The sequence below is a fragment of the Glandiceps talaboti genome, chromosome 8 (assembly GCF_964340395.1).
Source record: "Glandiceps talaboti chromosome 8, keGlaTala1.1, whole genome shotgun sequence".
Taxonomy (NCBI): Eukaryota; Metazoa; Hemichordata; class Enteropneusta; family Spengelidae; genus Glandiceps; species Glandiceps talaboti.
Window position 1 is genome coordinate 23,201,505 of NC_135556.1, and position 113,064 is coordinate 23,314,568.

General features: G+C 35.5%; 8 protein-coding genes and 1 pseudogene across 8 annotated transcripts in view; 5 read left to right on the forward strand and 4 right to left on the reverse strand.

Annotated features, from left to right (window-relative positions):
* LOC144439393 (acid-sensing ion channel 4-A-like) overlaps positions 1-1,836 on the forward strand; it is a 9,823-nt gene extending 7,987 nt beyond the window's left edge. Inside the window, exon 7 of the mRNA XM_078128680.1 lies at positions 1,730-1,836. Within this exon, the coding sequence (XP_077984806.1) occupies positions 1,730-1,836 (107 nt within the window). The remainder of the gene's footprint in view (positions 1-1,729) is intronic.
* A 3,827-nt stretch (positions 1,837-5,663) lies between these two features.
* Positions 5,664-7,018, reverse strand: LOC144438516 (acid-sensing ion channel 1B-like). Its single transcript, XM_078127575.1, has 3 exons — positions 6,966-7,018; positions 6,625-6,716; positions 5,664-5,811 (listed from the first exon to the last, which is right to left on the reverse strand). Exons 1-3 carry the CDS (start codon positions 6,995-6,997, stop codon positions 5,696-5,698), a joined length of 240 nt encoding a protein of 79 aa, XP_077983701.1. The 5' UTR covers positions 6,998-7,018; the 3' UTR covers positions 5,664-5,695.
* Positions 7,019-9,089: 2,071 nt separating this feature from the next.
* LOC144439394 (acid-sensing ion channel 3-like) lies at positions 9,090-11,399 on the reverse strand. Its single transcript, XM_078128681.1, has 2 exons — positions 11,236-11,399; positions 9,090-9,843 (listed from the first exon to the last, which is right to left on the reverse strand). Exons 1-2 carry the CDS (start codon positions 11,397-11,399, stop codon positions 9,090-9,092), a joined length of 918 nt encoding a protein of 305 aa, XP_077984807.1.
* A 6,321-nt stretch (positions 11,400-17,720) lies between these two features.
* Positions 17,721-26,880, forward strand: LOC144439395 (bile acid-sensitive ion channel-like). Its single transcript, XM_078128683.1, has 5 exons — positions 17,721-17,902; positions 20,107-20,671; positions 22,227-22,325; positions 22,911-23,058; positions 26,780-26,880. The coding sequence occupies exons 1-5, from the start codon at positions 17,721-17,723 to the stop codon at positions 26,878-26,880; spliced, it is 1,095 nt and encodes a 364-aa protein (XP_077984809.1).
* Positions 26,881-33,821: 6,941 nt separating this feature from the next.
* LOC144439523 (kelch-like protein 8) lies at positions 33,822-56,783 on the reverse strand. Its single transcript, XM_078128822.1, has 8 exons — positions 56,708-56,783; positions 49,783-50,733; positions 37,751-37,894; positions 37,367-37,478; positions 36,545-36,729; positions 35,652-35,795; positions 34,770-34,971; positions 33,822-33,939 (listed from the first exon to the last, which is right to left on the reverse strand). The coding sequence occupies exons 2-8, from the start codon at positions 50,657-50,659 to the stop codon at positions 33,822-33,824; spliced, it is 1,782 nt and encodes a 593-aa protein (XP_077984948.1). The 5' UTR covers positions 50,660-50,733; positions 56,708-56,783.
* Positions 56,784-61,035: 4,252 nt separating this feature from the next.
* Positions 61,036-74,351, forward strand: LOC144439396 (sodium- and chloride-dependent glycine transporter 1-like; annotated as a pseudogene).
* A 2,329-nt stretch (positions 74,352-76,680) lies between these two features.
* LOC144439535 (sodium-dependent proline transporter-like) lies at positions 76,681-91,303 on the forward strand. Its single transcript, XM_078128840.1, has 13 exons — positions 76,681-76,867; positions 78,360-78,522; positions 82,124-82,255; positions 82,809-83,022; positions 83,571-83,703; positions 84,167-84,301; positions 85,413-85,516; positions 86,085-86,322; positions 86,579-86,710; positions 86,932-87,031; positions 87,542-87,648; positions 88,731-88,898; positions 89,572-91,303. The coding sequence occupies exons 1-13, from the start codon at positions 76,778-76,780 to the stop codon at positions 90,004-90,006; spliced, it is 2,151 nt and encodes a 716-aa protein (XP_077984966.1). The 5' UTR covers positions 76,681-76,777; the 3' UTR covers positions 90,007-91,303.
* Positions 91,304-92,854: 1,551 nt separating this feature from the next.
* LOC144439397 (E3 ubiquitin-protein ligase TRIM71-like) lies at positions 92,855-95,053 on the forward strand. The gene has a single exon (XM_078128684.1). The coding sequence runs from the start codon at positions 92,855-92,857 to the stop codon at positions 95,051-95,053; it is 2,199 nt and encodes a 732-aa protein (XP_077984810.1).
* Positions 95,054-97,807: 2,754 nt separating this feature from the next.
* Positions 97,808-103,187, reverse strand: LOC144438410 (thymosin beta-11-like). Its single transcript, XM_078127426.1, has 4 exons — positions 103,116-103,187; positions 100,831-100,926; positions 98,652-98,910; positions 97,808-98,066 (listed from the first exon to the last, which is right to left on the reverse strand). Exons 3-4 carry the CDS (start codon positions 98,788-98,790, stop codon positions 98,005-98,007), a joined length of 201 nt encoding a protein of 66 aa, XP_077983552.1. The 5' UTR covers positions 98,791-98,910; positions 100,831-100,926; positions 103,116-103,187; the 3' UTR covers positions 97,808-98,004.
* Positions 103,188-113,064: the final 9,877 nt, after the last annotated feature.

A 113,064-nucleotide genomic window follows, 5' to 3' on the forward strand; every position in this document is an offset into this window, starting at 1 on the left:
CGGTAGTAGTGGGAAATTATCCAATGCCTTTAAACGGTCAACATTGGTGGCAGCGGTGGGGATGAAGTCCTTACCATTGATTCTAGGACTCACGTCCTTTTACACATCTGAGAGCATTTAACTCTTGTTTTGAATGGGGGGGGGGTCATGTTTTAGAGAAAAAATGTTGAGTGAGGGCCACTTTTTAGCACGACGGAGTCGGGTGATGGTCATATTTTACGCAATGGTCTAGTCCGACGAGCCTAATTTCCCCCGGTCCTCCATCCTTGTAATTACTGAAGGCTCCCCTAGTCTAAAGCATTATTTCTCACACATGTCATAGACATCATTGATGCAATCGCTATATAATTTAATTGGTGCTCTTCATTCTTCCGGGGTTTGCACTCAGAACTGACGAGTGCAAACCCACGAACAATAAAAAGCTCAAAACAAAGCCCAAATGCAACAATCATAGATAGTTCAAACTGTACGACTTCAAAAACTGATTCTAATGCCTACGCCTTGTTTACATCATAGCCACAAAAATATATATGCTGATCAAATTCGAGGTCTTTTTACAGGTCGAAAATAGAACTGTGGCACAGTTAGGGTAAAATGTCCACTTAGTAAGACTGTAGCTAACTATTATAGTTACAGAGGCGCGATAGTGATAACCCAGTGGTCAATGGAATGGTGTAAGACTGTAGCTAACTATTTGAGTTACAAAGGGGGCGACAGTGATAAGCCAGTGGTCAATGGAATCGTGTTTTAAAGATTGTAGCTGTCAATTATAGTTACAGAGGGGCGATAGCGATAACCCAGTGGTCAATGAAGGGGCGATAGTGATAACCCAGTGGTCAATGAAATCACGTAAGATTTTGAGGCACGCAGAGCCACATTAAAATCTTGTCGACAAAAACAAAAAAATCAGAAGGTGACGTAAAAATTTAGAGGAAACGAGGATTAAATTTTACTCACCAGTCTGTTCTTGAAATCATGGAGAAGCCAAACTAGATTACTATCTGCAAACGCCCCACAGCATATAGTGCCCACGTCATGACTGTCCTCTCACATCAAAATCAAATCCCGGAATGACAAAACTGATAGAAACACGTGTTCCACAAGTTCCAGATGGTTGAAATAAATTGGCCAATCATTGGCCTGTTGCACACAATGACTTGTTAATTTATGTATACATCTTCAAACCCAATTGGCCAATTTGTGACTACACACAGGTGTGTTTGCTGTTCATTTAAAATCATAATCTTTCCAACACTTTCAGTGTGAGGATTCATGTTTTTGATAGTTCTATTCAGCTGCATTTAACTTATTGAGCCAAAACAATCTTTAATCATGAGTACGTTTGTAAACGTGATTGGTGTGAACGTGGTCACGGGAAGCTGCTTAATGAACTCGAGTCGGGCTATAGTGCAGATATTGCACCAACCAAGTGTGTAGCTAGCTGCACTATAGCCCTTCTCTCGTTCATTAACCATTAGTTACTTCCCTTTTCCAAGATCACCTACAATTGGTGACCTGCTTGGTACAAGTATACATAATTAACAAGTCCATTGCAGCTGCAAGTAGATTGATATTACATTGTAATACAGTAAATTTAGCGAACCCTTTGTCAAGTGTTGGTGTGTTTTTATAAATCTTGCAATTGCACTTAGAATTGAGATAACACTGTAGTAGAACATATACTGCAAACAGTGCACACATTTTTTCCGTTTTTGTATTCTCTTGATAGGTGACTTTGGTGGCCAGATGGGATTATGTCTTGGAGCGAGTCTTCTGAGTGCATTTGAATGCATAGAATTCATTTTGATCTCGATACTGAAAATATTCAAACGTTAAAGGCAGTTGTGCGCCAATCCTCCATGGAAGAGACTTTTCCAACATTCTCGAATTTACTCGTCCTTTTTCCATCTTTTTCCACATCGAAAGTGTCAACACAGACTGGATTGATGTTTGATGGTTAGGTTTAGTATCAGGATTTACCGATCACGTATTTATCTTTCTTTCATAAATCTATCTGTTGGTGGCTTTACTTTGATGCATTTCAGAAAAATGCGATGATATCAATTATTTATAAAAGTAAAAATCTTAGCATTTCGGAGTTCGACACACAAATACTTGTGTACAAATACTTCACAACATGTTATCATAATGCAGTCTACATGAGAGGTAAGTCGACACAGTAGACGATGGTGATTAAGATTTCTGTTTAGTTCCTGCAGTGCAGATTGTTGCGTCTTTTGATATGGTCCATGTAAAATGTTGTTGAAGCAGTCGACAATTTTGTAAGTATCGAACTCTTAAATTCTGGCTTTTATGAACTAAAAGAATGTGGGTGTAAAAGTGGCCAACGTATTCCATACATCCATTCATAATCATGCTTTGTCGAGGATGTATGAATTCCTTTCTTCAAGAAAATGTAAGCAATTACCTGAATGCAGTCAGTGTAAGCTTATTTACATAGATTGACAAGCATACAAATTTGTCTTTCAAACTAATTATACCTTGAACTATCATAGCGAAGTTGTTGTTATTAAAATTACATTCTATTGATGTTTTCGTCGTCTTGTAATCAAACTATTCTCAATTTGGAAAGTATATTCTTCATGAATCAACAGGGCAAAAGATAGATCGGAGAGTACGCTAAATTATTACATTATTCGTGATCAAGCAAGGTCCGCAATAGAAACATCACTTTTGTTTCCTATTTACCGTTCACAAATAACTAATATTACTGTCCGCATCTCAATTTCCTTTCTTAATGAAAAATTTAAGTAGTATGTAACACTAGATTCTGACCCAAGCGTACTATACTATAGTATCGATCAAACGCTTTAATTAACGACATTTATTATGAGACTAATATTCCATTATATTTGATGATAATACCAAGAAGGATTATAATTGAACAGTAACATTTTATTGACATTAAAAGACAGTTGATAACATTTATTCAAATATCGGTATGGATATATGCATCCTGCTCACAGAGAAAGCTAATTCATGTTATTGCCCTGGTTGCCAACGCAAATATCAAAAGAAGCCGTGTATTCGTGGATGTTGAAACCGGATACATTAGCAATGATTGTTTCATCAGTGGGTGGGAATATACAAAACAAGAAGAGTATTTGATATATTTTGAACTTGTATAGTTTATAGCTAGTGTTTAATAAGACTTACAAGAGCTTTTGCTTTTTGCAACCGGAAGGTGAAATTTGCATATGCTGAGAAAATCAAGATCATAAGCGAATTCATTATTTACGAGCGGATCTTCTCAACCCTCATTATACGATGCAATATGCTAAACTTTGAAAAAAATGGCGAAAGTATGATGTCTGTAGCATCTCATTGCAGGTAGCGCTATGGTCATTTGGGCGATTCCATTACAAGATGTGTAAATTCATCTTCGTGTGTGACACTATCAATTTCTTTTCAACACATTTATGAATGCTTCAATATCCACTGAAAAAAATATTTAAATTTAATGTATTTTCCATTCGTGTTTTATGCATTAAAGAAGTGTGATTTTGCCATGTAAATAAACTTACTATTCATATACCTCTACCCCAAATGCCAAGTATCGTGTTCCTTCTCTGCGCTGCACGTGCCGTAGCGTAGCAACCCGTTCACGTTCAGTGCCATCATACATGACCTGTGACGAGTTTGCTCGCATAATTTTGCGTATCATTCTTACAAATCCGAAGTAAATTAGACATAAGTCATTCAGAGTGACTATTGTTCAAAATAAACATAGCATGAACATGTTGAACCAAATATTACATGTATATACAAATGTAGATTGTAGTGGGTTGGTGATATCTATGAAATCTCGCTTCTAACTAGAAGCAAAGCCTTCTTCTTTAATAGTATTTTCTTCATTTTCTTCTTCATTTACTTTACAATTAATGCGTGCAAAAATTCAATATTCGAGAAACTGCGATGCTCATCGAATACTGTGATTACCGCAGCCATGTAGTATGATCATATATAAACAACACAACTTTAAGAAGTTAAACCCCAAGTTACTCTAGTATTTCTAATGCAAGTACTGAACATCTTTGGTTCGGGCGATTACATTAATTAGTTTTCTTATCTTTGTTGTGGAAAAGTTTGCAATACAGTTTAGCTATTCTTTACATGTAACTTCATTAAGTCAATTTCAATCTGAGTCGTTTTTCATTATTTATTAATAATCCTTTTAAGCAGACGAGTAGTAACATTTCTTTTCATGTACCGTGTAATCCTATAAAGACACGGACACAAAGACTTTGAGATTAAATGTCAAATACATCAATGTTGTTGAACTGTTTCTGATACTCTTAAAAAAATAATGTTCCCGTGGGATCAATCCATCACTGAATTTGTTGGAGGTTTCTTGGGAATTCTGACCCACCATTGTCGTTAAACTTGTTATTTAGAATAATAATAATACGTGTAATAACATCACTATCTAATGGACTAGTTACATTACTCAAATTAATGGCGTTGGTTTTTGTATCCTCATTTCTTCGGATAAATAATCCATTCATTTTATGATAGTGTTGACTATCAGTAGTATGTAGGAAAGTATGTACAAGTACATGACACATATTATATACAAAGTTACACTTGATTGAAAATGGCATAACGTTTGGCTAAACAGAGTTAAAAAGCGGTGAAGTTACAGGTCAAAGTAGCTGTACATGTCAGCTTCTGATGATTGATGTATATATTTTATCATTGTACTTTCGACGTCTTTCGTTCATGTTCTTAGCATTTTGTTAGTGTATATAATGCAATCCAATATCTGAGTTTAAATACCTTCTGCGTGAAAGAAAAATCTTCCCTTGTTTAAAGTGAAAGCCGAACACTATGCTGACTCTCAAAAGCTTACTGCCTTTCATTTCTTTGAACCTCAGTTCAGTTGTGCTAAAAACAGAGGCAGTTCGCAAAACTTATTGTGAAACATTTTATATTCATGGCAATGCTAATAATATGGTGAAAATCCATCGAAAAGCGAGTATCTTCAATTGAAATATCAAATTTCAAGAAAAACGTCACAATAGTGATAAATATAAAATCTAATATCATGTGTGTTGCACACCATTGAATGTCTAAATAGCTGATTGAGTCCCATTACTTTCAAATGGCATTTTCTCTTCCAGAAAAACAACTGAATTTGCTCTGTGGGAAAATGTTGAACAATAGGAGGTATATAACATCCTCCCAATACTGTGCCTACTACTATGATTATCTCTTCAATCTGCGTATAAACACATTTACACATTTTTGTAATTATCAAATGTTGTCATCCTAAGTCAATATGTCTTAAATAAAATTAGCAAAAGTGCACTACAGTGTCCAGTCGGCTCTTCAAATTACAAACATAATTGTAATAAGCTTAATTTTTATGACAACAGCGAAAATAGTATGACCGACTGACGGCAATATTGTGGATGTCATTGTTGTAGTTTCAACAATTGTCTTTCTTTTATATATTGCCTTTATACTTGTTTACTGTAAATCACAAAGTACACTCACAATTCTATCCAAAAGTGTGAAAAGGGATTTGTCACTGTAATCTTAGTTAGTGTTATCTACTGGTTGCATAGTGTAACTTTTCGTAACCAAGTAGACCCTCGTGGAAATGAAAAACTTTTCAAAGAGTCAAAAAGTTCGTAACAGCCAATCATTGTATGTGGTATTCGTATAGCACAAGTTAAACCTGTCCAGGTCGGCATGACTTCCAGATGGCTAGGAATATATATTCCACCATTTCATAGGTACTCAGTAGACTAGCTCCAAGACACAGTCCAAGCTGACCACCGAAATCAGCTGTAAAGACACATAAAATGTAACAAATGACTGCCATGTACTAATGTAGAGTTTACTACCAGTTAGGGTATGCCTCCAAGTATGTTCACACAGTCTGTCTATAATAGATACGTGATAGAGGGACTGTGGTTCGGCCCTTTTTAGGATAGAGGTCTGGCAGACACGCAATAGACACAGAATTTGCATGCATTTGCTGTTAAACTAAATGGAACTTTCAACTTTGTAATGTCTATTTTTCTGTAAGTTTTTACATCACGTGATATCAGACACAAAGTCGACAAAAGAAAGACGAGTATGGGCAAAAAAATGTCATAACCACATTGAAGTAGTTATACTCCTCTACGTCCCCCATTGTTTTAACAGTACTCTCTATTCCAGTTAGCGTGACACATTTCTGTTACCAGATCAGATTTTTACACAATGAAACCATCCCCAAACTTGTTAACATCAATGAAACTGTCCACAATCTTGTTAATTCAACTTTGAAAGTTATTAGTTTTGTACAAAAGATGATTATTTGTGTCATCCTCTGTCAACATAACTAAGATAATTAACACATATAACATAATTAATGATACACGGATATAGTAGTGAGCCGGTTTGAGTATTCATCTAAACAAAATACTCTATTCTCGAGCTCAGACTCTTAACATCATGATATGAATCATAATGTGTTGTTTAGAAGACGCCAATGACAAGAGCTATATCGAATCCTGGGCGTAAATAAAGCGTCGGTTTCACGATGATGGTAATTTTGGGAAATAAAAGACACCACGTGATTTTACCAGATAGTTTGCTCTGCCGAAAACTTACCTAGAAATGTGAGAAACTCGTATGCCGGTACTTGTTTGATGTAAAGGTAACTCATTTCTTCAAAGAAGATATCAACAACTGCGATGTCGCCGCTGTGGAAGAGAAGATATGAAACAGACCTCAATCAGTTGGATTTCTGAATATTTAGTTTATTGGCGTTTAACTTACAGTGTACCAGCATCATCATCATCATCATCATCATCATCATCATCATCATCATCATCATCATCATCATCACCATCACCATCACCATCATCATCATCACTAGTACCATGAAAACACACAATTCGGGGTCTCAAAAGCGTTATTACCCGCATTAACGGCCATTTTTGACTACTTACCGTAATTCTTCTTCAGTTAGGTTATATTCCATTGTTAAGAATTCTAAGACATGTTTTCCCGGGAATGAAGCAAAGCTTGAAGACACATGATAAACAATCTTTTCACATGCCAAGGGACACTCAAAATTAGTCATTTCACCTAAAATTGAAGAGTATATGTTGATGAACTGTATGTACACATATATGAAGTGTTTTCTTATGCATGTATAAGAGATCTCAGCTCTATGCAAAGTTTTCGAGTAATATGCAAATTTTGTCTGGTTGTTCATTGTTGTTACGGATATGGGAACAAATGAAGCACATAGGATATCAGACAAATGCAAATAATAAATTTTTTTGTTATAATATTTACATGTCTATTTTTTTTACCAGCGAAATTTCATAGCATTGTTTTCTTCTAACATTACATTACCTGTGATGTCTTCGAAGTGTTATATCACCATGATCGTCCATTTTTAAAAAAATACAAAGCAGTCGGATTGTTTGTAGACGTGTGTAAGGGGTCGAAGGTTTTTCTGTACCCGTCGACAAGTTCTCGCAATATTTTGATACACAACACAGCAAAGTACATACTTACGGGTAACCTTATCAACACAGTCAAACTTCTCGAATATGTTACACACTCGGTGTTCATTCCCTACATGGCAAAAATTAGAAAATGTGTACATTATGCTAATTCCTCAAATAAATAGAAAAGAAAGACATAAACAAATCAAAACTTTGGTCATATCATTACAAGACAGGATTGACGCCGATTCTTATCAATGTTGATGTTATGGAAACATAACAAATACAGTAAATGCACACAACTACCATACCATAACAGCAAAAAAGACATTATATTATACCAGTATATTGATGGCGCAAATCGAGCGATGTGATTGGTCTAGACATTGAACTAGCGCGTCTAAAATGAGCGATAATGCACAGTTGGCACGCGTCCAAATTTTGATGTTCACTGTTCGTCTACGAACGTTGTAGTCCGTGCAGGGATGAAACCAGAAAATGTTGCGTCCAATCTTGTTTCCGATATTTTCAATATACCAGTATACTATAATAGCGATAAACCAGACCTGGGAATGGTGTACCACTCGGTTTTGACCAGTGAACTCAATATATGCACACGAGTGCATATATTGAGTTCACTGGTCAAAACCGAGTGGTATACCATCCCCAGGGGGTGGTTTATTGCTTAAATATCAACGACAAAGCTACCATACGCAACAAAACCATAAATCAACTACATGTAAATGAGATCCAGGACACCTCGTCGATTTGTTTATGATTTGAGACTATATTGTTAAAATTTGACATGGCCTCAGTGATGAAATTTACGACACATATTTACATGCAGCGTACCTGGCATATACGGTTCTTGACAATGACATTTTTTCACGACTTCTGAGGAACGTTTCTCCATAAAACAATTGCTCTTCGTATACAAAAGGAAATGTGGGAGTTTGCCATCGCTACAATTACTCTCATGTGGATGTTTTTGGTTGTGTTCCTTTCAATGGAAAACGGATAAAATGTTCTCAACATGTAGGACCACGTTGTCAAATCATATGTTGACTGTTACTGCATGACATGTGTTTCTTGTCAGAAAGTTTGAAAGGCCTTCAAGGTGGTAAACCCTGGCTAACGTTTTTTTTGTCGAATGCAAAATCATTCAAGAAGACCAAATTAAAACAACAGAGAAATAGTCTGAAAAAAACACACAAAACATCCAGAAAACGCCGGTGTGTCTATCGCTTTAGCAAGAAAGACCAATTCTCTTTATGGTAGAACATGCATGTCGAACAAAAAATTGGTAAAAAAAATATGAGAGGAGATGAAACTAGTGTATTAACATGTACGAACCAAAACCATTTGAACTGCTAGAGACGTTTCGGTCCCAGGTGAGACAGATAGGCCATAATCAGTCACCAAGGGGACTTCTCCTTGACGGTGAAGTAATACCTAATGAATGTCAGAATGATGTAAAATATTAGATTTAACTGTCTGTCTGTCTGTCTGTCTGTCTGTCTGTCTGTCTGTCTGTCTGTCTGTATGTCTGTCTGTCTGTGTGTGTGTGTGTTTTTTTAAAAACTGTGATATTTTAAAGGACTTTTCAAACCAACCACATTACATTATCAAAGTGCGCTCAGAAATTTCAAGATAGCCTAGAGTTTTCAATGATAGCATTACAATGGTACATACAAGACCCTGACTGGAGGCATTCACCTCAAAACTGATTAAGTCTTCCAGTCTTGCAGTCTTGCACTGTCTTGCGATAGGAAAGTTGTATGACAATGGCCATATGATATTTACCTTAAAACCTGCCCCCAAGTTGGTTCCCAGAGAATACTCGTCTTGCTCAACGTTAAGGGTTAACCGAAGTCCATCCATGCTACCACCTTTACGGATGCTTAAGGGAGTGTATCCGTCAGATGCACCTGGGTCGTTGAATGTATAGCATACACCATAGTCCGTCATAGTTGTTGTAAAGTTTAGTTCTGGTTTGCATGGAATGTTCATCTCGCCACTTCGATAATGACATTGCAATACCGTACTAGATTTTTTATGTGCGGCGTCAAGTTCAAAGTTAGTACGACTATCGGATATATCCTTCAAATATCCCTCTGAAGGCATGTCAAGATTAACCTTAGCATATGGCGAAAACTTCTGCTTCAAAAGTTGCTCAAGTTTGGTACCTTTGATATAGCTTTTTCGGTATCTGTTGTAGTTGCAGATGGTGACGGCAGGGAACACCAATTCATCAGTTTGTTGAACTGATATCACCGTATTTACTGGGTACGAGGTATACTTCATACTAGCAATATACAGGTATGTTATCACCCAGCACGTGGCAACAAGTACTAAACACGAATAGACAAATCTACGATAAAAAGAATGAAATAATCTTTTTACACTTTCAGATACAAGGACATACATGAACAAACGTTATGTTATGATGTTCTTAGAAATCTGTGATGTAGACAGTAGACTTTGCTAAATGTTATGTCTTTCCTACAAAAAAACGTCTACGTTGAACTCTGAAATTCCACACTGTTCTACAACCGGTCATGTCCTCAATATACACAAAAAGAAAACCATAAAAAAAAATGCAAGTTCACTTAGGAACCAGTCAAATTAGGAAGGTACATCTGACGCAAGGATAGTATGTATAGGAATATTCCCCAGATCCTAACGAAGATTCTGGCACCGAGAAGTGTGGAATTCGGTGTGGAATGTAAGGAGTTTACGATTGGAACGGACAAGCCATAGGCAAGCCCAGACCAAGCGTAACATGTTGAGGAATAATAAAATCACCAGTACCCACTGTTCAAAATGCTAAATACTTGTATAGTTTTTGCTGTCGTAGGTAAAACAGGACGTACTTTGAACTTATTGCTAATTACTATATTGTCCCAGTGAACCGCATCTCCTGCATGACTATGTATTAATCATTCGTGGGTTATCGCCTTAGTGTAGATTCCCCTCTATGCACGGTATTAAAGTGTGGTGGCAGCGTGACCAAGCAATGTAAATAGCATGTCGGTGTATGGTTTGTGTGTGAAGCCATGGGTGAAAACAGAACAAAGTTTTTACCATGACAACACTTCGTCTGAAATATTCGTCTAGTATTGTGCGGTAACTATAGCGACTACAAGTGAGGTGTTTAATACATGAAGACATAGACAGTGCAGTGACGGTCCCCCCTCCACTGTCTGTGATGAATACATAATGCGTCCGTCTCTAATAATGAACAGAAATATTGTCACCTTTTATTTCTGTAGAAAATATTGTCACCTTTTATTTCTGTAGAAACAGCTAAACTAATGTGAATTTTATAAATTTTTAAAGAAAGTATTAGTGACGATGACTTGAGCAGATGTTATTATACACGTAATACAGCTTAGTGATATGACAGTCAAATGCAATTCTCAGCAGCGCTAGGTCTTATATTGAGATCTGTAGAAACAATTCTTGTATACATTGGTCACATCTCACATCACTATAGTGGAGTAACATGTAACATTCTACTGAGCATGATTGAAAAAAATGTCATGGGCCTTTGAGCCGATAACGTTAAACTCGTACTCCCCGATGTGTACTATCTGTTGATACACCTGCCCAAACAGTAATGTGTATTATACCAAGTAGTTTATTCAGTACATTAGCCCCCCCCCCCTTGTACAATATGAAAATCAATATAAATATACAGAAAACAATCGGAGTAGACTGTTTTTAGTGAATTAAATGTGTATGTAAAAGTGTATAAACCTACCTTCGTATATGATGTGTACTTGGCAAACCAATATAGCGAACACCGTGAATCGGAGTTATACTTGTAAACTCTTGGAACTGTGTCTTCGCAATCGTCAAGTTGCAAAGACTTCCTTGCTTGACTTCAACGTCTTCATCGTCCTCTACCACAAATGCTCTAATCATTTTAAGGGCACTAACAAAACGGTTATCCAGAGAGCTAACCTATAGTCAGAACATAGGAAAATAACCGTCACATATATAAACAAATACTCAAAACAAAGAAAACAAGCAGACAGGGGATAAGAAGCCAAAACGTATGAAAATGTGATACGAAAAAGCTTTTGAAATAAAATATATTCAAACATTCAGTGGCAGACTCATGTAGAATCCCGTGCAACTTGAAAACATAGCCCAAATTATCACTATAAACTTAGCTTCGTAAGCTGTGTTTTCTACAGTACGAAATTATTTGTTTCAAAATATGATACTCTGCATGCATTAAAACACAAGTACAATATTTGATAATCGTAACATATGATGTATAAGATGTTCAAAGCAAGACCACGAGTACAAGATCCTTGTATCGGCTTTCTAAAATGTATGAATAGCAATACTACATGTAATAATGTGGGGCAGTCACTGTTACTTACCAAACATTCTATATATCTGTGCTGAATACTTCTTCTCTCGTTAACAGCAAGTCTGGTAGAGTTGGTTGGCGTTAAGTATATGATATATATCATAAACAAAAAAATAACGATGCGTATCAAATCGAACCTGGTGTATATAAGCTAAGATAGTCCTAGTGATAACTATTTTGTCACCATATAACTTTGCTAGGAAGCATAATATTACGTATCAGACAGTGGTCCGCGCAGCGCAAAACTAAACCTGTGCTAGACTCCTCATGGCCTAACAAACACACCGTATAATACTAAACGTTAGGTTGTCATAAGAACTAATTACATACATGGATGCTACACAAATTAATTAACCGCTTAGTAGTTTGCGTTCACTTTAACAAATTACTTGCAGAACAATAGTGCGGGAAAGGGGTAACATGTGTTTTTAACTAACACCCACAGTTTTTAATTTCGTGATACTGTTACACTCAATCTCCCGAGTTTATTAGGGTTAAGTTGGATTTTCTTGACTTTGAAGTTGAAGATGAATTTGCATATTAAATAACTGAATAACTAAAAAAAGTATGTAAATACCATTGCATAATGCTTGTAGAGTGTGTCAATTATTGGAATACTACACTTTCTGATAAAATGTGGTCTTAATATTCATGTGCGGTTACTGGATGGAATAGTCGGTTGGGTTTAGTCGTTGAAAGATTAGACAGTGTCTGAATTAGATGTGGTATATACGGTATATCCAGAGGTTTTAGGTTAGTAGCTGAAAGTGTCATCAGTCTAAAAAAAATTCAAAGGTGAATAGACTCTCAAAAATTAACAAGCTAGTAGATCCATGTTGTTTGTCGTTTACTGGCCGTCAAATCTAATATTGTGTAGCTGCAAAGATAATTTAAACATCACTGACATATCGTATCGGTGAAGGTCATATTTCTGCAGCCTTACAAATGTTGAAGCCATAACATGACTTTTATAATTCCCATGATAATTATAACAACATTTAAACTCTGGTGACAATAAATTTCCAACGTTAATAATTCTAATTAAATTCATTTGTTTAGTTACTTTTCTAGGGTAGCTTTCCACAAAAATAATTAAATTGGGTTAATCTTCGCTATACAATATGAATAATTAATACTCATTGGTCTGCAGGGTGGTGGGCATCATGGCAGAATAATTAATATAGTTTTTCACCAAAAAGCAAACGCATGTTATGGACGCAGAAGTACCAGATATGCTATAAATGCATGGCCATTGGGCACATAACTAAATGTTGGAATGGGAATAAACTACGTAGAACGTATACATTGTTATACGAATTAGTCTATATTAAGTCACAACGTTTTTCCCACTGTTTCTTTCCCGGTTCCTATTCCCACAACGTATACGATAGTAATACAGAATGTCAGTTTTTATCTCAGACCACCAATTTAAAAACAAGGCCTGTGTTTTTATATAGCAATTTCCCACACTGCTCAAAATCGCTTTATAATTATTATCCCTGGGGCACAGAGCGGCAATTTATACATCCTCAACTCCCTGGGGAGCATACAATCTATTACAGTCATTACAGTAAGCGTATATGATTCAAACATTCACATTGCGACCTCTATCCTACCAGGTCCCCAATTATACAGCTGGGTTGACTGGTACACAAGTTAGCGTAGTTCAATTTTGCCCAAGGACTTTAGCCATTCCGAGAACCAACGGCGGCGGCGAGGCTCGAACCTGCAAGTTCCAAGCCGACCATTCTAACCACTTGACCATTATAAGTCCACAAATCCAATTTAAATAAAAATTTGTGTTTAACTTGAACTAATTAAATTCCATCCTTGTGAAATGTACATATTGCATGATTAAATCGAAAAGCGTGAAGCGTAGCTGACATTCTTTGTTCAGCCATAGATTAACTTGGTTCAACGTAAGTTCTTCCACCTAGCCTTTTAATACATGTATAATATACGCCACCCTTTACACTGTACTTGATTGGAAGAATGAGTATGCATATAGTAATTTCATTGGGCTCTATCATTTATGAAACACCAATAAGATTTGATAACGCTTGAAAGATAGTTTGTTTTCATAACACAGACAAACCATTAATTTATAAGATGATTAATTTGTAATTTGTCTAGGAAAGCATTAAACAGGACAGGAATGAGATCAATTATTCAAGCAAAGATATCAATGGATTATCAAATCTGGAATAAAGCGTATGACATTTCCGATTATTCAAATTAAATTCTCTGCAGTTTGGCCTTGTTAAGTTAAGTTGTAAGTAATGTGGTGTGTTAATGCTCTAATATTAATAGATACACTATTCGAAACCATGGTCTGAATCACAGACAAGAATCTATTCTTGTCTGTGTCTGAATCAAATATCTCCACGTCATTTTTAATCCAGTAGCAATTTTATTGGCTACATCATAATTAAAGCTTATCCGTAACTACTAGGACTGACAAATGGCAAATTCCGTGTCTTACATTGTAATTGTAAACACCAGTCAAGCTGCCATTACTCAGCTGGCGCGTTCTATTTGTCAATGTTCAACGTTGTTCATCACAACCACCGTACAGAATTCTGCATTTTTGTCCTTGATACATTGCGATCATTAAATAAATTGAGAAAATGAAACCCCAACAATATGATTATTTTTTATATAGAATATAAACTAGTGTTACAACATAAATCTAATGAAAGGTCAATATGTTAATTGCTCGTCAACTGAGTAACCAGTTTTGAAAATTATGCAGGTTTGGTGTTTTACTCATGCGATATGATATTTATTACACACCCTCAGGCCACTTCTAATGCAAAAGAAACAATTATATAGGTGCCGTGCACAGTGGGGATGTAGTAGTAGTCAAGTTGAAATGTTGATTATCAGTTTGAAAGTAAACAATTGCAGCCATCAAAAGCATCAAGTCCATGTGTAATAGAAGCCTGTTTTTACTGAACTGTGAAAGAATAGCAATGCTTATCACTTTTCAATGTGATTGGGTAAAGGATCCTGCTGTGTTTATTATATTGTTTCTCTGTTATTGTTAGTGTAAACTCGAAAGATATATATCGTTGTGTCAAAAAACGTAATGTCCGATGAGTGAAACACCACACCTACATAATTTTAGCTATAATGTTACATGTATGTATGTACTAACCAGAGAAACTGCTAATAAAACATATGATGGAAGATATGCCACTCAGATGTATACGATAGAACATCAAAGTTCTATAAACCTTCCGAAATAGACACAATACGTGTTTACGTTCATGTGGATCATTTAGAGATCAAGTAATGAATATGCATCGGTCTGCATCAGAAAATGACGTAACATTGTCAACGATGGAAATAAAACACGTTATCAACAAAATATTTTAATCATAACACTTGTAACATAAAATACGTCTTAAGGGTCTAAGGGGGGGGGGGGGTGTCCGAAAAGATCGAATTGATTTGCATCGGTATCTTCACACATCCCTAAGAAGTTCACTACAGGTAGTAATGTTTTAAACCACGTGTTCGATTCTGTCGGTAAAAACAAGAGAATTCCAAAATGTTAGACAAATGTATATCGCCATTTGATTAATTAATTTGTCATGTCTGTTTCATTCGTTTGGTTTGAAATGAGTGTCTCATATCCACATGAAAGAACATCGCAATGATTTGTGGTAATTAATTGGCAATTACAATCTCCCATGATAACTTATTATATACAGGAAAAATAAATTTTGATATATAATTATGGCGTCTTCATCCTTATTGAGAGAGCATCAAGGTCAGACGTTTTTCCGTGGATTATTTGCTGTACAATTATTGGTGCGCGTATTTGTCATTTCTCGCTCTCTATCTATATTGTATTACAGACTCTATTTTAACTTTTGTTAGCATTCCATTCGATTGAATGTGACAGCCTTCAATTGACAACTAATTATATTATTCTAGGGATGGTTCATCTTTATGGACCTTCATTGTCTGCTTTCATGTTTCCTAATTTTATCTCAGGATATAATATTTTAAACTCAAGATTTCCACTCAGTAGCATAGCAACCAATTGCATCACGCACCAACAATTATGAAATATATGGTGTCAGGTAGGCTTGTTCTAGCAAGTACTCCTAACTATAAAATATTTGTTATTCCACTGAACATAGCTGTATTCAGCTTCAATTACAGCCCATTTTAAGTTACCGTTCACAGACTCTGTTTGATACAACCACTCAGAAACCAATAAGAAATATGCATATTCTACACTAAGGTAGCAAGATTGAAATTTCTTGCTAAATGTTTTTTCTATTATGAATTAAAGCACTTAAACGTATTGCAACTAAACGCAGACATGCTGGCGCCAACGTTTTATTTTGATGTCTGCATTTAATGTCGGCATGGTGACGCTTTAGATCTGAGTCATTTCATTTAGACAAAGTGTCCAAAGAAACTTTATTCTTGCAATCTTGCTACCTTAAACTCTAGCATGTGCACGGTCCTATTGGTTTATGTGTGGTTGTTGGAAACAAAGCTGGTGAACAGTAATGGATTGTGTGCTCCCCGGGGAGCTGAAGAAGACTAAAGGGCCGTTGTGCCGTTCTGATCATAGCCAGGGGTAATAATTGTAAAGCGCGTTGAGCATGGCGTGGGAAAGCGCTATATAAGAACCCAACATTATTATTATTATTATCATTAATATTTGTGGCATGGCACATTGTTCTTGGTATAAAACAATTTGCCACCAAAGATGTATACACTAAGAATGTCCCTGATTCCATGTTCTACCAATACTTAAGACGTCCAGTTTGAAGATATACTAAGTGACCATCCAAACCTCTTAAACTTTTTAATTCTAAAATCAGCGAGAAAAATAGTTTAGCAGGATTTGATATGACACGAAAGTATACTTGGTTGTCTAACAAATATTGGAAAACAAATTGTCCAGTTTGAAAACAACTTCTCCTCTGATGGTGGTCGATGCTCATCTAAAAGAATAATCTACGTACCTTTGAAAATTACTTCCCACTTAAGATTTGATCCAGTTTTGGGAATGGTGTCAGTTTCATCGTTTTGTTTCTATTCTGCTTTTGTCCAGAGTAATATAATGACAAGATTGACTTTTAGACCAAACATCGTGAAAATGAATATATATATATATATATATATATATATATATATATATATATATATATATATATATATATATATATATATATATATATATATATGTATATATATATATATATATATATATATATATATATATGTATATATATCATAATGTTACCATTATATGCACAATCTACTGTTCAATAGCATGTCTAAAAAGAATCGTCGATGAAACATTCTATTACGCTATTAAACAACAAAGAACGCACTGAATTGATCCCCATAATTCATGATTAATAAAGTCTCGCGAATTAAAGCAATAAATTGAGAGTGTTTACACAAAGATTTTGATTACAATAACGTAGGTACCAAGCCGACCCCAATTACTCATGTGATCTCGCACACATGCCATTTTGGCTTTGTCTTCTATGATTAAATCCCCGGAGATTGTTACCATAGCAACATTATCAATTCTATTACTTGTTTAGGTTGCTACTAGATTGCAAATCATGACATCGGACGGATGGTGAGTATTCGTAAGTTGGAGTTGCTCGAGTATCTCCCGTTTCCAGCGTCTGTTTCTGTGGAAATCCACTGGCGACCATTACAAATTTGACGTGAATACAAAGGATATTTGATGTATTTAATGACAGCACGGCATACCTTAAGGAACACATGAGGTAGTATCCACGTGTTGGTGTTGTATCGCTATTACTACCTTACGGTAACATTTCTTATCACTGCTATCGACCACTATCTACAGATTTGGAATGACTTCGCAATCACCGAAAAAGAGCCAAAAAGTGAGACCGTTGCAAATAGCACAATCAACCGGGCCAGAAGAAAATGGCGTATGTGTCAGATTTAGACATAAGGCTCGGGACTTTATGTCAGAAACATCTTTACATGGCGCTAAAAATATTGTGGACACCAGACAGAACATTGTACGTCGGTAAGTTCACTACTGTACACATAACATTGTACGTCAGTAAGTTCACTATACTGTACACATCACAGGGGCGTGTAATATTTCATAGATTGTTGTTTTCTTATTGCTTAGAATGCCGTTTACTTAGGAAAATATCGTACGAATCTTGCTGCTACAAATGTATCAATCTCTATACTACGAAGAAATAGTCTCTTCCCCTTACATGTAGGAATATATAATCAAAAGGTTGTTATATTTAGTCTGTAGACCTGGAAAACACTTAACATTGTACGTCGGTAAGTTCACTATACTGTACACATAACATTGTACGTCGTCGGTAAGTTCACTATACTGTACACATAACATTGTACGTCGGTAAGTTCACTATACTGTACATATAACATTCTTAGCATTGTTACATTGATATGGGAAAATATTTCATACAATTAATAGTAAAAAATAATCGTTATGGGTTTTGCGGACCGAGGTTGTACGGCGGAAGGGCCTGACTTTAGGAGGACCCGCATACGTAACCTGTATAGGTAAGCAGTACTACCAAGGTCCGCAAAACACATATCCGGGCCGTAAATGTTTTATCATATACCCCATGTCGTGGTACGGAAACATCATTTGAATCACATAATCACATAAATTGGCACTGAAATATTATTTTATTCGCAGAAACGTCATAATAGTGAAGACATTAACAAAACCAGATCACTGCGCGAACGGATATCGATGAGCACACCACTTGCCATATTTTGGCCGTGATGATACGGAAAATTATTGCCCGGGTTCGATGCGCGTACTCTCCATTGGAATCAATACTAGGTATACGATAATTTTGATTATTAATAGCATTGTTAACACTCTCAGGGATATGTTGTACAATCTGCTATGACCTCGATGTGCAGCCAAACTTACAATAGCTATTTACTGATAAAAATATTATAATTAAGATTGAACTTGCTTACTGTCCTTGACGATAATGTATGTAAATCGAAAGAACCAAAAATGTAGTAAGCCACAACAACCAGGGAGAAAATATTGAGAATATTAAAACCAAAATGTCAGGTAACGATTTTACAAGTTACAGTTCCTTGAAGCTTGTTCATCGTGAATAAAGTTGTGACTAGTTTTGCTTTTTTAAGGTGATTCTAAATACAACGTTCACTATTGCTATTTTGCTAGACGACATGTTCTTAAAAGGTATTCTGGTTTTAATATATTAAAAAGTGTTTGCAACCACCTTAAAGAAAACAGTTTTTCAGTCGGTTCCCGTCGGAGATACTTTGAGGGTTTTCGAGTATTTCCGGTCCCACCGAGACCACGCAATTTTCTGACGTCACAGAGAGACTATAATTGCAGTGAGGCTGTGACGAGCCTAATCAACAGGTGACTAAAACTCAATAACGTTGTAAAAAATGAGTTACTTTTATTATTGATAGTATTATTATTATTTTATGTAATAGAAGCCAACACAGTAGACAACTTCATTTTTGCAGCGCTTGAAGAAGGTAGTTTTAGAGTTTTTTCTCTGTGAATTGTTGTGCAAGAAGTTTCTCCATATAAGTAGCATATTTAAAAAAAATATACATGTAATTTATTCTGCAAATATATTCTTCTTTGTTTTTGAACGAACAGCAAGCTATTATTTAGATAAAGTGTGTATGATATCAGGAAGTGTTGTGGGGCCTTAAACGTTGTTTCAATTACTTATCTTGTTTACTGCATTTTCTAAAGTATTGCTGGTGTCATTGATTGATATGATCGAAAAACGTTACACAATGTAACACGTACAGCATGACGGCCTGACATCTGTTACTCACTCTTACATGTTATATACGTAACAAACACATAATAGAGGTTAAACAATGACGGATTATGATACTTAAAGTTGATTTTAATCATGATATTTATTACTTCAATGAAAAAAAATGAAAAATTGAATCCTTAATGATTGATAAGAAATGACACCCAGCTAGATACGGTTTAGAAAATTCGACCTTAATACTAACTATCAAAGGTGATAGTCAAATGAAATTACAATAAATATTCCTGACGGAATAGGTTATGCTCTTTGGGCGGGAATCATGCGGTGTATTTCAACCGATGTATCGCTTAATATACAGGTAAATATCCCACAGCGGTGATGAATATAGTCTAGAACACAGAGTGATAAATAGGCTTGCTAAAATCATTTTATTTTCTATTACTACTGTGGTTAGATTACTGTGGGTTGTCTTGGTGATTGGTTTATCGACATGGTTGTTGATTACGCTGTACAACGAAGTAAAGGTATATCTTGAATACTCTGTGACTACTGTAATCAGTGTCAAATACACCCCGTTTATAGAGTTTCCTGCAGTGACGCTGTGTAACTATAATCGTTATCGTAAATCGGTTATAGGAGGTACACCAATATATGAACTAATGGAGAAGATGTTTTCATCGGGAAGTCTAGATCCAAAACCTAAAGTCGACTTTGATTGGTCATTACTTGAGAATTCAACGGCGACAACCAATCGTAATGGCTTTGAAATGGAAGCAGCTCACCAGAAGGAACAACTTATACAGGGTTGTCGGTTTACAGGGGGTGAATCAGGAAGGCATTGTGGACCGGAAAACTTTACAGCTGTTTTCACACAGTTCGGTGTATGTTATACCTTTAACAATGATCCTGACAATCAACTCAAAGTATACGAGATGGGTTCTCGTACTGGGCTTCGATTAAGGTTGTACACACAAGAAGATGAGTACACATACGGGTTACGAACCGGCAGTGGCTTTAAGGTAAACAGATGAAATTATTACTTAATCTACGGGACTAAAATTTAATGTGGTATGTAAAAGAAACATCTTTGCTTAAAAGTTTCAATCCCAGATTCTAGCATTACTGTTACCTTTGTATTTGATCCGTGCAGATTACAAAAGTACGTAGGACCAATCTTTTGTACTTGTTCTACTTGTTCTACAGCTCTGTTAGACAGCTGTGTTTCAGACCTAAAGTCTAACCCTCAGCCAAAGTGTCCAGTTCTAATTAGGATTAAAATTGAGTGAGAAAAACTTTCTGCCAGACTTAGATCTATAGAAAAGGTTGACCCTTTACAAAAGAATAATCCCTAGTAATCTATATTGGGCCAGTAATAAGATAAACACTAATGCGAGAATCTGGGATTGAAACCCTAGATTTTGAATAGAACTTGTTCGTTCACATAATATGTCTTCATAATGAGTGTGCAATAGTAAGATACCTGATGATGATGAAACAACAACAACAACAACAACAACAACAACAACAACAACAACAACAACCACACACACGTACTTATTTACGTTTTGGTCATACTTGGAGAAATAAATAACTATTCCCCAAAATAAACAAAATCACAATACAATGCCATTGTTAGCCATGTCTCTTTCGGAATCAAAGTCAGGAAAAGTGACAAGTCTGTTTCATATCTTTAGAAACGTTCAGTCATAAAAGAGTTGTTTCATGATACAAAGAGAATCTATAAATACTGAATGGTGTGCAAGTTTCGTTTCAAATATATACAATACTAATCAAAGTGTTAACAATTTATGGCTATATTTATTTGTATGATAAAAAGTTTCACAAAAGTCTTCCATGATTTACGTCAGAGATCACACAACATCAAAGAATGTTTGATTAATAGATCTTTTTAAGAAATGCATTATAGGTATATGAATTGACAAAATGCGTTAAGTCTGTGAAATGTACTATGATATATGAGCAGACCTCATTTCAAACTTAATTATGTTTTTTAAGTAATGTTCTTATTTCAATCTTTAGATCAGGATATCCAATTTATGAAGTACTTAAAATATTAATGGGCTTAGATGCTATCAAGAGATACGTCACATTCACTAGAGAATTGGTCAAAGATACCTCTCAAATAAAAACAGTATTTTTAATTAATTTGATCAAATTATTTAGTCAAGTCTGCATGAGTAATATATTAAACATTAACAGAACCCATTTGTAGCACAGTATAAAAATCAATCTGAATAGAGCACAGAATTCGAATTAAAATGTAATTATTTATGAAATATTACGTTTATCTACAAAATCAACACAATTGTCGGGCTGAAAAAATGTTCCCTGTTGCTGTAACAAGCAACAAACAAACAAACAAACAAACCTACCATAAAAGTATGTAAAGTACTAGTAGTTAAATCAAAATTCATCTATAAGTCAAAAACAAGCCTCGTTACTCATGAAGCTACCTGATCTGATTTCAAATGATTAAGTTTTTTTTCAAAATTACCAATTTCTTTCAAAGAAACAGTAACCGTTACTCTCATACATTAAATTCTTTCTGTTCAGCTAATTCTCCATCCGCCCGGCTATGTTCCAATGGTCAATCGTCTTGGCTTTGCTATACCCACAGGTGTCGAAGCTTTAGTTTCCGTAAAAGTCAAAAAGGTAGGTAGGAGTTCAAAATGTGTTACTGACTTTCGCCTCTTTTACTGAGTTACATGTATAAACACGTTTAACAACACCAGAAATGTACGTTGTAGCGTAGACGTCTATAAGTGATATAGGTCTGTGAATATACTAAACTAAACCTTCGAAACTGTCGGCCACATGGCAAAATTCGAATCCAGTGTTTGTTGTATGACACGTATTTCCCACTGTAGTTAATATGGCAGTTTCACACGCAAGTTTTATAACCACAGACATCGAAAACTGTATAAAGTTTGACTTAAGTACTACAATAGTATGGAGTTTAACGCGCAAGTGAAGCCTTCCACACCTTTTCAAGGCCGTCCTCAATGAACACTGTCAAAATGTTAAACTTGAGAAAGGCTTCATCAAGTCATGTCATCAGATGGAGTTCTCACCGACTATATATATATATATATATATATATATATATATATATATATATATATATATATATATATATATATATATATATATATATATATATATATTTTTTTTTTTTTTTTTTTTTTTTTTTTTTTTTTTTTTATTCATATGTTCTAACAAAACGTTGTTTATTTTCAGACAGAAAGTTTGGAATCGCCCTACCAAACCATGTGTAACAGAACACCACTAACACATTGGCCTAAATATTCTTACGTTATGTGTTGTCTGGAAATGCTGACTAAATCCATCGTCAAATTATGTGGTTGTAAAGAACCATACATGCCAGGTATATTGTATTATTATTACAAACATGTATTTTGTTCTCAGTGACACTTTACTGTATTCAATGTATTTAAAGGTAGCATACGCAACGCATGCTGTACATGGTGATATTATTAATGTATTAATGCATGGTTAGTAGTACATGGTGATATTAATGTAGTGCTGCATGGTTAGTAGTACATGGTGATATTTATGTAGTACATGGTGATACATGTATTTATGTAGTACGTGGTGATACATGTATTTATGTAGTACATGATGATATTGATGTAGTACATGGTGATACATGTATTTATGTAGTACATGGTGATACATGTATTTATGTAGTACATGATGATATTTATGTAGTACATGGTGATACATGTATTTATGTAGTACATGGTGATATTTATGTAGTGCATGGTGATACATGTATTTATGTAGTACATGACGATATTTATGTAGTACATGGTGATACATGTATTTATGTAGTACATGGTGATATTTATGTAGTACATGGTGATACATGTATTTATGTAGTACATGATGATACATGTATTGATGTAGTGCATGGTGATATTGGTGTAGTACATGGTGATATTGATGTAGTACATGGTGATATTGATGTAGTACATGGTGATATTGATGTAGTCCAGTAAAGCTTATTGTTGCCTTTCGTACACTTCTACTGATTACGCTATCAATTTACACATTATTACAAACAGCATCTCGGTAAATTATTCAACTTCGAAATCTTGTAAAGAAGCCTTGTGTTCGGCCATTTTCGAGACTGCTTGTGTTCGGCCATTTTCGAGACTGCCTGCAAGGGTGTATGGGAAATGTTTTTATGACATCACAACTATCCTAATATCTTATTCTGACAAATACAAAGAGTGCCTAGTCAAGCTTTTGAAAAGAAAAAGATTTACTCGGTTTGTCTCCATGAGATACCTTGCTGCCCTACTCATAAATTTGAATTTCAGCGTATACTGTACATTTGCAGGACCAACGAATGTCTGCACCTTACAGAAATCCGTGGAATGCGTAATACCAAACATTGATGGTAATTACTGGAATCCTTCATTGTTACCATATCTTAAATTATTTTTAATTTAATTAAATTTTAAAATTGATTTAATATTTCAATAACAGAAAATGATTGGCATATCAAAGTGTAACTCTTATTAACATATATAACAGGCAAGAGAATATTATTGTTCAGTTTTGAGTGTTTAACCAAGAAACATCATTGAACCCTTCAAGAGGTGCATACACTAAGACATGTCCAGATGGCTATGAATATACGATCCCATTTCAGGTATAAGTGTGTACTAATTCTTGATATCGGTTTTTATCTATTTAGTACAGACTGTGAAGTAAAATAACTTCTACCTCAGTAAACTGTTTTTAATTTCTACACAGTAAAGTCACATGAAAGCAGTACACTGTGTAATATCAGTTGTGAAGAGACTTTCTACACGTCTAGGATAACGTATGCAAATTTCCCTTCCAAAGCATTTATCGATGTCTTCACCGCGAAATATAGTGCAACGAAGGAGTACTTAAGGTAAAGTACGGGTTAATGTGTCAGGTGTATTATGCACTTAATGATCACTGTACTTACTCTACCCCACTTTACATGAGTAAACCTTTGTTCCACGAGTACATTATCTACACCATTGCATCTACATTTTGGAATATTGCACTTGCAATATCCAGATGCTGCACTGGTACGATACAATATTAAGACAATATTAAGACACTATAAAATATGTGCATTCGAAAAAAAAATTAATCAAAATTTTGAATAAATAACATATGTAAGTTTAAAGCATCATTTATTTTGCACACGTCTTAGACATAGATGCAACAATTGTAGTGTGTTTTTAGCTTTTTAATTTTTGTACTTTTCATTCTTCCGGGGTTTGCATTCAAAACTAACTTTAGTACACGAATCCACGAACAATAAAAAGGTCAAAACAAAACCCTAATACAATTGCATATGAAACTAGTTTCTAACTGTCAAAGGGTGAAATATGGATCGACTTGACAATAATACCATGTGGCTGTACACGTACACCCAAACAAAATAATGTCCAAGACTGTAGCTAACAATCACGTCAGTGAAATCACGTAAGATTTGAGGCACGCACAACCGGTTTCAAGTTTTATGGACAAAAATAAAATATTCAGAAGGTGACGTAAACATTTAGAGGACACGAAGATTAAATTTTACTCACCAGTCTGTTCTTGAATCATGGAGAAGCCAAACAAGATCATTATCTACAAATGCCAATCAACGTATAGTGCCCACGGTATAACTCCTCTCACATCAAAATCAAATTCTGAAATCACAAAACTGATAGAAACACGTGTTCCACAAGTTCCAGATGGTCGAAATAAATTGGCCAATCACTAACCTGTTGCACGCAATGACTTTCTAATTTGTGAACATATCCTTAAACCCGATTGGCCAATTAATGACCACACACAGGTGTGTTTGCTGTCCATTCAAAAATCCTAATCTTCCCAACACTTTCAGTAGAGTGAAGATTCATTTTTTTGATGGTGTTATTCAGCTGCATGCAACTATATTGGGCCAAGGAATGTTATATTTAATGATAAGTATTGTAAGCTGCTATGGTATGAACTCGATCGAGTCGGGCTATAGTGCAGATATTGTACTAAATCCCTTCACTCGTTCATGAACCATTACAGAACCAACCCCCTATAAAGTATCATGCAATATTTATGTGACACTGTATGCAATGAAAATCAATGGTGTAAAATTGTCATTTCAGCATTTTACCGCACTGTAGCTACAGTTCAAGTCATATACAACTGTCCAGCAACAGTGTGCGTATTGTCCATCAACTGTGTGTGTATTGTCGAACTACTGTGTGCATATTGTCCAGCAACTGTGTGTGTATTGTCCAACTACTGTGTGTGTATTGTCCAGCAACTGTGTGTGTATTGTCCAACTACTGTGTGCGTATTGTCCAGGAACTCAGTGTGTGTGTATTGTCCAACTACTGTGTGCGTATTGTCCAGCAACTGTGTGTGTATTGTCCAGCAACTATGTGTGTATTGTCCAACTACTGTGTGTGTATTGTCCAGCAACTATGTGTGTATTCTCCAACTACTGTGTGTGTATTGGCCAGCAATTATGTGCATATTGGTGCAGAAATTGTAAATAAGACAGTCCCCACACAATAGTAAATCACCGATTTTTTGAGTTAACACACTTTAATTATAGGTGAACAGGAGATATTGGAGGCATCGGCCATGTGTGTCTGCATGCTCGCACACGTTATATCATCGGCATGTTCTACCCTTTGGAGCCAAAATTTCCCACAAATTTTACATTTATATTATGCGAGTCCATATTGTGCGATTTCTCTGTTATTATAGGAATAACTACGCCGATGTTATAGTATTTGCAGAAGATTTAAGCTACGAACACACCAAGTTTGTACCAACAATGACAATACAATCTTTATGGAGTAAGTAGAAGATGTATACTATGAACACATCAAGTTTGCATGAACGATGACAGTCTTACTGCAGTATATTATTTATTGGAGTGGCATGCAACATAAAAGTATGCCATAATCTTTATGGAGTGAATAAAACTTTGTCATTGATTTATTTGAACAGTCGATCAATCGATTTATCTGGGACGACTTCAGCTTTTCATTTTATATATTCAACTACTACCACGTGTTTTTCTGTGTTTTCCCCTCTAGGTACCTTCGGAGGTCTCATGGGTTTGGCTCTCGGTGCCAGTATGGTAACAATGGTAGAATTCATAGATTTCTTGCTATTTTGTGGGTTTAAAAGGTCATAGGTCATGATAAAATGACTACTACGTTTTGAACTAAATTTATCAATGTGTTATTAAAGAACACATAAACATTTTTATATTTAGTAGTGTGAAAATAATAGTACATGTATTATTGTAACCTCAATTGATATTACTTCAGGTTTAATTCTGGCTAACTTTTTTAAATCGGTGTTGTCATATATCCGTGACATTCAGACACTGTAGTATACTATGTGACTAAGAAATGAATACGAATTAATAATTTATACAGCCATCAATATGATATGAGGTATGCTAGTGAAGATATCATTGACAGTACATTCATTACATTGTCTGAAAGTTAATGGAAAATTGTCCTGTATGTGCCATTTGTGTCTCTCGAGGCTATGTACATACAGTGTCGACATGCCATCAACTATCTGAACTAGATGACATTATTTATGACCCTGTCTGTTTTGCTTTCATGAATACTAATTGCAATATCATGGCTAGGCGACAATATTCCCCAATTTACTGTTCCTTTCACCTCATACGTGAAAGCACAGACCCTGCACGAAAGTAGGATCTATGGTGAAAGTAGCTGCAATAATTGTAGCGTTTGATGTGATTTTGAGGGCTTTTTCGTCTGTTTTTGTGCCTTTTTTCGTTCCGACGTTTAACCCGAATCAAACGCTACAATTCCTCTAATGCAAATGCAAATAGACGAGACCACATTGAAAACGTGAGCGAGGGGTCAACGTACTACCCGTTTCAAACTTCTGCATGCCTTGCTACATTTGCCGATTTTGACGGAATTGGGGTACCTCTGAACATTTCTTTGGTCTTGAAGGCTCCGTAATTAATGTTGACGTTAGGACAGGGCCGTAGCCTGACCAAATTGCCAAAGGGGGGGGGGGGGGGGCAGAACTTTGTCTTGGTGCAATCTTGCATTTAAAATTTAGAAAAGTGCTAATTTACATAAATTTACATGCAATTTACATAATATATATTTTAGCATACGCAAATATCATATGTAAGGTCCGAAAAAATAGAAAATGCTGGTCAACGGGTAACCTAACCCATCACATTGGGTAAGTAGGTCGATTTCATTTTTTCACAATGCTTGACAAGGATAAAACAAACCATATATAATGATAGCAAAATATTTCAGGTCGAGTTTAGATAGAACTTATTCAGTCATCTTGATACTATCTCATGCAATTTGTCTGCATAGCTACAGTTAGGAAATGTACACAATTTACGGTTAAACAAATGGTGTAGTTCCTCTAACCCTCTCTTCTCAAAAAATGTTAAGCCCCACCAATTGAAACTCAAGCATTATTTTAGCCACCCCTTCTGTCACCTACACTACAGTGGAGATATGAAATCATATGGTACAATGATGCATTGGAAGGCGACAACTCCAAAGGTGAAAAAAAATGAAAATAAGACATTGTAGGAGGCCATTTAGAAGCATAAAATATCAAACCATAGACATAATAAAATACCAGAATTGAAACAATTATGCTATGCATTACATATTATTTGAAAGTGTATTTTGTTGTGGCAAAGCTGAAAGATATTATGCGGATGTGCACATGGTAAATGGCTTCTCCTGAAGTTTAATTTGGTTCCAAAATTCCCGAATAAAGAGCAAAACATTTCAAGACTTTCAGACTTTTGATGGCCCAATGGTCGTAAACTTTTGTTCAATTCTTTTTATTACACATTGGATATTTAATCTCAATTCATGCTTGTATGCAACATCAGAGCCAAGTAAACCACTGTATAAGATATTATTTGGAATAGACTCAAATGTATATTGTTACATGTACTATTCAGAAAATATGAAGAAATGTCCTTAATTTTGAAAAGAAAATGCGAAGCCCGGATGAGGATATATTGCACAACTTTTTCATTTTTTTCTGGCCTAATGTCGTATCTTTCAAAGTAGTTGCCGAAAAGATGTCACATTCAAAGTAAAACAAATGGATGGTGCTTTCTCAAATAAGTAACACAACAAAATAATCATTTGCTTTACCCAACTCCCAAAACTGTTATGGCGGAACCCAAGGTGAATTCAGTGAATTCTCCTTGTCATTATCATTATAATGGAAATTGAAGTTTGGATTTTGATGTCGAAGGTACAGCTCTGTTTACAAATTCAAGGCCATTCTTTCCATAGCAAATTGTCGCTTCAAAATTAATTGCGTAATAACTGTATCAGTGCAATGATATAATTATATCAAACAACATTTTAACCAAAGACAACGTCGAACACAATTATTGAAAGAAATATCTTAAACTGCGTACCTAGTTTAATAGTTTTTCAGGGCCACCAAATATTCCAAAAAGAGATCTGCCGTTTTATCAGTATGAAATGTTTTAATATAAGGAACAAGATGTAAATGAGATCAAACGCATCTTCGGAGTCACTGCATGCAGCATAGCAGGCGACCTCACGTTGAACGACTTTTTCCGTCTTTTTTTTCTTGAGTTTCACTCGCTGACATTATAATTGCGACTTGCTATCTTCAAATGAAGGAGACTTTCAAGACTACTGTTACTCGCGCGCACTTCTTTTGTACTTTCCCGCACAAAGAATTTTTAATTTGCTGCAAAAAGTTACCAATTTTTAACTGGACACATTTTTATTCAAAGTTAAGCCAGGGTACAATAGCGATATAAGATACATATTAGCCAGGGGTCAGCAGTGTACAGTCACTTTAGTGAACTATCCATTTAAATCGCACATGCTAGGAATAGTCACGTAAATAACGATTTTAATAGCATCGCTATGTATTCAAAAAGTAGGGTTTTTTTCTTTCTTTTTCCAAAATCTCAGTGGAGGGGGGGGGGGGCAGCTGCCCCCCTTGCCCCCCCCCCCCCCCCCTCGCAGGCTACGGTACTGTAGGAAATTTCCGATATTTTGCCAGGTAAGGCGTAAATTAGCAGAAAAGTCCGCCCAACTTTGCGATTCAGATCTGAATCGGTTCCGTCTATTTGCATTTGCATTAGAGGAATTGCAGCGTTTGATTCGGGTTAAACGTCGGAACGAAAAAAGGCACAAAAACAGACGAAAAAGCCCTCAAAGTCACATCAAACGCTACAATTATTTCAGCTATGGTGAAAGGTGTAAGCTCAGTGGCTATTATGGGAGAAGGTTGAGGTATTTTGAGGGAGGGTCGCTTTTTTTGCGCGAGTTTGGGGGGGGGTCACTATATTTTGTGTAATGCTTTTAGGGGTCAAATTTATTTCTTGCATTTTTTAACATCCAAGCTGTGACTACTGTCAAAGATCTCGGTTGTTTTCATGATGTCAAATATGTTCACATTGCTTCTTGTATTAAATTGTTAAGTATGCCTTGCTCAAAGGTAACGTCATGTTCATGAATCTCCAATTGTGTACGTGTTCAGTCCAGCACAATAGTCAACATGGGTCTGTGTTCGTCATTTCGAATTCAAACCTGATAAAGTGCATAGTAGGGACTTCGTTTGCATCCACACTTGTTAACAGCTATGTACAGGTGAATTCTATCACCCATACCACCATGTCTTTCATACGATTTTGGCTCTTTGACTTCCATTTTATATTAATTGACAGGGGACAATTGATAGCAAATTACAAGTAATAAAAGGTGACCTGCATTAATGACACACTCACATACAACATGTGATTTGCTATCCCTGTGGTAGAACTGTACATTTCATTCTAATCAATCACACTAACACGAACATCAACACTACGTGTGTAGCATTAGAATTTAATGAGTTATACACATACCATAGTCATAAAAATAGAATTAACAGAATCAAATTAAAAGGTAGGAATGATACAAATATTGGAAATAAAGAAAACCTACATCAATAGCAAAATACATCTGTTATGAAATCCTAGGCCTCATTAATGCAAGCTATACCTTTGTATAAGTAAATAATATTTTTAAAACACTGAGGACAAATTAAATAAACACAATTAGGTATTTTCCTTTTTTTTTATAAATTGTGTTGCACAGCCTAGTATATACTAGCTTTCTTAAATGTATTTGGCAATATTTTTTAATCAAACTGCAATTATTAGCAAATACTGGACAAGTATACTTTCCCTATTGTACATAGACAATGTATCACATGTTTATGTAGCTGTCAAATTTACTTAGTTTTTCATCTATGTGTGACTTTTACATTTACAATTTATTTATGCAAATTAACTGTATGCAAATTAGTTGTTTCTACATATTAATTTTGTTATGCAAATGACCTTTTTTATGTAAAAATTATTGCGAACATCAGAAAAAAATGTAATCACAGCAGAGCATACAAAATATATATTGGTATACACATATTCAAAAAAGTTAGTTGAAATAGCTTCTCACTTCAAGGATTGCAAATCATATTACTGTATAATATTAAAATCTGGTCTCGGAATTGGCTTGATTTTATTTAAATATCTGCAATGTACCTTTATATCCTTAGTATTGGATCTTGGTGCTATACAAATTCTTTTAATTGATTGATTGATTGATTGATTGATTGATTGACTGACTGACTGATAGATTGATAGATAGTATATTATCATTTAATTTTGCTGTTGTCTGTCTTCTTTGGTTGAGCACCTTTTCCCTACCTCCAAGACACACACCAGCTAAATCAAACAATATTATAGGGTAAATAAAGATAAATACATCAAATTGATCCAGTTCCTACATCAAATTGTCGTCAGGTTGTGTATAATTTGTACAACATAACATAGCGCAAAGTTTACATTTTAACTACACAAAAGTCAATGTTATCAGAATATAGGAAAATCAACATCAAAGAAGTGTTTCATATAGTAACAATTTTACTGAAAATAAAGTAAAAACCCTTTCTTCTTAGTATTTTAAAACAATTTATCACAAAATAGGTCTACATAAAATTTCATTTCTTGAAAGACACTTTTTATCACTTCCATTCTTCCATACTAACTCTGAATTTGACATGGCTCTTTACTTCTATAAAACTGACATTATTACTTTTAAATTTTCTGATTAAATATTACTTTTGACAAATAAGTCTGAATCAATGACATGGAATCACACATGTATGTATGTACATGTGTATGTGTGTCTGTGTGTATGTATGTATGTATGTATGTATGTGTGTGTGTGTGTGTCTGTGTCTGTCTGTATGTACATGTATGTATGTATGTATTTATGTGTGTGTGTCTGTATGGATGTATGTATGGGTGTATGTATGTATTTATGTATGTATGTGTGTGTGTCTGTATGGGTGTATGTATGTATGTATGTATGTATTTATGTATGTATGTATGTATGTGTGTGTGTGTGTGTGTGTGTGTGTGTATGTATGTATGTATGCAGGTGTGTGTGTGTATGTGTGTGTGTGTGTGTGTGTGTGTGTGTGTGTGTGTGTGTGTGTGTGTAGAATAATCAATTACTAATTAGAGAATTGATTGTTCATTAAATACACAAATATTTTAGCATGAAATCTTAAATACCGCTCTGGCAATCAGTTTTACTAAGATAGACACAAGCTAAATCTAGTTACAACATATCGATATAAGGTATTGAATGGACGTTGGTTTAATTGTACCCTGGGTACTAACAGTAAGGTGGCATTTCAAATGACTTCCATTATCTTACATTGTACATTTCAGGAACTTCCACTGTTTACACTATCTTGATCACCAAGTGATTAGATTCACACAACAGAGGCACTACCTATCAATATCACCCCCTTGTGTAATCTACCACATCATAGTTATAGTTTGTGTCTCTCTTTGTAAACCGAGACCTTAATTGCCAGAGTAGTAATATGAATGAAAATCCTCCTCATTTGTATTTATATTTAGCATTTTTGCTCCAACTTCATGCCTTAGCCTGAGATAGTTTCATATAGTGATGATAGGGCTTTTAGATATGTTTACTAAGGGCACATATTGTACATTATAAAGCATTTGTATTGTCGCAGCCCCTCTATCATTGCGGGACTGTGAATACCTGTGGGTCACTTTTGATAGGAACCCTAACTGCCACTTTTGGTCAAAAACCTCCCCTACATGGTTTGCCTTTCTTTAAAAGATACAAGATATATTTGTTTCAAAGTAGACTTGGACATTCAATAAATAAAGTGACATGACATGACATGACTTTGTGCACAGTTCATCTTCATTTTTGACATAAATACAACTGTGACAAATGACTTGATATGGTTTCAGAAACTCAATATAATTGACAGGGGAAAATCTTGTCAAATTTACAATAACATAATTTTGAAAGAGGACTATCGTGGTAAAATGTGTGAAAAAAAGGGAAATGTTTCTTGTACCTGTCAACATTAACAAATAGACTGATGATTCATTTTCTGTACCTATTAGTTGTGTATACTTGTAAAGTGTTCAACTGTAAATTAAAGGCTTTTATGGTGCTCTTAGTCTCTGCTATGTACATTAGCAGAGGCTGCCACTTACAACACTCTATTTGTCTTTGCAATGTGTGTCTTTTTAGTGTGAGGATACAGCTAGAGTAAAGTAAAATGACTTTTCATCAGTCAGTCTCAAATTTTCTTTATCATTATTAATGCATGTTTATTCCTTGATTAAGATAGACTGCTGATAGCCACAACCTTTGAAGTGGTCTGTATTACAGTAAAATGTTGGTGCAAATAATTTGTTGAGTCTATCTGTTTGTGTTCAACTCTAAAAAGCTAATCTTTAAGGACAAGTGTAACATTTTGTGTGTGTACTGGTGTGAGTGCTTCTATGTCTACACATCATGGAGACAGGAAACCATACATCCTTCTATCGGCTGAGTTCTGATCAACTGACTACACAACTACACTCTGATAACCTTCTATGGGCTGAGTTTCTGATCAACTGACTACACAACTACACTCTGATAACCTTCTATGGGCTGAGTTTCTGATCAACTGACTACACAACTACACTCTGATAACCTTCTATGGGCCGAGTTTCTGATCAACTGACTACACACAGCTGACTACACTGACATTACTGATATCTTTCAGAACATCAACTGAGCATGCACAAGTGACAACTCCAGCACCTGCTCTGCATACACCAATAGCACAAACAGATTCCCATCTGTGGAGAACAAGATAATAAGTTGGTTAGTCTCAAAGCAAAGAGAGACATCACAATTTCTGTAAACATTAACAAACTAAAAAAAACTGCATATTCAAAAAAGTGAAAGAGTTGTCTTGTTTCCATCAAGGTATACATTTTCCAGTTTTTTATGTGTGTTAGAATTTCAGTTATTTTTCAAAACTTAAAGGCTGCCATTTTATTCATTGTTTACAAAGTTTAATGAATTTTAGATAAGTTGTATAATTATGAATCCTAAGAAGCTGACACTGTATCCTTTCATTTGACATCACAGTACATGTTTTGTTTTACACAACCAATATGAATGTACTACAAATACAAGTTTGTTTGTAAAACTTCTATGATCATGCTAAAAAAAACCAAAGCCTTGGCATAGCATTTTTCTACATTGTGCTCAAAGCGTTTTACAATTATTACCCATTGTATGGATCTACAGTAACACAACAGCCCTTTATATGTCTTCAATCCCTGGGTAGCATACAATCTACTGCAGTCACAATAAGTACATGAGAATAAAGCAGTCACATGGCAACCTCTATCCTATCAGGTCCCCAATTATACAGCTGGGTTGACTGAAGCACAATCATGGTTCAAATCTTGCCCAAGGACTTTAGCTATTCAGAAATAAATGGCAGCGATGAGGCTCAAACTTGCAACCTCCAGATTTCAAGCAAGTGACTTTAACAATTCAACCATCATGACTCCACAAGAAAACAAGATATTAGCCTCTTACAACTGCATTCATGAAAGGTAGCTATGAATACAAAACGTACATACTGAAGCAGAAACAGATGCCACTATTTACTTACCTGTTAGCTAGAGGATCATAGCATTCTACTGAGTTGAGGTAGTTAGAGCCGTCATGTCCACCTACAGCATACAGTTTACCACATAATGCAGTCACACCAACTCCACCACGTGCACTGTCCATGGATGCCACATCACTCCAACTATCTGTATGTGCATCATAAACTTCAACAGTGTCCAGAGGGGAGTTGTCATCAAAACCACCTAACAAATACACAATATAACACATAATAGCTTTTATTTCAAGGACAAAGAGTATCCAATATTGTTCTTGTAGAGTGTTATATACCTGAAATCACAAGGAAATTAGTTATTGACATGATTTCAAGGTTTTACATTTATATATTGTACTTAAAGTGGCCATATGGACGAGGACGGCATATTTATTTTTAATTTTTAATTTAAAAAACAATTTTATCATGGCTTCCTACTTGAAATATCAATGTAAAACGACATATACCAAGTTCCTGTTTGTAACTCAATACATTGCAAAAGATCAACCCTTGTGTAAAATGTTTGTTATTGTACATACAATAACAAACTTTTTACACATTTTTTTTAGCTTTTTTCCAATGTATTGAGTTTCAAACACAGACTTTGTCAATGTTATTTCACATTCATTTGTCAAGTAGGACGCCATGATAAAATTGTTTTATAAATTAGAAATCCAAAATAAATACCCGATCCTCATCCAAATGGCCACTTTAATACCAGGAATTAGAAGGTCTTACTATATATTTGACATTATTTTCTAACACAATTTTGTCCAAGTACAGTCAGTTCTTGAGCTCTTGCTGAGGATATAACTATAAGATTAGTTATCTCTTATCCTACATGTCATCATGATGTGTGATGCAAACTAAGCTATATAACCAAAGACTCACCAACTGCATAGATAAGGCCATTAAGAGATGCTACACCTGCACCAGCTCTTCGTGTTGTCATGGCAGCAGCTTCTATCCACTTATTAAGATGTGGATCATACCTCTCACAACTACTCAGAGACATACCACCATCATTTCCACCAACTACAAGTAATTGACAATAATGTATTAATTTAGGGTAAATCTGACACTGAAGGTATGTATATTAGAGTGGAACACCACTCCAGGAAATAGAGACATTTCATACATTATGGGTTCTGGAGAGTTATATAATGATTTCACATCACCTACAATTACTTACATCAACATCAAGTTGATCTTGTACATTTATATGGTATCTATGCTGTGGGCTATTGCATCATGGGAGTCAGCAGAAATGATCATTCATGGATGAACAATGAATAATTCATTAGAGATGTTTTACAGTGAAGGGAATAAGCACTTAGGAGTCATATGGATGAGAAATAACTTGCCTGTACATATATTTGTGACTTTCCTACATATTAAAATATTCACCAGACATAAATATATAGGGATTTGACACATGTGCAGACTGGATGTGGAGGGCGATTATTTGTGTTTTACTTAGTTTGTTTATAAATCTCATACTGTATGCACAATAACAACAATTTTGACAAATTTCAAATTATTTTGTTAATTATTAAGTTACAAACATGGACTGGTCTGTGTTGTTTCATATTGTTTTTTCAAGTACGAAAACATAAAAAATCTCTTTATTATATAAAAATGCACACTAAATACGGGATTTCTAATCCATCTGGCCACAGTGATAGAATATGTACTTATCTGTATACATCTGTAAGTGTTTGTTTGTTTGTTTCTTTGCTTGTTTGTTTTTTCAATTTACTGACTTTGAAAACAGATATCTTTACCTGCATAGATACAGTTATGTAAAGGTGCCACGCCCACACCACCTCTAGGACTGTTCATTGGTGCAGCAAAGTTCCAGCTGTCTGATGTTATATCATAACGTTCTACATCACTAAAACAACAGGAGTCATCCAGACCACCTATAGCATATACTGGTCCATTCAGGTTAGTCACTGCAATACCCCTCCTGAGTACATAATAAGGGTATTCTGTATTTAATGTACAGGTTATGACAAATATTTCAAATTTGTTGTTTGATTAGTCAGTAGGCAATACTATATAAAAGCGGGTGAACATAAATATATTAGGAAAGACATGGAAAACATTACAAATATTACATAGCAAATGACAAGTCATTTCATAACCTTTTTAAATCAATTGGCATAAAAAGGGAAGCAACTCACTTTCTCTTCTATCCCTTTGTCGTTGTCTGTGTCTGTCTGTCTGTCTGTCTGTCTGTCTGTCTGTCTGTCTGTCTGTCTGTCTGTCTGTCTGTCTGTCTGTCTGTCTGTCTGTCTGTCTGTCTGTCTGTCTGTCTGTCTGTCTGTCTGTCTGTCTGTCTGTCTGTCTGTCTGTCTGTCTGTCTGTCTGTCTGTCTGTCTCTCTCTCTCTCTCTCTCTCTCTCTCTCTCTCTCTCTCTCTCTCTCTCTCTCTCTCTCTCTCTCTCTCTCTCTCTCTCTCTCTCTCTCTCTCTCTCTCTCTCTCTCTCTCTTTCTCTCTCCATTTACATGTCTTTTTTTAACAAAGTTTTCTGTACCTAGAGGGTTCATCATTTCAAGGTATTTTTACATTGTAATTGGTTCATCAAATTTAAACGGACAAACCTGTAAGTCTTCATTGGTGCTAACATAATCCATCTGTTAGTTTGTGGGTTGAATACTTCCAAGCTGTTCAAATGTTCCCTGCCATCATGTCCTCCAACTGCATACACTTTGCCTGTAAACAAATCAATCATGGTATCAGATAGTTCTGGACCAGTAACATTTGTACAACTCTCTTCCTGTTGCTTTTTATATTCTAAATATTACCTTTTTTCTGAATAATTACTTTTCTGGTCCTTCAATATTGTTGAGTGTGTTGAATCAGTGATTAAGTATAAGGAACTAAAATTACAAAAATGGGTCACCTGCCCTCTATGGCATAAATTGGTAATTGAAATACAAATTCACACATGACCTTGTGATGGCGCTATACACAATAGGCCTTACCATCAACTGATGTGACACCAACATGTCTTCTTTTCGATATCATTTCAGCCACTGGTATCCACTTATCCTTACGAATGTCATAACATTCTATACTTCGAAATGGATCACCTTGAGCTCCTCTACCTCCAATTGTAAATAGTACACCTGAAATAGACAAAAAAAAAGCACACATTAAACTGACATGACATCATGAGAAAGGTACATTATATGTTTTATAGTCAATAGTCAATACTAATATATATGATTGGTGCATAAATTCATGATGAATACAATCCCTGAAATCAAACACTTAGGGCAAAGAATTCATGCTTGGTCAGAAATAACATAATCAGTACATTGTATTTGCAGACAATTGATGCTTATAGTTCTGGAAACAATATGAACTGTGAGAGCACTACAAGACTCACACAATTTCAAATAGCAAAGGTGGCAGACTGACAAGTAACCGACAGCTGAAACACAACATGAAGACTTAGAAAACTACAAAGATTAGAAAGATGGTGACACTACTTTGCATTCAACCAACCCCAGGACAAAGAACGATAAATAACAAAGAAAGCTGTCCCTAGAATCCACCACGAAGACTCGTGGAAACATAAATAGCTCGATGTTAAAATCAAGACAATAATTAATAATTAAGCTAAGTAGCATGGTAATTATAGGACCATCTTAGGTGGCTTTAACGTTTCTCACCTATTGCATCAATGTGGGAGGAGTTAGGGATGCCTAAAGTAAAGTATATCCAGGTATACTGTAGTAGTGTTGACAAAATTCCAGTTGGTTACATGGTGAATGGGTAGCCCTATCTATAATACACAAGGCTCATTAAAAGTTATTTACATCTTAAAAGAAACCTTGCAATATATTACTGCCAACTGATAGATATGACAGGACATACTGAAACCTGCAAGGTTGGCTACTTTGATGCCAAATTAGCCACAAAGTATAAATTTAGGGTTTTTTTTAATTTACATATAAACTTGATAGGGCAAAGACATTTAATATTTGACAATATCACTGACAATGTTATTCATCAATAGATATTTAAAATTCATGATGTTGTTTTTGTACTCGTTTATTGCTGATTCATCATATAAATGAAACTTGGAAATGTACCGTTTAGTCAAAAAAAAAATAATATCCATACTGTATATGGCATATTCACTATTTTCAATAACTATTTGTAGAGTTGAATGTACACCTTTGAAAACTTTGTCTGCAAATATAGAAAATTCTTTCCACAACATAAATTTATATTACGTCAAAATGTTGTTTCAATGTTGTTTCCACTAAAATACGTATCCTGAGAATATCATGACCTTCATTCTAAATTTCTTGAAATAGATGAAAAATGAATGAAATGTATATTGTACAAATATGTCTAGACTGTAAGATATGTCGTGTTGTTTACCATTATCTGGCTGATAGCATTGCACGAATGTTGTATCCTGGTGATGTATCTTGTAGTTTCACCAGTATAGTCTATTTATATATTTATTTTTTATTTCATTTCACTTCATCAATAAAAACAATACATCCATAAATGTTCATGCCCCTTATATAGGGTGTACCTTACAGATTATTATTAGAGTTGACCGGTGTGTGGGGCACCCTGTCAACTACAGACTAATAAAGGTTCAACCTGACACTTATAGCTATTAAAACTTTGAGAATGTTATAGACCTTGATACTTCGTACTGCTATTCTTGTACAGGTCAAAGGTCAAGTGCTTCCAAGTGTATCCCTTCATCTGTAAAACTCATGAGTACATCATATTTTTCTGTCATCTAATTCAAACTAAATGCTTTGAATATAACAGTGTCAAGGTATGAACAGTCAAACACAGATTTCAGAGGGAATGTCCTTCTACATGTATATTAATATTAATAATATATAGAGTTGAATAAATGTGTAGTAAATATACTATGTTACGTTACGTTATGTTATGTTATCATGTTATGTTATCATGTTATGTTATGTTGTGTTGTGTTATGTTGTGTTATGTTATGTTATGTTATGTTATGTTGTGTCGTGGTGTGTCGTGTCGTGTCGTGTCGTGTCGTGTCGTGTCGTGTCGTGTCGTGTTGTGTTATGTCATGTCATGTTTTATTACTAATGGTATACAACAAGAATACGGACTTGTTGCTCCTGCTTCTGTATACTGTAGAGTGATACCATAAGTAATTGTGACAATAACTGATAATTCATGAAATTCTCAAGAATGATAAAGTTTAAAGGAAAAACAGGGACATATAAATTACTAGTCTGTTTACCAGCAAGATATGTAACTCTGTAATGTCATTCTTTTATCCATGTAGATATGACATATTGTGAAGTCAAAGAACCTGCTGGCAGACAGGGTAGTAAATTACTACTACTATTAGGATGACCCTATTTTTTTTTCTGTTTCTCATTACCCGTCCAACCCAAATTTTCAGCTCCGACATCAAAATGAAAAAATATTTTTGTTTTTGTCCGCCCATAATATTTTGCAGAAAGGTACCCTCTCTGGCAAAACTAAGCCAGTGTCTGGACAGTCAACTTCATCTACAGTCATGGCAGCAACAACAACACTTGTTCACAAACAGAGCATTTTTTTCATGGCGGAAGTTATTTGAGTAGTGGGGGCTGAGAACATGACAACTGTGTAGAAAAGCTAGAAAAGGGCTTGTTTAACCAGGAATCCCATAAAAAACGATAGAGAGAAGGAAAAGGAGAGGCAGAGAAACATGAAGATGTCTTTTTATTTATTTACTTTTTTTTTTACATTAATTGACCGACAATGAAAAAGTAATGAGAAACATAACAAAATATAGGGTTACCCTTAGATTCTTATACTGAGTACTGCATATAACTCAGCAGTGTCCCAGACTAAGCTCAGCCATACAGGTCATACAGGACATGTATGCCCTCTGTTGAGTGTCAACATACAGAAATAGGTCACCATTCTTGAAAGCTCATAGTCGTTGAATATCTCTAACTCTCAAGTGGAATTGTACTGTAACTATGGTGGTTCTTAATGTAGCTGAAAGCATGGTACTTATAAACAGACATCAAATTAACATTCATAGCTTCAGTTAATGCAAAGCTCTATCAAAGTATGATTTGTAACTTTATATATATAGTCGCTAATTGTGAATATACAGTGTCTGTTCACTCATATCGAATGTACATGCTAGACATTAATTCCTTTGACAAAATAACTCAACACACCAAGTATAATAGTACAACACAACATGAATCAACCAACCCCAATTCAAAGCAAATCAAACACATGACAACACAAAATGAAACTTAATCAATTAAGCGAAATAAATTGTAAGAACAGGTACATCACAATACAACAATGACAACAACACATCAAGAAAACAATTCAACTCTATGCAATGCATGACATAAACAACTCAACAATCCACAATGACTACTGTAATAACACAAAACAGCACAACATCTGGCATGATAATAATAAATAAGTTGTTTGGTTTTTGTTTATACAAATAAAATGATTACAAACCATCACGTTGAAATAAAGAGAATGGTAATTTACATGTAACAAAAAGAAAGAGAAGGGTACATGGGGGAGACAAGATAAAGCTAGCAATCAGTATAGCCAGACCCCTGACATTGATGACGACACCACAGCACAGCACAGCACAGCATACCACACCACACCACACAACACAATACAATACAACACAATACAACACATACAGTACACAACACAACACAACACAACACAACACAACACAACACAACACAACACAACACAACACAACACAACACAACGAAAACAGACTTTTAGATTCAAATATTGTATCTTGTACATTAGAACAATACAACTAAGGGCACAATGAAGATGACAACTAGAGATACATAATATAGTTATCAGTAGACTTATATTCCCTCTTTGTATGCTGTGAGTCTGTCAAGCAACTGCCTGCACCGCACCTTTCATTGAGCTTTGCTATTATGATTTCCCAGCCTGAGTTCATGCACCATTAAAGCAGGTGATAAAAAAGAACATTCAACTGACATTAAGATGGTGAATTAATGTCATGGGAATAGATGACTTATGACTGTGTGTCTATATAGACTGGGTGATTTGTAATTAAAATAACCACTAGGATATCTTATGACTGTGTACCTATAGACTGGGTGATTTGTAAACAACCACTAGGATATCTTATGACTGTGTATTATTCAGTAACCTACATAGACTGGGTGATTTGTAATTAAAACAACCACTGGGATATCATATCACTGTGTACCTATATAGACTAGGTGATTTGTAATTAAAACAACCACTGGATATGACTGTGTGCCAAGTAAGCTGGGTGATTTGTAATTAAAACAACCATTGGGATATCTTATGACTGTCTATAGACTGGTGATTTGTTCAGTAGAGTCAAACTGAACATCATCCTGTTTTACATACAGTTCTGAGAAATTGTAAATCAAACCAAGTCGACTCTGACTGCAGTGGTAAGAATCAGATAAGCTAAATGGTCAGTCACCAACAAGCATAAGTACTGAGTGTACATTGTATGTATGTATGTATGTATGTATGTATGTATGTATGTATGTATGTACAGTATGTATGTATGTATATGTGTGTGTGTGTATGTGTGTGTGTGTGTGTATGTGTGTGTGTGTGTGTGTGTGAATGTATGTGTGTGTGTATATATGTGTGTGTGTGTGTGTGAATGTATGTGTGTGTATATGTGTGTGTATGTGTGTGTGTGTGTGTGTATGTGTGTGTGTGTGTGTGTGTGTGTATGTGTGTGTGTGTGTGTGTGTGTGTATGTATCTGTACCAGGTGATTTATAACAAATTCAACCATTGTTATTGTTTCACTTTCGATATATTCATCATTTATTATATGACATGCATATCTAGATTTAGCAGCTTCATTTCTCATCAGACACTTTCTTTGTTTGTACCATGATTAATTGTATATTATACATCTTATATTTTACTCTTTGGTATTCTATTTAATGTAGGAAACCATGTCACTATAATTTCTCTTCCAAGAGATAAATTAACTTTGCATGTAACTTGTATGTTGTAACCATGGTTGGGATACATTACAACTGTACACTTACATGTACATTATTAGGGACGATCGCACAATGTCACACAAGCTCAATAAATTAACTTCAATCATTTAGGATAGGAGGGGGGCTGGCATCAATGCGATTGCTGAACTTCATTTTTGAACATCTAACCAAATTTCAAAAATATTCATGCCTTCAATGACAACAGGTTCTGTATTTACTACTGAGATGTTGATAAGTTGATTAAAATTTACTTCTAATATGATATAACGTGCTGGGTTTCCAGTTGTATTTCGATGTATTTACCATCATATTTTTACACTGCATTGATTATAGTAGTATGTGTGATCGCTACAATTTTCATCATGGTTTACATCACATATAAATGTGTTGATGTCGCACTTGTAAACATTTGTTTAGAGGAATAAGGGAGGGGTGTAGCCGTAAACGAACAAAGTTGGTTTATTAAGCTTGCGCGACATTGTGTGATTGTCATAGGGAGGGAGGATATATTTTTGTATATTTATTAAAAACTGGGTGACTTGTAATCCAAACCATAACTGGGACATACATGACATTACTATATTATTAACGGTTGTAATAAAACTGCTTGCTAGGCTGGAATATAGTTGTATACTTAATCTAAAATCAGTTGGGCATTGGGAGTTATTCTGTACACTCAATTATATGTTGAACTCAGAGTGATTTAGCCAGAGGGTAAAAGCCAGAAAAGCGTGCATAGTATATACATGTAATGTTGTAGATTTGATACAGTTGACTTGGTTAAGATGATACTGTACTTTGTTTTTGTCTTTGTATTGTACATACAGCCAACATTCTGAAGTGATAGTATCTTAATATCAGTGTGAATATACATCTCAATGTACATATGTATGTATGTATGTATGTATGTATGTATGTATGTATGTATGTATGTATGTATGTATGTATGTATGTATGTATGTATGTATGTATGTATGTATGTATGTATGTATGTATGTATGTATGTGTGTATGGGTGTATGTGTGTGTGTGCGTGTGTGTATGTGTGTGTGCATGTGTGTGTATATGTGTATGTGTGTGTACTATGTATTCTGAAGTGATACTATAATATCAGTGTGAACATACATCCCAATGTATACATGTATACATGTATGTGTATGTGTGTATGTATGTATGTATGGGTGTGTGTGAGTGTGTGTGTGTGTGTGTGTGTGTGTGTGTGTGTGTGTGTGTGTGTGTGTGTGTGTGTTATACTTATATTTGAATTAAATCAAATCCAATATTTTCTACATCAGCTAGATTCCATTACTATGGATAAATATTACTAGTGAATTTTTATTTATGTCAATAAATGTATTTCAAAACTCTTAATTTTAATACATACACATTACTCTCACAATATTTCAAATGTGGTTATAAAATGCATTCCCCATTCTGATCGACATCATAGTTTACAGAACGATATATATTTATGTACTGTATGGACTTTACAATCCTCTGTAATCCCCAGCTATACTAAATGTCCTCTCAATCCAATCTAATAGATACTCGCATGTACATTACTTATTCACTATTCATGTTGCATGCAGTCTTTTTAACACTACAAGAGGTGGATGAGGGTTGTGGAAGCCTGCATGCACATGATACTCATTGTCATAAGGGTAATACTTGTTTCCTGGATGTCAAATCTGTCAGTATGGTTCATCCTAAAACACATCGTTGCAAACCACGGCCTGTTTTATGGCAACGTTCTTACGAGCCTCCCACAGGGCTTTTTCGAAATGTAGAGGTAGAAATAATATTAATAACCTCTGGTTTGCGAGAATGCCTAAAACACAAATTGTGACAATGTAGACATGCAATCTTAATCAGAGAAATTATGAATGTCATTTCCAGGCACAATGACATATATGTTTAAAAGAAGAAGCTATGTTCATCAAGAACTTGTGGATGCAAGAGTTATATCTACACTGTAATTTGTGTTATTTAAAGTTCTGGTCCTAACAGCATTTATACAAAAGATTTATAATGAATGGCCTATTACTAACTGGCAGTGTTACATATTGAATTCCAATACAGCACACAGTTAGTAAGACCATGGTTGGTATCAGTTTACACAGGGTTGAGACTTATGGAACATTAATCCCTTGATCCCAACCAACAAGATTATTGAATTCCACAAGTACATAATCCATACTGACATCATCACTTTCAGAGTCACTTTCACAGAAACATTTCTCACGACCTTTACCCCTGTCACTCTCTTTGACTTTAACATCCGCCTACATAGTACAACTATACAAGTGGAAATCTTTCCTGTTATCATAACCATGGATGTATTATACCTCCTTATATTATCATATATACCCAGTATAGCGTCCAATGCAATTCAATGGAGAGCATGTGCATCAAATTTGAGCAGTAATTTTCTGTATCATGCCCCAGCACACTTTGCCCAAATATGACAAGTGGTGCACTTGTCGATATCCATTCACTCAGTGATTTGGCTTTGTTAATGTCTTCACTATTTTGACATTTTTTGCAAATAAAAAAAATACTTCATTGCCAATTTATGTGATTTTTTTTTTATTATGTGATTCAAATAATGTTTCTGTGTCACACACATGGGGTACATGACAAAACCTTTACGGCCTGGATATGGGTTTTGCAGACCTCGGTAATACGGCTCCTATAGATAGTTTGGTAGTATTTCACTGAACTGAAAAAGTATTAAAATTACTCATTCTATCAGGCTTATACAAGTCATTTTGCTAGGCGTGATATACCTATCCATTCACAATATTGACAAATGTACAAGTCAATGTTGGACTTTGGCCTCAAACACTTTAGCCCAGACTCTTGGCTATCTGGTTTTAAAATGTCATTCACCATAACATCTGATAAGCCAGTAGTAAGTAATGTAGAGTTGGATATACATGTGCTATAGAGGTCCCCCCTTATAACGTCCATGGATATACTAATACTATGGTTCATGTTGTGCACCATCAGAAAGAATATTGCAAATTAAATATGCTACAACACAATAGCAGAATGAGTTAGACCTTGCCATGTATACTAGCAGGAAATGTTGAATCTGTTAGAGTGATTCAGAAAGTTAAAAATGTCAACATCTGACCACACTTGGACTTTTGTATAAAATGCCCCATGCAGTGGACAAAACTGGCAAGTCTTCCCTTCCAAGGCCACTCACTGATACAGGAAGTGGGATTGTTTGGTAATCGGCCTTGTTCTCCAGCTGGTGACCTTACTCATGATGTAAAGAAAGTGAATTTGATAAATTACCCATTAGTACACAATACTGGTATTGTACTGTCTGTTCTATAAACAGTGTCTCTATGGTAGACATTTTAGGTATGAACATTGAAATGTTCATACCTGTTCATAAGTAAGTATTTTCAAATAATGTTTCCATCAGAAATACAAAGCAGCTAGCCTCCAAAAGTTTCTATTCCTCATTAGTAATACCCAAACTAATGTAATTAAGGATGTTGGTCACTTTATCAAAACAGCTTTTGAATTATGAAATATAATATAAATTTACTATACTATTTTACATATGTTTACACACTTGTTATGACTAAGTGAACAAATTATCTTTACTGATAGAAATGTACACTTTCTACAGATGCAATAAATCATTATTATTACTATGATTATTATTTGGACTGTAAATCAAACTCACTTCAGTAATTGGAGAGGATCACAACTTGACTTGTCTTCCTTTCCTGCCTATAATTGGTTATTTTAATAACTCACTATACCACACGCAAACCAAGTTGAACACATGTAAATGAAAAACATGGAATTCATCACCAGGACCTGGTCATTCTACATCATGACAACACTCATCTATGTCATTTTGTCTGCAGCTCCATATAGTTCTTTAAACAGGAGTCAAAAAGTTTAAAGTTGCCATCACTGATAAATTTTACTTGTGCAGGCACAATTATATTATTCCCCAATATTTTTCTTCATTCAGTCAGAAAATACCCAGAAACTAAGAGTTTTGTCAGTACCCATTTTTTTCTCAGCACAGATCAAGACTTGTCTTGGTGCCAGTGTTACTGTAGATCTCTCTGAACAAAGAATAATATTGAGGAAAACAGGGAATAATAACTAATTGTCCTATTAACTGATGTATATTTCATAATTAACAGTAAAAGTATCAATTCTTACCTGATAACTAACACAAAACATAATTACAATGTAAACAATACTATACAAATGTACCCTTTATACAATATTACAATAAAACATCCTGTTTAATAAAATAATATTGTATCATTTGTAACATATGCCCCTAGCTCGATCAGCATAGTGACAGATCTGTCATTCTTAATTCTTAGTTTACATTCTACAGTCTAGTACAAAAGGAAGAGATGTAGAAAACAGTTACCTGCATTAGCTCACATAGTGACAGATCTGTCATTCTCAATTCTTAGTTTACATTCTACAGTCCAGTACAAAAGGAAGAGAAGTAGAAAACAGCTACCTGCATTAGCTAAAATAGTGACAGATCTGTCATTCTGAATTCTTAGTTTACATCCTACAGTCTAGTACAAAAGGAAGAGATGTAGAAAACAGTTACCTGCATTAGTTGTTAGATCACCTGTGACAAATGCAATAGAGAATACGCTTTCCCTAGTGCAATTGCTTGTCCTAAATTAGAAACTAGCTCACCCAAATTAGGCCTGCTACCTCTGTTGAATCTTTCAAATCACAACTGAAGATATCCTACTATCCCATGGTTAGGTTCTCATATGTAGTAAAGTCATTTAAATTATCAGATTTTTTAAATTGCTTTTTTATTTTTACATTATCAGGCACTTAGCATTCTCCTTTCTGTAAAGTACTTTTGACCTTTCCTAGGGCACTTCTTTCATTTCAAATAGGATTTGACCTCTGTTTTATTTACAACAATTTTCCTATATTATAAAAGGATATATTTGTTTCAGATCCATTTATGATTTAGTCAGTATTGTACATGCATATTAAAGTAGCCGTATGGATGAGAATTGGGAGATTTATTTTTGATTTTTAATCACTTAAATATATTTTTCAAAAATATGAAACAATATACAATGTATATCAAGCTCTTTTTTGTAACTCAATAAATACCATTTTACCACTTTTTTAGCTATTGCAATTTATCAAGTTGAGTTATAAACATGGACTTAATTGATGCTGTTTCACACTTAGTTTCAAGTAGGAAAAACATTGCACAGTTGTTTTATAAATTGAATTTGGTATTTATTTTTTATTTTTAATCACTTTAATATATTTTTCTACTTGAAAAAAATTGTGAAACAACATACATGTACTTGTATATCAAGCTCTTTTTTGTAGCACAATAAATTTCAAAAAATTAAAGTGTGTAAAACAACAGTTGGAAACACATTGTACAGTTGTTTTATAAATTGAAAATTCAAAATAAATACCACTTCTTCATCCATATAGCCACTTTTAACATAAGGATGTTATGTAATGTACTGATAAGAATTCAATAATACTTCAATTAGTTTATATATTTACAATATTGTTATTTTTATATATTTGAGTAATTATTATTATCGTTAACTAGAATAACCAACACATGGAAACTGACATTGCTGGTTGGCATACCCAATACTAAATCCAGCTAGACATGACAACATGCCAAATTGGCATACCCAATACTAAATCTAGCCAGACATAACTTGGCAAATTAACATGTCCAATGCTAAACCAAGCCAGCTATGACACATTCTGTAACTTGCCAAATTAACATGTCTAATGCTAAACCAAGCCAGACATGATAACTTGATAAATTGATATGCAAAATATTAAATCCAGCCAAGCAAACTGACATGCAAAATTGGTATGCCAAACACTACATCCCAATATCCAGCCACAAATGACAACTTGCTAAATTGAATGTTAATTGCATAACAGCATGGCAATAACAGAACAGTAATGAGTAAATGATTGCCTGTATGTACTCTTATCATGTACAATATACAATTTACATGCACTGAATTAAAATGATTCACTCACAGCTAATGTTTCATCATTGCTAAATTATTCTAGGTTTTGTGATAAGCACATCTATATTGTCATGTGAATTTCAAAACATCACAACACAACAACAAAATGTAAAACAGAGTATTATTTTTTGTATTTCTTCCATGTCTGTATGTAACTATGACAACTTGTTTCTCTCAACCTGGTTAGAAGGATGCTAATCAAGTAGTATTTTTTAAACAGCCCTCTTGAGAAAATGATATCACAATTTCTAACCACTTACAGTTACGTCGAGATTATATTAAATGACAAGTGTACACATGCAATCATGTTTCTGAAATTAAATGTCAAAATTTCTATCTTCAGGAAGGGACATTTGTCCTTGTTGGCTTGTGACAAGTGGCATTCTCAGGAACTGCTGGATGTTTTCCAATTTCAAGACATAAATAATCGTTCAGAGCATGATCTACAATTGCCACAAAGTGTCCATGAGGCTTAATGGCCATGAGAAGTGGTCACAGCTCCATTACAAGAAAAACCCTCTTGTAAAAAATTCCAAGGAGACGAGAACATTGTATAACTTTAATATTTCTAGGACATGACATTCTGAGACACTGTACAGAATATACGTTCATATACATATAGACAGAAACAATGATTAACTTGTGCTGTGCAAAAACCCCATGATTTCATATCCCTATACATGCACTTCTTATCAGCTTCTCTCACTATCTGAATTCTAAATCAAATTGACTGACCTGTTTTCGTTCTTGACTGTACATATGTATAGCCCCTTGGTTTCCAGAGTCTATGTATATGTACATATGTATACCTTGATCATTAATAGTCATTATATTCAATAGGGCTTCAGTTTCCATAGATTTAATATCCAGTGCATTTAGAACATGCATTCAACTACTTCATACTCAAAAAGAACATGTTAACATTTACTGACCTGCTGTGCTTTTCCTTGGCTTACTTCTCAATGAAAGTTTTAGTCTTCTAGTTATTTTTGGCGCTACATTAGCATTAGACAAGTGATAATTCTTAGCTTCATCCACCAAGTCCCTACATGAATGATGTTTCTTAACAAGTTCTTCCTTCTCGACAACATTCATCAAGTAGTCAGCTGGTAACATAGGTAGTCGTATCTTGGACATCAAATCAGGTAGATGCTGAGATCGAGACCTGATTTCACATTTCACCCACTTCATTGCTGCCTCATACACTTCTTCTTCCTTTGAGACGTTCAAATCTGAAGATGTCAAAATCAGTCCAAAATGCCTGGCACTAATTTGAAGAAATTCTTCACTGTCGATCACTTCTATGAAGTGATCATATGTAAATCTATCAGCAGCATGGACGAGATCTGTCCTACCATGTAATTCAGCAAAGTTGCGTACCCCAAGACAGTTTGTCGGATGAAGATGTGTCTTCATGAAATCACAACATGCCCTAACTACCATTTCCATCTGAAGTATCGATGAAGCATATAACACTTGTTGGACATTTTCTGTCGTCAAGGTAATCTTACTTGTGTACATAAACCGAATCAATCCTTCCATTGCACTCTCGTCGATATCTTTTATCGTTATAATGTCCTGTCGACTTTCACTCATTTCAGAAGTAAGCATGGCTCGGAAGTAAGAACTTGCACTTGCTAGAATAATTCTATGACATTTTATTCGTTTTTCACCGATTTTCAGTAAGACGTCGCACAACTTACTGGATTCAAAGAGTTCATACAGCACAGAAAATGAATCTCTGTACATAGTCTTAGCCTCAAAAACACTTGAAGAAGTCATGTCATCTTCAAATAAAGTGTCCCCCATGGTGATTTAGGCTGCACTAATCCATTTCAAATATTATTGTAAATTATGAGTAGTCTGCCATCTCAAGACTCCATCTAAAAAGACAAAATAATAGTATTCTTTAATAGTACATTCATATATCAAATACAGATTATTAAGTACTAGCTTTACTAGTACTGTTTATAAATATGAAACTCTAAACTCTAAGTATGGTGTACAAATGAAGTCAGTCATTTCATTTTGTTTGAAATAACAGTAGACTACTCTATAACAAAAATTTAGTAATTTACTGAAATTTGAAACTTGCAATATTACTACATGTCAATAGGAAATTCAGCTGGTAAGGATCGTAGGTTAAACAATCTGTAATCAATATACAATAAAGTATTTAAAGATGGCTGACTTTTAAAAGACAAACTAACAGAAAATGTCAGCATCTCAGGTTTCAAAAAGACAATCCTTAGATTTTAACGTGTTTTTTTCAGTTTTACATTCTCAGTGACAATAATTGAATTTAATTTGATACAGAGGGTACATGTACATGGCTTCAAATAGTGTCTTTCTTATGGATGGTAAGTAGGTAAAATTTACTAGAACCTCTAGGTTACTGGTTTTTTACCTGGGTTATCAACCATTATAGAACAAGGTACATAAAGTACACATTTCCCCAAAACCTTAGTAAAACATTCTAAAAACAGTCAAGACACAACAAAATTATAAGTAAAAAAAAAAAAAGTGCCGGAATGAATGTTTGCAGACTCTGGGTTCATAGTTACAAATGTAATGACTATTTCTACTCACAGTCAAAAATTCATTCTTTATAAAAAAAGTTTTCCCTTTCCAAAATGTATTTGACTCTGTGAATATGTCTGTTAAAATAACAGTGTCAATGTACTTAAGGATGAGATCTGTTAGATAAATACAAAAATAGCTTACATAACTTTTATAGACATGTCATATAACAATCCATCATGAGGCAGAAGGCAGGAATGATAATTAAAATAACAGCAAAGAGAGAAGAAAGATTACAAATAGACATATGATGATTAGATGTTATTTCTCAATATATTTCTTTGTTCAGCCAAGGAAAATATGAGTGACCTAAGGGGCCTTTGTCAGTACTCGTCAAGCGACTCATCACACGACAAGTATTTTTGCCTGAATGAAGAAAAATATTGGAGAATAACATAAATATACCACTGCCAATAATATCAAAGAAATTTCGTGGAAAATTTGGCAATTTTGAACATAAATATTACATATTTTCAAATTATTTTTTTTTCTTTTATGAAATAAGCAAAAATTTGTCTGAGAAGGAAATTTTCAGATTTTAACAGTATTTGTAGAATAACCAAGGGTAACCACGCCATAGATTTTCACTTGGCAGACATACAGACCACAGACACAACCTACCATAGCAGTTAAAATACAGCAATGTTATCAGCACACCATTTCTGTTCAAAGGGTACATGTATCACAAAACAGCTGCTATTTGTATGAACATCACTTTTATAATGAACACAACATGTGCTGCCCACTCAGCCTATCTGCTTAGACCTACACCGTGCTCTCTCACAATGAGATGGGAGGAAGTCAGGATGTAAACCCTCAGGGTTTTAGATGAAGGAAGTCACGATGTAACCCCCTCAGGGTTTTAGATGAGTCTGTCTATGTGCTAATGTCGTTTTACCAGTATGGTGTGTTGCACATGACAACTAAATAGACAGATGAGACTAGTGAAAACAAGCCAGTGAAACCCCTATGGGTATAGAACATATCTGAGTATAATATTAGTAGTGCTACACTGACAGCATCATACATGTTACATATCTACCTTGTATGCTTGTAGCATGCTGGGTAAGTGAACGGTTTGAAACACTAATAATTAGGGATCTCTTGCTTTTGAGAAAGCCTACCTTCAGGAATATTTCACTTGCATGTTGTCATGACAACTAGAGGTTTCCCAACTACAGCATGATTACAGTGTATATCCTGGGCCAAACAACAGAAGGATTTGACAAGTACAAAATGTAATATTAATCATACATGTACAAATACCAAAATAACTTCAATTCTTACAGACAGAAACATATAAAAAGACCTCAGTTCCCTAGTAATGCGTTATTTAAATTTTTAAAGCAGCTGGAAATAGAATTTGTCTTGGCCATATTAAATATTCTCTTTGTTTCACATGTGATAAATTTGTATGTCTGCATGAAACTCATATACATGTATACAACATGAACAGATCTCATCTTGGCCATGCCAAAACTTTTGTTTGTTATACTGTTATACAGTAACACCCAACATACACTATATCAATATCGCGGCTGCAATATCTTAATCAAATAAAGGTTATTACTCCACCCAAGGTATCATAATCTGTAGCTATGAATTTTTTACACATGTAAATTGAAATGTGTGTTGGTTGTGGGTCACAGACATTTTCAAGATACAATTAACATGGCATGGTGTGGCATGGTACAGTATGATATGGTGTGGTGTGGTATAGTAAGGTGTGGTGCAGCATCATATGGTATGATACAGTATGGTAGGGTGTGGTATGGTATGGTGTTGTGTTGTGCAATCTGGTGTGGTGCGGTCTGATTTAATAGTATACTGCACTGCAGTGTGGTGTTGTGTGGTATGGTATTTAGTGGTGCAGTGTGGTGTGGTATGATATGGTATGGTAATAGTGTGGTGTTGTGTGGTATAGTATGGTATGATGTGTGATATGGTATGGTAAAATTGTTATGGTGTGGTGCAGTGTATGTGTTGTGTGGATAGGTATGGTGTATTGGTCCAGTGTGGTGTGGTGTGGTGTGGTGTGGTGTGGTGTGGTGTGGTGTGGTGGTACATTCATTGTATGGTAAGGTATGGTGTGGTATGGTACCATGTGTTGTGGAGTGGTATCATGTGGTGTGGTATGGTGTGATAGGGTATGGTATGGTGTGGTGTGGTGTGGTGTGGTGTGGTGTGGTGTGGTGTGCTATCGTGTAGTATGTCAAGCTGATTTATTTTATGTAACCTACATGTACCAATAAATGCTTTACAAAACTGCACAAGTCAAATCTTCCAATCCTATAGGATTACACACAGAAGTTTATAAATACAAAATTAAATATTAAATATCTAGCATTTTTCCTTTTATTAAATGCCTCATAAATAATGCTACCTACAGAACGTGTTTGTACATAACAAAAATTCTGACATGTACCACAAAGACAAACCAGTAAACCATATGTGTGCTTGCCTTTTTGCTACCATAATTTGATAAATGACTCATCTTACCTTGGACTACATACCTACATAAACATATGTATTTATACTTCATATGCAATGATATGTTTCACACATAGTGAATGTACAGGTACAAATACATCATACTGTGTCAAAGGTTAAAGGTCACAAACAGTGGCAGGTAATGACTTATTTGTTTACTGTAAGTATGATTGTTAAACATTCTGAAAATTATAAATAATTCATTGTTATTAACAAATCTATAATTTCATACAATACCAACAACCAAAATCACAAAAACTGTAATCCAGTCAAGTCCTCTCTCAAAATGCCACAATGCATGGCTGAAAAAAAACACAGCTGGCACCTTTACAATTATCTTTGATAGAAAACTGTGAATTCTAAGTCATCTCTACCTATTTCTAGTTTTACTACAATTCCACTGTCAGTCTCAGAGCCATGTTATTGAACAGTTAAAGGCCCACTCAGGATTAACATTAAAAATATATATGTCAAAAAGGGTTGTTTGGCAATGTTATAGAAAAACTTATCACAGAACAAGAGAATAATTCCATATTAACTTAGATAATACAAATGTGATGACATGGAGCTTGACGCATCATTAGCCCTTTTAAGTCACTCACGATACCATACATATGTATGATCCACATCAGATAACAATTGTCTATTTCTTTTGTATTCATTCTGTATATTTGAATCATATTTTTCTTTGAAAGTGTAGCTTATTTTTGTTATCTGGTGAAATAAATTCCATTCATTCAGTCATTCATTCAGTCATTCATTTGTTCATTCATTCATTCATATAGGAAGGGTGTTTTTCTATATTGTGAGTACACTTAAGACACTATTTAAATGTATGGTTATGTTACTTTGTATTTAAAGGGCCGTGAGGGGGAGACAGAAAAATTGATGATTTATTCATTATTAATATCAATAATTTTTAATAGCTCTATACTACATGTATAAATTTCATACTACATGTACAGTACTAGTGCATTTGTTGACATACTCCACATAGAAGCCATTCCACTGTGGTAATCATGTATTATTAGCATGCCATCAATTAACCTGACATTTGAGACTGTCAGCAACATATCACTTTTACTCTTTGCAATAATATCTTTTGTTGTCTGTATCTATTTTTGAAGACAATCATAATAAGATACATTTTGTTCTGTTATATGAAGACTAGTGTGTTAGACTTAGATATACAAGTATCTCGTGAAAGCAGTGAAATATCTTCACAATTCATCAATAGAATGAAGGAGAGAAATTTTCCTTGAACGTTTGAAGTCATGAGCTTATCCTTCTTATAAAAGAAAATGAAATAATGGAGATCATATGTAAGTGTTTGACAATGTCTGATTGTTTGCAAGTTGGGACAAGTCAATGTCGATTTACTGACCATTGTATGAATACAATGCAAGTTCATACACTTCACAATGGCTTGACGTACATGCATTGTACTTACTAAATCATGTACTACTACTTGAAAACAAAGCTGGACTTTGTAAAACAGATTATCAGGTGAAAACTACGACAGGGTTGAATCAGTGACCTCAATACCTGCTATCCTATTAATCTCACTGACATGTCAGGCGACACAAAAGTCACAATACCGTAACCAAAACAAACACAAGGAGAAGGAGATGGTGTTCTTTGTAATGGAGGTGAAGTCTGAAAGTCTGATGCTTGGTTTTACCTCATAGAATATGTAACTAACAGCAAACTTTGCATATTAAACTGATTACTTGTCATGATCATGAATATAGGAAGTCTAAATCACTGACATTGCAGAGGGACTCTCTCTCCAATGTCTACATGCATGTCTAAATCTATCCACGTCCTTAGCCTAACCTAACCACTAAGTTTAACACAATATATTAATTGTAGTCAGAGCAGTTTCTAAATTCTTGCCAGCATTCTTCTGCTCTTGTCTCTACTGAGTATAACACTTGAAAAATAAAAATACCTATTTAAAGTAAAATAAAGCCCAATGATGAAAATGTGTGTCTTTATTCTGGATTTATTGGAGCAAATGGGTATGGGGGGGGGGGGGAAAGGTCAATCACATCTGACTAGTCTTAGATAAATATGGGTGAAATGATAATGATTTTATTATCACTATAGTTAGACTATGCAAGGAATGTTTCTAATTTGTGTATACAGCTAAGTGACTGCACCATTCTGATTCAAAAACCCAAGTTAAACCTAAATACTGTATAGGGGTACATAACTTTTAAACCTTGTGACATTTAAATATCAGAAAATTACTCCAATTTCATTTTTTTTAGTATTTAGTATGAGGAGCAACAGGTGAGGGGACGATAGGAAATGTTTCCAAATGCATTCACACAGACACGTACCAAAATGTGGCTACGCTTTGTGACTGTGACCTCTCACTTTTTATTGTACGTTTTATTGTACTTACCGTTACCCAAAACGATGAGCGGTACACAACACAACGGTGACTATGAACGACACTGGGTACATTTGAAGAGCGTGGTATTTGGATATTCAACAATAATGACGTGGTAACTTTGGAACTAGCCAGAGTAACCATGGAAACCTATAATAGTATGTATATAACATACACGCAACTTCAACATATTAGATATTTCAAATTCTGAGTACACGTACTTCACACACGCACACTACAGGGGACCTGGTCGAGATTCGGCGACTGTCTGTCCGAACATCGTACATGCCGTGGAGAAATATGTCAGAATTTTACCGCACAAAGACTTTCGTCAGATATCACTGGTATTACTGACTGATAAAAACAAAATCTTGTATTATAAAACTTACCGAAACTGTTGAAAACAATTGTTCACGTATCACTTTCCCTGCAGTCAACGACAAGCTGCCTTGCAGACGGTGTTTTTGTTGTCTTTGGTTTGGCGTGAGCTGAACTGACCCTCCAAGCTAACAGTTAATCGCGAATTTCTTTTTCCCGGGAATTATTTCTAGCGTTTTTAATAAAGTGTATGTGTAAAATGCGACAGTCACAGTGTTTGTATTAACTGCTAAGACACATAGTATAGAATATATGAGTCGGTGATTTTCAGGAAATCTTCTCTACTCATAGTCTTTGATAGTTTTAGAGGAGAGCGAAGGGAGGAAGAGTTAGCGGGCCTATACGGACATCGTTCAGCAGGCTAGGCAGGGTCATAAATATGTTCGAAGGCGGCGCTCTTCAGCAATCATTGCCACCAAACTGACCGTCATGGACCGTCATAGACCACGTTTCGTAGGGCGTCCTCTATCGTGTTTTTGCTAAGTCGAAGGCGATTGACTGCATTCAATGAGTTAAAACTGCACTAGCTTTGTAATTGTACAGTAGTATCATTTTTCGATCAGACAACCGCAATTTATTCACTGAAAATTGTTTTAAAAAACCAATAATCAAATATTATACATGTTAATCAGTGGTAGATCTTATCCATAACATGTAAGTATTGCAATAACCGGCACCGTTGAGAGCGCTGATTTTTTGGGTGTGGACCCAAAAATCAATTTTATTCATGTACAGTTACAAAAAAAAATACCTTCACCCGTAAGTGATTCAATACTCGGAATGTACGGTATAACGAGTAAGGTATTCGGTCTAACAAAACATTTTCAAAATGATATTCAGTTGCAACTTTAATCTTGGTAATTGTTTCTATCGTGATTAGTGGCATCATTGTGTAATGAATGGTCTAATCCTGAAGACGACTTTCTGCATGATTGTTATAGATAATAGAGCAACGCCCCAACAGCTCTAACATTTCTCTGTCTTTCGTTTTATTTTGCTAGCTGAGCAATACACCAGGCCATAGACCAGTTGGTGTAGGGTCTATGACCAGGCCAATACTTATAATTAGCTAAGTTTGTTTTCTGCTTGTCATTGATGGTACCGTGTACACCGACTTGATGTCCATGTGTATGTGAAGGGTAGTCGAAATCGGATAAAGACCTGATATCTTGTCTGTAACCAAATTGTCAATTTTGTGAGAGTATCAAAAGAACTTTAACATTTTTAGTGTCTGTTAAACAGAAGATATGTAATACACAAAGAAATGTAATTTCCGATCGGTGCGATGTTGGGTCTTTTTGGAGAAACTTTTAAAGCTTTAAGCTGACAATGCAAGGACAATACAGTGTTATGTAAGTTTGAATCGTTTAATCAAATAAAGTATTTGAGACTGTACGTCTTCGTTCGAACTGCACCTGACATTTAGTCCGAGTAACCTCAACTAAATACACTTTTGTTAAGACACTGCCACTGGTATCCATACGTGCAGTTTACAATACAGTGTGATTATCAGAATTTTACATCCATCTCTGAGGTTTTTGATCTTAAATTCCAAACTTCGATTTAACAGTGCGATGTCCTTTGCCTGCGGCAGACTAAGGTGAAAGTTCACTAATATGTATTGATCCGTTTTACTTCTTAGGACGTCTTTTGATCTTGGTGAGAACGTTTCTTAATTAACTCATCTGCAGGAGCGTTTACTTTGCCAGGGGGTACGTTGATATGAAAGTGAGGGAATTACGGGATTTTTTTATTCTGTTATGATATTGGTGTACGTCAATATTAGAGTTTACTTTACTAAAGATGTCATGACTCATGCCAGATGGGGAAATACAAAGCCTTTGCATAATACGATTTTCCCGTTACGTTTTATGAAGATAGCCCACCCCTGCACAAAGTATACACAGACACAGACAGTACCAGTCTCTCACAAATCGAACACCTAAATAAGTTCTTCTGTTTCACAGCTGGGCAAAGTTGTACACGTCTTTAGTTTGTTGTTGAGTCCACATCACTGTGTTGTGGTTTCCTTCCAGCTGATCGAATAAGGTATGTGTATGATATTTTTCCATGTAGCATCTATGTATCATCAAAGTAAATACATTATAGTTATTCAAAAAGTCATTTTTTTGGATGTGCTAAGAATTAGTTCGACCAAGACAAAAACAAAGTGTCTGATTTGACATCTTGACCCTGCCAGGTAATGCTGTGTCGTTTCTAGATCCTGAAGATTTTTAAAACTAGGATGAAGCATAGACCCTACACCAACGTTGGTGGAGGGTCTATGGATGAAGTCGAAACATAGCGATAATTAGAGGATAGATAGATTGATGATTGAACGACTGAACGTTTCTTATACAGCCTGGCATGTCTAGTTATCACTTAGTGTAACCCGCATAATTCACGAGTGCCATCACACATTGTGCACAGTCTAAACAGATGAAAATGGTAAATATTTGATTAAAATAAGTAAAACAACATGTACACTATAGTACAGCTAGTTATGATTTTACGTTCATGCACTGTAAATGAACACAGCGTGTCATAGTGTACACGTGTCTCGGTGCATAAGTGTTTGTCAAAATGTACTCCCATCTCCAAAACTCGTTTCTAAAGTAGATGGAAATAAACAAACTTGCAATAGGACACATAACTTCCCTACAATTCTTTCTTTTAACATGTATCGCCTTCTTATCCATGCAAAGCGGATGAAAGCAAGTTCAATGAATTAAGACTTCTTTACAAGGAGACTATCTCGTCGACTACTCTTTTCAATATATAAATACCGAGAACAAACAAAACGGGGGATAAAAATTCTTCCGAACTATTCACCTGTGTTTTGAATCGCCTGCTAATTTTACTCTGTAAAGCTTTCAGAGACAAATCATTCCAGATAATTATATCTGCCCTGAGGAAAGGGCGGTTCAATGAAATACTTTAAAAAATGCAAAATGGACGCAAGAGCGTCACTCCTTTTCAAATAGTGACTTTTGTGTCATTATAAAAAAAATGTTTGGCTCAAACAAGATGTGTCCTTTTTCATGATGTTAACTTTTAGGTGGTTATTCCTACTGTGCACGGGTCCAAACATTATAAAGACATAACAAATACAGAATTAAGAGATCAATAACGAAAGAAAGCAGGAGGAGAATTCATAATGGCCTCTACAGGTGGAGTTAAAAGCAAACGAAGTGTTGATGACGTAATCGATACCGCTGTGTATTGTTAATTATCATTGATGTAGCCAGATTCCATGAATTAACTAATATGTGGGCTATACCACACCCTCAGACATTTTGATTTGAAAATTGAATTATATGTAAGGCGACAGAATCTGTAACCAAAGCCATTTTGGCTAATAGTCGAAGTACACAAGATGCACATACCAAGATACACACTAGTCTTGCTGCTAGACGTTCAGGCTTTCTTTCGATACTATAAGCGAACGAAGTTCGCAGTGAGGGCTTGCATCCTCGATAGCGATATTCGGGCGTGTGTCGTATTCTATCGGAAGAACATCCGAGGTCTAGCAGCTGATATACTAGATACACACCTACATTTATGTGACACCACATTGAACAGGAGGAATATATAACATGGGAAACTATTCATATACCTTATTACATGTACTTTTATATTCAATAAAAGATGATTTTATACATTTGAGTGTAACTTATACCCAATACTTGTTTTAGCTGTTATCAGCTAACTCGATAGTCTATCTGCTAGACCTCGGATGTTCTTCCGATAGAATACGACACACGCCCGAACATCGCTATCGAGGATGGAACATCCAAGCCCTCACTGCGAACTTCGTTCGCTTATAGTATCGAAAGAAAGCCCGTCTAGCAGCAAGACTACTAACTCGATAACAGTACACATAGGGTGTTTGTTGTCTAATCACAAATCTATCCCTTCTGTAAACCTCAGACCACTAAACATTTATAGTGTAAACCTTCACCGTCTTATAAGCTTCGCATATGTTAGTCCTGTCTCCTTAAGCACATACTGTTAGCGCTCTAACAGTAACTCGACATCAGTCAAAATATTTTTGAGAAGTTTAATACGATTTTTTTTTCAAAATGAAACAAAAGTAACCCCCAAACAACAATGACTGTCACTCCTTCATAATGGAATGGGCTATCTACTATTGTGTGACGGCAGAGGAAACAACACATTAGACAAATATATGTCACGTGACTTAGAGTTAACCATTTTGGAAAGTCTGTTGGCACCGCAAGAATAAAGTCTTTTTCTTCTTGTATATACAAAATATATATATATATTGCACGTAGTATATCTTACAGTTTTTACATTTTTTAACATAAAGCAGAGAAAGATGAGCGGGAAATCCGGCGAGGACGAAGTTGCTGGAACAGAAAATGCAGGACCACCTCCTGCCACACAGTGGAGTATGCCTGAAAACACCGGGTATGTGGGAATTGTTCAAGTTATGTAGCTATCTGTCACCCCTTTTCCTTACCCCCCCCCCCCCCCACCATTCATACCATTCTATTTGTGTGCGGACGTAGCCCAATGTGACAGTGTTAGCTAAATGCCTACCACTACTGTTATATACCAACGTGACAATGGTAGCTTTGAGTGTTAGATTTGGGTGTTAGCTAGATGCCAACCACTACAAAGTAGGCCAATATGACTATCTTATCTAGATTTCGACCTGTACAGACGAAGACCTAAACGACATACCCACAGACATATCTGTCTACCCTACCTACCTACCTACCAACCTACCTACCTACCTACCCATCGACCTACGGTGCATATGTACACATTTACTCAATTTCTGACCTACCCACCTATCTATATAACCACCGACCTACCTACCTACCTACCCATCTACCAACATATGTACATACTTACTTACTGTTGCTTCCAACCTACCCACCTACCAACCCACCTATCTACCCACCTACCTACCCACCCACATCCTTATCTACCTATACTTCCTACCTGTATGTATTTTGTGAGCGTATATATTTGTATTTTCTGAAACGTAATTTGGTGTCACTCCATCCGGGGTTCACATTGACGATTTTCTCACAATATATGTCTTCTGACTTCATAAATAATGCAAGTGGTAAAAATGTGGATGTAAAGTGGTCTTGTAATCAATACCCAACCTCAATGTCAATTGTTACAAAGTATTCAGACCATTCCTGTCATTTGAGGCGATCGTTATATGTAAAAAAAAAAGGCTGTAGTTTACATGTTATTTTTAACCCAGAGTTGCGCCATATAATAACGTTATATTGGTCACAGGTGAGTTAGTTATGATTTAAGAAACGAGAGTTTGACAGTTTTACTATAAGAAAACACGACAAGAAAAGTCGATCTAGTGACAGCGAGTTTTCTTTTTGTTCCCAAGGATCAGATCGGACACGACGTGTCTTTATACTGAGCGTTCTGCCCATATTGATTCATTGACAACTACAAAGTGGTGAACTTCACCCGGTTAATTACGTTGTAATATGTATTATATCGTTTTCTAGAATACTAACCAGATTTTGACTTTGAATTCTGTGTTATATGATTCATAGGGTGAAGGAGAAAAAGGCAGATGAAGACGGCTTAAATATGGGTAAACACCAGGTGAGAGACATTACTGTGTGTGTGTTTTTTTCAAAAGTACAATCTTGAACTCTCGTCGCATGCCTTATCCAAGTCAATGGCCATGTTTGACATATACGATACTCTGTTCTTATTGGGTTGCCAGTGACATCCTTAGGATATCACTGTCTATCACCAAACTTACATTTATGTGAGTTATACCTACATTAGGCAAGTATAGTGGACGACATATCATGTTTTGATATTGATGCTTTGCGTTATGCAAAATTAACAACATGTTTGAATACACAATGTGCAGACATAAATCCAACCTACAAAGCCTGCCATTTTGTAACTTATAATGTAGCAACTCACAGAAAATGTAATAGTGTGTAAACATTTACCTTTTGTAATTATTGAAACGTTTTCTAAAAAGAATTTCTAAACTTTAACGACGCCGAGTAACCCACATCTGCTTTGAAGTAGCGGCTTAGGGACCGGTCAGTTTCTTCGGCCGGGGGGGGGGGGGGCGGTGGATTGGTAGGGGGGTCACCCTGTCTTTGAAATTGGCAGTAGGGGGGGTCGTGCTGTTTTGAAAATTGTGGGTGGGGGGGTCATTGTGTTTTAGATTGTGATGGAAGAAAACAATCCTTTCTACAATGGCATATAGCCTTGTCTGAAATGTGGTACATGTCAATATTTGTTCTTGTCCCTGTTTCTTACATGAATTCTTTAACATTACTTATTAGTTCAAACATAACTATACATATTCATATACATGTATCGGTATTACCTACCTACCACACTAGTTACAGAACATGTCATGTAAATGCTTGACTGTTTCACAATCAATGCTTCGCTTATATTGCAGTTTGGGGCAAAAGTGAACTTGAAGGTTTCGTAATGGTAATTTTCATAGATAGTTTATAAATGAAATTAATCTAAATTGTTCTACTCGTCATGCTATTGACACTACAAATCACCACATCTCATCAGATTCCAGTTACTATTATACACTAGGTATGACCACCTAAAGTTCTCTAACATACCGGTGACTTTATTATACAATATTAATGCCCCTATATACTAATGTTACGTACACGACGAGTCCATTTTATGTGATATGAGAAACTCATTTAAAAACGTTTTACGTTAGCTTTTCGAAGCTTGGAAATATTACCTCAAAGGTTATGAATAACCTAAACATTGCCTTAGTATCTCATGAAGCAAAAAACTCCAGATCTGCCAGGGGGAAAACCCCAAGGACTCCCTCACCCCCAGAGGTCACTCATACATTCAACCAACAATCAGATGCACCAACAACCTTTTTACTGTCATAATGGTGTTAAACTTTTCTTAAATATTTTCACCCTATTCTAATTTGATATGATATTGTCTTTTCAAGATCTGAAACGTTTGCCAAGATAGTCTAATATTGCCTTAAACTCCAAATCTCCCCTACCAATGATACTACCATTATAGATGTGCTGACCTTTACTACATGTATATAATGATGCCATTTAAACTTTTTAAGAACATATTTCAACCCTTAGTGTAAGTTATAAAGAATAGTTTCTGATACTTGCTGTCTTGTAAAGCATGGATTAAGTTATTGCGTGAAAGGGTCTGAATAGCCTAAATATTGGCTTTAAGAGTAAAAATCCTCCAGGGTTTCTAGAGGGAGACCCCCTCAGACCCCCCACATGAGGTGGACATATCCCAGTCTCAAGCTCTTCCCCTCTTACTGTCAAGATGCTATCAAAGTATATTTCAAAAGTATTTCAACCCTATGTAGTTGCTTTTAACATGTTGGTGTTGTCTTTTGGAAATTATTGTCTGAAAGGGTCTGAATAGTCTCAAAATTGACTTTTCAGAATTAAAAACCTCCAGGGCTTCTAGGGGGCGACCCCCTAGGAACCCCCCCCCCCACACACACACACATACACACACATGAGGTGTACACACCCTAGTCTCAAGATCTTCCCCCTACCTCTTACTGTCAAGATCCTATCAAACTATATTTCAAACATATTTCAACCTTATGTAGTTGCATTTTACATGTTGGTGCTGTCTTGTAAAGCTTGGAAATTATTTTCTGAAAATGTCTGAATAGTCTCAAAATTGACTTTTCAGAGTTAAAAACCTCTAAAGTAGATGCAAAACCTCCTAGGACCCCCATAATAGATGTACATATTCCCTTCTCAAGCTTTCCTACCTTTCACAGCCAAGATCATTTTCGAATATATTTACCCTGTGTAGTCAATAATTATAAATATGATAGTGCTAACCTGGGATCTTATAAAGTAGATGCAAGACAGTCAAGCAGTCCACACTGAGTCACGATAAAAAAATACCTGTCATGCGAATATTATATATGGGGGGGGGGGGGGTCATCATGTTTTAGAATTAAGTGATAGGGGGGGGGTCAACCTGTTTTTGGTTTACAGATAGGGGGGTCAGTGACTTTTTGTCGGCCCGATTTAAGAATCCACCGCCCCCCCCCCCCGGCTGGAGAAACTGACCGGTCCCTTAGACACCCTTTTTACGATTGGCAAATCGTTAAATGAGGGTAGAAGAGGGGAAGAAATGTATTCAGCATTGAAATGGGGCTATTAAAATGGGCTCCGTCCGTTAGTCCGTCCTTGCGTCGAGTCCGTCCGTCCGTAATGCGTCATGTCGTGGACATGATCATGACAATATCTAATTTCTTTCTACCGGTACCACTCACGACACATTTAGGTTCACATTTCTTGCCTATCACAGACACTTTTTCAGTGTTCGTTTGTTGCCAATATTACAGGTAATAGAAAATGAGAAATATACACAAGGATTACTGTTGGTACGCATGTCACGGTTTACAGAATGGCAGTCATATTTGTAGGAACAACTCACTACACTACAATACTGCATAACTCAAAAACTTGAATGATACGGTCACAGCAATAAATCAAACAAAATAAAATTACCAGATTCTCCTTTTATTCGACGGTCTGTAAACCAAGTTTACCCTTGGAGTGGAAGACACCCACGTGTTGAATACGGCATTTGGTGTGCATTTATGTATTACGTAACGGTATACCAACTTTTGATCTGCTAGATACACGTGCACACGCCTAATGAAAACGGAAGTGACGCCTTCCATTTTCTTTTTACAATGCAGGGATACAAGGAGGCCGATATGGCCACTGTCGATCTAAACGAAGATGAGAACAAAGCGCGTGGAAACTGGAGCAGGAAACTTGATTTCTTTTTGTCGTGTGTTGGCTATGCAGTGGGTCTTGGAAATGTGTGGCGTTTCCCGTATCTTTGCTATGCTAACGGTGGGGGTAAGTATGAGTTCTATCATCAGAGTGAATGCATACACGTGTGGTGAGTGAAAACCCATTACAACTGCCGAAAAAACACTAATGCGTGCCACTGATGTTAGTAGATGCAATGCTTTTATTAGTTTCGTTTTATGTCTGTGTATTTTAGTCAATGTTGTAAAATAAATCCTCAGTTAATAAACTTAACAGTAACAGTCACACTGTTAATGTCACCATCTATAGGACTGTCTACACACACACACACACACACACACACACACACACACACACACACACACACACACACACACACACACACACATACACACACACACACCCATATATATATATATATATATATATATATATATATATATATATATATATATATATATATATTAAAATGAGTATGTGTAATTAGTAATAATTGTGTATCTCATCTACACTTACATGTCAACTTACACAACGATAAAGTGCATATTTGTTGCTGAGCGTCACACTTTTTGCAAAAATGTTCCCAAGTATTTGTATAACCCGAAAGCAAGAGAGAAACATATATATATATATATATATATATATATATATATATATATATATATATATATATATATATATATATATATACGCTCTGCCACTGCGGTATAGAGCACTGTCTTAGCAGATTGATACTCACCGAGTTATATATATATATATATATATATATATATATATATATATATATATATATATATATATATATATATATATATATATATATATATATATATATATATATATAGCATGTATATACATATACATGTATATATGTATATACATGTTGTATAACTTGATCAAGATGAATAAATGTATCAATTCATTGGGAAGACGGTATTCATCTGGTAATACAACAAATGAAGATTTAGAGCTTTGCGTTTGAATGAGACAAGTTTCAAGCAAATACATACAATGCTATTTTGTAACGATAAATTTTCACCAAAGGTTCCCACATCGAGTGACTCATTAGGACAGTGCATGTGATTACGATCAAATGGGACTGTTTGGTACATACCATTATGAATTACAAATGTGGTTATCTTCAGACATGTTTGACCATAAAAACTGAACGCTATTTTAAGAAGGGCTGTACATGGTATGGTATGATATGATATGGTGTGATATATGGTATATGACGTGACGTGACGAAGATAATTCTTTAAAGTTATATATACCATAACATTTTCCTTACAGGAGCCTTCCTGATTCCTTACGCTATTATGCTGTTTTTTGCTGGAATACCACTGTTTTTCTTAGAGCTCGCGTTTGGTCAATTCCATAGTTCTGGGCCGATTACAGTTTGGGAGATATGTCCCATTTTCAAAGGTAAGTTCACTCTCAAAGGTCGTCGTTGTCGTCTACAGCAAAAAACAAAACCAAGATAACAAATTAACATTTTTTAAAACTACAATATGTCATCAATGGCTAAGTATACCTTTTTACGCCGACGACGCTGACAACAACAACAACAACAACAACAACAACAACAACAACAACAATGCTCGGTTCTTGTTCTTCTAACCAGTCTATAACAATTAACATTTACAATGAGATATGTCAATATTTTATCATATAGAGAAAATATGTAGTTTAAAAATATCTCACAAGTAGTCGGTTTTCATTATTTTTCAGGTGTTGGCTACGCTATGGTAGTCATATCCGGGATTGTAGCAATATATTACAATGTAATAATAGCATATGCGGTGTACTATCTGGTTGCCTCTTTTGACGAAAAACTTCCATGGGTAGGATGCGATAATGAATGGAATACCCCAGACTGTGGATATCCCCCAAAGCCTAATGGAACAATAATGAATGGAGAATGGATTCCACAGGACGTCCTAGATACGATGAACGTCACCCTAAATATTACACAGGCCAAGAGGGAATCGCCAAGTCAAGAATTTTGGACGTAGGTGGAGTAGATTACAATTTGAAACCAAACAGAGCAGAAACACAGGTCTACATATACTAAAAATTAATTAAAACCGAAGTGACCGCTACACCTTTTACCGTGTACCCGGTTTTCAGGATATTTGTCTGTCTGTCTGTCTGTCTGTCTGTCTGTCTGTCTGTCTGTCTGTCTGTCTGTATGTCTGTCTGTCTGTCTGTCTGTCGGTCGGTCTGTCTGTCTGTACGTATGTACGTACGTATGTATGTATGTATGTATGTATGTATGTATGTATGTATGTATGTATGTATGTATGTATGTATGTCGGTCGGTCGGTCGGTCCGTCCGTCCGCCCGTCCGTCTCTTTCTGTCTGTCTGTACATGTATATTTACTTCATATATTGTATTTAAAATATATATTTTTGACAGACACAAGGTGTTGGAGCTAAGTGACGGAATAGATAACCCTGATGGAATCAGATGGCAATTATTTTTATGTCTTCTACTGGCATGGGTTGTAGTCTTTTTATCCCTGATTAGAGGTGTTAAATCGTCAGGCAAGGTAAGCTTGTACACTCTGTCATGATGTATGCTTATTTTACATATATAGTATTATGTGATACGGTATGGTACAATGCAAGGCAATATACAATACAAAACAATGCAATACAATGCAATGCAACAATGCAATACAATAATTACTGAGTTCTTATCAAGAGAGGCCTTTATAAATATATCGTCCATACATTATTTTCGATGTACACAGAAGACGATTCATATACAGTTATGTTTAAGTGAACGTTGGTGGCGCACTTCGATGAAATACAAGTAATCATATTTTTCATATCATTTTCATCCATTCCCATACAATTAACCTACATTTTTTGCCTTACTACTTTAGGTGGTTTACTTCACTGCACTCTTCCCTTATGTTGTCCTTGTTATTTTGCTTATCCGTGGTTTGACGTTACCAGGATCATTTGAAGGAGTGAAATTCTACATGACTCCAAAGTGGGAACTCTTACTGGAGGCCGGTATTTGGAAGGATGCTGCCACTCAGATTTTTTATTCTCTGGGTCCAGGATGGGGTGGACTTCTCACAATGGCTAGTTACAATAAATTCCACAACAACTGTTATAGGTAATAACCTTTGACCCTTAACCAAAAATATAGAAAACACTTTTATTCAAGATGATTTTTTTCTACATTTTAAATGTGTTTTTAAATGTGTCTGATTTATATATATATATATACATACAAAATACACAAGTTATGGTACGGAGCCGTTACTCAGAGTTTCACGCTTGAATGCGATCTTCGGACGACAAGATCGCATTCAAGCGTGAAACTCTGAGTAACGGCTCCGTACCATAACTTGTGTATTTTGTGTAATACAGCTCTACTTCTCAGTATTGAGCGCTTTTCCTTCAGTTTATGACTTACCTCTTACACTGAATTAGTATATATATATATATATATATATATATATATATATATATATATATATATATATATATATATATATATATATATATATACAGGTACCTAATTATATACCTGTATATAATTCGCTCTACTACCCGTATTGAGCACTTTTATGTGGTTTTATCTACATCCAGTCAATTATATATATATATATATATATATATATATATATATATATATATATATATATATATATATATATATATATATATATATATATATATATATATATATATATATATATTAGGTATTCCTCACAATATTTATCTTTTTTTTCAAAGGGATGCATGGGTTATTCCATTGATAAACTGTGGGACGAGTGTTTTTGCCGGTTTTGTTGTTTTCTCTATTATTGGCTTCATGGCACACGACCTTGATGTCCCTATTCCAGACGTCGTTTCTCAAGGTAAGCAGCAAACGCAACGTCTAACATTAACACCCTACGCCAACCGGACGTAAAATACACGTATTTCATGCAATATTATTTAAAATTTGTCACCTTAAACCCGTAATTTTAACGTGAATTTATTAAAAAGAATATTTCTTTAAGTTTGATTCTGTCTTAATTCATTGTCATAATATATATGAAAGTATTAAACGTATTGAAGATAATTTTTAATATGTTTATAAGAAATAGTATCAAGAATGTAATGATGATGATCTGGCAAACATAATACATGCCATGGCATCTAAAAGTCTCAATTTCAAACTTGTGATTGTTTCATTACTACAGGTCCTGGTTTGGTGTTCGTTGTGTATCCTGAAGCTGTATCACGTATGCCCATATCACAGTTTTGGTCTATTCTGTTCTTCTTTATGTTGTTCACGTTGGGTCTGGACACTCAGGTATGCTACACCGAGTTAGACAACTCAATCATCAACACCAAACAGATATCACTGTGACAATCAATACAGGAAAAGATATCACCTGAGATGATATCATCGCAGACAAAAATTCCTACATTAAGTTTGTTTTAACTTTCACTTTCACTTTAAGAACTGTTTTTTACAACTTATCAAACCCATATTTACGTAAATTACAGGCCTGTTCTGAATCATAGTATTAAGTATTCTTGCAAAGATTTGTCAATTTACTGAATACAATGTTCAATAACAGAGACAGCATATTTTTAACAAGTTGATGTTTGTCACTACAACAAAAACTGTGACGTCATCGAATATATCGGAGCTGGTGTTTTCACTACAGCAAAAATGGTGAAGTCAAAGAATATAACAACATGTTGTTTGTCATCACAAAAAAGACTACGTCCACGCATATAGTATACTTGAAGTTTATCAAATACAACAAAAGTAATGATGCAAAAGAATGTAGTATATATAGTTGATGTCTGTCATAACAAAAATGGTGACGTGAACGAATATAGTAGAATTGATGTCTGTCACTTCAACAAAAACGGTGACGTCAACGAATAGAGTTAATGTTTTTCACTACAACAGAAATGACGGACGAATATGGTGGATCTAAAACAAAAACGATGGTGGACGAATATACTGGTGATATTTAAAGTTTGATAGGTCTAAATAATTCAATAGTCTGAGTATTTCTGTTCACAGGTTACACGTTTTCACACATACCTTTATCATTTCTCCACAGTTTGTCTTGGTAGAAACTGTTATCAGCTCGTTTTCTGACGAGTTCCCGTTACTACGTAAAAGGAAAGGATTGTTTGCCTGTGGACTGTGTTTTCTGTTTTTCCTACTTGGGCTTCCTCTCATCACAAAAGTAAGTACAAGTACAAGAATCTATAATTCTGAATTCTCTGAATTCTTACATTGTGTAAAATTCTTCAGTAACTTTATCTGATATGTTCTTACTGATTTTCGAGACGTATAGTTGGTTATGAACCGGTACTTCCTGAGACATACATGTACGTGTCTTTCCGAGTTAAAACTAACCAATCTGAGGTTAACGTCGGTGGGCAATCGAATCGATCGTGCACCTCTTCACCTCTTACCTCAGCTGTCTGGGTTCAAACCCACCAAGCATCGGCTGGGTTTGATTAACATTTAACCAGGTCTGTATGTAAGAAGGGTGATGCTCAATTTGACCCTGCCAAACAATGAAGGTTTTCCCCGGGTTCTCCGCTTTCCTCCTGCTTCTTCAACACTATGGCACTAGGGCGCTGCTCTTGTGGTGACCTTGCAACAAAGTTCCGAATTTATTTGGACGAATACTTGGTTCGTTTGTTTCTATGATCATCCCTTAGATCTTGTGCTTGTATTTTGGGTATGTATACATCGGATATGCATCTTGTAAAGGAGTGGGGCCAAGGGGTGTCCTCATTGTAAGGGAGTGGGGCCAGGGGGTGTCCTCATTGTAAGGGCGTGGGGCCAGGGGGTGTCCATCTTGTAAGGGAGTGGGGCCAGGGGGTGTCCTCATTGTAAGGGGGTGGCACCAGGGGTATCCAAATCCAACGCATTTTTAAAAAAAAACACGACGCACAGTAACAGTAAAATGTCTTGGAGCGAAAAATAAATAATTTTAAGTCCTACAATGCTGTGATATGGAAAATGTCTCGAAATAACCATTTTGACGTACAGATAGAAGTTAGAGTATTTCTCACGTTTTACTTGTATTTTTTTGTTCTTCATAGGGTGGGATATACATGCTTGAAGTCATGAATTGGTACAGTGCCGGGATATCACTAATGATGGTGGCAGTTTTTGAGTGTTTCGTCATCGGTTTAATTTATGGTAAGCCTAACATGTCTTGTGTATTGACGATTATATGGTAGTAGTCGAACCACAAGATGCTCAGGCTTAGTTAGTTATGTTTACGAAAACAAGCAAAAAACAAACGAACAAACAAACAAACAAACAAACAAACACAGACAGAGAGACACAGACAGACAGACAGACAGACGGACGGACGGACGGACGGACGGACGGACGGACGGACGGACAGACAGACAGACAGACAGACAGACAGACAGACAGACAGACAGACAGACAGACAGACAGACAGACAGACAGACAGACAGACAGACATAACTAAATACTGACAGACCTCAACTACAGAGTATCAAATTGTTCAATTACGTGTGTTATTCTACTTATCATTTTAATCATCACTACTAGCTGACATATATGTATCACTAGTATTACATTTAGGCAAAATTAATGAACGTTTTCGATGGCAAGGAATGGATTATCTTTGAGATTGTAGAAAAACAATGCTGCGAGTTACTGGTGATTTTATTCCTCGCGTCAAAACACAAATCTAGTCTAGGTGACTTATGGCAATAAGATAGAAATTGTGTCTCACGTTGGACTGTGTAACATGAAAAGAGGTAGATTGGAAGGTCCTTGTAATACAATTGTACATCTATGACAATTTATTCAGTTTCGTTTCTACAAATAAGCAAGATAGCTCAATCGTCGTCAGTGGGAAATATACGTTGAATTGAGGCATATCATTCGTTTTACTACTTACCGTTGAGAAACTTTAATACAGCATACTCACTATCTTCAGAACTATCACAGCACACATATCACCATGCACCAGTTCAATACGTATGCAATCTGTAAAATGAACCTTATTGGTGTAAATTTAATGAAATAAACATTTTCAAATATTTTCAGGGTTTTGGCGATTCTGGAAAGATATTGAATTAATGCTAGGATTTCGTCCTTGCCTGTGGCCATATTTTACAATATGCTGGGTCTTCTTTACTCCTTTCATTATACTGGTAAGTTGAATACCATGTCATTTATTTTCGACAAAATAGTAGAACAAACACCACTGAGGGCGCTAAACACGGGATGTGTCCTGAGCGGTAACTTCGAGATCATTTTTGTCGTTATTTAAAAGTTACTGCCCAGGGCACATTCAGAGTTTATCCCTTAGAGGAACAGTCAGTATTATCTGTTTCTTTATCCATTGTGCATTAACTAATTCTGGTGTTTCCCCTTCCTGTTATAGTTTATCATTGGATTCGGTCTGTATCAGTACATACCAGTTTATTACGAGTCATACGTATATCCAACATGGGCTGAAATCTTGGGTTGGTTGATGGTGGCTGCGTCGTTGATTATGATACCAATATTCATGTTTACCCAATTCTGTTTTGTTGCTAGGGGCAACAATGTATGTGAGGTGAGTGTTATTAAATGTCATAGTTATGAAATTACTCAATAACGTGGTAGTCATTATCATACTTCATAGAAAGTGAGAACTGAACATAGAATAGAAAGTTGATAAACCCAGGTGCAGTCAACAAAGCTGATCTTAGGCAACTTTTCAGTGAGCGGGCAATTCTTTTCGATTGGTAGCGGCAGGGGAGCAAACAAGGAAGAATTCTGGAGGAGAAGTCCTGATTTTGGTACAGTGGGATGGGAAACATGGAATTGTGGGGGTGGGCACATTGTGTACGTAAGAATGAATTATACTGGAAAGCATGAACGTTTTCCTGGTGGGGAGTGGATCAATCGTTCACGATACTGGTGGGCAGTGGGCTGGTGGGCAAGTTGAAACCCAGTGGGAGGGAGAGAAGGGTAGGTATCCTTCACCACCGGGGGGGGGGGGGGGGGGGGGCTCATAAGAACAGCTAAACACCCTCCCCACAATTTATTTTGAGGAGCGATTCTATTAAAAACATCATCGTTCTGCTGATAAATTGATTTTAAAGAGGCAAGGTACAACTCGTACTACGAAAAATTATGGTTTCCATGCATTTTCAATTATGGCTCCAATTCTGTGGAATAAGCTTCCTTTTAACATTCGCCGGATAGTACAATTGAATCTTTTAAACATATTCTTAAAACTCACCTTTTTTAGCAATATTACCGGGTGTTATTTTCGTGCAACGACAATTTTAGGGACCTAATTTCACGTTATTATTTTTGTCATTTTAGCCTTGTTTACTTTGTAATATTTTGTTTTTCATTTTTAACCACGTATTCTTGTCATCTACCTACCAATAGACTGTGGGTGGAGGGTCTATGACCTACCCCACCTATTCTAAAATTGAGCGTAATTGGAACCATACAATTTTTTTAGGCCTGAATGAAATCTATAGTTTGACTATTCCCTGTTGGCTTGAATCTTCGATCTTCGTACAGTTTCGCTGTATAGTGAAATGGCTTGCAAATACAATATAGTGACGTCATTGACATCTCACAACAAAATAATACTCACTCCACATCAACTCACATGGTTTCTGAAAGTTTCCTTTTAATAAAGATATTTACTTTTCTTACCTACAGAGATTGCGTTACTTATTTCGGCCAACACCGGAGTGGGGGCCAGCCTTGGAGAAACACCGGTCTGGAAAGTATGCATTGAAACATTCCGAAATGAATGGACAAGACATGGAGAACACCAAACTATGAACTATGAACTATGAACTATGAGATTGGTGTATAAGCTCATATAAATAGCAATATCCCCATACGCACCTGAACATTCGATTCAAACATATTGCGGGTTGTTAAATGAGTAACACTGAAGTAAAGCACTTTCTCGGTGTGCTACACTCATTTATAGCATTCATATCAAGTTTCAAAGTATACTTTTTCAATTGGTTATATTTACAAGCCTAGTATGTGGCCTTTCTAATGTGGTCAATTAGCAAATAGAACAGTATACTTTTACACTTGATATGGATGCCATAAATGATTGTGATACATACAGAAAACGCTTTACTTTGGTGTTATGGGTTGTATCTAGATATAATTATGTTTAATTCATATTCAATTCTTTTTATGCTTATTACATTGTTATTATTTTCAGCATACAGAAAAAAATGTGTGAAGTTAGCAAATGGGATCGTTTATTAAATATATAGCCATACTTAGCATTGTTTACCATTTACACTACACACAACCGTATAATATATATAATATCATTTTATGTATTAATTAGTATTTTCAACATATCAGATCTTGTTATTTCTATGTACTACTAGTAGTATACATACCTTATAGCATTGAAAAAACCTAAACTATCTTGTCATAAACCTACAAACGTTACACGTTCACCATCTGTAACTTTATTGTGTGAAGATGGACAGATGTCATATACATTACTTAAAACACATCTTGGGGAGGTGGTGACCTTTTGATCATCTCAGCATTATTTTTATCACGAGATATTGATATTTTATTTGATATAAACACAATATCTTGTCTTCGAATAGTGAACGTCTTTTTTCTGTAGTGTATTTTCTAGGTGCGTCATTTAAGGCACTTCGATCATTTGTGACAACAGATACAACGTTTACTTAAATTGTTATGATTTATGTAATACAGTGTTGCCATAACGACGTATTGGGAGAGAAGACCATACCTTAATCTGACATGAGATATACAAATTTAAATTTTATTTATATGTGTTGGTGACTTTTCATATTCTTGTGTGCAAGCCTTTTCATTGGTAGGAAGATAGACTAGACCGTATAATATGAGAATCATGGTAGACGGAGGTACAGTACTAGGTGTCCGTATTATTCATATGTTTAGCGGTTGGAGTTTTGAGGGTTGGTCAGCATATCGTAGACCCAGGTTTTATTATATTATGTTTAGACACCATCATCATTCAAGTCTATGCACACATGTGATTTATTGACATTTAGTTTTCAAATAAACACTTGTATGTAAAACATTGTGTAGAATGCCTCTTGTTGTCATCTCATTATCTCTGTAATTATTCATATTTTGTTGTGGTCAATACACTATTCGTTGTCCCATTATTCATGTTAAGTTGTATTTCTACTGATTAGTACAATGGTATCGTAATGAACTGTTGGGCGATTTTTTACACTCTGGCTAATTGTGTTTTATACACTACTTTCCATAAAAGTCCGGGTACATACAGGTTAGGTTTAATTTAACAATACTGAAGTAACTAACACTGTGATTGTACCTGGGTTATATTCGTTCATTAATCAATTAATTCGTTAATTCATTCATTCATTTGAGAAATACATGTATAAGCATATCATAAACCCCAAAAAGGTGAACCTGAAACTATTTCTGTAATAGTTGTGTTCGTATTTTCTATTTACCAATTATCCAATATCGTTTTACCGTCTTGTACATATAAGATCATCGTGAGCAAACGATCCTCGGCCTCAGGCTGCTCGATCACAGCGGGAAACAAGCGTAATTTTACCCCTTTCATATATAGTTGGCTAAATACGTCAACATTAACGATATTATCGACATTTTATCGTATTCTGATAGAAACAGTCTGAGACATAACTCGGGAAACAAATGCCTGTGGGGTTCCACTAGCACCGTCGTGTTCCATTATTTCCAGTGCCACCTCGCTGACGAGTCTTTTAATTTTGTATTTATAATGTTCTGTTTACTTTAACTAGTACTTGAAATTAAAATCTGTATGAAAACTCGACTAACGAGACTAACTTGAATTATTTAACTTTACATTCTGCTGTTTCAATTCAATAAGTATTATGTGGATCACCAATACAATATTGGGAACATTGTATAGGTATGCCCTCCATTTATTCTCAACGGTTATAATAGGTGTGACGCGACTAGGATTGTCCTGCCGGGCACGGTAACTGGGTTTGCATTGTGGGCCAAGTGACCAGACCGTGCCATTTATAAACCCAACTTTGCATATGTATTTTATTTGTTCAACCTTAACAAGCCGGTAGAAAATTTGAATATTGCATGACAGTGTTTTGTTGATAGCTTTCCCACGCCCGTTTCAGCGAAGCGGTGCACATTTGTACAACGGTCAAACAACTTTGTGAGTTGTACATAGACTCCGTCGTGCTGTCATCGTTGGATCTGTACCGATACACGGAGTCAGGATGACTGTTGGCTGTCTTTATAGATGTTGTGGTCAGGGGAATTCGTACAATGTTGGAAATGAAGAAAGGGCTCAGACTGGTCAGCAGCAGGTAAGGACATACGCACATTCGTAAGTAAAAGGAGTGGATGCATTACAATGGCGAGAGTACAGGTCACTACCCAATACTACATGACTGTGCGCTGCCTTTAAAATATAACAATGAGCATAACCAGCACTTTGTCTACTCAATGTTAAGATTGTCGCTCGATTTATATTTTAGTCACAGAACACAAATTTACAACTAGTTTTACTGTCAACATTACACTCTCAATGTAACGGAAGTCGACCTCTCCCTTCCCGACAAATTTGCTTTCACATGAAAAACCCGCGTCAAGGCCATGGTAAAGACTGGTCTCATAACAAAGAGCTAATTTAGGTCAGACCACAGACAACTGGTTGTAAAACTCTTTAAATTCACACACGTGGAACACTAGGTTAGTTGATAAAATGATTTTCTTAATAACCCAGTGTCTGTCATCAGGAAAATTTTGGAAACAACCTGTTGGATTGACCATGGATGTATTAGTCACTAATACATCCATGGATTGACTTTATACCAAGCATGGATGTATTATGAGATCCACAATGTACCATGTGATCTAGACATATTGTTGTCATACATGGTGCTACCAAGCTCATAGAATACACTGAAGTCGTGTGGAAAGTCAATGTTGAGTTTTATTCACTGTATTAGCAAAAATATGGGTGCTTTCCTGAGACTAGTTTCACATATGGATGCTATGAATGCCTTACTATCCACTTTCATACTTGCAATGCTATTTACACTATTTTTGTCATATGGCTATTTACATGTATACTAAGTAGAGTTTCATATGCACATGATATAGAATTTGTTATTCTTGACCTCACCTCAGTTCAAAATTAGGATTGAAATGCCTTTATGACCAGGCAGTAACTAAAAATAGTTACACTGGGGATATTTCGCTCCCATTTGTGTATATCAAATTGCTACCAGCGAGGTTTTACCTTCCAATACAACCGTGTATAGTTGAATATTCATACCCATTGACTTATCACAGTAGGTGACATACTTCAAGATAATAATGCTTGGTACACTTTCACCCACCAAAGTAGTCTATTACATAACAGTGTGTTTCATTTGACCACATATGTGTTCTTACGTAGTAGTTATGGGTGTATCAAGGCCATGTTGACACGACTTAATATATGTATGGTAGTTAGATCGTATGAGGTAGGATCACATACCTCCCATGATCGTAGGGTATACTGATCCGAATGGTCTAGGTCAGACTTTAAAGTACAAAACTAAACTTTATCATGAACATTAAGACAATACTTAGATGTTAGAACAAGACAGTTAAAACCCCGGATGCACAATCTCAAAACTAATATTTTTTGAACTATATTTTAAGGTTTAGCTTACAAAAACGACTAGCTAGGATTCCAACTTTCTGAGTGCTCTTCTCAGCTGAGTACGTAGTTTTCCGTTTTTCTTCCCCCAAAAGAGTTGTTGTTTGACCGTTTTATTGCATAAACGCATTTGCATTCCTTATATACAGACATCAAGACCAGCTATCCAACAATTTGAGATAGAGGAGGAAGAAGAGAGTGAACGTGGATATTGGGGTAGCAAGATCGATTTTATGTTATCTTCGATTGGTTTTGCTGTTGGACTTGGCAATGTCTGGCGATTCCCTTACCTGTGTTACAAAAATGGAGGCGGTAAGTTTGAACATTCTCCCTATAAATATATCCATGGTTTGAAACGTGTCTTCAGCCAGCTGATATTAATCTTCTTTGCCCAATGTCATTCCCCGGAGTTTTCAAATTCCTTTCTTTGTTACACAAACTTTATAGCTGCTCATACCACAATAGTGGTCTGAGATACATTGTAGTTGTATATAATGTAAAGTCTATGACCTTTCGCTATTGTGCATGCATTCGCATTTGTTCTTGACATGACAGGACATCGCCCCCGTGAGATAGTGCGTCTTAAAAGTACTTGATTAATACCATGGATGTATAATATCTAATCGTACAAAATTGTGTTATTATGTTTTTATATCGTTTTATGATATCGGTCCAAAATGCAAGACAAAAGTACTGTATTTGAAATATGAGTGAAAGCAGATGCGATGGGAAGCATTATTTCCGACATTATAATCGTCGTAAAAACAACAGTCCTTTTAACGGCAAGACACGATTTTTCGTTGTTTGTTTGTTTGTTTGTTTGTTTGTTTGTTGTTTATTTATGGGTAGTCGTCCCGACAGAAACATGGGGATCTAGCTCGTGAGAACGTATTTTCCATGACATCCAACTTACGTTACTTTAAAGTATTATAGTGTAACGTTTAATCGATATATAATACATACCTTAAGTTATTTACCAGTTTGTCTCCGGTGGTTCAGACGATCACTATAAATCAAAGCCCATTTTAATACATGTAACACCGACATCACTAGTATTGCCCAGATGAAGATTTATTCCCAGGCCAAAGTGTCAACGATTCACAGTGACTCTCAGGTCACGAGGTCATTCTTCTTTGTGCATGTTACGCCATGCACTACATAGTTTAAAATTGTCCCCATTGTCTGACATCGTTCCTATGGCACAGTGGCATATTACATTCCCAAAACGTGTATTAATACATCTGCTTCATATGTTTTAACTTTGGAACAAATAAACTCTTCACTTGAAGAAACGATACATGTACATTATCTGAAATACATTAAAATAGTCTGTATATTTTAAGTGAAAAAAAATGATGATAATCATATGCTATACCTTGCAGATTTCCTTATATGACTGCATAGTCTAGTTCCAGACAGGGACTAGACTAATGACTGCATGTCTTACACATTACATGGTGTTTGTTTCTTCAGATTAGATATGCCTATATTAGCTCTAAGTGACACCATGTCTTTTTTCTTTATTCCAATTTGACACTTTTGAATCTAGTATCTATTCATCGATTGGTATTGACCTTTGCTTTGACTAAATGGAGTTACTGTCAATGCTGTCTCAAAGTGAATCGGGACATAACCTGATCACCCCAGGTCAGACTACTGTCAACAAAAAACTACCAATCAACTGCATATAAATGAACATCCTCATTTACCGTAAACTTCAATACAAGTCATAGTTATAACCATGTGTCTATGGTAGAGAGATGCTGGAGATACATTTGTAGGTATTCGGATTGATATTGTTGATCTATTACATTAAAAGCAAAATATATGATACATAATTTACCTGTTGAAAAATTAAGATATATATAGGTTTACCTCCAGAGCAAAGATTTTGTAATATGTGTGCAACACAGTCTATTGGCGATGAAATTCATGCTTTACCAGAATGTAAAAAACATTCAATAAATAAAGCTAGAATCATTTTTAATGAGTTATCAGTCTATGATGAAACTATATCAAAACTAACAAATATTGATTCATTCCATTAACTAATGAGAACTAAGGATGGGTTTATTGCCAACAGTCTGGGTAAGTTCATTAATACTATTACTCAAATTTATCAAATAAATCAGTTTAACTTTTTTCAAAATCATTAGTAGTTTAGTATTATTTTATTGTTGTGTAGTTACATTGTATCTGGCCATAAATAATGTTCTTATATGACGTAATTTCATGCCAAATAAAATTTGCTCTACTCTACTCTATAATGATTATTCTTCGTAACAATTTCATATGACAGTCTGTACCATTACCATGCTAGTTAGCTCAGACCAAGTTCTTCTAGTGGTCTGAGCAGAGTATTTACTAAGTACACTGCGTACTTCGGCCTCCTTAGTTAGTTTACGCTCAGACCACTAAAACTTAAAAGAACAGTTTTGCGGAAGAAATAACAGCTCTGATTTGCGAGAATGAGGTTTACGAATAATGCAGAGTATGTGCTATCGATACTGGCGTTCTACATCCGACTAATAAGGACTAGGATTAAAATGTAGGTGCGAAAAACAGTTGTTTTGCAGAGCTGTAGTAAAAAGAATAGAACGGTCCAATGTATTCCTTATGGTGACCCAGACATGAAATTACCGGGGAGGACACAGGTTAGACCACGTGATGTCTACCAGTCCGAGAATGATAGATTATCAATTGTCTTGCCTCAAGGAAGTTTGTCATTTATTTATACCATTTACTAGCCTCGTGTGAAATTTACGACATACATTTTCTGCTCATGTCCCACGCTCTTAAATTACTTTTAAAACACAGTTTCCATTGATAAACTTACCATGAACATTAAATCACGTGGTCATTATACTGTCAGTTTAGAATCTATACGTCTGCATCTCAGACCACTATTATCATGGTCTGAGTCTGCATACAGCTTCTCTGAAGATGTATGGCGTACTTCGTACCTTATGCCTCCTATCCGAGCTTTGGTCGTTTCTTCAGACACCTCTGAGTTTTAAATTTGATAATCTAAAATTTAGGGAAAATTTTCAAAACTTGTATGGCCCAATCTCGGCCCCGAAATACCATATCATAATTATAATAGACAATGTATCTTTTATATTTCTTTCACCGCCACATTACAATCCTATACGATGATAACAATGTATACATTAATACACAAGATAGTCTAGTTCCTGACAGAGACCGTATTACGTGTGTACTTCATGGAGGACCACAATGGAAATAAGTTGTTAAAACTTTTTTGTGTTATCCTCGGCAAAGGTATTCCATGCTGTATTTGTTTGTTTGTGAAAGCTGTAGTGTTATTTCCGTTTTTGTTTTTTTATTTCGTGAATATTTTTTGCCAAATCAAATCAAATCAAATCAACTAGACTATACACAGGACGACATCATTGTCAAGGACAACCACGTTCATTAGATGTAACATTTTGATTGATTGGTTATCTTTTTACAAAGGAGCATGTACAATAACAACGAGCATAATAATTAAAATACAGTGTAGAAATTATCCATGCCATTACTTTGCCTGCTCAGACGCGTTTGTCAGACTTTCTCTGAGCAGCAGCTAGGGCTAATTATACTGGCTGGATCTGCGACTATTATGAATGAATGGGTGTAGTGCATATATGGAATCACAGAGTTTTAGAAGGAAGGCCGGATAGTTCACGAGGTTGTATTGAACACGAAGATCAATGAATATTCGAAGAATAATCGTAATACAGGAAACCCGACATGGAGACCAGACAATCTTAAACCGTCACAGTATGAGTAACCATTTGTACTATAAACCACTTTCATAGCCATGTTATGTGCCATTTGTCACATTTCGTGTCGTTTTGAAATGAACTAAAGATTTTTCTATAATTTTAATTTTCTTATCCTGCTATTTCAGGGGCATTTCTCATACCTTACATCATTATGTTGGCCCTAGCCGGTATTCCATTGTTCTATTTGGAACTAGCCTTTGGACAATTCGCCAGTTTAGGATGTCTTACGATATGGAAATCAGTACCTCTATTTAAAGGTAAGTTGTTGTTTTTTTGACAAACATGTCAGTCGTTAGAAGTGATAGAACCGAATGCAGTCGTATATGTATTTGCTAACAATGGCTGATCAACCAGCAACTTGTGAATAGATATTTAAAATTGGCCTCAAAATTCCCGCTATATATAGTTTCGTGATGTATGATAGTCGTAAACTGGCGCGAGACGCCATTCTAGTTGGATGTCAGGTGTACAATGATTCATAGATAAAGTGATCATAATGGCGTTCTGCTATAGCCCACTGTTGCACACTTGAAGTACATGAGAGGAAATTGTACTATAATAGCAATCAATAATGACTAGTAACGGGCACTATATGTCTGTATACTGTAATGCTTCATTTCTAAAAATCCCATCATAGTTTATATAGACCAACACTCTCCTGTCACCCCATATTTATAGATCTAGGCATAGACCCTACACCAACGTTGGTGTAGGGTCTATGATCTAGGTGACCCCCCCCCCCCCACCCGTGACCGTATTCATACATCTAGGTAAAACATTATAACAGGTAATGTTCCATTGTGTCCATAGGTCTTGGTTATGCAATGGTTATCGTCAGTGTTCTAGTCGCCATATATTATAACGTCATCATTGCCTACACAATCTTCTACACCTTTGCTTCTGTGACGTCAGAACTGCCTTGGATTGGTTGCTACCATTATTGGAATACCCATGATTGTTATGATGGTACACTAAACACAACAAATTTAACAACGAAGGTTTGGTCAAGCCAAGAATATTACTAGTAAGTTACTTTAAACCTCAGACCACTAACGAACAGTATTTTTAGTGGTCTGATTACATTTCTCTGTCTGTGTGTGTGTGTATGTGTGTGTCTGTGTGTGTGTGTGTGTCTGTGTGTGTATGTGTGTGTGTGTCTTTCTGCCTCTGTCTATCACTCTCTATGTCTCTCTTTCTCGCTCTGTCTGTCTGTCTCTGTCTCTCGCTCTGTCTCTTTCTCTGTTCCTCTCCAGTCTGATTATCTCTCTATCTGTCTTTCTCTATTACTCTCCCTCTATCATCTCTGAGATATCCATTTATCTTTCCATCCATCCATCCATCCTTCCATCCCTCCCCTCATATATATATATATATATATATATATATATATATATATATATATATATATATATATATATATATCTCTCTCTCTCTCTCTCTCTCTCTCTCTCTCTCTCTCTCTCTCTCTCTCTCTCTCTCTCTCTCTCTCTCTCTCTCATAAGCCCATGCAAACGTTATCCAAGTTGGTAGACAGCCTGTACTAAACTACCCGATTCTCTTACTTTCTTTCAGTCGTTATGTATTGGACATTTCTGACGACATCGACAATATAGGTATGATACGTTGGCAATTGGCGATGTGCTTGCTTGCTGGTTGGTTTGTGGTCTACTTGTGTATCATAAAAGGAGTAAAGTCATCTGGCAAGGTAATATACTAGTATATCTGTAGGCAAATTAAACATTGACTTGAAGACAGAGATCCAAAATTAACAAGCAAAGAAATGTTGAGATACGATACTGGTGTACAAGATGAAATATTACAATATGATATAAAATATATGATTGTATCTGTCATGACATTTAGTAACGGTGGTATTTCTGAAGTTACCTTGATTCTGTGTGTATCTAATACATATTCGATTTCAGACCTATCACTCATTGTTAGGGCCGTTCACTACCGAACACTGTCACCAGAAAGCATGCACTTGGGAATATCAATTAAACCAAAATAAGATGCTAATTCGTCAATACGAATCATTTCTAAGATTTTCGACTAGACGTATACTGAGATGTGCATGCAGAAAAGCAATATATTTTGTTCTAAAAATGATGGGAAAACGTGTCGCAATGAATGATTAAATTCTGGTACATGTCCATCATTTACTGCAGGTTGTATACTTCACAGCGGTATTTCCGTATGTTGTGTTGACCATTTTGTTGATACGTGGTGTTACCCTACCAGGAGCAGGGGAAGGAATCAAATTCTACTTGAACCCGAGATGGGAACTTCTGATGGATGCTACGGTATGTGTAGAAATGTCTTGAAGGGGCACAAGCAGAGTTTATATGTGTTTTGGGGCTCTTATTTTTTCAGCAATTTAAAAGGTACTCCGAGTATTTTATATTTAACTATCACTTGCAATTATTACTGAACTCAAACCGGGTATTAGCATATAACTTATAAACGATCCAAATGTACTAGTATTACGTATCAATAAATGTACAGGAAGAACCTATACTATGCAATCAACAGTTCTAACAACACCAGAACATATATTGTAATGTCTTTGAAGGCCAAATCCATCGACATTAAAATTATACTAGAGTCGTTTTAGTTTAGTCATTAGGCCTAAACAAATAATTGTTTGGTTCCAGTTATCCAACCCCAAATAGCTTTTCACTGGCGACCCTACAATTTTGTTTTACTTATTCGAGAAAAAAATACAGTGTGAAGTCTGACGAGAAATAGTGGATGCGTAAAATGACATCTAAAAACTGTTCTTCCAATCTGTAATGGCTGTACATCTGATAGGAAGAAATAAATAACACAGTGACCATTTGGAAAACAATGAACAATGAAAACCTGACCTAGATAATCACACATAAAAAAATCTAATAAAATAAAATAAAAAATCTACCTTCCCCACCTATTCTAAAATTAAGCATAATCGGAACCACACATTTTTTATTAGGCCTTATGTAAGTCATGACTTGAGTAAAAAGCACATAAACAAAGCTTGAGTCACTTTAATACATGTACTTGAAAAACATATTTAGGGGGACTGCAACCAGTGGGGGCGAGGGTCTGGGGAATTGGGGATGCGTCATACTTTACAAATTGGTTCTCGGGGGAGGGCACAAAATGTTGTTTTTATTGGCCCGAATACCCCACCTCCTTCAGGTAAATCTCACATCCATGCAATTTGTACACATAAACCATAACAGGCAGGTAAGGGCAGTCATTCGTTTACATACTCATTGTGAAACCCGTTGCTTAAAGATAGCAAAGAGTACACTTTGATTCAACTGAGAACTGACACAATTATGAAGTTTGATAAACGCTAGTTTTGTAATAAATTATTATCATATATATTTAATACATGATTATCTCTGTCTGTGTCTTCATCCCTTACAGGTATGGCGGGATGCAGCCAGTCAGATTTTCTACTCTCTTGGCATTGCATTTGGTGCTCTGATAACGTTTTCAAGTTACAACAAGTTTAACAACAATGCATGCAGGTACATTAATTCTCAGACAAATGGGTGTTTGAGATTTGAGATTTATCTTAACACACCATTGATTCAGTGTACCAAGTCAATACTCAAATCTAAATAATTTTATGTCTGTCCGTCCGTCTAACTGTCTGTCTGTCTGTATGTATGTATGTATGTATGTATGTATGTATGTATGTATGTATGTATGTATGTATGTATGTATGTGCGCGCGCACGTGCGTCTGTCTGCCGGCGTACATATGTATGCCTTTGTTTGTTTGTTTGTTTGTTTGTTTGTGTAGGATCGTAAGTGTTTGTATATGAAGATGATCATGAAAAATGCATGCATCTTATTGGTCTCAGTAATAATGTAAGGAAATCTCTATATGTAGATTTAGGTGCATATTATACATTGACAATACAATACATTTAGGCCCACGTAGCAGTCAAACAAAAAATAACGCCGGGGTTGAAATCATTTTGACTAAAATCTATCGCTTTTTTTTCAATACAATGTATATCTCAATGATATTAGATAACTTATGTCGAGAAACGCCCATAAAGAATTTGCTTTATATTATCTTTTTTTACAGAGATGCACTAATCGTTGCACTAATAAACTGTGGTACAAGTGTCTTTGCTGGGTTTGTTATATTCTCCACGCTTGGTTTTATGGCCCAGGATAGTGGTGTTGACGTCAGTGAAGTCGTCGATCAAGGACCCGGACTTGCATTTATTGCCTACCCAGAAGCTATCAGTCGTCTGCCGGGGGCGCCCTTCTGGTCGTTCCTGTTTTTCTTTATGTTGTTTACACTTGGTCTGGATAGTCAGGTAAGACATGTTATTTACCATTTCTTTGTTTCTATGACAACACGTGATTTTATCACTTCTTATCAGTTATTTAAGAGGGAAAAGGCAGGATGGATGATAAAAAACTAATCTGAGTATCTCACTGTTTCAACCTTTATATAATATCTCTATATTCTATTTATGCATGTATTTGTTTGTTTGCTTGTTTGTTTTATTTTTAAATGTGTAATTTGGTAGTATATCTCAAATAACGGGTTTTTTTTTCAATTTTTATCAGTTTGCTATGATGGAAACAATCATGACTGCTATATTTGATGAGCTGCCACAAAGATTCATGAAAAAGAAACCGTTGATAACAGCTTTAACTTGTTTTATTCTTTTCCTTGCTGGACTTCCATGTACGACGAGGGTAAGTATATTTTGTACGATTTATTTCCTTCTTCAAATTGATTAGAATTTAAAAGGAATTCCAAAAAGCCACGAAAAATTTGATTTCAGGTGTGCAATGTATGTATGTATGTATGTATGTATGTATGTATGTATGTATGTATGTATGTATGTATAGTTACTTCAGCTGCACACCTCTATATCTACATATCGATCTAATTACGACTTGTGTATGTTTTACAGGGAGGGGTTTATGTTGTCACTTTAATGGACTGGTATTCAGCTGGATTTTCTCTCCTCTTCATTGCAACCTTGATGTGTATAGCTATCAGCCTCGTATATGGTAGGTCAAAATACTAGGTCAAATCATCCGTGGCTGGGAGCGCATGAACCAATCCCAAGCCTCGAAATCAAAGACGTGTATATTTATGTTGTAACTTTCTTCTATCTAGCATTACATGACTCGGAGAACCGATAAGCAATATTAGTCTCGTCAATGGTAAAGAAATCAAAGGATAGAGTTATTGTACGCCAACGTGCCAATCAAACAATTGGCCAATCATCAGCCACCATTCACCCTCACCGACAAAACAATTAACCAGTCACAAAGAGTAACATTCTATCGTTTTCTCTGGAAAGTGGAATTGTCATATTTTTATGAGGCACAATGATACTGATAAATACCTGTTGTACATTTCTCGTGACACACACAAAAGTGGAACTACATCATGTCATCATGTTTTATAAAGAACCTAACTTCATATATCACTCTCCATATTTCTATTTTTTATCGCACAGTTAAACTAACAATTATTTCAAATTATTTCATATTTTTCACCTCGTACGCGTACAGGCATTCGGAAATTTTCAAGCGATATAAACTCTATGATGGATGGATGGTTAGCAAATTTCATCGGTTGGAAAATATGTTGGATAGGAGTATCACCTATCCTTATGACGGTAAGTACAAGACTATCACGTGCTGAACATTTGAGGGAGTGTGTGAAGGACAGTTGTTATTTGTCCATGCTAGAAATCTAGCTGATTTTGCTAGGGGGTTACAAATTATAACTGTTTCTATACAGTAACATACAACTCTGACTTGTACATCTATTCTATAGTAACACTACTATACTGCATGTACGCTTGAGGAGCATGGTGTCACTATCATTCGACTGTCACAAGGTTGCAAACACCTCTCCAAAGTCTTACAGTATTTCCTATATCAGACAAGAATCAGAACTGTTTGGAGCATGTGTAAACATGAAACCGCACCGAACTTATTCTATATGCATAAAGAGACTATAGCTCAGAGTGGTCACTATTATACAAAAGGCCGGCTACCGTTTACTGCTAACAGTTTTAAAATGCGATATTGAGCGCTACAAGTGTCAGGGCTAATGTATATTTATGACTTTTACCGCCATAAGTGTACTACCCGACATAGAAGCTAGGGGTACTTGATCTTGAGGCTATAGTAGCGTTGTGACATAAATGTTTCCAGTTTCATTTCACTTTTCAGTGAAAAACGCGGGGCAGGTGTGAGTATTTACTAGAGGCTGCTAACATGGAACCACACATTTGAATATTGAGCTTACCAATAAATGTAGAAATACATATTAATGACGACAATAGGAAGAATATATCTTGGATAATTACTTTTACTTTACACACACACACACACACACACACACACACACACACACACACACACACACACACACACACACACACACACACAGACACACACACACACAGACACACACACACACACATATATATATATATATATATATATATATATATATATATATATATATATATATATATATATATATATATATATATCAGATAAAGTAAAAATGTTTTGAAGTAATCTATAAGCTTAAGCAGTATTTATATCATGCCAAATCGTAAAACTGTATGACCCGTCACCGATAGTATCTTACTTATAAGGAAAGTCGTCTTGACATTCAAAACCCCACACGTATCATGCAACTGATTAATAAAACTAATTATTGGTTTACATTATTTTGTTTCAGGGTGTCATGATATTTAGCTTTATCAAATACTCCCCAGCGTCGTACGGAGATTACATATTTCCTCCCTGGGCAGAGGGAGTTGGATGGGCGATGGCTATGTTATCAGTCGTTGTTATTCCCCTGTACATGGTATTAGTTATTCTAAGAGGCAATGGGAATATCCTGGAAGTAAGTATCTCAGCTTTATTGTGCTTTATTGCTGATATGTTTTAATATTTTATCATATTTGTGATTTACACAGATCCAGCGACTTCATAAATCAAGAATATACTTAAATTTGCACATACCACGAGAGCGTACTTACCCCCACCCAAATCCCCACACATCCCCATCACCTATTTCGAAGTAGATGACGATTTCAGTTGGGGGAGGGCACCTTCGTTTATAATTTTCGTCTTAGTGTGGTCTTACACAATAGCCGCCCAGCATCCACCATCTATGGTATGGTGATATGGCTGTATATATATATTTATTTTACTTCTTTCTGTAACTTTACCAAAATAACTTTTAAATGAAATCATCTAAAAATATATTTATCTGCCAGTAGTCTGTATGGTCACTTTAAATGTTTGAAAACTGTGGTTCCAGGGCCATACTTTGTAACAAAACACACGACGAAGAGTGTTCTGATTAGTGATAAGAATGACCTTTAACCTACCAACCACCATCACCTCCAAAATATCAGCTCCCGCCTCCAAACAGAAGCGATAACAAAAAACAGCGCCCTCCCCCCCCCCTATCCATCATAACTGACACAGTTCGTTTGAATGGACGTCATCTAACTTTCTCTTTGATTGTTCTGTCGACTATAATATCATAACCCTGGTCTTTTCTTCCATAGAATTTTCGGGAGTCATTGAAACCCACCTGGGACTGGGGGCCAGCACTAAATCGTAACAGAGTCATAGCAGGTTATGAAACACTTCCAATAAATAGACAACCACCTGGACATCAACCAAGCAGTAGTCACAAGGCCAATCCAAATGTTTATCAGCAACCACCGGACCCCAGCATCCACCAACAACAACAACCAGACACAGTGATATATCAACCTCCACCCGATACTGATATTTACCAACCACCACCAAACACTGGAATTTACCAACCACCACCAAATACTGGCATCTATCAAACCCCATCCGATACTAACATATACCAGGCCCCACCCGACACGAACGTTTATCAAACATCGCCTAATACATACAATCGTCAAATGGGATCCGGTACAATCAATCGAGCATATATAGAGCAAGACATTCTAGGAGAGCCCGTGTGAAGATTCTATGCACGACACCACATCTTGCCAATAAAGAATGTAATGAATTTGTACGTATATCCACATGGTACAAACAACTGTTCAAGTTCAAATCTTCAAACTCTTAGTTATATCACATACAAGTCTGTGCTTATATTACCACTATAAGTTAACTAGACTGTAAGATACGTCGTGTAAGATACGTTCTGCCCTCACCGGCCTCCTCTCACCTCTGGGGGGTTGGGGGCTTGGCCGATGTGTGAGGGCGCCCCCGTCACGGCGTACCTTACAGACTATAAGTTAACAAAAAAAACACGAGTAGTTTAACTCTGAAAAGAATAATTGAGCTGTCTCTGTGGAGGAATCGTTGACCCAGACAAATTCAATACTTGTTAATTGGTTGAACTACCTGTGTATTATTACTGTGAAGTCGATAGATATATTTACAAACATAATTTAGTATTTGTCTCTATATATGTAAAGACACGTGATACTCCTCTCGACGAAGGGACATTCCACATCTCTCGTATTCTGACACAGTTGGGAAGATAGATGTACTAATATTTGTGGGGTTTTTTAACTTACCGAGTAGAGCAATAGACATATAGAAAGAGACGTACTCAGGGTATTGGGGGTGGGGTGAAATACAATTCAAGTTGTAGTTTTCATGTGTTTTAAATGGTTTACAACGTGTAGGCAATGTAAAGTTTATTATGTTCCTTTTGACAATAGTTCAATGCATGCTGCAATAGGGGCATTATTATACTTGAATGTTCATTTTTCGATGATCAAGTTTTTTTCTTCTGATAATGATATATTAACAAATTGTCAGGGGTTATTCTTTAGTATTACTACAAACCTCATTTACACTTTGACTGTGGAACTTTATATAATCATGCGTACAGGTGTAATTAATTTCTGACAAATGTTATTTTGACATACACGTGACGATATCTGGCATGTGACATACACGTGACGATATCTAGCATGTGACATACACGTGACGGGGTAGGAATGAATTAAAACAATTCGTTCGTATCATGTTGATCGTTTGAAACACTGTCCCGATATAGACACGGAATTTATAACAGTGGAAATATAATTGCATTCACAGTTTAAACATAAAATTTCAAAACGAGTATTTCAACAATGTCAGTAACGATCTGCCACCATATTTGTTTTACAATAAATTGACACGTCATTGGTTTTAAGTTGAGTGTCATTATAAAGAAAAGTGTTTATTTCAAAAACAATTTTTTTTAGTGTTTTCGATTTCTTGGACATATCCCAAATAATATCATTATATCAAAGTTGAGAACATTTTTGGTCCGACAACTAATAAACCATTTTGAACATTTTAAAACGAGTTTTCTAATACTGCCGTGGTTATTTCTGTGCCATGCAATAGCTCATAAGTATGGCATATGGGCGTGTGGAACGTTTATGTACTGATTCGATTCTGTGGCCCTCCGTGCGACTGGCTTTAATTTTTAGTGATGACTAAAAAGAAGAAAACAACAAAAACAAACAATCTAGGTGAACTTTGCATAGAGTTAATTCTGCTATAACGTGTTTTGTAGAGCTAAGCAAAAATGCACACACTGTCATCAGCCTACTGACGTAACAAACACATGACAATGATTATAGTTGTTCACGCTAAATTTACGATTGCTGCTCATGGTAAACTTAGGGTGTTGTTTTAACTCATTGTTTTAAAGAATTGAAACTTGAAACCTACGCAAGTTTTCCGAACACGAATTTGCCTGTAATTAGAATTGAAAAAAATGAGTTTATTGCCATGTCTATCTTGATTTCTACGTTTTTCTAATACGAAATCTTGTTTGATTAAATTAAATCAGTGAAGATGTTATGTCATAAATGTAACCATGCATAGATAATCCAAACCTTAACACTTTATTTACACATTCTACACTGTACTGCATCATGTCTACAAATATAACTTTTGGAGATCTGACCTCAGGTGACCTAACCTGACCTAGGAGAGTTCACCCTATCTCATCATGACCCAACATGACTCGTACCTACCCGTCCTTGTCTTTAGATCAGTCTGTGTACCCATATTACACCTATATACGAACCATCCTGTTGTTGGTGACCTTTGACCTCATTTTTTATATACAAATCCATATTACTATTACCCATCCACTCTGTAACTTTGGTCAAGAAAGTTCACCGTAAAGTACAAAATTTGATAGTTTTCATACCCCCTCCCCTATGTTTAATATGACCACCTAGTGAGAGCATGTCTTCTTTTTTATGGGAGCCACCCATTTTGGCGAGAGCGTGTCTCTTTTTTATGAGAGTACATCTCTTTTTTATTGGGAATCCTCATTATGATAGTGCATTCCTCTTCGTCCTAGTCGGCCACCGTAGGAACCCTCATTTTGATAGAGCTTCTTTGTCCTGGTCGGCTACCGTAGCATAGGGGCGTGTAATATTTCTTAAATTGTTGTTTTCCTGGTCTACAGGCTAAATATATCAAACTTTTGACTATATATTCCTACCTGTGTTCTTTCTACAAGTAGTATAGAGATTGATACATTTGTAGCAGCAGGATTCATACGATATTTTCTTAAGAAAACGGCAATCTGAGTAATAATACGTGCCCCTGTGTACCGTAGTGGCCTGACTATCTGGATCAAACAGAGCTATCAAACGTACGTTGTACACGACAACTGCGCAGTCGTCAACCTGTAATGTTGGCAACCTGTACTGTTGACAGTGCTTGCCCTTCTTAGGCTTTATATCAAAATATCAGTCATTCTGGTTGACCATTACTCAAGTTAAAGTTCACATACTTGGCAGGTCACGTGGTACAGATAGTCTGCAACTAAAAAGAAACCACATCATGGCTAGCAAGGATTTGAAATCACCGGAAATTGACGAAAACTTTCTGACTTGTGGTATATGCTCGGAGCGGTATAAAAGTGCTAGAAGACTACCATGTCTACATAGCTTCTGTGAACAGTGCATTGGTCGGCTTGTAGACAGTGGAAGAGTGTGTTGCCCGCTGTGTCGAACACAACATGACATATCAAAGGGAGGTGTCGTTGAACTACCAACTGACCCCATGATTTGTGATTTCCTGAAACAAATGGACAAACCTGCAGGATCACAATGCGGAGGATGTGATAAACAAGGTAGTACTACTAAATATTGTCTAGAGTGTATTGTCGAATTGTGTGAGACCTGTGCTGGTACTCACGCTAGACTGCCTACCACAAGGTCACACAAGGTCATCGATTGTGAAGATTATCACAGACTATCGACAACTGACCCAGCCTCAGTGCAACCCCCAACTCGCTGCATTGAACACGGTGAGAATAAACTCAAATTCTTCTGCGATACTTGTAACATTGCTATTTGCTTGGAGTGTACAGCGACCAACCACCCCCTAACTGAACATAAATACAGGTATCTGGAAGACGCTGCAGCCGAAGTCAAAACAAAACTGATTGGAATGATAGATACTCTGACGATAAAAGAAAATGAAATAAGCAATAGTGCAACTGTAATTAAAGAAATGGAGGCGTCTTTAGAGCAGCGCTTCCGGGTGACAGAAGAGAAAATTAATGAACATATAGATAAAACCATTGAAGATGTTACCTGTCAAGTAAGGGCAAATGGGAATGAATTATTGACAGAACTAAGAGGTTATTGTAACAAACATAGGATACATATACGAGCACAATTAAAAGAGATTGAAGGTATAAGTGAAGATCTGACACATGTTAAGGAATTTGCCGAGAGACTGGTAACTTATGGAACTCCTACACAAGTGATGTCAACAAGGGACGGAGTGACGTCACAGATAGATAAATTGCTGACGTTAAAGACAAGACTTAGACCAGTGGAGAGTGATGACGTGGAGTTTCAACCTTCTGATGATTTCTGTGAGGGGAAAAGTTTAGGTGAGTTGAAGGTGACCTCGTATGTCATAAAGGATGTCCCAAAGTTTACTAGGATTAGTGATGACATTATAATAACCGCTGGCAAGAGAGGAAGTACATGTGACGTAACTAAAGCCACTACAGATGATGTCAACGCTGTAATGAAGACACCTGATAACAAAACGGAAGAAATAAAAGTAACAGACAATGAAGATGGAACGTTTTCTTTAACAGGTGTAGGCGAGGTAGAGGGTAAACATAAAATATCAGTAGCAGTGTATAATGTACCAGTACAAGGTTCACCTGTCAGTGTCAAAGTTATGCCTCAGAAAGGGTTGGCCTGTAGATTTGGGGAGAGTGGGTCAGGAAAGGGTCAGCTAAGTAGCCCCTATGGTGTTATGCTGACAAAGAAAAGAAATGTGTTGGTATGTGACACATATAATCGTAGACTCCAAATATTTACCATTAATGGTGATTACCAAGATATTATCAAGTTCACAGATTTCCAAAAGACATTCACCCCAATGTATGCAGCCATGTCAGTGAATGGTAATATCTATATCACAGATATTGCTAATAATCAGGTTCTTGTATGTGATGAGAATTTAAAATTGATAAGATGCTTTGGTAAAGATGAGTTGAAATCCCCCTTTGGTATTGCTATTAACCCTAATAATGGCAGAATTTATGTTGTTGATTACAGTGCACACTGTGTACATATTTATAGTGTAGATCATACTTATATCAAGTCATTTGGTAGTCATGGCAATGGTGCTGGTCAGTTCAACAATCCATATTGTGTTTGTATAACTGGTAATGGTAATGTCATTGTGTCAGACTGTGGTAATCATCGTATGCAAGTGTTTAGTGAAGACGGAGAATATATACAATTCTTTGGTTCTGAGGGAAGTGAGGAGGGTCAACTTTCTACACCAGAAGGTGTCCTGACTGATGGAGAAGGATTTGTGTACGTCTGTGATTACAGAAATAACAGAGTGCAGAAATTTGATTCCAACTTTCGATTTGTCTGCTATGTTAATGGTGCTGACGAAGAGCTGAAAAGACCTACTGCCATATGCATCACTGATGATGAACCACTTGGAAAGTTAGTAGTTTCAGAATATGGTGGAAAACGTATTTCGGTGTTCAACCAATAATAATTGCAAATATGTCAATGACGAGTGTACAATGTCATCAACAACACATGAACCCCAACACACTCTACTGGTGCAATCAGTTTTACAGTCTGATGTTTGCTACAGGCTATTACATCTTAACAGTTTGTACTCTCATCACAGACAATATAGTGATTTTAGTGATGTCATCAACATCTTTCCACTATACCTGTATATATGTATTATATGTATTCAGTCTCAGTTCCTAATATAAGCAATGATGATAAAGCTATTCCAGAAATAAGTAAATAGAAACAACGAATTAAAAGCTAACAGTAATGTTATATTGTTCAAAGTTTATGGATGGTGAACTTAGATAGACAAGAAATACCATACAAAAAGTATGGAAAGAAAGAACACGAGGTGGAAATAATCCTGTCATTCCTCTCTCAGTAATATACGAGTACTCTTTGAACACACTCTAATGAAATATTTCAGTATTACATAGGAATCTGCCTACAACTTCCATCCATGTTTTCCTATGAAATAATGCTGGTACTTAAACTTTAAACTCTTTCCAAATTGTAATGACCAATATGGATATTTATCTTGTATGTATCTAGGCCAAGAGTGCCATTGTAGTTTGATGGCTAAACTGTGTGATATCTTGACGGATTTGTCTCTTTCAAACTTATGTCATGTACAGTAAGCTTGTACCCTTTCCAGTTTCATCTATAAAGCTGTATATCATTTATCTGAATGCTTGGATTTCTTGAATGATTGTACTGTAATGCAATATTTGTAGACAAAGACTGTAGCTAGTATTGCCGTTAGAGCAGATTATAACAGCGCCGCCAACGACTAAATCTGACCTGCTGCTGATGAAATACTATATACTATTTAGTTCCAATGTAATACTTTAACTTTCCTGTACATTACTTTATGATCAATGTTGTAGTTATACAAAAGGATAATAAAGGAAAAACAGAAATGTGAGATAAGTAAATTTAAGCAGATTTGATTTTAGTTTTTAGTGCAATCTTTGTTTCAAATCAGATTCTACACTTGATGTCAATAATGGACACGATACCCCAATTTCAATAATCTTCAAATATCGAAATGTTAAGACTGAGACCTACTTCAATAAAAAACGAAGCTATCAGTGATTCTTTGCCACTTTGTTCAAAACGTTCCCATTCTCAGTGTTAGATTGTGACAATGATATTATATAGGTCAAATATATACATTTCGTTCAAGACATTTGCATATTAAATTATTAAGAAGTGCTGTTAATAGTCCGATTGGTTTACCAAGATGTACTGCTTGTGACCGTGAGTTTGACTTCAAGAGTAAACTTGGATAAATGTGTAACGCTAACGATTGAGATCCCGTGTTCTCAATGCATGTCGTCACTGTCACCACTTGCAGGTTGTACGAGTAAAGAGGACGCCCTCTTGTGTTCAAACAATTGCCATACTTCAAGACGCTTGTCGACAAGCAAGGACTTTATGAAAGCAAATGTAAATTTTGACAAATATGAAAATAAGCCAATGAATGCAAACATGACAGAAATGAAACAATAAAACTTACGAATATGAACATAAATTTTACCCATGTAGGTTGAATAGAAACGAATAGAAATTCGGGCCATGCAAAGGACGCCCTCTTTGGCTTATAAAATGTATCTCATTACAATGAATAGATACATTACCATTATATATCATGAAGGGGTAACATAATGCATGTAACTATATGTAAGTCTGACTGGTAGCCCTAAAAAATACAGACGACAACATGGAAAGTATGTCTATTGTATGTATTTATTTACTTATTCAGCAAATGGTGTATTTTTGTCGCCACACAGTATAAGACTTACATAAGACTTACATTACATTTTAACATAGTGAATAAAAATAACTCTCTGAATCTGTTTAACTTGAACGATATCATGAAACTTCTCGAATGAACAAAAAAAGCTATACTTGTAAGGTTCTATCGTAATCTACTTTGCGTTCATACATAGAAATGAGTTGAAGAGCTACGAGATATTGCATCTTGTATACGAAAAGTAACACATTTCCCCGAAAAGTAAAATTTGTTTTTCTTGGCAGTTTTTTTTCCACCGATCTGTACGTACCAGTAAGTGCAATTTTAGGTCAGATGTATGTCGAAGTAGTGTGCAAATATTATGTTAAGATATCAATGAAGATTTACTCAACTACCCTCCATCGTGTATTGCATAACAATATCACGTGTGCTTTACGTTGTCGACTTTTAGGTCTGTTCTTAAAACTCTTCTTGCAAAAAAAGACTTTCTATTGCGAAGTTTTTGGGATATACATAGACTCAGTCCACTGTACTGGGTGGGTAACACGAACTTCAACACAGCCACTGGGCGATAAAATACACTCTAACATGTTGAACAACAATAGAAAGTCACCTTACAGACCATGTATACTGTTAAAATTAAACAAATATGAAAAAATACCATGCCTTTTAATGGAATTGCACTATTGACAAAAAAAATAATTTGAATAATAAACTCATTCGTTTGCATTGTGCAATCTCCATTTTGTGAATGTGAAGGAAAGAAGCTGTGGTTAAAAACAACTTACCTACAGTAAGGTAGGTAGTACGGATTCATTTTATGTTCCTTTGGATAATAAAAAAGTCGCTCCAGCGGAATTCAAGAGTGTACCAACTAAATATGAAATTAGTGTACATGTACTGTCATACAAAAAGTTTGGAGAATATGGTTGTTTTATGTAGTTTCAAATCAGCATTGTTCGCGGCAGTTTCTTCATTTTACGATTTAGGAGGTCGAAATTGTCAATGGCAGCAGAAAGCATTCAACACTTGGAAATCCGTATCCAACTGGTAGAAAGAGTGCCATGATCTATAATATGCATGATCCTCGGATATTGATATTATACGGAATCCACAGTAGTCCGAGTCTTCAGCGAAGTTTAAATTCATTGTTTTATCTATAAATATCAAGACCAGTAGTATCTATGCTCTTTCCATTTCTGAATTGACTCCTTCTCTTGCTCAATTGCTAAAATACGAAAAAGAAAATAATATGTTACGTTACTGTTTATGTCTAGCCTGAGACACTCAGCATGTAGATGAAATATACAAATATGGTGGTATATTATGCATCTAGTATGTGCTGATAATGTATTTTTTATATGTATGACGGCTTAGATTTAGTTACTGAGGGGATATATTTGTTTCAATTTACGGTACCGTTTTCTCTTACACCGCATACCACTATGAAGGTATAGTAACAGGATACATTTTTGTATCTCGATGACTGACATATTTACACGGGCGCTCTATACAACAGTAGCGCCTTGAAGAAAAAAATAAACTTCAGTATAGAAAAGGCTACTTATCTAAGCAAATATTACAACGTAGTGTCATCATACAGGAGCTTATGTCTTGACAGTATTAAACACTGGAGCATGACTGAACACTGAGTACAAATTGTTCATACTAATTGCGTCGGAAGGGGAAACATGTCATCACATCGAAGTCATAAAATATATCAAATTTTATCATAGATAAATACTTACTGTTTGGTGCAATCATATCACTCAATAACATTTTTCTTTTCTTAAAAAAAATAATGGATACTCACTTTCCTTCGATGGCAGTGTATTGCGAACCTCTGTTTTTACTTTTCGTAACTCTGTCTTTTCAAAGTATTTCAGTTCCTCCATGTGATTGTTCATGGTTACATTGTTGTTTTTATTCTGTCCACTTTTACTGGTACTCATTGTCAGGAGCACGCTGCAGTCGATCCTTCGCTGTCTGTGCAACACAGAACTGTTCGTTCACACGAGGACTCGTTACCAGCTTCTGCCTTAGATTGGGTCTTGCCTCGGGTCTTTGCTTATCTAGTAAACATAGAGAAACAGAGGGATTTAAAAAGACACTGTAATTTCAACTTCAATGTTGTTGTATTACGACACAACTCAGAAGTAACATGTTCATGACACCACGTTCATTTGCCAAGGAGATTATTGAATAATAGAGAAAACAGTGGCAACAACGACGTACAAAGAAACTTTAAATATCCCAGCAGAAACTTTGACACGGTGTACACTACGCAATAAACTAGTATGTCGACAGCTAGTGCTATGGAACTTTTCAAATGTCGCCAAGAAACCAGAGCTACCTACGTTACGCTTGGCTAGTACTCAATAAAGGGATTTTTTACAAGTCAGTGCTTTAGTGAGGTATTCCGGAGATTAGTTTTCCGTTCTTTTCTCCCTTCAACAAACCATGTCAGGCACTTGTCAACTGTTTCTGTGTACACACATTCGTGTCATAATATAACAAAGTTGTCCATTTCATTATGTTGGAATGTTTTCAGTACAATGTCTGTTAATTATGTTTGACAACATACGCCGAGTTTATCACTCCATACTTGTTCAGATACAGTCTTTAGACACACTACACATAGAAGTTGCGATACAACTATAATTAAAATATATCTTTACAAATGTAAAGCCCCGAGGCAGTGTTCGTTCCACAAGACAGAATTGGGTGAATAGATATGTTCAACTCAATTGGAAAGTAAAAATGGGAACACATTTCGCCTTGCAAACTCGGGACAACACAGTATACTGACAACGGTTTGTAGATATTATTTTTTCGGATTACCAATTTGATTGTCATGAGTATCCCTACTTACATTTGCTACATTCTTCTATATTTTCTTGACTCTACTCTACTCTACTCTACTCTACTCTACTCTACTCTACTCTACTCTACTCTACTGTACTCTTCAGTTTTATTTTTCTCTACTCCATATCTATTTACATTCCTTTAGGTCTATTCACAACTAAACCATTACTAATAGAGGGACTATGATATACTAGTATTCCACTCTAGTATTCTACAATACCCTAGCTATTTTCCATTCATGATCAACTCTGCCGCAGTTTGTCCTACATCTCCGCTATGCCTACTCCATTATTCTACTCCTCCCCCAATTCACTCTATACTACACTTCACTGGTCTAATCTACCGACCTTTTCTTTCAACTGTTTTGTCCTGTGTCCAGTTCCATGATACGCCAAATCTTATCTAAATCACCCTTAAACATGGCAAAGAATCTTTGCTTACATAATAGTACCTCTCAGAACTATTAGATGTATTCTTCAGATTCTAAGACTACTATATAACGGTATGGGTTTGATTTCAAGTACCAGGTGGTTAGACTCTAGTCTACGGTGTTGTCTGCTATGTCAATTTTCCACTCTAGATCTCTTTTCCACACTCATTTCTTTCAGATTTTCTTATAATTACATTATATTGTTCTAAGTCACTCCTTGCTGCACTGTGCCTATACTACATACACCTCATTGCATTCAGTACCGATGCCACTCCTCTAAAAAATTATTCGAACTACAATGACGTTGCCAGGGCTATACTCAATTTTGTCACCCTCTATACCCCTATCAGGTACATTCTACATGGTGAAAGTAGTCATCTCTAACGACATTTCAAATAACTGAAAGCAACAAAATAGGCTTTTAATGTCAAACTTTGTACATTTCCATACGATACAACAGTTTAGCATTCTATCTATGACATCACATCTACTGTATGTATTATGTGTACATACATTACATGACAGTTGTGTCACATACCAAGGCTGACCAGCTTCTGTGTGTCAGATCCGGTACGCAGAGACGACATAATCATAATAGAAAACATACTTTTTACAATATCTGATACAATCAACCTTCTGATATCGACTTTACTAAATATTTGAAAAAATAACAGTCAGTCCTAAAAATGATTCTTACCTCAAGCTACTCGCTTTTATCCAACTTCACTGTCAACAGACTCTGAGGTTTTAGTTGTGAATGTACCTGTCAAACGGTGACTGCCCGTAAGCTTAGCTGAAAGAAAAATATGCATAAGCTCATTGGGTCAGTAGGAACAATACCGATTTGAAAACAACAATTTGGGTATTTGCTACGTGGTGTAACCAAAATATCTACCATAGATAGAGTCAACACTGAGTTCCAAATGGTAAAGCTAATTTGTGATAAATTATTATTTTCTGTCTAAAGAAACATTTAATCGCTTCTTCCCAAATATTACTTGAACACAGATATAGGCTGTGTACGCATGTTGATTGCACTCCAGTACATGTCTTACGTCGTATAGTATACGTGTTGTCATGGTTACCCTACAAACAGCGATGACGTCAATTACGATTTGATTGTCCTTTGTTGAGAATTCTGAGGTGAAATATTTCAGTATTTATCTTGTCTACATAAGAAAGTCAATGTCACCATTGAAGATCTTAAGCAATCTCTTTTTCAATCATTAATTGTATTGTGTACACAGATGTTCAGATGAAACACATTGGATAATTAATGATTTCCGTACTGTGCTATATTTTTAAAACTAGATTACATGACGAAATGTGATGCGAGAGAGAGAGAGAGAGAGACAGACAGACAGACAGACAGACAGACAGACAGACAGACAGACAGACAGACAGACAGACAGACAGACAGACAGACAGACAGACAGACAGACAGACAGACAGACAGACAGACAGACAGACAGACATAAAGAGACTGGGATAGAGACAGAGAAGGGAGGACATACATACATACATACATACATACATACATACATACATACATACATACATACATACACACACACACACATACATACATACATACATACATACATACATACATACATACATACATACAGACAGACAGACAGACAGACAGACAGACAGACAGACAGACAGACAGATGTGGAAAGACAGATGTGGAAAGACAGAGAGACACAGAGGAGGGGAGAGAGAAACATACTGGGACGACAAATTATGACTAAGATATATTTTTTTATAAGTTGTGAAATATAGCTTGAAGCTTAGAATAGAACAGAGTTTTATTGTAGAGTAATATTAAAGTAGTCCATTGTGGATTATTATGACTAGTAACATATCAATGTACACCACCATAATGTCATTAGTCTACCCAACACTATTCAAATGCTTACATTCACCAGAATAAAATCTAACGGTTGAAAGGCTTTGTAGTGTAGCAGGTAATTCGTAAATGGTTGGTGTAATTGTCAATTTCTCAGCAACCGTGAAATGTCACACTTATGACCAATAATGTATTTGACGCCTAATATCACTATATTGATGAGTTTTTGTTGTAACATTATGAACTTTGGATTAAAATAGCATGGTTGCTACAGAGATGATGACTGTGTAGTTATGGGGTTATGAAGCCACGAGTCAATACATTTTAATGAACTAGAGCTATACACTACTCCTGGTCGTTTGTATGTCTACCATCACATTGGCGATTAGAATGTATCACGTGTTGTTCATCGCCACGATATTAGTCTATGTAATGTTGATAATTGTTGATAATATGTTGATAATTCATTCGATGGTTCTTACGTAGAACAAGCCAATAATGATAATATACATTCATTTCATTTACAGGTTTTCTATACATGTTATGTCTTCTTTTAAAAAAAATAATATGTTCCTTAGGTGGCCTCTATGTGAAGATAGACATGTAAATGTACTTGATAGAAATATCCTACATAATATTTCAATATAAGCTTAGATAAACAATACATGTAAACAGGCGGACAGACAAGAGATTGAAAACAGACATAGACTAACAGGTAGGTGGAATGACTGACTGATTGACCTATGGGTTGATGGACAACCTACGGATTAACATTACCATAACAGACATAAACATGGTTGGAGAGTTAAACTATGTACATCAGTAAATAGCCGTCTCTTGCATCTACGCCATATTTACTGTAAGACACGAAGGAAGAAATTTCAGAATAATGATATCTGGCTCGGTTTTGCTTCAAGTCTAGCAGCTTCTCATTCATGACACCATGACCATATTTGATTGTCATAGAGATCTATAAACAACCCAGTTCGTTCAATACACACGGTCGTATATCTAACCTAGACGTGAGCCATGTACGTTCAAGGGCAGGATGCTACAGCCGTGAAATCAGTATTTACATTTGTATTTAGGATAGGATTGTCTTTGAATTGCAAAAATACGATCAGACTTACCTTAATAGGCTGACGGTGACAACGCTAGATGTATGAAGACGTGTAAACCGGATGCAAAACGTAACGAAATGAAGTCTTCCAGTAGCCAATGACCCCATATATTATTATGATGAAAATATTAATAATTCATATTTCAATTACGCGTATATGACGAATAATAAAGTAATATTGTATCCCCATGGATACAATGGTTGTCGATGAATGTATCTTGGTCTCTCAACTTGCATTCTTATATAATGCTCTATAGTGGAAATTAGGCAAATTGCGAATTGTGAAAGGAAAAGGGAGAAAATGTTATTTTTAATTGGAGAGGGAAACAAGCCATAATGCTTCTGAAGATCATTGTAAGCAAACATTTGCACACTCAGTGTTTGTAATTCAATTATTGAGTAGTTCTTATCAACGAGTAGGAACGCTATTAATTTCAACACTGAGAAGGTGATTATAATTTACTGTATATTGATCTTTCCTAGAGCAAACTGACTTTGCACAAAACAATATACAACACGTCATATACTAGTAGCCTACTTTTCCGGCACACTGCGGAATACATGTAATACAAAGGACCATGGGGATTCATTTTCACTGTTTATTAAATATCAATATTGAATACAGGATGTGTCGACGTGTATATAGTGAAGGTATCGTGATATCTCATAGTCGAAATTGTAATTAATTTTTTTTTAATTCCTTAAATTGTGTTAACATGATTCTTTGCACAATATGTGGTCACTTGAACTCCGACAATGTGAATAAATTAATAATTAATCAGCTGTCATCGTTTCCGAAATTGTACATGTCGACCATCACTTTTTATCATACATACATACATACATACATACATACATACATACATACATACATACATACATACATACATACATACATACATACATACATACATGCTAAGTAACTGTCTCACCAAGAGTTTTCTCACATATGAAAGCCGCTTTATCGTGGTTACACTGTGCCTTTCGCAATATGTACTCCTCCACTTGGTGGTCAATGAAATACGTGTAACAAAGAAAGAGATCGTACTCAAAAGATAGTATGTCTCCTCTGAATGGTAAGACACTGCATCTTCAGAAATACAGTTTTTTGCACCCTTTCAAAAATAAGAATATTCATATATATATATTATGAATTGATGTTTGATATACAGTGTAACAAGATTTGATTTGGATTGAAAAAAATCCAAGTGATGCATGTTTACTGTCAGTAAGTTGGTTATACGTATACCATTCCTTGCATGGGTCTTCTCAAGTATCATGATGTCAGTTAGCCCACGATTACAGATACGAAACCAGTTGATATACAGAGATATACAAGTCGATTAACACATATTATGGTAATTACGCTAATTAGTATGCAGGAATTTCTGCGAAACCATATCCATATGTTGTTTGACCGACCGAAATAGCATATCTATTGAAAATTTATCTTAGGTCAAGCTAATTCGTGACGAAAATATGATACTGTGACGAAAACAGTATCATAATCAAATGTTGGCCAAATATGTTAATTATGCTAATTACTATGCATTTTGGCATATATCATGATGAGCATAATTATGTTATTCTCCAATATTTTTCTTCGTTCAGCCTAGGAAAACACAAGTGACCCTTAGGTCACAAGTATTTTCCGGCGAAGTATTAGAGAATAACATAATTATACCAGCGCCAGTAATATCAACGAAAAATCGGGGGAAATAATGGCAATTTTGAACGTTTTGACTTTTATTACGAACACAACAGAATCAGTGACTTGGACACACGTTGTCGTGACATAGAATGACCAGAGTATATATTCCATATTTTGTTATTCAACTTGACTCGTACAAGGTATAATTCTTCACATTTACATATACTAATATTTACTTTATATTTTCACACTCTTCATGCTTACATATTGTTTATCAAGTAAAACTTATAAAAACGTACAAAATAATGTGGGCCATTTATAGTGTGAGAAACACCGTGACCTAGGCGCAAACACGACCCCCGAAATAGATATCTAACCACATATCACTATACTTCATCAGTATCACGTTCATATATGTTACCAACGTCTAACTTTTACAACTGAGTCACTGTGTTATCAAACTAAATGTACAAAGTATGCCAATGCCCTTAAATAACATCACGTAATCAAATAAACCTATCAAAGCCGGCTTTCACTTGCACCTAATTCGTGCCAAGTTTTGTTATCCATAAGGAATATGAAATTAATAGGACTGATGGGAGTAAAGACACTGTAGTATATCTCCGATATTGAATAAGAAAGAAGTTCCGTGTAAGTTTGTAGTTTATGGTGTAAGATGTATAGCATGACAAAAGCACCAGTCTGCAAAAGCATAATCATCTTCGAAACCGCAAGGGGGCGCGCTTCGATATAATTCTCTGCCACGCACACAGCAACAGGTGAGCAACAGGATAGATAAGGAGTTGTAGCACGGACTAAACTATTCATTGACAAGTCATGATGAAGCACCATGTACCTGCCGAGTTGTGATAACTAGTTACATGTAATACTAGTACTTGTACTTATGAGTATATATACACATGTTGCAATAATCTGTCAGTTTTAGTCTTGTATATCTGATATACGTGTATCTGATATCAGTATAGGAGTTAGTCATCACCAATGATAATAAATGCCGTATCTTTTAGATTAGTCTGTAAGATACATACATTCGTACCACGCTCAGCTAACACTCATCTAAAGTTAAGAAGCCTGATGGGGCTGAACAACACGACGTATCTTACTGTCTACTTATAGATTTAATAAGGTTGGCTATACAGCGTTGAATGTAGGTAGGTACGTGTATACATTGAATTGTAAATCAAGGAAGGAACCCGAAAGTAAAACAAAATTCAAATTCGATCGATTCGGATATTAAAGCACAGTTTTGTTCATTTACAATTTCACCTTAGAAGAAAAGATGAAATATCTGACAACCAACACAAGATGAAATGAAACTGACGTGGAAAAAATACATTAGAAATGTAAATTTTATTATACAGTTATGGTTAATATACATTGAATAAAAACGTTTATATTTAGTACATGTATATAATTCTACTATTTACACACAAAATTGGAAAAGCTTGTCTATTCCCTTCTATACAACTTAGTCTATAGTTGATATATGATTCTACTACACACAAAATTGGAAAAGCGTGTCTATTCCCTTCTATACAACTTAGTCTATAGTTGATATATGATTCTACTACACACAAAATTGGAAAAGCGTGGCTATTCACTTCTATACAATTTAGTCTATAGTTGATATATGATTCTACTACACACAAAATTGGAAAAGCGTGTCTATTCACTTCTATACAACTTAGTCTATAGTTGATATATGATTCTACTACACACAAAATTGGAAAAGCGTGTCTATTCACTTCTATACAATTTAGTCTATAGTTGATATATGATTCTACTACACACAAAATTGGAAAAGCTTGTCTATTCCCTTCTATACAACTTAGTCTATAGTTGATATATGATTCTACTACACACAAAATTGGAAAAGCTTGTCTATTCCCTTCTATACAACTTAGTCTATAGTTGATATATGATTCTACTACACACAAAATTGGAAAAGCGTATCTATTCCCTTCTATACAACTTAGTCTATAGTTGATATATGATTCTACTACACACAAAATTGGAAAAGCGTGTCTATTCCCTTCTATACAACTTAGTCTATAGTTGATATATGATTCTACTACACACAAAATTGGAAAAGCGTGTCTATTCCCTTCTATACAACTTAGTCTATAGTTGATATATGATTCTACTACACACAAAATTGGAAAAGCGTATCTATTCACTTCTATACAACTTAGTCTGTAGTTGATATATATAATTCTACCACACAAAATTGGAAAAGCGTATCTATTCACTTCTATACAACTTAGTCTATAGTTGATATATAATTCTACCACACAAAATTGGAAAAGCGTGTACGTATATTCCCTTCTATACAACTTAGTCTATAGTTGATATATGATTCTACCACACAAAATTGGAAAAGCGTATCTATTCACTTCTATACAACTTAGTCTATAGTTAATATATGATTCTACTACACACAAAATTGGAAAAGCGTATCTATTCCCTTCTATACAACTTAGTCTATAGTTGATATATGATTCTACCACACAAAATTGGAAAAGCGTATCTATTCACTTCTATACAACTTAGTCTATAGTTAATATATGATTCTACTACACACAAAATTGGAAAAGCGTGTCTATTCACTTCTATACGACTTAGTCTATAGTTGATATGCAATACCACAGACAAATTGAATAACGCATCTCTCTATTCATTTCTATTACATATTACTTAGTCTATAGTTAATATACAATTATACTACCACACATAATTGGACAATGTGTATGTACACTTCTACAACACACGACTAAGTATATAGTTAGTATATAATAATAATACTACCACAAAAAAATGAACAAAGCGTTTCTATATTCACTTCTATAACATATGACTTAGTCTGTGGTTAATATACAATACTATTATACTAGTAATGTACACATTTCAGTCAGCACAAAATATAGATATGATTGAAAAATGTACTAACATGAGAGAATGATTTACAATGTGATATACTCCATGAAAAAAAATATGTGAAATAATAACATGCAATTTACATTGATATGTGTATCCATAGCTATCAATTTAATGTATAAACTTCGATTCGTTACTTGACAATTTCGATTTCCAAAAGATAATTATGTTTTACCAGAGTGTTCCTCCAATGGTTTTACTGTAAACAAAACAGTTGATAACTGTTGAGGTTGTGAAATGTTCCGTTCTTGTTGATTTTGAAGTTTCGCAAGTCTGTTTGTAGTAAAAGTGTAAGCTTCTGTTAACTGGAAGTTGGGTGTACATGTACATAAGAACGAAGTGGGATCGGTGTCGTCTTAGAACATATATTTAAGTCGTAGGAGATATGTCGTGTGCCTGCATCGGACCACAGCATCTACCAAAGATCAGCTTACATATCAGTTCTTTGTAAGTGGCTCGAATGTGTTTATGACTCATACCGTACAGGATGGGATTGATCACTCCGGCTAGATGTTGTAAAGGGTACAGGACAATCATAACTTGTATTGGTGGCGACATTCCCAATATCTGGTTAACAATCAATATCAAAGGCAAGGGCAAATAGCTTAGGATAATCAACGCAAAAAGAATAAGCAAAACTTTTATCAGCCGGACTTCTTGTGGATTTGGTCCGTTCTGATGACTGTCGTGCATTTGGTTGTTAGCCATGTGAGCCTGTATGCGTCTTCTGCTACGTCTAATGTATAGATGAATCGAACCATAGCAGAGTAGAGTTATTATACACGGTACGTAAAGGAGTAATATGAAGACACGTTTGTCGGTGTTAGAAAAACACACATACATATTGGGAACAAAGCGTGAACTATTTGGTAAAATGAACATATAAGCGTTGACGATAGTTGGGAAAAACCAACTGAATAAAATTACCATAGTCGTGGTGACTCTGTTAGCCAGTCGATGGTAATGTTCGTGATGCACGATATATATGTATCTATTGAGAGCGATAGAGGCAGACAACCAAACCGAGATCTCTAACAGAATAGGCTGTAACGCATTGTGAAGACGGCAGATGTCAAACCCTAGGTTCCATCTCCGACGAAATAAAGCATCACTTGTAATGGATGAAATCAGTATCGGAGACAGGATATCGGTGAAACTTAGATTCAGCAGGAAAATGTTTGCTGTTGTACGTAATTTCTTCTTTAGCGTAACGGCAAGAATGAATAAGAGATTGCCGACTATCGCAGTAACGATGACCAGTATTTCTACTATACCAGTTAGTGTTGTGGTCCACGTAGCCGGGAAGGACATGGGAACCTGGTAAGTTTCATTGACCATGTTGATCACCGAAGTCAGCAAGGCAGAACTTAAAGCAGGCTTCTGCGCTGTTTGAATTTATACCTTATCTTCAAATTATGTTAATTTGGTTGGCCAGGTAGATGCACTGAAATATCCACAGGGGTTACAAAAATCGGGTAACCTAATTTATGCGAAAATAGCCAAATTTGTATACTCTGACAATTTCAGGTTGGAAATGTTTCTATGTATTTTTGAGTGGTTAAAAACATAGAACGTCTACGTTGTGTGTTAACACTTACCATGATATAGCCCGTTTCATGTTACCGTTCATATATGATAGGCTCTGTTTGAAAAACGACCATGCAACAACCAATCAGAAACTGCACATGCTACACTTTAAGATAACCAAATTGAAAGAATACACTTTCTTTCGACATTTTTCTAATGAAATGAACGAAAAATGCCACTATGCAGACATCAAATCCACACTTAAATCCAGACATGTCTACGTATATTTGCAGTACTTTTCAAATGGTTATTTCACTGGTTTATTTCATAATAGATAAAATGCATCAAGAAATAGCAATCTTACTATCTTACTGTAGACTATGCAGTTTCGTATTGGTTTCTGTACGGTTGTATCAAACAGAGCCGATGAACGGTAACTAGAAATGGGCTGTAGAAATCACTCTCCTAATTTTAAGCCATCAAATTTCTTTTCATTCTATTCAAATACATTAAACCGTAATTTACAGTTGATATTTACTTCATTCTTAGTACTGTAGTAGTCTCTTAGTAAGACTCAAGAAATGACATCCAACGTGAGAACAGCGAAATGAATGTAAGAAAGAATTCGAAAGAAAACGTATTATTCGTTCCCGTGGTTAATATTTTCTGAGTAGTTTAGCCCGAGAGGCTTTCTTCGGTGCTACTGATCTCAGATTTTTGGCAAATTATGCCCCTTTTCCTTTTGTCAGCATCCAAGGGCATATGTCATGCATTTGACACTCACAGGTATTCGAACAGAAGGAGCCGCATCATTTTGTGAATCTTTGAACCAGCAAATTCAGACTGAGAAAGGCACATCACTATAGACATAGTATTGAGGTTTGAGATATAAAAAAAAACTAGTATACGTACATGGTACTGGAAAATCAGTTTCCCTACTTGGTTTTAAAGTGTCAAAAAAGTTGCCAGTTATGTTCTCTATATAAGCAAATGGAGAGTTTCCAGACTTTTATGGGCGCTTTTTCAGAAATCACATTGTTAATATATAAAAATGTACTATGCAGTTGGACATTTATTTTCGGGAGGTAAAATCGCTACTGTTCAAAGTTTGCAATCAGAGATCTCCATTTCCAGTTTCAGCGAACTCTGAAGGTAAAAAGATGTCGGCAATCAAGCTGCACACATGTATATTAAATTAGATATTACTTTATTACAACCGTATAGAAAATTGATAATTCTATTTGGGTACATAAGTGTAATAATGATATTAAATAACACTACAATTTTGTTGATTAACATTTTTTACTTGAGTTTAGATACATACAGAGAACAATCATAATCTCTTTTTGTTTTGATTACATTATAAATATAAACTGCTCTTTCTTTTCTATCCTATTAAAATCTGAATTGATATCATAAATGACACTAAATAATCATTATCTCTTTGCTTTGTATACAGTTTGCAATGTGTCAAATGATGTTTTTCATCTTTATGTATTGTGTTACAATTTTTACATAGTCTATTCTCAATTAGAGTTTTGGGTTGTGTGTGACGTCACTTCTCAATTGCAAGACTACGGCAGCTTATCCTGAATTATTGTGCCATTGTTTTGATGTGTTGTCTATTATTGATAAATGTTATGTAGTTTTCTGGTTCCAGTGAATGTTTATAGGTACTGTATGAACACAACTTTGCATATTCTCGTCTATTGTCTATATTCCCTCTATTACAGTAGTATTCTTTTACTGAAGTACTGCGTTCTTGTTTTGTCATTATATTAGTGATAATGTTATGATTGTATACTTCTATACATGTATGACAATATGGGTGGGGGAGTTACACTGTACGATGTTCTTCCATATACTGATGAAAATAATAAATACTAATATATCATTTTATGCCTTATAGTGTTAAATTAAGCTGAATAAAATAATATGACGTTTCTGTATCACGTGTAAGCATACATGTACGTGTGAGTAAAGGAATACAGTCACTGACACGGTGACATCTAGATAGTTGCAAGAATAAAAATAGGAGATGATATCAGTGTTGTATTTGCCATATTCTAAACTCTAATTTACACAGATTTAAATCAATTTTGAAGGTACCAATATCTCTAACAACACACTATTTATATTACTTTTAACTTGGGACATACAGTCATGTGTTTCAGAACAATTACATGTACTATTTCTCAGTAAAGACAATGTTTTTGTTATTTCTAAACTCGATTTAAAGACAGAGTACGTTCACTCTAAGACTAGTATATAGCGAACTTCAGTATGGAAGCCGGAAGTTCAAGACACGTTTCTGTTAAAAAATTACACTTCGTTTGACGCATTTATGTACCTTCCCGATAGCATTATTTTTCAAGGATATTCACTTGGCTTCAAAATTGATTTAAATCTGTGCAAATTGGAGTATAGAATATGGTCATTACAACACTGATATCATCTCATATTTTTATTCTTGCAACTATCTAGATGTCACTGTGTCAGTGATATATACATGTATGTATGTATGTATGTATGTATGTATGTATGTATGTATGTATGTATGTATGTATGTATGTATGTATGTATGTATGTATGTAAGTATGTATGTATGTATGTATGTATGTATGTATGTATGTATGTATGTATGTATGTACGTACGTACGTACGTACAAAAGTGTTACTGCGATACTACGGGAGCCGCTTTGTTGAACTCCATTATTGCATGGTTACTCGTATAAAAGCTTTTTACAACCGACCTTGTTATTTGCCAAGCCTGTAACCAGCCACTTTTTACTTTCCGAATCAATAAATTGTTCTGATAAATACGTATACCTTTAGGGTTCATGTCAACATCTTTTTTACAAGTCGGCTTTTAATTTACTGTATATCCTCGGGGGCCAACCTCCACTTTCTTTCTACTACTTCTATTCTATAGTATGTGTTTTATTACATGCAGCGTATGTCAAGTATAATGAAACTGATATCATTAAAGTTTATAAAGTTCAAAAAGAAAGTTGGGACAACACGTGATCAGACCAAAGGCTTGTACACTAAATTTGCCAAAACATAACGTTTACCCTCTAAAAAGATTGAACTCTTTCAGTTTCAGCCGAATTTGATGGTTTAGATATAGTGGCATGTACTCCAGGTTTTAGCTTTATTGTTTGATAGTTGTCGATTATTTAGATCACGAGTTAATGTATAGTGTTTAAATTATGTACAAAAAAGGGTAGATAGTGATTTTATTGAATTTTCCAGCACGTGGGGAGGTATACAAATTAATCTGATTACTATTATTAAAGTCTGATGTACTAGGAGTTCGGATACATTACATTATTTACCTCAGTCTATTTCCTTCGCACACTGTCCTTTGTTTTCGACTTTGTTATTCCGTCAGTGGGAAGGAGGCAATCACTCACTGAACAACAAATCGAAAACGTAACAACAATATACGAAAGAAATAGAAATAGATGGAGCAATCTAGCTGTATTCATTATATCAGATTTTAATCGGATTGTATGTATGTATGTATGTATGTATGTATGTATGTATGTATGTATGTATGTATGTATGTATGTATGTATGTATGTATGTATGGAATGATGTATATGTATATGTATGTATGTACATGTATGTATGTATGTATGTATGTATGCATGTATGAATGTATGTATGGAATGATGTATATGTATGTATGTATGTATGTGTTGGTAAATGTAAAGTATATACTAGTATATTATATATAAAAACACAAGTACACACACTTACATGTATGTGCATATGTACACACACACACACACACACACACACACACACAAACACACACACA

Excerpts from the sequence above, each read along its gene's own strand:
- LOC144438516 (XM_078127575.1), bottom strand. The coding sequence starts at position 6,997 with ATGGAATATAACCTAACTGAAGAAGAATTACG. Across the intron at positions 6,717-6,965 it reads CTAACTGAAGAAGAATTACG|CGGCGACATCGCAGTTGTTG; the intron begins GTAAGTAGTCAA and ends TCTCTTCCACAG. Across the intron at positions 5,812-6,624 it reads CGAGTTTCTCACATTTCTAG|CTGATTTCGGTGGTCAGCTT; the intron begins GTAAGTTTTCGG and ends GTGTCTTTACAG.
- LOC144439394 (XM_078128681.1), bottom strand. The coding sequence starts at position 11,399 with ATGATTAGAGCATTTGTGGTAGAGGACGATGAAGACGTTGAAGTCAAG. Across the intron at positions 9,844-11,235 it reads AGTACACATCATATACGAAG|ATTTGTCTATTCGTGTTTAG; the intron begins GTAGGTTTATAC and ends TTTTTATCGTAG.
- LOC144439395 (XM_078128683.1), top strand. The coding sequence starts at position 17,721 with ATGACTTCGCAATCACCGAAAAAGAGCCAAAAAGTGAGACCGTTGCAA. Across the intron at positions 20,672-22,226 it reads GAACCGGCAGTGGCTTTAAG|CTAATTCTCCATCCGCCCGG; the intron begins GTAAACAGATGA and ends CTTTCTGTTCAG. Across the intron at positions 22,326-22,910 it reads TTTCCGTAAAAGTCAAAAAG|ACAGAAAGTTTGGAATCGCC; the intron begins GTAGGTAGGAGT and ends GTTTATTTTCAG.
- LOC144439523 (XM_078128822.1), bottom strand. The coding sequence starts at position 50,659 with ATGGGGGACACTTTATTTGAAGATGACATGACTTCTTCAAGTGTTTTT. Across the intron at positions 37,479-37,750 it reads TGGTGTCACATCAGTTGATG|GCAAAGTGTATGCAGTTGGA; the intron begins GTAAGGCCTATT and ends ATTTGTTTACAG. Across the intron at positions 35,796-36,544 it reads ACATAACTGTATCTATGCAG|TTGGTGGAAATGATGGTGGT; the intron begins GTAAAGATATCT and ends AATTACTTGTAG.
- LOC144439535 (XM_078128840.1), top strand. The coding sequence starts at position 76,778 with ATGACTGTTGGCTGTCTTTATAGATGTTGTGGTCAGGGGAATTCGTAC. Across the intron at positions 86,323-86,578 it reads CACTTGGTCTGGATAGTCAG|TTTGCTATGATGGAAACAAT; the intron begins GTAAGACATGTT and ends AATTTTTATCAG. Across the intron at positions 87,649-88,730 it reads TATCACCTATCCTTATGACG|GGTGTCATGATATTTAGCTT; the intron begins GTAAGTACAAGA and ends ATTTTGTTTCAG.
- LOC144439397 (XM_078128684.1), top strand. The coding sequence starts at position 92,855 with ATGGCTAGCAAGGATTTGAAATCACCGGAAATTGACGAAAACTTTCTG.
- LOC144438410 (XM_078127426.1), bottom strand. The coding sequence starts at position 98,790 with ATGAGTACCAGTAAAAGTGGACAGAATAAAAACAACAATGTAACCATG. Across the intron at positions 98,067-98,651 it reads TACACTGCCATCGAAGGAAA|CAATTGAGCAAGAGAAGGAG; the intron begins GTGAGTATCCAT and ends TTCGTATTTTAG.